At 38.5% G+C, this 104312-nt stretch overlaps 3 protein-coding genes across 6 annotated transcripts; 2 read left to right on the forward strand and 1 right to left on the reverse strand.

Annotated features, from left to right (window-relative positions):
- The first annotated feature begins 13501 nt into the window (after positions 1 to 13501).
- On the forward strand, positions 13502 to 64383 carry RASA1 (RAS p21 protein activator 1). Its single transcript, XM_064642910.1, has 25 exons — positions 13502 to 14036; positions 28264 to 28413; positions 30785 to 30920; positions 31676 to 31746; positions 34697 to 34814; positions 35676 to 35707; positions 37938 to 37990; positions 38682 to 38832; positions 43339 to 43417; positions 45627 to 45747; positions 46896 to 47052; positions 48583 to 48670; positions 50994 to 51071; positions 52100 to 52257; positions 52552 to 52628; positions 54732 to 54904; positions 55101 to 55260; positions 55442 to 55584; positions 56161 to 56276; positions 57173 to 57259; positions 59504 to 59571; positions 60683 to 60771; positions 61577 to 61654; positions 62801 to 62935; positions 63509 to 64383. Exons 1-25 carry the CDS (start codon positions 13657 to 13659, stop codon positions 63590 to 63592), a joined length of 2982 nt encoding a protein of 993 aa, XP_064498980.1. The 5' UTR covers positions 13502 to 13656; the 3' UTR covers positions 63593 to 64383.
- On the reverse strand, positions 60189 to 75488 carry CCNH (cyclin H). Of its 4 annotated transcripts, XM_064642915.1 has the most exons (9): positions 75333 to 75488; positions 75091 to 75213; positions 73855 to 73928; positions 73363 to 73573; positions 72892 to 73055; positions 70997 to 71067; positions 68435 to 68546; positions 67817 to 67877; positions 65713 to 65925 (listed from the first exon to the last, which is right to left on the reverse strand). In XM_064642915.1, the coding sequence occupies exons 1-9, from the start codon at positions 75447 to 75449 to the stop codon at positions 65881 to 65883; spliced, it is 978 nt and encodes a 325-aa protein (XP_064498985.1). In that variant the 5' UTR covers positions 75450 to 75488; the 3' UTR covers positions 65713 to 65880. The 4 variants fall into 4 exon arrangements, with proteins under 4 accessions (XP_064498983.1, XP_064498984.1, XP_064498986.1 ...); XM_064642913.1 differs by lacking the exon at positions 67817 to 67877 and having other exon boundaries at positions 60189 to 65925; XM_064642914.1 differs by lacking the exon at positions 67817 to 67877 and having other exon boundaries at positions 60189 to 65925; positions 75091 to 75204; positions 75333 to 75478.
- Positions 75489 to 84994: 9506 nt separating this feature from the next.
- Positions 84995 to 86179, forward strand: LOC135406926 (E3 ubiquitin-protein ligase Topors-like). Its single transcript, XM_064641507.1, has one exon. The coding sequence runs from the start codon at positions 85065 to 85067 to the stop codon at positions 86121 to 86123; it is 1059 nt and encodes a 352-aa protein (XP_064497577.1). The 5' UTR covers positions 84995 to 85064; the 3' UTR covers positions 86124 to 86179.
- Positions 86180 to 104312: the final 18133 nt, after the last annotated feature.

Here is a 104312-nt window from a genome sequence, read left to right on the forward strand (position 1 = left end):
GTCAGAATGAAAATCTGGCTCTATCAAATTCTCTGAGAAAGAAAATTCAACAGACTGATCAAAACTTTTCATTATGATAATATGTTGTATTTTCTATGCAATATGAAAATCAAAACAGAACCAAACTATTTCAAATGAATACAAACATTTCTTTTCAAAAGCAACAGAGCAGTCAAAACCAGGGTGAGTCAATATCCATTCTTGGTTCCAGAGCTTAAAGATTTGAAAGTGATCCCAGAGACTTTTAAAATGTTTCAGTATTGCCCATTTTGCACAACTGTGATGTTCCACTGAAATGACTATTCTAAATTGAATGGGTCTGTACTGGAATGCTGTTAGAATGTTTTGTTTCTTATCTTATCTAATAGGTTTTAAGGAATGACACATCCCACCTGGATCTCTTGGTCACCCTTCATCTTGCATTTCTATGAATGATGTGAAACAGTTCTAGAAAAAAGAGATTGCTTAGAATAGGTTAAAAAATTACATCTTAAAATTGCTGGGGCAGTCTAGAAATGTGTTTAAATTGAAACATCTATTGTTTAATCCCACATCAAGTATATGATTTTAGTGAACTGTTTTTTCATAGCTGATTGGCCATCATCCCACATGAATTTCTTATACACATTAACATATCTTTTATCTTTGGCACTGAATGGCATACCGTGGTGACAGAACTGAGTAAGGCAACACTTTATATGTTTTACTAGTTTGTGTACGTGTAAAGTATTGGTTATATCAGTGAAAAAATAAACCACATTTGAAAAATAAGACATGAAAAGTATAAATAGCTTTTAAAAGTTACTATATGCTCATATCACTTTGTATTAGCTCATGCTCAAAATTAATCTATTCCAATTTGCTGTGTATTAGCATCTGAGAAATATTATATATAGTATTATAAGAATTGTCTTTTGGTCATTAAGTAATTTATACACAAAGTTCTAAATTAGAGGAACCAAATTATTCAAACTCTAAGAATTGCACTATAGTTCTTTAACAATGATTGCTTCTCCTGTTGTGGAAGGAGTTATATGGGATTACGTGTGACTTGAAAGGGTGACATTTTTTGTACATTTTTCTGTACTTTCAAGAAACTGGAAAAACAGCTGAGACCGGTGGTCTGTGCATTATTTGAATCAGTCCATTTACACATGGAAAGAGCTTTACTGAAAGCATTGTGCATAAACCTGAAGCATTGCACAGATTTTTACGTAATTCTGTGAATTCTGCATACATACTCAGCTTTATATATAACTCACAGTGAAGAGATCTTAATACTTTATCCAACTGCATGGCAGTGAAATTACTTTAATTGTCTATTTTCCAATCTGACAATTAAAAAGAGATTATAGGCATATACTAACTGAACCAAAACATTTACAGTATTTCTATGCAGTAAAAACTTCAATTTTTTTCCCTTCTTTTTCTCCCCATTTTTTCTTCCACCAGAGGTCTTACTATACTTGGAGGAATATTTAAAAATATGAACACTAACACCAGCCTTTGATCCTAGCTGTCCCAGTCCAACCAAACAGCTGAGTTGATATATGAACTCTTTTATACTAAGGTACTATTCTTCAGTGTCTTCTAAAGCCTCATTGCTTTTTTAAGTTCCATTAGTATTATTGCTCGTCAGCCTAAAAGCTCTGTAATTTGAAATTTCACAGCATTCTCACCTGTTCACCATAATGGAAAAAGACTGAGTTGTCAGCAAAAGTTGTACTTTGGAAACAAATGGTGTTGGCATCCTTTCACTATTCCAGAGCTCTTTGCCTGTCCTCCAGCGGTATGGCAGATGGTATTTAATCAGATAGGAAAAGAATTAATTGTCACAAAATGAGATGCAGGATGATAGAGGGGTATGCTCTTGGGAAACTGATGGGTAAACAGTAAGCGTGATCAGGAATCTCAAGGCAGCAAGCAATACCTGCTTTGAAAAATGACAATGTGCATCATCAGTCCCACGTGACACCTGAGAAGAAAAGGAGAAAATTTTGCAGAGCTGAAATCTGTTTTCTACGGCAGTTCTCTCTTGGCCAGTCAGGAGCATGTCTGTATTCCTGCTTTGGAAAAGCAGCACTTTTTTTCAAATATATTCACAATTTTACTCTGTGATGTGCATTTATGGCATTTATTTCCTATGACATTTTCCTGTAGAGTTAACATGCCTATCAGGCTGCTGTGACTGAATCAGAATTCCAGTGAGGAAAATGGTGGAATGTGGCCCCATGGACCACAAACACCAAAACCAGTATTTACTTGCATGTCACCAGTACCCCCTGTTAACACAGTCAGCATAGCTAACAATTTTATGAGACAAGCAGACACTTTCTGTGACCGAGTGGGTCACGTATTTTTTCCCTTCCCCTCATTATCAAGGCCTGAGAGTCTTGTGCACCAATCAGACAAACCCCTCCTCACCAGCCTTTGACTCCCTACTCTGCTCTGGCAAGACCCCACCTGCAGTACTGTGTCCAGCTCTGAGGTCTCCTTTTTAAGAATGATGTGGGCCTGTTGGAGCTAGTCCAGAGGAGACCACAAAGATGGTCAGGGTCTGGAGCTCCTCTGCTATGGAGACAGGCTGAGACAGGATTGTAAAGCCTGAAGAAGAGAAGGCTCCTGGGAGACCTTAGAGCCAAAAGGGGCTCCAAAAGAGCTGGAGAGAGATTTTTGACAAGTGCATGGAGTGACAGGACAAGGGGAAATGGCTTTAAATTGTCAGTGAACAGGGTTAGATTAAATATTAAGAAAAATTTTTACCCTGTGAGGCTGGTGAGGCACTGGAACAGGTTGCCCAGGGAAGCTGTGGTTGCTTCATCCTTGGAAGTTTTCAAGGCCAGGTTGGACAGGGCAACCAGGTCTAGTGGAAGGTGTCCCTGCCCCATGGCAAGGAGTTGGAATGAGATGGTCTTTGAGTTCCCTTTTAACCCTAACCATTCTGTGGGTCCATGATTCTATGAATTGCTGAGCTAACTTTTCACATTCTTCTAAGTTTTCAGTAGTTCTATTAGCCTTTATTATGCTGTTGCCTTTTTAAAACAAATGAGCTGCAGCTAACATTAGTGCTTTTCAGGATTTGGACAACAGTCTGCAATATTAAATTTCCATAACACTAAAGACTGAAGAATGTTAGCACAACTTTTGTCTTCCCAGAACCTTGCTTGTGTTGCTTGGTTCTTTTGTTTGTTTCATTTTTTTGTTTTTAAATAATGAAGGTGTCCCTCTCTACCTCTCTTTCTGTGTACTTTAAAAGCATGCTGTGAAACCACCTATCTCAGGGATATTACCATTAGCTCAGTACAGCCTATATGCCATATTGGACACATTTGGTGACAGATGTGCTGTTCTGCATTTAAAATAATGATAACAACAAAGGTGGCACAGATCTTGGGTGCCATCTTTCAATTCAAAAATAATTAGAGCATGGCATTAAGTTTTCCTTCTGAGGCTTGTTTTTTTAATCATTCTACATGATTCTTAATGTTGAGATATTTTGCTAATCCATGCAATGAAACAGTAAAGGAAAAAAATCACTCTTCAGGAAGGCTAAGGAAGACATGACAAAAAAATACAAGCAAAGATAGAAAAATAAAACTCAGAAAAATATGGTTCTCATCTCCCTACTTCCCCCTCTGTTGACAATGAAAAAAGTGTTAATGGATTTCATGACACAGCTAAGCAACGCTCCTTCCACGTGTGGGCCCATGTTGGCCTGTTGTACAAATTGCTATCACCCAACAGAATGCTTATATTCTGGGTTGCTGGAAGGCATATTTGCATATTTAGGAACATGGAGATAGGCAGTTCCTACAGCTTTAATATGGCATTTTTTACATCTAAAATATGATGTCTTGTACCCTGTGACTGGCTTAAAGTGTATGTTACCAGGATTGTTGTTTTTCAATGAGTTGCAGCAATTTAGGATCTTAAGCCATTGTTAACATTTAAAATTCTCCATGTGACACAACATTGATGTGAATTTTTCATATTGCTACGAAAGCTTTTTAGTAAGCTAAACAAATACAGACGGGAATTTCTTTTGATTAAAATACCCTAAAATTGATGTTACTAAAAGGTAACTTACTAAGATTTTACTTACTGATAAAATGTTTTGGGTAAGTTACAGCAAATAACTGGAGTAATTCCTTCCATGATTAAAACCTGCAGGTACTGCATAAGCCAATAATACTATCTATAACATTTGTCAGGCAATCACTTATAGCCTTGCTCCCTAAGAATATATGACCATGCTGCATGTGTTTGTGAAAACATATGACTTCTCCAATATGGAGAAACATATGACTTCTCCTAATGGCCCAATGCTGACCCAGTCTTCACCAAGACTTGGAAGTAATCACTTTTCCACAAGTTATAGAGAAGCTAAGGCAAGGTGAAAGGACCCCTAAAAGCCAATTCTCCTTCCTCCTGCCCCTGAGAGAAAAGACTCAAGTCCACATCAGGCTTTCAAACAGTTCACTAGTAGTCCAGAATTCCCTACGTCTTATCCTTTCTCCTTTGCAGTCAGTATTTAGAGAAGAACAAAAGAGATGGTGATCTTGTGGAAGTTGCAGGAGGCACAGATGCACAGAACTGTATGGCAGAGATTCATAAGAAATCTCTGTTTAGGGAATTGCTGGTACAGCCTTGCTCCTCTGCGGACATGCTACTACTCTCAAATATGCCCTATTTTCTGTACCTGCAGGATTTGATTTAATTTCTTCCTAGACTCTGATATGATCTATGGGCTTAACTTAGGTCAAGAGGTATAGTAAAGGTCTAATGAAAGTAGTTTATTTTCTAGCTATGCTGGTATCAAAACTGAGGGATAGAAAAAGGCAGAATATGGTCAGATTCTGGCATTCAGACAAGGAGGTCATGTCAGGCATTCCTGTTGTTCTGGTACTCCGTTCCCTGGGAAACAGGTGATGCTAATAGGTGGATTGGCTGGTTAGGACAGTAAAGTGGTTGAAAGGGTGAGAAAGTAAAGGAGGAAGACAAATGCAGAATTGCTAGAAAGTTTGGCACAGCTGTAACTAAACAAGTTTATGTCGATGCAAATTACTTTTCATTCCCACAGGAATAAATTATCCAAAGGAAATCTGAGTTACAGAAATGTGAGTTCAGTTGTAGAGTGGAACGGTAGCTTTTGCACTGTCTATAACTTTTTCAATTATCATTTGCTTTAATTGAGGCATGGAACATCCAGACATTCAAAGGCAAGAGAATTAAGGGTAGGAGGCTACTGTAGTAGGTGATCTGCCAGTCCACAGCTCCCCTGTTCATACACAAAACCTCAGAAGCACCAATGTTAAGGAGCATTCTTTGTCAGTGAGAAGGGACACTTTGACTTCTTGTGCAGATACAACACAAGCTGATCTGCTGCTAGAGAGAGATCTCTCCCTGCAGGAAAAATCAGATTTTAAATGACGGGGCAGTAGTCACAAAATCCTACATAGACATGTATGCATCCCTGTTTCACAAACTTCTTTTTACCATGTACACTGAAATTTCTCATTAGTTAGGAGGATACTGGCATTTAGCCTTACCCGATTTTTAATTCACTGTGCTAAACCCTGCTACTGTTATAAATTCTATGTATATACTGCTGTTTACACAGCATGACTTCCAGAATAGAGCCAAAGCCTTGTGTATTCATATCATACACTCTGTGACTGACGTACCTCTCCAAGCAGTTCACCTTTCACTGTTTCACATAAATACAAATAGAAAAATGAATGTGTCATTGCTTATTTTGAGGAAATGGTTATCCTTGCAAATTGTGCTGTATCAATTAAGGTCGCAAAGCTATTCACAGGAACTTAAAAAGCAGCAAATGAACTAACTACATAGAGTACATTTTGAAAAATCTTAATTTTTTTTTAATTCTTTAAACTTTTTGCATAAATTATCATTTAAATGTCAAGTGAAACTAGTATTATTTATAATTAACTGATAACTGCTGCTACAATAATTGCCCTCATGTAGGAGATGCCATACATCAGATGCATCAGATATTCAAACCTCCCATTTTCCTAATCATCCTGAATGTCATGCTGAAGCACATGTATCAGACTTCTTCCTCTTTCAAAGAAATTAGGTTCAGCAGTGGTTTCAGTATCAACATTAAATCCTCAGGTATCTCTGACTTAAACAGAATAGTGAGATGACACATAGTAATTTCTTGTTTAAGACCTTTCAGAATTTGATCCACAGTAAATTAAAATTGAGTAATCACTGTGTGAGTATGACTAGGTTATTCTAGAATGAGTTCCAACATCCGTTAAAACTACAGTGAACTACAAATGTTCCTATTCCTAGTATTTTCTTTCTTTGGAACGGATGTCAAAGTCAACAACAAAGATACAACTAGCTTAAACAAATTGCTTCATACAAGTAAATTCTATCATAAAGTAATGGAAAGAGTAATAAGTGGACTATCTGAGAAGTATATGTTTAGATTAACATGTTAAAAGGTCAAGAAGTTTAGGAGTCTGGGCAACCACATAATATAAACCACAGCACTTCACTATTAAATTCTGCAGTTAGATTAATTCACTGTGTATTAAGTCATAGAATCCTATAACAAAAAATAGCTATGAATTGGTTTTAGCACATTGGATTTTAAAAATTTCCTTCTTGTTTCTTACTGAGAAACATATTAATGAAAAAATTCATTCTAGGATGGAGAATGTATAGGAACTAACCTGTAAGTAGAAGAATATGACACCTAAACTATCCCACTGTGACACCCGAAGGAACTTCTTCCATGGGAGTATATACATAAGGAAATAGGAATCTTCTTACACAGAATGGATGCTTTACATGTGTAAATATGACCTCAGACACAATTACTAAATTTGGAAATATATTTTATATATCTCTCATGCAAATACTAGTTTCTGTACAGTCAGTAAGTGTATATGGAAATTTTGTTGGCACTGTGTGAGCGGACATTTTAAAACACCACTGGCTTCATACAGGTCTGATGTCGATGAAATCAGATTCAGCTATGTCTTAGATAAACAAACATCTGTTGCATGACACAGTATTTTCTTTCCTGACTCTTCAGTTTTCAATGGCACAATTCGTAAAGATGTTAATTTAAAAATATAGGTAAAAAAGAGTTGATTTTTTTTCCTAGTAACTGGAAACTTACATGAAATTTTAAAATTCAAAATAATTTCCATTGTTATTATTTTATGAGCTCCATTACATAAATATTCATTGAGAAGACCATTATATAGCTACCTAATACCTACATTACAGCAACATCTAGAAATAGTCTTTAAATTTTACTCTTTAATTTTTCTGTTAAGTGAGGACATCAATTTTACTATCAATGCAGATTAGGAGCCTGCTGAGTAATATATGCATTATGGATTTTTGTGGATTTTTATAGGTTATACATATGGCTATGCCTGACAGAAATATCCCTTATTTAAATACAAGATATAGGTATGTGGCTTATATTAAGTCATTGGAACTAATAACCACAAACAGAGAAATTATTTTATTGAAATCAGTGAGAATTATGTATACCTCAACAGTGTGATTAACTGTTTGTTTAAAAATTTCAAAGTAAACAGAACAAAAAATTACCCAAGGTTGAAATGAAAGACAGTCCTCCATGCAATGGCTGAGATTATCCTGCACAGGTTACATCATGGGTCTCAGAGGAAGTTCTGTAGGTATTAAGAATGTAATCACATTTTCCTGTTTGTTCATTCTTATTAGGCTTTTTTCCTTTCCCTAGTTCATGTAGAGCACCTATATAAACACCCAAACGATACCTAAACAGCTGAAAAAATACAAATATGTTTGTCAACATGTAAATTTTTGTCCATTAACAGCTGCAGAAGCCCATGGTCCTTCATTACTGAGAACCCTTACGGAAGTCAGCAGTAATTACCTAAGGGAGAATCATTACATGCACACTTATTTTCAAATTCAGAACTAAAAAAAAAAAAAGGTGGTTAATTCTTTGTAACTCATTTTTTCATTTCTTCTTCTGGAAAAAACTCAATAACTAACAAATCAGCTTCCAAAAATGAAGATACTTTTAGTGTTGCTTAAAAAGTAACATAATTTTCAGTGTATCTATACACGGAATCAATATTTACAGGCTCAGCGGAGAATCCAAAGGTGCTTTTTGTGAAGGTGTAAACTACAAATATAGGTAAGTATAAATAGTCATGTTTCTCTCAAATTTAAATATAGGCAATCATATGGAATTTTAATACAAGGATCACAGTCTTTAATAAGACATACAGAGCAATCACCTAGCACTTGTTTCCATGCTACTGAAGTTAAAGGGGTGTTGGCCTGACAGGGTCTCATGGTTCAACCAAGCCCTACAGAGCCTCTTTCTCACTTCTCCAGCAAGGAGATTATGGAGAGAAACAAAAGAGTAAAAGCTGGAAAACTAGTGGGTTGAGATATAGACAGTTTAATAAGGAGACCAAAAGCCATCAACATAAGCAAAGCAAAATGAGGAATTCATTCACTGCTTCCCACAGGCAGGCAGTTCAGCTACCTCCAGGAGAGCAGGGCCCCATCACATGTAATGGTGACTTGGGAAGACAAGCACCATCACTTCAAATGTCCCCCCCTTCCTCCTTCTTTCCCCCACTTTATGTACTGAGCATGATGTCATATGGTCTGGAATATCCCTTTGGTCAATTGGGATCACCTGTCTGGAATGTGTCTCATCCCAGACTCCCATGCACTCCCAACTTCTTGCCAGCATGGCAGTACGAGAAGCAGAAAAGGCCTTGTCTCTGTGTAAGTGCTCCTCAGCACTTACAAAACACCTCTATATGCTCAGCACAAATGCAAAACATAGCCTTATATCAGCCACTGTGAAGAAAATTAACTCTACTCCAGCTGATACCAGCACACAGCAACATAAACTTCAGCTCTCATAAAAAAGGAAAAATGCTAGTGCTGCTTAATTAATGACTATGTACTAAAAAAGGCAGTAAATACGTCAGATAAGACACTGATAAGAGCAAAGTCATCTGTGAAAAATCGCGTAAGAGAAAATCACAAGCAGTTTTTCAAAGCAAATAAAATAAATATTCTCATGTGTGTTCCCACTTGCCTCCTGTGTGCTAAGATAGCATGTCACCACCCCTGTGATTGAAACTTACCTCTTTATTGTTTTGGGTTTTTTTTAATCTACAACACACTAAAAGTTTATGGGTGGCAACCTGCAGTACCTTCCTCTGGAATGCCAGATCTATGAACTGCAGTTCCACTTTACTGACCAGTTTCATCGACTCTCTAGACTAGATTTTGAATTTTTAGGTTTGTCTGTAAACTAAGACATAACATTGACAACTCCAAGTTAGCACCAATCCAGGGCTGTGCAAGACCATATATTTTTGCAACTGCTTAAAAGACAAAAATAAAGGTACTGATCCATCAGCATTTCCTTAGTGAATTTCAAATTTATAAACATACTGATTCTTGAGGTAGGATCTATTAGTATAGTCTTTTATTTGTGCTTAACTCATCTCCAGCTTAAATATTTATTTGACAGGATACAAACTATGCAGGAGCAAAATGAATAGGGACAAAAGGTTATGGAAAAGTTTGGAGTTTGAGAGTGATGATTTTCAAGAACAAAAATGTTCTTGAAAACCAAAAATAATAACAACAGTCATTGACCAAAAATACCATTTGAAAATGGTTTAACTTTTAAAATGAAGGCTAATATACTAAAAGTAACTTATTGTTGCTAATCTATTCAGAGATGCAATGTAAACAAAATATACAATACAAACAAAAGTTTCTAATTCTAATAAGCATGGGAGAACTGACAGCACTGACACAAAACTAAATATGCAGACAGTGATGATGATTGTTCTATTATTACCTTATAATAATCTGTCTGGGAACACAGCCAGATTTATTCAATAAAAAGAAAATATAAACATGATGAAAGTAAATAATTTCAGTCACAGGAAATAAAAATATCAGTATTCAAGTTCTTGCCCAAATTCTGCCCACCTTTCCACCTCTTCAGCAATACACATGGCATGACAGCTATGCAGGCAGGAAGAAACATCTCTCATTGTAACTGTCTATTATATAGTTGTGGGAGTATAAGGGGAAGAACTGGAATAATTGGAGCATTCCAGGTTCTCCATTACAGGAAGGCTGCTTTCCTATCACTCCACCCTACAAAAGAAAGATTGAAAATTCCTCTGTTGCTATTTATTTCTGAGATAGGACAACACTTTGGAAAAGTGGAAATAAACTGTGCTCAGGTAGAGGAGAGATCTGGGGTTTTTAATAATTGAAATACTGGGTCACACTTTATGTGGCTTTTATCCTAATAAGCATTGATGTTTAAAGGCTTTCAAATGTTTTAAAAAACCTAATTAATCCTCTGACACATCTGTGAAATAGCTTCTTACTCCACTGATGGAGAAAGCGTAACCTTGTTCAAATGACTTGCCTCAGGCCATGCACATCAGCAACAAAGCCAGCCTGAAAACTTGAGTTCCTAATAATGCATATATCTGCCTGGAATGTCTCACCACTGTCAGTGTTCTTATGGTATGTAGTATTATATTAGCCTCAAACTAGGGAACACGCAAATAGACTTTTCAGAGAATCTAGGCTGACACCATTCACACAGAAGGGATGAAGAACTAACTATCATTTATATCAGGGTTTTCAGAAAAAGACACATTTGCAAATGTTATAGGTAAATAAACCAAATCAAAATATAGCAGCAATTTTTATTATAAGATTTATATAAAGTGCAAATAAGCAAATCAGCGCGCTGGGCGGCCGGAGCAGACCCTCGCTCCATCAACGGCCCGCAAGCGCAATAGAGACAAACTTTTATACTTTTTTCAGCTCCCCTCCCATAGTCACTTGTTAGCTCTTCATTGGGCTTGAGTTCGCGGGCTTCGTTCTGGTTGGTTCTGTTGTAGGCCTATTCCAATTGCCAGGTACTTTCCATCAGCAGTTTTAATTAGCTCAAATGTCCTTGGAGTTGGGTATGGGAATGGTCCCCCGATGTTCTCTTTGGCTCTTCTTTATCATCTTTGTCCTTGACTCCCCGATCCTTGTTCTCTTCTTCTTTTTCCGCAGCTCACAACTCCCCAGTCCCAACAAAGCATTAGCTATAATATACGGAAAGTACAATATATATATTTTGATGAGTAAATTATTTTACCATTTCTTATTTATTACACAAATGTCCAAGAAGCATCAAAAAAAAATCGTTATGCTTGCTCCTTCGTCCAAATACATTTATGTAAATAAGTCCCACAAAGGCTGTAGTTTTGGATAGTCCTGAGAGGAGCAGGCAGTTGGACTAGATCCTTATCGATCCCTTCCAACCCGAGATATTCTATGATTCTAAAAAGGGAGTCAACTTTCAAGACTTAAGAGGTGACGCAGGGTGATGTTTACAACCTGCAGTGCCAAGCGACTCAGGATGGCAACTTTTCCTGAAAAGTGAACAGAAATGGTGTGTCAGTGGCAGAAAGGCAACAGCTTGGCTGATCTTACTAAGAGCTCTCTTTCTGTGGAATCCTTTTGAAATTTAAAATTGTTCTCCCCAAAATAAACCTCCTGAAGAAGTGCTGAAGCCACATCACCCCCTCCTGTGTGAAATTCTTAGCACAGCTGTATTTCTAGTCTGCACGTCCTAATCCACACACTGCTGCCCTGAAAGGCACTTAGAAAAGCTTGCCTCATAAAGGGAATCTTATAAATATTTACACTGCACTTCTATATTTAGGCATATTGCTACTACAACAGTGACAAGGCTGTGTTAAAATTATTTTGTTTAGAAATCTGTAAGGGAAAGCAAACAGCAGCAAAGAGGAATCCATAGAGAGAGCAGGCTACAACATTCTTTGAAATTACAATTTCTTTAAACAGAAAAGCAGCAGCAAATGGATGTGTTTTAATTCCATAAACTTGGGGCTAGAGCCAACTTCTCCTTTCACTGGCCCTGGGCACAACCCCAGCATAATTCCACAGATCTCAGTAGTGTAACTGGAAGCAGAGCTTGCCTTTAGAAGGCAAGATATGAAAAAATTTCAGCAGATAAAAAGAGGTTGGCTGGAGAGCTGTGAAAGTGGGAGCAGTAGTTTGTTTTAGTGGCCTCAGGAAAAATTCACTTAATGCTTTTGGGTAATGCAAAGCTTTGAAAACCTGAATGTTTAGATGCCTTCTGAGAACTCTAGAGAGACATGCAAGTGTCAACATGCTGCTATTTGTCAGTTCTTTTAACACTGGGAAAAAAATAAAATCAAAATATATATACATATTGTATTACCTGGTAATGGCAATCACATGATGTCTTCTTGACCCAAGAGGTACTTAGATATGAAGTGAAGCTGATATATAAACCCACTTAAGGGAGAAAAATTACTGATGATGAAGATACATCTGAGGGAAGGGAGTGTGTAGTGAGAGCCTGCAGGCTTCAGTAACATGAAAAAAATTACAATTTCAGGAAAGTGCAGAGTAAGTACCATTTAATAGCAATGGAGTCACAGCTCTTACAAGGTAAACAGCTTGTGGACTCCAGGACGGATATTTTTTTTTACTCTTACTGTTAGAATAGCATAATAGAATCAATTAAAGTGGAAAGTACCACCAAGACCATGGGAGTCCAACCATTAACCTAACACTGACAGGTCCAGTATTAAAAGATGTCCCCAGGCACCACATTGACACGGTTTTTGAACACTTCTAGGGATGGTGACTCCATCATTACCCTGGACAGCCTGTTCCAGTGCTTGACCATGCTTTCAGTGATGAAATTTTTCCTAATAGCCTGTCTGATCCTCCCCTGGTGCAAGCAGAGGCCGTTCCCTCTCGTCATATCGACACCTGAACGGAGGCTGTGGTGACGTGGGGGCCGGTCTCTCCTGCCGTGCCTGCAGTGAGGGGACCAGAGGAAATGGCCTCAAACTGAAACAAGATAGATTAAGATTATTAAGATTAAATATTATTTTTTTTCTGTTAGTGAGGTCAGGCATTGGAATAGGTTGCCCAGGTGGAGTCACTGGACTGGAGTCCTGGAGGTGTTCAGGAGGAGTCTGGATCTGGCGCTGGGTGATGCGGTTCAGTGGTTCAGGGGTTGCACTAGCAGTGCTGGGCTGACGTTAGGCGTGATGATCTCAAAGGTCTCTTCCAGCCTTGATTATTCTGCGATCCTTTTTAAGACTCCGAGCAGCTTGGCCCCCACACGTAAGCAGCCGCTGCGCTGGTGAATCTCTCCACAGCCCCGTGCGTTCCCGCCCCTCAGCGGCGAGTGGCTCCCTTTGTTACCGGACGGCCCCGCGGCTCCCTCCGCTCCAGCTCCCGATCCCTCACGGCCCCGCCGGGACCGCAGCCCGCGCGCAAGCGCGGAGTGGCCGCGCAGGCGCGCAGCTCCGGGGCGCGCGGGCGGCGCTTCCCCGGGGCGGGCGCGGGCCGAGGCACCGCGCGGGGCGCTCGGAGCGGCCCAGCCCCCGCCCAGCCGGGCATTGTTCCCGGCCCGACTCCGCCGGGAAGTTTCGGCCGCGTCCCGGCTCCGCTCCCCGCCGGGGCGGGGCGCGGGGCGGGGGCGGGGGGCCGGGGCCCCTTTGTCGCCTCCTCCCCGGCGTGCGGCGGCCGGCGCGGGGGGCGAGGCTCACCATGATGGCGGCCGAGGCCGCGGGGGAGGAAGGCGGCTCTGGCGCTTCGGCCGGGACGGCGGTGGCCGGGGCGCCCGGGGAGCCGGGGCAGTGCCTCGCTGTATGCCGGGGCAAGGCGCCGGGGCCGCAGGGCCCGTTGCCGGCTGGCGGCGGCCCCCCGGGCGGGCCGGCTTTGTGCTCCGTGCTGGGGCTGCTGGAGCTGGGCGCGGGGCCTGCCCCTACGGCCGCCGATCCCGGCACCGCCGGCTTCCCCCCACTGCCGCCGCCGCCGCCCCCCTTGGCCGGGGGGCTGGGGACAGTGGACGAAGGGGACTCGCTGGACGGGCCGGAGTACGAGGAGGAGGAGGTGGCCATCCCGCTCAACGCGCCCCCCACCAATCAGTGAGTACCCGCCGGGCCTGGGGAGCGGGGGCCGCACCGGGGAAAGTGTGTCAGACGGCTGGAAGTCCCACAGAAGTTCTGCGTCCCACCCCCCTCGCCTTCCCTCCCTCCCTCTCTCGGTTCCGCTTCAGCAGGAAGGCTGGTGCACCGGGACACTGCCCGGGGAGCCCCAGCCCGGGCGAGGGACACCCGCTGTCCGCAACCCGGGGGGTGAACGGCGGCAGGAGAGGTCGGATTCCTTCCCCTTCACCGAGAGTTGATGTTCCAGTGGTGATTGGGATCAGCTCCTAGGAAAAAGGGCGCTCGAGTTAGTTTTTTGCAAGTTTTCATTGCGATAGTGCAGGCTGCCAGGAAGAGTGAGTTATTCCGGTTGTGGATTAAGCTACCTATGGGGGAAACTTTTCCAATCTCTGGTAGCGCCTTCTCCCTAGAGCCATAAACTTCATTTTTTTTAATAAAAGGAAGAAAAGCTAAACGTGGCATAGAATACTTAATATATCATGTAATCATGGTGTATTGCATTGCCTTCTACTCAAAAAAGTAACGCTTTTCTTTTCCAGTTCATATACACACACAGCCAAAGTAATGCGCACGTTTGGTCTTTTTAACAGTTCAGGCAGTCTGGGACAATGGATTTAAAATGGATTAAATTCAGTTCCGTATTTTAAAGTGTTGACGGGATATTTTTATAAATGGTGTCTAACTGTCTTGCTGTTCAACTAATTTAAAATAAAGTTGTTTGCAATTATGTGATGTTTGGTGAGAGGAGACAATTGGACTAAATTGTAAACCTATAGTTAGGTTTTCTTGTATTTATCCATACATTAGGTTAATCAGGATTCCTTCAGTTCTGGTAATAGAAGGGATCTTGCACTAGAGGCAAACTATTTCTTTGTTTATATTGTGTGAAATATAAGATCAGATAATGTTATGTAGAGTCCATGTAATTAGTAAGTACTCTAAAAGCAGTCTTTGGGTTTCACTATAGAAAATCTGCAGGTTTACGCAAAGTACTTGTAGGGCTTGTATCAGAACAAAAAATAACTGTTTTCTCCGATATTCTTACCGTATTCTCCCCAGAATGAAATTGCTTCAAAGGCTTACATTCTTTCATCAGTGTCTAAATATGTTGTTCCTGAAGCTATGGCAAGTATACTGGATAATGTAGGGAGTTAAGATACAGTTATCTTTATATATATATATGTCAGTTAATTTAAAAACCCATCTGAATTTTGGGGTCTTTCTTAAGTTCTCTCATAACTCCACTGTCAGACTTATCTTCTGCATTGTCACATACTTTCACGATTTCAGGAGCTAGTGTCTTTGTATGTAGAACATAAACTGTAACACTGTAGTATTTTTTTTTAATTAATCTCTCTAACCTTGATAGGCTTTCTGGCAGTCCATTATTCTTTTAATTCCTGGACTTGTGTAAGTTTGTAAATATTAAGGCCTTGCTTTGTGGAGACAGTCTTTGAATAGTCTTAAACTTGTAGAATTCCTTAGTGAGCTAGAAATAGGACTAGGCAGATTTGACAGAAATGTGGGAAATAGAAGCATGTAAAAAGCAAATGCTTTTCAGTCTTGTGTACCAAGCTGGTGAAGTACAGGATTCTGCTTTTCTGGTTTTCTCTCTGAAAGTTCAGACTGCTTTTGTCAGACCTGGCTATGTTCCTCAGTGAACTGAGGAAAAAGCCAAAAAGCAAGGAAAGCAGGGTAATTATTTATGAGCAATCACTTGTTTGATGCTAAATAATTGTTACCACACTGACAATTTGGAATGGGTTTTGCAGTTAGAATATTGTCTTATAAGTCATATGCAAGCATGATGGTTTACCTTTCACAAAAGAGGATGTTAGGTTTCTGACAAGAAGGACAGGCTAGGGGAACACTGCAGCCCTGATTTTGTCTTGGCTCAGAAGGCTACTTACCTTATTTAAAGGGGCATTGATGTTTATAGAGCACCAGGGCTTAGCTCTGTAGCTCTAAATGTTTTTCTCTTGAAGATTCTTAAGTACAGAAACAGACAAGAAGTAAAATACACTTAAAAATTGTTTCAGAAGTTTGTGCCTCCAAATATTTAGCCTTCTCCTTTATAGTTTTTATCCTTGATGTGTGACTTTTCCATAAAAAAATTAAATTGGCTGATTATTTAGAAGCTTTTTTCCCCTTTCATTCATCTCTTATTTATTCTATGCAGTGTCAGTTTTTACCGTTCTCAGTTAAGTCATACAGCTGGCATATGTCAATAGTAAATTCTGTCCTTTCAGTCCTGCTTTTTTATTTTGGAAGTGCCATTTCTTTGTAGTTATACCATTTGTTTCTGTGGAGTTGAACTCTTGATTTATTACCAAAGCCACAGATCAATATTATCCATCATTGCATACCAGGAAAGCTCCAATGTAAGTCTTTAAGAATGGAAATTGATCTTGAAATTTAAACTTGTGTTCAATTTCTCCAGTTGGATGTGATTGCAAACTGCTGTTCCATTTGTTTAAATATGACTGCCAGCTCCACCCTTTCCCACTTCCTCCTAATTCATTCAGTTTTTATAGGAGAAATGCAGGGTGGCTTGTGGATAATTCCATGATTCTGTCACGTGGTTTTGTCTTAGTTGCTTCTAATATGTTATGGGTACATCAGAAAATTAAGAATGCTCTTCACTCCAGGCCTTGCTCTGTGTGATACAAAATTACTGTTCTCTATAGGAATGAAAAGGTGTTAATTCTTTTATAATTGTGACGACTCACTAGGCTTCTTTTCCTTCCCATAGACGTGCATCATGTTTCAGGATTTGCTGAATGATTGGTTACTGACTGTAGGGAGAACTATCTGGTAAATGTTGCTGCTGGTTTTTTCAGGTTCATACTACAATTTTAGATTAGACTTTTAAGTTTAAATAAAAAAAAATTAAAGCATTCTTCACAAACTTAGACACAGCTTTATCACTTCTTCTTCTCCTAGCTTGTTTTACAATTTAAAAAAAAAACCAAAGCAAACAAAAATGCCTAAACAGAAAACAAAATATGAGTTCCCAGTCTCCAAGTTCTAGGCCATAAAGATGTTATAGACAAATGCTTTTTTAAACATGAAAAAGCTTTTAAATACTGTAAAGTTGACATTCTGTCTTTCACAATAAGTAATGTGAAGAGATGGGAAGCGAAGCAGATACAAGTTCTACACTTCCCATCAGGATGCTGTAAATACAGTTTTTTGTGGGAGGTCAGGATATGTCCATCTTTGCTAGCAAGCACCTAATGTGCTTAATTTCCTCTTGTCTTTTTCATGTACCTAAGGAACATGTTAGTGTTAGTGTTTAATTTTGGAGCAGTGGGAGAATGTGTTACATATGTTAGCATGTAACACATCCTCTTTATGCATGAACTCAAAATCTCCCAGTAGGGTTGATTTTTTTTTTTTTTTTTAAATCTTTGATCTGGAGTGAAACTGGCTTAACTGTCTATTCACTGTGTGTGTGTTTTCATATTTTTCTGGAGCACAGCAGTGGTGTGTTTATATTGCAGCTTAATGCTAGGTGGGAGGCACAGGATGCTAGGAAATAAAATGAGCAACTTTGTGCTTGTTTAGGTCCCCTGCCTTCTATCCCATTTGCAAAGCTCAATGACAGAGGCTGAACTAGTGTAAGCAAATGCCTTCAGATTTAGTGAATGAATGCTGGTTCAGTTATTTATATATTTGATTTAAAATCTTAGTTGACAATATTGATTTAGATCCTAGTGTAGCATTAAGATGCTAGGAACAGTTCCAGTATTCTAGGAAAAATGGCATTTTCATGTGATGTTTTTAAGCAGTGGTTATCAGTTTGAAATGGAAATCAATTGAACTGTGAAAGTGGTCAATCACACAAAATAAAATCGGCTGTCAAAATAACAAATCTTGCTGGTTAAAACAAATCTTGCCCAAAGCAGATGTACTCTTACAATCACTCTTGGTGCCTGTTGAGGCAACATAATGAGAAAAAGAGCTGAAGACAGAGGTGGGTAGAGAAATATAAATAAGCAGTGATTGCATGACAGTAGAACATTTTTCCACCTGAACACAGAGTGAAGTTCTAGTATCTTCACATGAGAGCTGGAAGTGTCAAGTTCAGAGTTCTGCACCATTTGTTTGTTTCAGAAGATCATGAAAAGAAATTTTGTTCCGAATAATGGTGAAAGGCCCTTTTGCAGACTGATGAATGAATCTGTTGCACTGGAAACTGAGGGGAAATAATGTTGGCATGTTCAGTTAGGTACTGTATTAAAAAAAAAATGAAATGTGGTATAAATTGATTTTGGCGTACGAGGTTTCTTCTCTTTTTAGCACTTAATGTAGTTAGCAGTGAATATTTTCCTTTTTAGGTAATGAGTTTCTTTATTAATTCCTGTTCTCTATTGCAGGGAAACACCTTATTTTTCTCAGGTTGGTGGATAATGTACTGTTGGGACTACTTACAGAACAGACCTGAATATAAATCTGTTTTTAGTTCTGGCTGTATGTGTGGTATTAGAAGTGTGATCTTCAATGAGTGGTTAAACACAGTGGGGCAGCATCGTACCTAACCCCATACAGGAAGTGAAGCTGTAAGTAAACCGAGCGTGTTGGTTACATAGGTAAATGAAAGCTTCAGATAAAGAAAACCAGAAGAGGGACAGCATTTGAAGCTAGAAAAGGTTTGAGGAGGATTTTTCAGTAGTTTAGTCTGTATTTCTAGTTAACATCAGATGATGTCATTTTGTTTAAACAGTGACGAGAGTCTCTTGACCTGCTCTTTATTTATGTTTTATTTTGTGTCATAGAGTGACTCCCAGAATATCAGTGTGGGACTTCCACACTTCATCAATTGGCCTGCCCTACTGAGAAGCGTAATACCATAGTGAATTTCTTGATCTTTTTTTTCTTAATGTTTTATGGCTGTGGAAGAAGGAGGAACACAAATTTTGCAGTGGGGGAGTGGGTCTCTTCAGCATAGGACTCCATTTTCTTACATACCTATCTTTCTCCCTTAACAAAACCAAAAAAAAGTCTTGGTATTTGTCTTGCTGGTAGACACAATAGGAGAGAGGAGAAGAGATCTTGATTTAACATGATCTTTGTGCTGCACTGAAGTATTGCAGTATGGGTTCCTCAGTGTCCCTCCAGAGTACAATCAGTACAAGTAAAATGTTATCAATGCTTGACAAGGTGTAGATACTTGACTAGCTTTATATAATTTTATATACTATATAAAGACTGAAGGTAGTCTTTAACAGTTTTTGTTTTTAAGTAAAATACCTGCTTTATCCCTCTGGATAATGATAGAGCAGAAAAAAGTTTCTGTTATTACTTGAGTCTGTGTATAAATTTTGGGTTGTGCTGAGAGGATTTATGAGGGGAAAATTGTGCTTAACCAACCTAAGAGCCTTCTGTGATGAGGTTATTGGCTTGGGAGAAAGGGAGAGAGTTTAGCTTAACTTTAGTAAGGCTTTTGAAACCTTCTTCCATAGCCTCCTCACAGACAAGCCCACAGTGTACAGGTTAGGTAAAAGGACAGACATCTCACTGAAAACTTGTTGAATGAGTGGGAACAGAGGGTGGTGATTAGCAGCACAAAGTCCAGGTGAAGGCAACTCACTGGTGGTATTCCCCAGGGTGCATCCAGGGGCCAATACTATATAACATTTTGATTAATGAACTGGATGCTGAGACAGAGTGCGTGCACCCTTAGCAAGTTCACAGACAATGCAAAACAGAAAGGAATAGCAGCTGCATCAGGTGGGTGTGCTGACATCCAGAATGATGCGGACAGGCTGGAGAATTGGGCTGCCAAGGATCTTGTGAAGTTAAACAAAGGAACTGCAAAGCTCCGGCAGTGGGGAGTAGTAACTCCAAGCACCTGGTGGGGCAGAGCATTTGGAAAGCAGCTCTGCAGAAAAGGATGTGGGTGTCAGGACCTGAGCAGAGCCACCAGTGTGCCTGCATGGCAAGAAGGCTGATGTTGTCTTGGGCTGCATTGGGAGGAGCATTGTCAGCAGCTTGAGGGGGATGATCCTTTCCCTCCGTAATGGTGAGACACATCTAGGCTGCTGTGTCTGGTGCTGGGCTCATCAGTACAAGAGAGACATGGACCTACTGGAAACAGTCCAGTGCAGGGCCATCAAGGTGATGAAGGGACTGAATCATCTGTCAGATTAAGAGAGGCCAAGAGAGCTGGGACTGTTCTGGAGGAGTCTTGAGTGGGTCTTAAACATGAGTATAAAGATCTGATGGGATGGGATGGGATGAGATGAGAGAGCCAGACTAACTTCAGTGGTTGCTGTGACAGGTCAAGAGGCAATGGAGACAAATTAAAAAACTTGAATTTCCATCTAAATACAAAAGAATTATTTTTTTTTTTAATGGTGGAGGTTGTCAAACAGTGATAGAAATTGCTGAGAGTGGTCATGGAGTCTCTGTAGTTGGAAGATGTTCATAATGCAATGGAACATGTCCCTGAGCAACTGGATGTAGCTGATCCTACCTGTACAGGGTGGGGGGGGCAAGGTCGAACTGGATGATCCCCAGTGGTTACCTGTGGTGATTCTATCTAGATGTATAATTGTTTGGGTTTTTTTTGTGAGTATAAAGTTTCATCAGGGTTGGAATATATAGAACCATAGAACCAAAAAATGGCCCAGATTAGGAGGGACCTTGGAAGATCCTGTGTCCCAAACTTTTGTGGGAAAGGGAGTCTCATCTCATCTTGTCTCATGGCTGGGCTTCGCGAACGAAGATTTGGGAAGGGCTCTACCCACGTTTGTTGCAAGTGCGTTGGTGGCTGAAAAGGCCAATACGAGATAGGCATGACCGGTTGCAAAAGGCACAGCAGAAAGACTCCTTAGGTGGTATATTCTGCAAGACATGATTCTTTCTGCACTGCCTTTTCTCCTCAAGAGTGATCCTGCATGTGTTCTCAAAAGCATCAGCAGCGTTACAGATAGTGTGTCTCCTGGTCTCCCAATTGGAGCCCAGAGTAGGCCAGTTATGGTGGTCAGTATGGCCAAGGCTGAGATGTTGTTTCAGGGAGTCCTTGTATGGGAAAGGGAGTATAGCTGAGATTATCTATCATCCTGTCCAGTCACATCTTGAAAACCTCCAGTGAGGTTTTTCTTCTTCCTGAGGGAGTTTAAATGAATAACTTTAACTACTGGAACACTGTGATGAGATGCCCCTGAGCCTTCTCTTGTTCAGTGAGAAGGGGCCAAGCTCATTCTTTTGTCACAGGGCAGGTTTTCCAGCCCTTTGTTCATCTTTTTCGGTCCTCCTTGGGGCCCTCTCCAGTCTGTTCACAGCTTTCTTGACTTGTATGGAGCAGAACTGGACACAGTTCTCCAGTGGCAGCCTCACAGCTGGGTGGAGTGGGATGATCACCATCTAGATTTAGCCAACCTTTAATGATCAATTCAGGAATCATATGGTTATTATGTGTAGATTTGTGTAAGATGTTTCTATGAAATTTTGTTCTCCTTCTTTATTGTTACTATTTTTAGCCCACCTGTTGCTTTCCATAAAATTATGCATATGTATGTAAATATTCAGCCATGTGTAGCACATGCACAATAGGATATTCTATGGCTGATTAGGTTTTCTATGGTTATTTTATAGATAAATTGCATCATTTTTTATATGTAAAATTTAAGAGTAACCATAAATCAATCAATTTCTTCTCAATATTGCTGTCTTAGAGTTAGCACGAGAGATGTTACAAGATTCAAGCTTGGATACTTGCATAATTAAAAGGGGTGATAGAGAAGTGTCTTTATTCCTCTAGAAGCAAAATACTACCAAGCCTCTGTAGTAATCATCTCAATTATTCAAATCTAGAAACAGGTTTTTTTTCCTCTTCTTAGTTGTATACACAATTTTATGTCATGTCATTAGATTTGTTGTGTATGGGTTGTACTCTCTACAAACTGTCAGGGTTTTCTCATTATAGAAGCAGTTATCTATCTGTGGGCATGACACATCTCTCTAGAGAGGCAATCCAGCTTGCAGGAGGAGGTGAGAGTGAAACACAAAAGCAAAACCTGTGCTTTGTTAGTGAGAGTGAGGTGGAAGGAGGAGAGAAAGGTGAAGGAGCCTCTGGTAGATTTAATGAGGGTAATGGCTGACAAGTTGAAGAACATCTTAGAATTTCCTTAATTATTGTAAAAAAGTATCTGCTTATTTGTGTAGTACTATTAACATTATTTCTGTAGTAGTTACTCCCAGTTCAAACAGAAAAAGGTGCATTTTTGACCTGAGGGCCCAGTTAACATAGCATGTAAAAATGGGAAGTTTCTAGCTAAAACCTTTAATGAATTCCAGAATTCATTTCCTAATCTGATCCTTCAGTAGGAAAAATGCAAGCTGTTTCAAGAGCTATTTTTCATCAGGTTTAGCTGTATTTCACTTGCTTATTGGTGGCTCTTGCAAAAAATGAGATAGTCAATCTTTTCAGTGCTGGATATTATGCTGTTGTCACATCTCTGTCTCTTAAAGTTATAGCATTGTTTGCTACAGCAATTGAAACTTTTAGAACCTTTCTGCCCTTTCTGAAGTTAATTAAATGTATTCTTCTTCTACTGTATGCTTATCTTGCTCTTTCATCTTTGTGTAGTCTCTTTGTTAAGACATACTGAGGTTTTTGTTTGATCTGTTTTGTTCATCTCAGAGCTCCTTTATCTTAGAGGTGCATCCATTTTAGCATATTTGCAGATCTTTTTCTGGTAGCAAGTTTTTTGTGATGTGGAGAGCTGCAAAGATTTGGTCAAAAATTGGTAACTACTGAATAGTAACTAATAAGACAGGAGGAGGAGGTGAATTTAGTAAAGTCTGACTGAAATTTAGTTTAAGCTCTACAAATTATGTGCATAAAGGCAGTAATCAGCCTTACAAATCTGATGGAGATGGGGGATAAAGTGCTAAAAGGCAGAGTCTGGATACAAATGGTAAAGCTAAGAATGCGTTTTAGGCTGAGAGAAGCTGTAAGACTGAAATGAAACTTAAACAGTGAATAGGAGCATTGAATCTTCAGATGGAAGGCTTGAGGGGAGCATGGTTGATGTTAACAGAATAAGAAGACATTCAAGATGTTTTGTTGTGTAATTTTCTCCTTTGTCTTCATGAAATTGTACTTGAGACTTCTGTGTGCCTTTTGAAATTGAGGATTTTCTCCAGTTCTAGGTAATCTTTGCTGTTTTGCTTCTAATTGGAACAGAGCTCATGGTCTCAGGAGGTGGTAACAAGAATCTGTAATGTGTGAAAGGTGCTGAGGCGGTGTCTGAATTGCTAAAAGGGGGGCTCTGATGTGACTCCTTCAAGTTCTCTGTTGTTTTTAATGGGTTTTCTGGAAGCAGCAAGTTATGGCTGAGAAGAGCTGTGAGTGAAGTGGATATGACATTTAATGACTTTTTTTTCTGTGCACTATAGCTTTTTCTATATGGAAATAGAGAGGTCTGCAGCTGTTATCAACATCTGTATTTGTTCTAAAATGCTGAAATTCACTTTTTCTCCCCTTCTGCAATTTATCTTTCATTGTCTCGTCACTAACCTACTGTGTTCCCAAGTAAAAATTGCAGTGTACTGTAAGAGCAGAATTCTTTAGTGGAACAGCAAAGCTTCATACTTGTGTTTCCCACATGTAAAAAAGAAATATGTAAATAAAAGGACTTGCTTGTACAGCGTGACATGCTTCCACGCACAATAGCAACTGACTCCTTCCACATGGTAAATTTACCATCTGCTACCTCTTTGTGAGCAGCCTCTGCCTTGCATGTGCCTTGTGTGTCCATGTTGGGGCCAGAAGCCCTGTTGCTGTGGGCTTGCTAAAGGGATGCAGTGTAGCTGCAGTCCTGCTCACAGCAGAGAGTGCTGGCTGGGCCTGATCGGACTGGTGTGGCTGGGTGTGTGGTACTCAGCATCTTCCTTGGAGCATACGAAAATTTAAGGATCTCTTGTTTGCATGCAGACCAAAGGTAACAGCTCTGACTGCAGTGCAGCTTATTCCATGAGGTTTATGATTTGGCATATGGCTGTCAACCACTGGATGTAGCTGTGACTGTAGTGTAGAGACCATTCTCTTGCACAGCTCTGTATTTCTTGGGTTGATACATAAGCTGTTTGTGATATTATTGTTTCTGCGTTCTGTCTGCTTGCTGTCATTAAGATCCTGATATATAGGGTTGGGGTTTTGAACATGCTGCTTTTGATTTAAACTGGCAGATGGAAGTATTTTCATGCACAGTTTTTGACTGGTTTGGGAAACATGGAAGTCTATTATTAGTATTCTCTTAGAAGCAAAATAAAAAACAATTATACAAGTTTATTAAGGCAGATAGTTAAACAGGTGGTCAGAGAAACAACCACCGGAATTGTGATCTGTAGTTGGTAGGACATTTTATATTTGAATCATTTCATAACATTCTCTTACAAGGCTACTAAAGTTTTCTCTTTCAGATCTTGTTGTAAAAGCAACTATATTGTTAGAGCACTAGCTGTGATTTAGAATGTCATTGAATTGTTTGCTTAAAACACACTGAAAATAGTGGATTGTCAGCATGTAAGAAGTTGCAGAGTTAATGTTAGAAATACACAGGTGTTCCTAGATAGGACTAGGCGGGCAAGCAGAGGCAACTAGAAATTATGGCGATCTTGTCTTTTGCAATGAGGGAGGATATACATCTAAGTGGTAGCGAATTATTGTTTTGAGTGCAGGCATTTGATAGTCATAGCCACGTGGCAACTTCATGTTTGAAGAGCAAGGCAAGTTTTTTAAGTGATACCTTCCAATCCAAATCGTAATTCCTTTCATGAGACTTTTAGTGCACTGTACATAGCACTTCCTTTTGCATCTGTTAAGAACCTGTATGGTTAAGCATTGCTTCTGACTGTGAAAACATTAACCTTGAAGCTGTTTTGGTTGAAAAATACTGAAGTTGTTGGTCTTGACTTACAAAACTCAGAGGGAGAGGTGGTTTCTTTTGGTGTATTTTTGCAGAAATAATGAGCTCAAGCTTCACTAATATACTTGATTGAAGGTTAAAACCAAAGAATCTGGGACTTCATTTCATTTCAGAAATTATGGTAGTGTGGTCGTATCCTTCACAGTGTTTGCAGTCTGTTCTCTGATGAAATTACAAATATGGCAGGTTCTGTAATTTACTCATTTCTGTTGTACTTTCTTTGGCACTGACCATTGAATGGATCTTTCTGTGTAACTGACAATACAGCATAAGTGTTCTTAACATTTTTCATCAGTGCTTGGTACATTCATCAGTATTCACAGAAAAATTGATCTATGGGTATATTTCAAAGCAAAAAAAAACCCCACAGCAGTTTAACAGAAGTATTAAGAAAATATATAATGCAACTCCTTAGCCGAGCACTTAATAGCCTTAAATCAAATCAAATACTTCAGTTTTGTAAAACAGTCTTTACTGCTTGCATCATTACCTTCAAGAACTTTGATATCGAATTTGTAGAGTGCATCTTTCTATGACACTGAAAACAGGCAATAAGTAGATGAATTATAAGATGTGCACTTCTGACTACGAAGTCTTTCAACACTCTTAGATTGTATATTGCTTGAATAAACTGGTTTTGTCTAGTGATAAAATTCTGCTCTCTGGAAAAATGTAGTTATTTCTTGACAAGCATTTTGCATACTCTAATGGTATCATACATACTTGCACTTGAGTATGTATCCTGTTCTTTAAAGATGTGTACTATCTACAGAGGCTTCCTGAGGATGATGTCACTTGAACTGTTCTCTGTTATCATTGCTCAACACTGACTGCTTTGCTGCAATTTGTATTAAATTTAGCGTTAATATTTATCTCTGTGGGTAGTGCTATATAGAGTAATTTGTGCATTACACTAATGCATAGTGAGCTGTAAAATACGGTGTTTTTTCCATCAGAAGTTAATATTTCAAATACCAACTCAGTGACACTGATTTTAGTTGCACTCAGAAGTTAACTCGATATTTTTATTTCAGAAAACAAACTTTTCCTTAAAAGGGGCAGCAAGTAATTTTTAACCTTGCTTTACCAGTAATAAATGTTTTCTGGTAGGGTTGATGTAAGATGGTTGAATGGGACAGAGTGCTTGTTCAGTGCTAGAGAAAGTGACCTCCCATATGTGGGCTATACCAATATATATATTGCTGTCGCCATCAAGGAGGGTGTTCTCCTTGTTCAGAGCTTCTGGACTGAAAATTGGAGCACCCACGTTTGTGCTGTCATTGTTAGAAATCCCTGTCCCTTGCAGAAAAGTCGATTGTTTTGTTTGCATATGATCCTGCCTTTTTTTTTCTCAGTAAATTTTTTATTGGTAATTTCTGTTCTTACTAAGACTTCCACCTTCCTCATTTTGAAATTGTGCCTTTTTTTTTTTTTAGTTTGGCACTGTAATACATGTGTTTCTCAAAAGAATTAAGATTATTTTTCTGATGTGGGTGATAAATAGGAACAAATAAAAGCACAGTAAACCTATTGTTAGTTTAAAATAGACTTTATGGAATGTTGGTTTCCTTGAATTTCTTGATCAGGAAAGCTTCTTGTATCTCTAGGCAGTTTCATACTTCATGAAAGTCAGGCTATCCAGGAAAGCAGAGCCCAGTGGTGACATGTGCTGGGAACAAACTCACTCGAGTTTCACCTATGCTATGCACACTGACAAGCAGAGTATTTTATCCTAGGTACTTCAAAACTGACAGTTTTGATTTTGTTTCATTTCCTAAAGGACCCTTCTGGGAGGGGAAGTATGATCCACTTTTTTGTGGACCATCTTTGAATGACAGGTTTCTGTTCACAAGGCTGCTGTGCCCTGGAATGGGATGACACAGGATCTCGGTAATGTAACTTGGCCTGCAGCGGTCTTAAGTGCTGTGTGTTGCACATACACAACAGTGCTCTTTCTGGTTGAACTTGTTTTGATCAGGATGAGGAAGAGAGGCAAATGAGACCTGTATTAGCAAGCACATGGCTTTGCCAGGGTAAACAGTATCTGTGCTGGTGCTGCTTCTACTGGTAAAACGATTTTTACTAGTTTAGTCTATCTGATTTTTCTTTCGACAAAAGCTCTCAAAGCTTTGGCTTCCATTTTGTAGAAAAAAAAATGCATCTGGTCAGATTTTATCAACAGTTTAGCTATTGATTTTTTTTGGAACTGCAATCTGTGACATATTTGGTATTCTTGCATATATTAGTTCAAAAGGTCATTTACATATCTCTTCCAAATTGCATTTTTGTGACTCTTGAAAGACATATGTGAAGTGTTAGAACTAAAAGGCACGTGATCTGAAGTAGTGAAGTATTTAAATTGTCTAAAACAGTGGCTGTTTGGAAGGTGATGTTTTCTTGAATATAAAAATTAAAGTTTGAATTAAGCAGAGTTAGTTGGTGGAGCTAATGAATTATTACAGTATATAGCTCTGGAACATGCTGTGGCTCTGTGAAGGTGGTGAGAGCAATGGTTGGCCCTATTTGAAAAGTACTCTCCATTGCTGCCTTTTTTTTTTTTAAGGAAGTAATATTTGATCATTTTGGATAGAACAGGGGTTCTCACAAAGGCTTGTAAATAAACTGAGTAAGGTGATTGAATGCTTGAATGATAACAGTAGATTGAAGTATTCCCTTGTTGTACTTTGCAGTCTGTGATTTGCTATGCATCAGCACTCATTTTCAATTGATAGGGTACACATCGTGATTAGGAAAGATGGCTTTGGGGCTGGATGGTGGTCTGGTGGCTGCTGTCCCATTCACAGGCTTTGCTGCAGCAGTATCTCTGTCAGCTGATAAGCAAGCTGATACCATGCACTTCTCAGTTTGTGCTTTTGAAATATCCAGCCTGAACTAAAGCCTGTGTAGGCTTAAAATGCAGGAGTCTTCCAAGTCAGATCATTCATCTCTACATCTCATTCATCTCCTGTTTAAAATAAGCAAATTAGGGAGGAGTAAAAAACTGAGGATACGTATAGACCCTCCACCTGTTAGGGTGGTTCCTTGGGAAAAGCAGGTTATCTGAAAAACTTGGCTGTGTTAAAAGTATTGTTTATTAGAAATAGGTAAACTTGGAGGTTAAACTTGTAGCAATGTAATAACTTCGAAACAAAGCTTTGAAGTTACATCACTTTTGACTGAAATCTTTTGTTAGTTTCATAGATCTGTTGTGTGAGAATAAACAAAACCCTTAAGTTCTAAGGACACCCATTGTTACTCTTTTTCAGGTGGTATCATGGAAAACTTGACCGAACAATTGCAGAAGAACGTCTTCGACAAGCGGGAAAACCTGGAAGTTACCTTATTCGAGAGAGTGATCGGAGACCAGGTTCATTTGTGCTTTCATTCCTTAGTAAAACAAATGTCAATCATTTTAGGTGAGAATTAAATGTTTTATTTTGAATACTGTGATCCATTTATTTTTTGTTTCAGAACTCAGTAGGGTGCAAGCAGAAAACTACCATTGTATTATAATTCAATATTTTTTACTCTTTATGCTTATGTTGTACAGCTTTTTACTTGTGTTTAATTGTTTTAAAATATGATGCTTAAAATTACTTTATAAAATAAAGAACAAAAGTGTCAGGAAACCGAAAATATCTGTATACAGAAGCTAGTCTAAAGTGGTTTTGAATAGACTTTAAGCAACATACAGGCTTCATTAGTCAGTCAAGGAGATTGTTTTGAGTCTGTTCCATAGTAGTCATTGTAGCTCACATGGCACAGTTAAAGTGCTAGCACATCTGTTTGCTTCCTTAATTTGGAGGGGAAAAAAATGAAAAAAAAGAACCCAGGAAAAAAAAAAGGAAGAAAAAGAAGAAACAAAGAGGTATTTAATAATCAAAACGTTTGCTGGAAACAGCTTTCAGCATGTGTTAGAATTAGTTGTTTGTAATACAAGTAGCTCTTTATCCAGAGTGGTAGCTTGGATTACTTTACCATTGTCAAACAAGTGTGCATTATGAAGTTCGTTTATTCCTTGGTGTAAATGAGGTGTATTCTTAGAGCAGCTTGAAGGTTAGTCAGCAAGTGGAGTGCTGCAGTGTAATGTTCCTCTTTACAAAATAGGAAGGCAAATGCATTTCTTCAGCAGTAAAAGAAGTATTTGTCAGTTGTCTTGGTCCTAACAAACAAGTTGGAAGCAAATACTTCTTACGAAGTTGGGAACTATCCAGAATACCATCTTATGAGCCACTATGTGCATGGCTTGCAAATGTAGGGAGGTTTTGGTTGCATCTACTGTGTGATGAAGTGTGATTCAGAGGTCTTGATGTACTATAGCCATGAAGGCATAATTCTACTAAGTGCAGACAATGTGACACACAGAAAGTACCTTATGTTTGCATCTTGCCGTCTGAGCTCTCAATTTCAGCTTCTCAGCTGTACTGATACACATACGGGAACTGCTTCCTGTGTAGCAGTAGCAGAAAAGGAAACTCTGGCCATACTTGCCTTCTAGCCCTGTTTTGAAGTCTTGGATTATTTTTAAGAGCTTCTCCTTTTGAAGTCAGTGTCAGGCAATTGGCTGTTGGTTTATGCACCTCGTAAAAGTGGGTGCATCTTGGATAGAAAATAATCAAATGATTTCCAATTCCCTAAGAAAAATATTTTCAATCCTTAAGGAATCTTTCTTTCAGTTCTTTTGATGTCCCTTGAAAGTTGTATACAGTCATATATGCAGCATGTTTTTGGTGAGTCAGTGATACAATATACTTTGAGAGAATATATTTATTTTTAATCTTTTCCTTCAGAGTTTTCGATGATTACAGAAGTCTTTCTGTATTTGCTAACTCAGTGTTCTGAAGAAAGGTTTCATTTAAGCTTGATGAAATAATAATCCAAAACACTAAATTTCATTTAGAACCTAATCCCTGTTGAATAATTTGCCAAGGAGTCTTAGAGAAAATCTGCTAAAACACCTAGCCTGTGTCCTTAGAGTTGTATTGTTTTCTGACTCCCCTTGCAGTGCTATATGCTTATAAACTTTAGATTTAATCTCTGAAGATTCATCTCTATGTACATTTTATGTCACTGTTTGGGAGAAATAATTTAGTTCAAACTATGCATTAAAGAATCTCTGCTTTAAGAAAAATCACCAACCTTAAATAATAATAAACAGTTCTGTAGGAAGTTAAATTACTGAAATGGTTGTGTAAGCTTTTTCCCATTAGTTATCAATTTTTTAATTTGAGTATAAAGGACATACTTTGATTATTCTGAAGTAATTTCTTAACGATTAATATGGATGCTAAGCTAGCTGTAACGAAGGGACTAATTTTTGAAGGTGTTAGTTTTCTGTATTGTATAATCAAATGTAGTAATTTTTTGTTAAAATACTTTGCTACTTCATTAAATTTGTCTGTGATCATAAAAGGTGTATGTCCTGTATGATACAAATAATAATACTGTTGTGTCTACCAGTGCATTGCTTCAGTTTTCCAGGACACTCAACACATTTTTCTCCTTTTAGTTTCAGTTAGTTCTGACAAATGTACTGTCTTTTCTGTAAATCAGCACTTTCTTTAGATAGAAGACTGGTGTATTATGCAATATATATCTGTAATTTTTGATTAAATATTCATTAGCTAAGGTTTAATTAAATGTTTATAGAGATCCTGTAATACTGCATTTTGCTGCATATAGGCACTGTTTTAAGAATCAAACATGATCCTAATCTCCTTTTCTTTAAAAAAAAAAAAGGTAGCAAAAATTTTTCAAGTGTCAAACTTCTTTTTTTTTAATTAACAGGATTATTGCCATGTGCGGGGATTATTACATTGGTGGACGTCGTTTTGCTTCACTCTCAGACCTGATCGGTTATTACAGTCACGTGTCCTGTTTACTGAAAGGGGAAAAGCTGCTATTTCCAGTAGCACCTCCAGAGGCAAGTAGTAACATTTTATAGCAAAATTCTGAATTGGAACTTAACCTAAATGTTCTTAACTTTAATCATCATTCATAGTTATCTTTGGGAAAACCACTTTAGAAAGTTTCCTGTAGTTCTGCAAAGGCATGTGTGGAACTATAGGGAATATAAAAATGCATTTTTACTGATACAAAGTAGTGATTTAAAAAAACCCCACTATTTATTGAAAATATATAATAAGGAAGCTAGAGGTGTTGCAGTTATCTCCAAATGTAGTAACAGCATTTTAAGTAGACAGAAATAAACAAGAAAGTGTGCAGATCTTGGCTAATAAAGAGCACTGTTGTAATGTAACCTTCACTGCTCTGTGGTATCAAGCGATGGTTTCAAAATATGCAGTCTGGAGATAACCAAGGTTTCTTTCAAGTGCCCATCCTTTAAACAATATAAGTAATTAAAATGAAACAAAACATTGCATAATATCCCACGCAACAAAACCCAAAACCTAAATAACAATGTTTCTAAATGTTAAACTTCTGGACATTTCTTCCAGTCTAAGTGAAAAAGAAGTTTAAAATGAGAGCTCTCTTAGCTAAGTGTATGAATTATGCATTTCCAGCTCTCAGTGGTTTTGAGCTTTGAAAGTTCAAAACTGGCAGGGGAGATATAAGTGATGTTACCAGTCCTTTGCCTCAGAATAGCATAATGCTGGGGAGAAGGATTCTACGCTATAGAGAAGAGTATTATCTTTGATCTCTCCTCTTACATTGTAGCCTGTGGAGGACAGAAGGAGAGTTCGAGCAATTCTACCTTACACCAAAGTGCCAGAAACTGATGAAATAAGGTATGTTTGAATAATAGTAGTAGCTGCAAAATTCTCAAGAGTACTTACGAATACTGAGGATTTAAGTAGATGTTCTGGGCAAATACTGCCCAGCTGCATCTTTAAACTTAACACAGATTAAAGGATGATGCCTCTCTGTTCTTTCTTTGGAAATAAGACTTTTTATTCTCAGTATTTGTTTATATTAGTTGTAAGGGAAGGTACATTAAGTTTATAGAAATAAAATTAGTAATGTTATAGTTTTTAAAAGCCCTAGATTTTTACCAAAAAAGTAAGTTTGTGTGAAAGAATTCTGTGCGGAAATGCCTTATGTGAGTATGTGAAAGAAGTGAGCTAGGTTTTTTCCTGAACTGCCACAGAACTGTTAGTAGATAAAAAGTTCAAAGCAAACAATTCAAACCACTAGAAAGTGAACCTTGACTACTGATAAATTTAAGAAAAGGAAAAAAGGGCCTTTCAATAGAAGAGCATTTTCTGGTTACTTAGAATTGGTACTGCTTTCTTTAAATGGATTTTTTTTTTCAGATAGAAAAGTAGGAGTATTTTGGAATGGGCTGCCCAGAGAGGTGGTGAATTCACCATCCCTGGAGATTTTTAAATGCAGATTGGACATGGCACTGAGTGCCATGATCTAGTAAATGGACTGGATTTGGACCAAGGGTTGGACTCGATGATCTCGGAGGTCTTTTCCAACCCAATCGATTCTATGATTCTATGAAAGAGATTTGTAGTGATTTCTAATCTTATTAAGGAGTAGTTCTGTTTTCTTAAGTAGATGTAATACACCAGAATTGGGAATTGGCTTGGCTTTGGGACTATAAGCCTAACATATAGGGAAAGGTATGAGAGCTTTATATCCTCTTTGGAAAGGAAATGTATTCCAAGGGTCACAGTCCAGTCCTATGTGACCCTTTAAAAGATGATATGAAGATATTTGGTTTTGCGGTTATGCTTTTTAAGAAGGTGATAAGACAAGGAAGGGCCTTTCCAATGGCATATTGCAAATAAGGCGCTTCCTATTATGTGTGAGAATAAGAGAGACTGAGTCCATTAAGTGCCTTATTGCACCTACCAACTTAAGAGGAAAAAGCATTTTATTACTTTACTATTATAACAAAAATTGTAGAAAATTAAACCTTTTCTTCCTCTTTTAGGATAGAGCTGAAATGCAAAGTTTCTCTTTGGGTTTTGAGTTTACATGGCATAGCTGGGACCAAAGTTCTCATTTTGTTCTAGATTGAATTAATATGCTCATGAAGACATTATGCATTTCAGAGAATCTTGACTTAGAATTTTAATATCATAGTTAATATTTAGCAAGTTTGAAGTATTACTGAGTTTCAGCCTGTGTTCTATGTAGAAACAGTACAGCTGATGGAATGTGTTCTTGTTGTCTGTCTTGTGTTAAGGTTCAAAAGCAGCTGAATTTATTCTTTGTTTTCAATAGCGGTTTGTTGCTTTTTGTTCTTTAATTCTTACTGTGTGCTATTGTTGAAGTTAATGCCTTTTCTGTTAACCTGTTTCAAATAAGAGAAATGCCATAGACATTTGCTATGTAATTTTTGACTGAAATAGTAATTAATGAGCTTTGATCCTTTATTCCTTTTCCTGTACCCTAATGCGTCATGAAACTTGATTGAAAAATCGGTGCTGCAGTGAAAGGTTTTCATATGACCTGAGTTTGGGGTAAGGAGTAACCTACACTAACCTTCCAGAAATGAAACTCCCGTAGACTAGGTGCTGGGTCCTACAGTTTGAGCAGAACAACACCATGCAGTGCTACTGGCAGGGGGAAGCAGCATGCCAGCAGTGTGCCTAGGTGGCCAAGAAGGCCAGTGGCATCCTAGCTTGTATCAGGAACAGTGTGGCCAGCAGGACCGGGGAAATGATTCTTCCCTTGTACTCAGTGCTGGTGAGGCCACACCTGGAGTGCTGTGTCCAGTTCTGGGCCCCTCAGTTCAGGAAGGATATTGAGGTGCTGGAGCAGGTCCAGAGAAGAGCAACGAGGCTTGTGAAGGGACTTGAGCACAAGTCCTATGAGAGATGCTGAGGGAGCTGGGACTGTTCAGCCTGGAGAAGAGGAGGCTCAGGGGAGACCTCATCACTCTCTACAACTTCCTGAAAGGAGGTTGTAGCCAGATGAGAGTCAGGCTGCTCTCCCAGGCAGCTAGTGACAAGATGAGAGGACCTAGTCTTAAGCTGTACCAGGGGAGCTTTGGGTTGGACATTAGGAGGAATTTCTTCACAGAAGGGGTGATTAGACATTGGAATGGACTGCCCAGGGAGCTGGTGGAGTCACCATCCCTGAAGTTGTTTGAGAAAAGACTGGATATGGCACTTAGTGCCATAGTCTAGTTGACAAGATGGTGTTCAGTCATAGGTTGGACTTGATGATCTCAGGTTTTTTCTAGTCTAGTTGATTTTGTGATTCTGTATGTTAATGCTTCCTATGCATTTCATGAAGTGAATTGTGCGGCTTCTCTGGTAGCTGTTCTACACTCTCTTTGTATCATTTGTCTTCATATGTAAGAACAGAAAGAACAGATATTCCACAACTTCTATTATGCATGATTGTTTTTCAATGAAAGGAATATTATTTTCTTATAGACTACTGAGGGTTATTTTACTTGTGTTTAGTATTTGATCTCTCTTGATAAAAGAACAATGTTACTGTCTTTTAATATTGTTGTGGTGTTATTTTTTAAGTTGATAGCACTGAAGTATATATTAGATACCAAACATAAATAAGAAATACAAAAACTTTTATATAGCGGCCTCTTAACTGTGAGGAAGAATACACATGATATGCTTGGGGTATGAATTCATGCGTTTTTCACAAGTAGGTTTTCCCAAATATTTTGTGGAAATTATACTCAAGAATTCACTGTGTTTATTAAAGTTTATATTACGATTGTATCTCTGACTTAAATCTTGCTGTAACCCTCTTCAGTTTCCTTAAAGGAGACATGTTTATTGTCCATAATGAATTGGAAGATGGCTGGATGTGGGTTACAAACCTTCGGACAGATGAACAAGGTCTTATTGTAGAAGACCTGGTAGAAGAAGTGGTAAGTAATTTTTGTATTCAAATTTCTTAAATTAATGAGATGCTTTTTGTAAAATAATATTTGAATGAACAAAAACTAGTGACATTTAGTTGCTTGTTTTCTAATTATGTACTTTTCTAAACCAAGTAATTTGATCTAGTAGCTCTAGAATACTGCAACAAACCTTTTTAAGCCTAATTCACTGTGTTGTCCAAGTACAGGTACAAACAAATGGTACTGTAAATTTGCTAAGCAATTCCCTAAACTTGACTGTCCTGATGAAGAATCTGCTACTCATTTCAGTTGCATTTCTTTCTTACCATTGCCATGAAATGAAATGTCAAACTCCACAAAATGTAATTTTGCATCGTGGCAGGTCTTTCTCTTCATACAAGGGTAAAATTTGGCTTAAAAATTTATTGACAAGAGGAAAAAAAAGAAAAATATACTTTTTATAATATTTTCCTGTACAGTACATGTGTTTTGCTAATAGCAGTGTTACCCGAGATGCTTCTCTCAGACCTGTGTCAGGATGTGGATGACGAAATTGAAGTGGCAGTACTAGAGTTGATCTGTAGACTGATAGGTCAGTGGCTAATTTAAGCTTAGGAAAGTTGAGATTTTAGAAGGTTACCACCTCTAAAAAAGGACTTGAAACATGAGAGAAACAATCCTCTGAAAGAACATATTTTGGCTGAATTTCCACTTAATGAATGAAGAGGAAAACTTTTCACAGAATTGTAGTAAGCCCTGTAGTTCAAAAATGCCTCAGACTTCTAAGTGTTTTGTATATTTTCTACAGAAGGTCTTAACTTATGACATTTATTTTTTTGAATTGAGCTGTACTGTTGTCATGCACTTAATATGTTAATTTTTTCATAGGGAAGAGAAGAAGATCCTCATGAAGGCAAAATGTAAGGATTTTTGTTTTGTTATTAAAAGCAATCATAACTGTTTGTAAACTTCAGCTATGAGATTTCCAAGCTTTTTTTTTTTACCAAAAAGATTTGTTTTTTCGTTTCGAGACATTTTTATGTGTTACCTGCTGAAGATGCATGGATAATTAACATGAAAGGGTCCTGTGATAGGTGTGCCTACTGCTAATGGATATTGCAGTGTTGAATTCTTGGATGAGTCCATGTATAATCACTTTCAGCCAAAATATGCACAATGGAGTATTTCTTGAACAGAGTTGCTGTAGAGTACTCTTAAGTACTGGAGAGAGAGCAAAGTACTAGAAATACTAAAATACTAGAAATACTAGAGTGTTAGAAAAGTGTCTGTTAGCCTTGTGAGTGGTAGAGTTGATCTGCTGGAGGATGGGAGGGTTCTGCAGGGGGATCTGGACAGTCTGGATTGATGGGTCGAGGCCAGTGGTAGGAGATTCCACAAGGTCAAGAGGTTGTTCCTGCCCTTGCATCACAACAACCCCAGGCAGCAATACAGTCTGGAAGAAGGGTGTCTGGAAAGCTGCATACGGGAAAAAGACATGGGGGTGCTAGTTGACAATGGCTGACCGTGTGCCCAGGTGGCCAAGAAGGCCAATGGCATCCTGGCTTGGATCAGCAGTAGTGTGGCCAGCAGGACCAAGGCAATGATTATCTCTCTGTACAGGGCCCTGGTGAGGCTACACCTCAAATCCTGTGTTCAGTTCTTGACCGCTCATGGCAAGAAAGACATTGAGGTGTTAGAGCAAGTCCAGAGAAGGGCAACAGAACAGGACAAGGGTCTGGAGCACAAGTGTGATGAGGAGTGGCAGAGGGAGTAAAGGGGGCTCAGCCTGGAGAAGAGGAGGCTCAGTGGTTAACTTCTCACTCTACAACTACCTGAAAGGAGGTTGTAGCCATGTGGGGATCTGTCTCTGCACCTAACAAGTGATAGGACAGAAGAAACAGCCTCAGATTACACCAGAGAAAATTAGATTGGGTATCAGGGAAAATGTTTTCACTGAAAGGGTTGCCAAACCTGGGAATACACTGCCCAGGACAGTGGTGGAATCATCATATCCTGGAGGGATTTAAAATGTGTGTAGATGTGGCATTTCGAGATGTGATTTAGTGATGGACTTCGCAGTGCAGGGTTAATGGTTGGACTTGATGAACTTCCAACCCAAAGGATTCTAAGGTACTACAAAGTGAAGATGAGTTGCAAATAAAAAATTACTAGTGGCTTGGTTATTTAATCTGATGTTCTCATTTGTCAGTTTGCACTTGCTGCTTTTTCACTGTTGCCCACTTTTCAGTCTCCAAGAGGCTGGTGGCTGAAGGAGGCATTTCGCTGGTATGTTTGGTGTACTGAGTTCTGCTAATCAATTTGGCAGTATGGAGCCCTTCAAATGTGGAATTTTTTATTTACTTTTTTGCAAGGTAGCTGCTAGCAGATATTTGGAACTTTTATACTGTCTTTCAACATTTGTTTACCTTTCAGGGAAATACAGAGGAGATTGCCTTGAGCATACCCTAAAGGTAGTATAGGAAGAAAGTTAGAAATTGGGCTCTTTTCTGGTACATAAAGAAGCCATATTTTTAGCTTTCATTTGAATACAGAATATTAAGCTGCAGCATGTAGCAGTTTTAGCAACTGAATAGTGCTTAGTATCAGGCTAAGACAAGGCAGAGGCTGCTGAACTTTTATGGAATACTGCTCTGACACAGAACTCTGGGAAGGTACAAGGTGTGTGATCAAAGCAGTTTGTATTCATTAATCTAACAAAGCTAGGTTTTATTTCCACAGCTCTGACAAATTTGAGTTTGTGGTTTTCTGTGCAGTGTTTTAACTTCCTTGTTTGAGCTTTGGATTTCATGATTCAAGTAAACTGCTGTATGATACTGACTTCAAATAATGCCTATCAAATTGTCTACTCTTTAGACAATTCATTTTAATTTCTAAACAGAGTTGGATTTGGACATCAGCTCCAAGTGTTGGATATTTCCATTGAAATTATTTATATACCTGTTAATGTTACTTTTTTCATGGTATTGGTGGAACAGAATCATTAAGTAGCATATTCATTGTCTCAGCTATATATAGTAGGTCTGTTTAAATAAAGATTAATTCATAGGTACTAGAGCCTTGAATGTCACCACAACCAAAACAGAGAGCTGGTAGTCTTGCTTTCTGATTTTTCTCTTCATCTTTGTTAAGATGGTTCCACGGGAAGATCTCCAAACAAGAGGCTTACAATTTGCTGATGACAGGTACATGTATTTCTGATTGAAATAGTAATAGTGAAATGGCACAAAAAGGATCCTTTTAATATTAGAGTGTGGCAAAACTTGCTTTTATGTCAGAACATATGTAAGTATCTTAAGAGTCTCAAATCCCTGTGGTTGTTACTTCAGTAGAAAACTACACTGGAGTAAAACTGTTGTGGCTGTTAGTACTGTTAATGTAATAATTTTTTGATTTAAATAATTTTAAAATAAATAAATGTGTAATCAATTATTTCACTTTTTGATGTCTTCTTCAAAATGCTGTGGAGACTAGGCTTTTATATATCTAAAAGAAAATATATTATAAACATTCTTTGCACTTTCTGAAAGCAAATATTTCTTTAAATGAAAACATCAATATTTTTCAGCCATATTGTTTAATAGCTTACTTTAAATATTGGAACAGAAATTCTTATTTTTTGAAAACATTATCAACCCTTTTTTAGTGCTTTTTTAAAGATGTGGAAAAGATGATGTGGGCTACAACTAAACCATTTTTTATTAATTTTGGTGGCTTAGTCCTAGTTCACCTAGTTGGAGATCACTGCTGGAATTTACCTTACAGGCTTTGTATTTCTTCAAGTGTGCGATTCTTCCTAATTTAGGTGGAAATGGATTTAACAGGGGTTTATAGAGAACACTTAAGAAAATTAACACTGTTACGATATCTTTTCAGTTGGTCAGGTGTGCAGTTTTCTTGTGAGGCCTTCAGATAATACCCCTGGAGATTATTCACTTTATTTTCGGACCAGTGAAAATATTCAGCGTTTTAAAATATGTCCAACATCAAACAATCAGTTTATGATGGGAGGCAGATACTATAATAGGTAAGTTTTGATGGCAAAAGGCATTGTTTTTGTTTTATACTTTTATAACTTGATTCTGTTTATAATTACTGCTATGCTTTTAAGACTATGGTTTTCTTTATAGAAACTATTTTCCCTAACTTCCTTAGTAGTTACCTGTAACTGAGCAAGTTCTTAAAGCTTAAAGAGCCCCAGTGTACCTTTTTTCTCTTGAAGTATTAGTCCTTCTGCAGACCAGTTCAGTCACACTGTAAGTTGTGGATTGTAAGGGTCATGTGGATCCATAGACTCTGGATCTGTAATTAGGAGAATGCTCTCTGTTGGAAGTAGCTGGGAAACTACTCAGAGTGTTCTTGGCTATTTGAAAAGGGATAATAGAAATGTTCATTTTATCTGAGACAATCATTAGAATTTTCAAATGATAGAAATGGGTATTCACAAGAAAGGGGAAAAACATCTTCATTGTTAGAAAAAGTTATTAAATTGCATTTTAATATGTGTGCTATACCTGGAAAAGAAATACAGATCAGTTCAGAGAGCAAATTTGAGATGTACTTGTTCTGCCATTGGTGCAAAAATATAGTAATTTGTACAAAAAGAAAGAGAAATAACAAGATGTGTGTCCCCTTTTGTGGAAGAAGCTATCAGTACAGCTCCATCCTTGGTAGTCTTGTTTTTAGAGTTCCTGTAGGTGGAAGACTTCTCAGTAGAGAAAACTTGCCTTCCTCTTTTGATGGAGGTCATTGCCTGCCTCAAAAAATCAACATTTTTCCAGTCTTGGTCACTTAGAACCAGGGCATTCTTCATCCCAGTAGAGAATTTCTCTCACTTCCAGCTTGGCTTCTGAGTGGGTAGACATCCAGCAGCTGGTGTGTCTGAGAAAATATCGAGGTCTCCTCACTAAGAAGTTCAGTGGACTTTGTCATATGACTTCACATGGACGATGGTTTGAGGCTAAACAATTGGACCCTTATGAACCTATGCCTGTGCCACACCTAGGCTGCTTGAATACCTTCTTCATTAATCAGTCTGGCCTCCAGACATCCTCATTGAAAACCAGGCGAGCTGCAGTGTCAGCCTTTTGTGAAGGTAAATGCTCTTTTGCACATTTTCTAATTACATGGCTTATTAGGAGGATGATAGGCCAGGAGCCCTCACCCTAGGTGATGTCAAATTTATCAGCAAGTTAGTGGAACTCTTATTAGGCTCAAATGGTTTTGCAGCATTAAATAGTGTTACTTCAGAAAGTTACTACATGAAGTTATTACAATTCTGCTGGATTTACTTAAGGCATGGATTACATTTGTCTGAAGGAGATTCTATGGTGTTGAACAGAAAACTAAATTGTGAAGTTAAGTAGCAGTAAGTTATGACAGAATGCTTTAAGCATTTTTTTTTTTTTTTTTTTTTTTTTTTTTTTTTTTTAGTATTTTGGTACTTAGTTTCCAGAGATCTTCCTCACTGTGAAAGAGAATCTGATTCAGTTTTGTTGCATGTTTTGGAAGATTACTACTGTAATCACATTCAGTCCAACTTAGTATGTGTGGCAGGTTAGTAAATTTGCTGGAAATTCAAACGTGATGAAGAATGCAGTGCAGGATAAGGCCCCAAAATGAAGATGCTAACTTGCCCAAATTCTGTGATGTAAGATCTACTGCAGATGGCATGAATTAAGGAGCAGGAAAAAGTGAATAACTTTGTGGGATTTTAAATTCTTGTACTAGTTCAATAATGTGGACACTGTAAGAAGTATTTTAACATGGGAAGACTAATGTGGTTTTGTTGTATTGACTAATCAGAAGAGTCTGAAATTGAACAATAGGTATTGAATCCAGAACAGAAATATGAAAAGCGTGGGTTTATGTGCAAGGTAATGAGACTACAAGCATTTCTTGGTGCAGTGAGTTCATCCTGGATTCTGTAAAATGTAGTGCTTTTCTTCAAGGTGAAAATTTTGGCTCTGAGAAGTGCTGCTTCTTGGTTACCTGCATCTGTTTGACAGTGTCCATTAACTATAAGCTTTTTTATATTAAGCTGTTTCATAAGTGCTCTCAAAGTATCTCCTTTGAAATCTGATTAGATCTTTACAAAATCATCCTTGATAGTATTTTTCGTATTCTCTTACAGTTTGGCGATTGTAATTGGGACAAAAGATAAAATGAAACCAACCCGCTCTTTGTTTGCAGAGTACTGATTACAGTTATAGTATCAATAAATGGTAGACTAAGATTTTCCATATAAAAGTAAAAAGTAAGTATAGTAAGGAAACACAAACCAAAAGAAGTTGTTTTATTTATTGGATATTTTGTATGTCAAAATGTGGGACTGGAATCACAATAGCCTATAAAAGCAACAGTATGTCTTCTTGTATTCCAGAAGAATTTATCTTGGGTGATCATTTCATATTCTTTGCTACGTAGGCCGACTTAATTTTTTCCAGTAACCTGCTCCTTTTGTGCGTGCTCCCAACATTCTTTATGTAAATTGCTTTGTAGAAGATAAGCATTTATTAGTGTTTCAGTAATTTTTCTAATTTTAGAACATGTGGTTAGGAAAAGCATACCAGGCCCTTTTTCTGTCCTTTCATTTCCTCTATCTGCCTTCTTCCAAAATTTAACCTGTGTAACAGGTGGCATTCAGTAAAAGCTATAAAATTAGAGATGATTCTTTGTTTCTAGAGATTCTGTGTCAAAGGAAAACTTAAAAAACATTGACTCAATAGTTTATAGAGTGAACAAGCTTTCAAGTTACCTTGAATTTTGATAGACAGCACAATTTGAAAGTTTAATAGACAACTGGAAGATAATTTTGATTCAACTGGTAGATTGATTGTATTGTGATGAGCTGAATGATATGGGTTTAATGTTTTTTGTCTTTGTAATTTAATAGTGTATAGAATTGGTATCACTTAGTACTGCTTTCTGTATTCTTTGTTATTTGAAATGTTTGCTGTTGTAATAACTTTCAAATCATACTTAAAAAAACCATACTGTTCACGATGGTGAGATACTTTTCAAATCATGCAAGTAGCTGAGATCTGGGGAATGTAATAAGCCCTATGCTGAGCATTTTAAAATTACCAAAGTAACTGTAATGTAGTATTGAGATCCATTTCTATTTATGTCTTATAAAACCAAGTCTAGCAGTTTAGTTGTTTTTTGTTTGGTTTTTTGTGGGTTTTTTTGTCTGTTTGTGGGGTTTTTTTGTTTTATTGTGTTTTTTTTTTTAATCCAGGGTTATTTATGCCTTCCTTTACGTGGTTTGTATAAGTAGGATTTCTGTTCCTGTCAAATGCTGAAGAAGGCTATGATTCATTTTCCCCTAGATAAGTTTTGTGGTCAGTGTGATTTTATGCTTCATGTTACACACATTAGATAGCTCTGGTCACTTGCAGATTCACATTCTGTAGTGTACATGTCTGGAGATACCTGGTATCTTCGTTTCAGCATTCAGGCATTTGAGCTGTTGTAGAGGTAAGGTAGGTGACCATCTGAGTTGAGTGGGAGCAGAGGCTGTAGAGCCTCCATCAAGGCATGGAGTCTGTCTATATGGTACTCTTAACTAGAAAAGGAGTTTTAAAATACAACTGAGTTTGTCCTTCAACCCATATTAAAAAGTAGGAAGAAATTAGGCACCTGCTCCTTACACTGGCGTTTTTAATCAAGGACGGAGAGGATGCATTGATGGTCACGGCAGTCCTGATTAAATGAGAGATAAAAGTTATGCAATGCTGTTTGATTGATTACAAAACGTTGGCAGTAGCTATTGTTAAAAAAAATGACCAAGTCATTATTTTATGTCATGTTACACAGTTTAAATTCTTATGCAGAAAACGGCTTATGCAGCTCAGATATAATTGAAATTAATTATTTGATTTCACTGAAACTGAAACAGAAATTCATGTCATTCTATATACCTGAAAACTAGAAGTACGTGTGGGAAGATTGTTATATCAAGCTTGCACTAGTTCATAGCTTTAGAATTACAGGGAAAGAAAAGTGAACTAAGATGCCTTGATATAGCTTTATGTAGAAGTTTTTGAGGTTACTTTTACAGTATCAACTATTGTTCCTGTGTTGAACACATGCCTTGTTTGTTACCTTTGCACACACAGCCTAGAAAGAGATTGCACTTTGAGTATCTTCCGTTCTCCTTCCCTAGTTACTCTAGGACCTGGAAAATTATTGCCAATGAAATAGCAATTTTCAGCCTAGTTGGAAAGTGGGTAATGCACATGTGCTACTTAAATGTGGAAAGTGCAATGGCCTCATTTGGCATTTTAAGCAACTCATTAAAATATTTTGCAGAGTTTAGAATTAATATGTGCTGAATACGGTTTTGTGAACTTTCTTGACTTCAGTATATTAGCAAATTCTCATTGCTACAAGGAAGATTATGATGATTAACACTTGATTTTATTAAAACTCTGTGAGAAAGTTTTGTATGGTTGTATGGAAAAGCAGACTGTCAAACAGAGGAAAAATTAATGAGTTTAACATTTCAATCTTCTTTTTCTTATTGAAACAGTATTGCTGACATCATTGAGCACTATAGAAAAGAACAGATTGTTGAAGGATATTACCTAAAAGATCCTGTTCCAATGCAGGTAAGATTTCATCTCTGAGTGTTTAATGTTGAAGTTACATACTGAACATTATCAAATCAGTTTATGAGCTGCATTACAGCAGAGATACAGGTAGTTAAACAGCTTCATCTCCAGTTTTAATGTTTTCAGCTGGTCTGTTTCTTTTTATTTTATCCTCAAATGCATTCACGTACCAAAGGTTGGCTTGTAGTCAGCAGAAAATATGGTAAGCTCACTCTGTCCTGTTAGGTGTTCAGCCTCTGCTCTGTGCCCCTTGCTCTGGTCCCTGGCTCAACCATGCTGTGACTTAGTCCCACATTAGGGACTAAGGGAACCAGTCTGCCCTCCTTTCTTCTGTGTCTGGGTTTTTTCTCCTGTCAGAGGAAACCTGTACCCACAGAAAAGCTTCAGGGATGATTTCAGGGCTGGGATTGCAGCATTTGTTCTGGAGCACCCTTGCCCCATAGCAGATGTTGATTCTGAGAGACCACTAGTAATAAGCACACCACGTCATGTAGGTTTTCCTGAGCTTATATTTAGTTGTAACATTTACATGCATATTTTATTCCTCCTTTGTTCCCAAGCTTTCCTGTTTCAATGGTTACAAATTTGCCTTCCTGTCCTCCCTAAATAAAGTTACAGTCAGTTCATATCCCTTTGGGAGATCTTTCATATTAATACGAGAACATTTCTTCTGTTCACCAAGCTAAGCACACCAAAGCTGATCCTGTCACTTTCTGTAATGTTCTTGTAGCTGCCCTGCTGCCACCAGTTTTGGTGTGAACTTGCCTTTCTTGAACACAGTGGACCAGAATAGTTTAGAGTACCATGTCATGGGTAATTCCCTTTCTTGTTGAGGAGAGCACTTAACAAATATCCTAGAATACATGTAGTTTTCTGTGGTGGGTTGACCCTGGTGAGCAGCCAAGGACCCACACCTTAGTTTGCTCACTCCCTATTCCTGTGGGATAGGGGCAAAAGAAAAAGAACTCCTGGGTTGAGATAAATACAGTTTAATAAGCAAAGGAAGGGGTGGTGGGGTGATGCAAAGGCCATCACTCACCACCTCCCACAAGCAAACTCTGTTTGTGTCCTCAGTGCTTCCCTATTGTTTGCTGCTGTTAACTCATGCTTATTAATGTGGTTGGAACAGAAGGCAAATATGAATTCCAACACTGCTCCTTGAAACACTTTACTAGTAACTTTCCTCATGTTCTATCATTCCTCTTGAATCACAGCAGTAACTCTTCATTTTAGCTTTTTGCATATGTGCTTACAGTTCTTGTATTAATAAACTTTGCACTGACTAATTCTCCATGTGAGAGTACTTCAGATCCTTTTAAACTAGCCAGATACACTTGTGACTTTGTTTCAAAATTTAGTGGTCAGTGGTGCAGTTAATGTTCTGCTTTGTGTACCTCCCTTTCACATACCACTACGCTCCATTTTGAGGGGAAAAAAATTCTCAAGTTTTGCTTTCTTTTAGGGTCGGTCTGATTGACTTCCCACGTCTAATATGAAATTTACTTAAAAATATTTGTTGCTAGATTTGTTGTTTTGTGCACTGCTCCTTGTGTTGAGATGATGTTATGGACATCATCTCAGTTCTGTTCTCACTGCTTGACAGTCTTGCTTTTCATGTTTTCTTATGGATAAAGAACTTCTGCTCATCACCTTACTTGGTAAGGTCAGACTTAGCTTTGGTTTTGGCTATTCTTGTTTATTACTTGCATTTCCAGATCCTGCCATTTTCTGTGTGAATTTATCCTTTTTCTGTTTCCTGTTTCTGTTTTTTTCTCTTGTCTTGAGTTCTGCTCAGTTAGGACATGTGAGTTCTAATGAGATTAATGAAGGACTGTGCCACTTTGAGTGAGTTGGTTCTGCACCATTTTTGTTGCTTCAGAGTTTATCCATGATTACTTGGGTCCATGACTAGACATCTAGCTAGAAGCTAGATATATCTTTAAAGACTTGCATAAATAAATTTAACAGAAATCAGAGTGAAAGATCCTGCTTTTTTCTGTCCATTCTGGAAATATGGAAATAGTTATATTACATTTCTAACAAGTGTTTTGTATGAAATATTATATTGCTTTGCTAAAATACATGAGAGAACAATAGTACTGAGTTGGTAGCATTCAGTAAGATGATCCTGGTTGCAACTTCATAGTATACATTTTTTAATGGCAGTTTCCAAGCTTAAAGTATGTTTTTCTTACATGTTTTCCAGCACCAAGAACAAGTGCTTAATGATACAGTGGAAGGAAGAGAAATCTACAATACAATTCGTCGGAAAACAAAGGATGCATTTTACAAAAATATTGTCAAAAAAGGTTATCTTCTGAAAAAAAGTGAGTTATGTTTGCTTCTATTACTTTTTTATTCTTAAAAAAATCAGATAAGGATCGCAAAATCATAGAGTATTTTAAATGGGAAAGGACCCATAAGGATCGTGCTCCTCATGAGTCTACTGAAAGCAAAACCACATGACTAAGAGCATTGTCCAGATGCTCCTTGACCCTGACAGGCATGTTGCTGCAAGGATTTCCTTGAGGAGCCTGTTCCAAGGATGAGGTGCCTTCTCAGCTTTTGCCAGCCTGAACTTCCCCTGCTGCAGCTTCATTCTATTTCCTTGTGCCCTATTGCTGGTCACCAGAGGGTGGAGGTCAGCACCTCCTAGTTGAACACGCATACTTAGTGAGGTTAGTGTAGTAATGGTACTAGAAAGAGCAAAATTGAAGTGGACAAAAGGTTCTAGAAAGTGTGTGAGGAGGATGAAAGATCTTTCCTTAAGTAGTTTGAGAATAGAAGGACATGATACCTGAAATTACATACAGTATAAAAATATTGGTTGGCAGTTCTGAAAAAAATCAGACCACAGCACAAAAACTATGCATCCTTATCAAGGTAGTGTTCAAACTCACTAAATAAAGTATATTTTCATTAAATGTTTGTATTTATATATGTGGAACCAGCTAAATTCTTAGATATGGTTGTGTTTGGGGCTTGATTCTGATTTAAGTTTGCATACAATATATTTCCATTTCTGTTGTTCAGCCATACTGCTTTAAGATGCTGTAATGCAATCTGTTAAACATTGATCAGAGTTTAGGAGTAACCTTCTCATATCAAGAGTCTATTTAGTAATAAAAATATAATGAATTTGATCTACACTGTTATTATTTGCAATCTGTGTAGATACAGTCAGAACAGTGATAGGAGCTCACTGTTCAGGCAGCTCATAGGCACTTGCTTAATCCTGAAAATGTGTAAGGAACCTTTTGCAACTCTACCTGCATGTGCGAAGAGGGTCTGGTTTTTGTCATGTTGTGTAAAATTGAGTATGTATGCTGATTTTATAACTCGCGTGATTACCTGTACATTGTTCTTGTGTTTGGAATTTGGCAAAAACTGTACTGCCCTCTTTTCTTTTCTTCATGTACAAAATTTACATGTTCTTTTAAAAAGTACTATAACTTTTTTCTTGACTCTTGTACAGGTAAAGGAAAAAGATGGAAAAACTTGTACTTTATATTAGAGGGGAATGATGCCCAGCTTATTTATTTTGAGAGTGAAAAACGAGCCACAAAACCCAAAGGACTAATAGACCTTAGTGTGTGTTCCGTCTATGGAGTACATGACAGTTTGTTTGGCAGGTAGGACACTGGCTTTTTTTAATCGTATTGAACCAAGAATTGATAAAGAATTTTGTCAATTCAAAAAGTTGTACATTCTTTTGGTAGGTCTTTGAAAACTAACCCAGTTAGATGAAGTCTGTAAGTGCTTTTCTGTATGAGTACTTTTGTTACATTTGACCAACTTAGTAGTAAACTAGTTCATATGATCAAACATCCACAGGAAAATTTTTTTGCATAGTTACTATATTCAGAGATAAGATTTGATGTGAAGATTATATCCTGTAATATTTTGATGTTCAAAATATGCTGAGAATCAAAAGTATTTCAGATATTATTAGTAATTACCAAGAAAGAGTTTACATATTTGTTCATTGGTAGTTACAAAAACAGCTCCACTGGCCTGTATTATAGTGTTTTATAGAAGAAATAAGTGCATTTACTTATATAATCAATGATAGAAATTAGAAATTCTGGTTATCCTAAGGATCTCAGTATTTATTAAAAATTATACATACTCACCTTCTGTTTATTTTTGTGAAAAAACATCAAGACATGCTTAAAATTAGTGGCATTTCCTAAGCTGCAAAGACTGGTGGGTTTTTTTATCTGTTTGGGTTCTTTTAAAATCTTTTCAATAATTTTGAAAAAAACCCTCCATCTAAATACTGGAATGAGGAGCATGTATGTAGATAAAGAGTATCTAAAAAAATTACTGATACGTTCCTTATGTAGGTTGACAATTATGCAGGAAGCTTTGGTGTATATTGTAATAAAGGAACATTTTGGTTATGTTTCTTGAACAGCTTTCAAGAAACCCTGTGTTGTGGCTTAGAGTGTAGTTGGGCACTAGGTGATACCACAGGTGTGTAGGAGCAACTTAGGAAGCTGTTAGTGATGAACTTAGAGCTGAGACAAAGTTCTTCCTGCACTTCAGGTAACTGGTAGAAAACTGCCTTTGCTGTTTCCTCATCAGTACAGTGAAGTCGGTACTTCTGTGACATTTAAAGTTGTATAGTTTTGTGTCACATACACTAATGTTTGGTATGTGGTCCAGTACATACTGCATTCGTCATGAGAGCTATGGGACACATTCAGATAGGGGATTTTCTAAGTTAATATTGTTTCCTGAAAGAACAAATCCTTAATGTATGATTAACTGCTTGTGAACTAATGCTGAACCTCTGCTGCTTTTAAACTCTCTAGGAATAGTCCTTGTTGATAAGTTTTTTCAGATGGCTGGTTTTTTTCCTCTGACTGTAAGTCAGTATACATGCCTGTTCAGTACAGAACATTCTAAAAATTTATCAATACTCTGAAGGAGTTTTGAAGGGCCTGAGGAATCTTTTCATTGGAGTTCTTTCTCTTTTCGTGTTGTGATGATGACATGTAGACGAACAAAAATTGATGGAATATGCAGTGTTCCTTACAGACAAACAGCAGAAATCTGTTAATTCAGTGTAAACTTTGTTTTGGCACAGATCAAGGGAAGATGTCCGTTAATATGTGAAGATTAATAAAACTTACGTTTTTGTTTTGTTTATTTTTAAGGCCAAACTGTTTTCAGATAGTAGTTCAGCACTTTAGTGAAGAGCATTACATCTTTTACTTTGCAGGCGAAACTCCAGAACAAGCACAGGTGAGAGCTTTTGTTGCTAAGTGTAAAAAAGTAACTTTTTGTCTTGTGCTGTTTAATGATGTTGCCCTTCTGAAACAGGAAGCGTTATCACAAGTACTTAGTGGCTATATTAGGAGGTGCTAACATGGAGTAGTAGCAGACTTGTCAGGGAAGAGGTTTGTGCTGAGAATCCAGCATCTATATTACGTGCTCTTTAGGGTTTTTGTTTGGACAAATTCTAGTCAGGTCCCATGGACTGAACTTCTATTATTTTCCATTCTGTGTTTTTGAAGAACATATACATTTCTTGACATAGTTCAATTCACTCTCTAGGACTTTTCCAGCATAGTAAGTAACACTTTTACTTTAGACTGAAATAAATAAAGTGAAATGAAATGCTAATGCATGCATGTGTGCTCAATGATCAAAGTATATTGAACACCTGTCTTTTGCAGTTGTTCGTCCTGTTTATAAATTGGTAGTTGTTCATAATCTTGGACCCTGCTGGTGCATAAAACATAAAGTTTTCTGGTTTTATATGGTATCCTTTTGTTACTTGCTCTCTTAACAGTTATGTTCACTGATTAAGAATTGTGAGATAGGAGCCTACTTCTCTGAAACTCATTTTCCAGCAGGAGAGGATATCTAAAATGACACGATGTTCTTATTTATTAAGTTTTAAGCTCTGAAAGCCCTCAGATCTGAAGTATACCTGTTGCATCAGAAGTTTAAGCTTTGCATTTGATTTTGTTTGAATGGAATTAAAACTGTTTAGAGCACTTATAATAGACTGCTATTCACCAGAGCATGAAGCCTATAGAAATACAGTATTTTTCTTGTGCTGTATATAAAGTAAAGCATAAATTTTCCTGTTAAATGAATGCAAATTTGTGGAATTAGCTGAGATGCCATCAGAATTGTGTAGTCACATTTGTCACACAGCTTTCACTGTACTGTCTTTGAGATGCAGTGTTTTGTATAGTAATTGAGAATATATAAATTAATGTCCATGCCCCTTACTGCACATTAATTTTTGTCACATCTGTAAAATCTTTTGTGTTCTAAAAAGTAGAAGAATTAAGAATGTGTTGAAGACAGAATGATCCTGTCTTGTTTCCTGGACATTTAGTATAATCCTCTTTTGGTTTTGATCTTCTTAACAGGCTGTTTCACTGTATTTATACAAAATGCAATTGTTTCAGGTTTCTTTATAACATGGCTTTGGCCCAGAAAAGTTTACAGATATTTCTTTCAAGAAAGCTCAGCTTTCTTTACTGTGTAACATTTCATAGAAGAATAGAAACTTCGTGGTGTGTAGCTGAAAGCTTTTCCTTCCGTGGAAGGATTTGAAAGCAGAAGCCTGACTCACAAGGTGGTCTAGCTGAGAATAGCTGCAGTACATATTGCTGTATTTTTAAAATGTGAAGGATATTGCGAGGGGTAAGATTGAAGCAGGGTTGGGGGGGTTTTAATGACATTGTTAAATTGTACTTTGAGAGTGGATGGCAGATCTTTGAGATACAGACTTAAGAAGGCTGTTGCTCAAAACCTGAATTTTATGCTTCACAAGAAATATACAAAATTTAATGGTTGGGGGACAGAAACTAGAGAATGAAGCTATAACATATCTTCCACCTTCCAAAGGCCCGTTGTAAAGCTTCCCTGTTAGCTTTTTCACACTGGGGTGACTTTTTCAGAGGTGACCTGGCAAGTTGACAATGCCTCTTAGCAGCTTATTTGTTATAAAAAAATAAATATATAGACAAAGGTTCTGCAGGCAGTTTGGTGTTAGACAAACTGTTTATTTCTATGACCAGAATGGAATCCATCCATCCATCCACTCTGCTGTATGCTTTTGTGAGCAAACTGGGGAATGTTTGATATATGCTCTGTGTTTCTCTGTTAATGTTTTAGTTTTTGTTTGAAGTATACACAGTGTTATGACTGCCATACAGGAGTACTGGAGAGAATAATCAGACCAGTTTGACTTGTTAAATGTAATTTTCTCAGAAGCAAAAAAGTTTTGCTTAATTTTTTATACAATTTGTAATTTCATGTAGTATCGCTAGACTGGAAGATTGGTAAAGGTCACACTGTATGTCCATTAGTAATGCTTGATAGTTATAAAAGAGAAAGTGGTTCAGGTTTGCAAATCCTTTATGAGGTTTTGCTCAGTAAAGATAAGAAATTTGCTTTAATATTCAAATGTGTACTTTGGAATTACAGGAAACCTAGGTTTTGCTAAGCTAAAGTGAAATTTCAGATACTCTTCTGTATCTGTTCCACTGCAAGAAGCTGTGTCTGACTTGGTTCCGTTTCACGATTCTGTGTCCTTCTCTTTTAGGACTGGATGAAAGCTCTGCAGATGTTTTGCAGTTTAAGAAAAACCAGTCCAGGAACATCAAATAAGCGCCTGCGTCAGGTGAAGCTGATATTGTGGGGTTGGTGGTGCATGTGGAGGAGTGTTTTGCCTCTTCGTTGCGAAATGATATGGATAAATCTCAGACTTTTCCTTTCAGTAGAAGTAAATCCTGAATAAAAGTGTAAAGATGTCAGCAACTTCAAAAATGTGCCTCATATGGGAAACTTCGAAAATCTATATGGCATGTGAACAAATTTTATAAAAATGTATATGACATGTAAATAAAGTACTCCTTTAAATAATGATTTAATTTTCAATAACACGTACATGCCTGAACATTCTTGAGCTTTAATTTCTCTCAGCGTTTGAAAGTGCTGGAATTTCCTCAGAGACAGAGGACAGTCAGTCTTACACATTTAAGTCTGTAATGATTGCAGAATAATGGGGAAGTACTTCAAGAATTCCTCGTATTTTTAAATCTTAGGAACATTGAATGTAGTTGTTTTTTATAGGTAGTAGAGAAAAGAATAAAGAAAAGGAATAAAAAGGAATAAAATACAACATTTAGTTGTGAACATTAAAAATGTTTGGATACTTCTAATAAATGAACTAAATTAGGTGAATTAACAGATGAAGTGGCCGGTGAAATTGGAATCTTCAGACTGCAAAAGCAAAGCAAAAGGCAAAGACAATGCTCATCTACATAAAGGAGTACAATGTAATGGGTTGCACAAGAGAATTTTACATAATCTGTTAGGAAAGTATCAAATAATAAACCATTGTGTTTGGAATTGTCCATGGCTCTTACTCAAAGTGCCAGTCCTTGATTTCAGTAAAATCTTCTATTCCTAGAAAAGTTATTTGAAAATCCTAATGCCCCAAAGATAATTTTAAAAGAACACATGATGCCTTAAAAATATATTTGTTTTCAGAACTTTAGTTACTCTTATTTTGTCACTTGTGCCTCTTAAAAATGTTCAGTATTCACATATTAACATTATCTCTGCACAGAGGATAAAAAATTCATTAATATGCTTTGTATTTGTACTTTAGCAACAAAAAATAAATTCTGTTTATTTTTTTTTCAGGTCAGCAGTCTCATTTTGCATGTAGAAGAAGCTCATACGCTCCCAGTAAAGCATTTTACAAATCCATATTGTAACATCTACCTGAACAGCGTCCAGGTAGCAAAAACGCACATCAGGGAAGGGCAGAACCCTGTGTGGTCAGAAGAATTTGTCTTTGAGTAAGTCTTAATCATCTTGAATTATTGAATTTCACTTGTAATTTGCATTGCATTTAAGATTCTTAACACTATATTATTTTACTGTATTTTTAAAAATACTGTCTATGTCTTTATACAGCACCAACCTTTCAGCCAAATTCTGCATGGGCAGAATTTTTTATAGGCACCTAACTACCTTTGTTAATATAAGTGTCTTTGGCTGATATGGATAGCTGAGGATTGAAATGATATTAGGAAAAGTGCAAGTGCCAGCCAAGTATAGTACTAATTGAGGTTCTCTGTCTTTTCTCCTAGTGATCTTTCATCTGATATTAATAGATTTGAGATAAGTCTTAGTAACAAAACAAAGAAAAGCAAAGATCCAGATATATGTAAGTATTTTTTCTGAAAAGATGCTTATATGTTTCAGCAATGGATACTCTGTGTGGGTTTTCTTTACTTTTGTCAAGCACTGTCACAAGAAATTTAGGCTGGTTTTTATGCTCATCATACCTCTGTCTTTGTATAGTTTGGATGTCTAAAGAAGTTTTCCATTAATGGTTTTATAATGACAATCTGCATGGTGTTTAGTGATAAAATGTACAGTAATCCAGTCCTGTATACGTGGCACCTTTCCTAGCTCTGCTCTGGAGTAACCATTGTCAGACAATGACTGTGCTTACCAAAAAGCAAGAGAAGCAAGAGGAAAGAGAAACTTTCAGTACTAGTCTGCTCCATAAAATGGAGTTCCATGGAGTTTTAAGTCTGACTACATGGAATTCCTTTTCAGGTTTTTGGTTCCTTCCAGTGAGAAAGGGAAAGATATGATTCTTTACTAAAAAAATAATCTTGGTTGTTTCTGAAGAAAATGTCTTTGTTTTCTTTCTTTTTTACCTCATCTGTCTGCTTCCCTTATTACCACTCAGGCTTAAACCTGAAGTTACGTTAGTATTACCTTGATTAGGACAGGATCCATATTTTCTTCTGCCTTTTACACAAGTTTCCAATAATTTCTTTTCCTCATGTTACCCAAACAGCTACTACTTTAACTGTGGTTTTGTTTCTGTTCCAGCAAATTAAGAGCAAGATGGTAAAATCTTTCAGTTTCCTTGAAAAGAAGGGGTTTGAAGAATGTGAATTTGAAGATAGAAAAAAATTTTTTTTTTTAAGTTCAGGTCTCTACCACACAACATGTTTTTAGTTTTGTTTTTTTCTGTTCTTGTTTCCCACCATACTTGTTCTTGAGCAGCTTCAGCCCTGTGCTTCCTCTTTGATGCCTGCAGGGCAGGATGGCTTCTCTGTCCCCTTCAAATTTATTCCAAGATTTTTTTCTTTTCTGTTGTGTTCAGAGCTGTCTGTTCTAAAGCCTGTCAGAGTTTTTTTCAGTTTGGGTATATTTTGTTACTGGCCTGTAACTTGTGCCGCAGTGCTAATTTATTGGTGGGGGGTTTATTTGGCGTTGGGGTTTTTTGTGTGTGTGCGGTTTTTTTTGGTTTGGTTTGGTTTGGTTTTTTTTTGTAAAATCTGTAGGGAAACTTTGACCAAAATAGATCATTTACAACTAATTTTGAATGGTCTTGCAGAACCTGATTCAATTTGTGGTTTTTTTGTTTGTTTTTCATGTGAGGAAATTAAAAGCAGATCTCATTGAGAGTCATGGAAAGAGAGAATGTTTACTTGAGAGATGCAGACTAACAGGCTAAACTATTAGTGAAACTAACTGTGGGTTCCTCTTGGAGGATGATGGGTGTTTCACAAGCACAGTGTTGCCTGTGAAAGTACCTGGGCCCTTTCTCTGTGAAAAAAAGAACTTCCGTTCAGGAACACATGTACCTGCTCCAGGTGAGCCCATGCTCCCAGCTGCTGTATCTTGCTTGGCAATTTCAAGTTACCAACACCACTGAGAGGCCAATTACTGATTTGCCCATTCTGGAGCTGACTTTCATTATCAGGCAGCAAGTGCTTGAGACCAATTTTTTATGTAATATGCATAAAGTGTTACTTAGCCTGGGAGTTAGTATATAGGAAATAGATATGTAAGTGTTTGGGAAGGCCATACAACACTTTAATAATAAACAGTAAGAAGTAATAAAGTGATGGAGGAGCAGACCTGATGGTGGTGTCAGCCAGAGGCTGGAAAGGGAATAGTCAATTCTAGACATCACCTATTTTTATTTTCAGGCTGCTACCTGGATTTGCAGGGTAGCACTTTTTTGCCTACTTACTTGGGTGTTACAAGGGAAGCCATTTCAATAGCCATGTGACATTTTTGAATTTATACATTCTCTACAGAATGCCTTATTTCTTCAATTTACAGGACTCTGTTAAGCCACTGAAGCGAATCTGTTAATATATGGATGGCAAACTTGTTTACTCTTACTAATATTTTTTTACTGAAATAAGACGACGTGCTGAAAATAAAACAGGCTTTTTATTCAATAGTAACACTGTTTTGGTGGAAATAACGTACTTGAACGATGCTTTTTTTTCTTAAGTGTTTATGCGTTGCCAATTAAGCCGATTACAAAAAGGACATGCAACAGATGAGTGGTTTCAACTCAGTTCCCATGTACCATTAAAGGGTATTGAGCCAGGATCTTTGCGTGTTCGAGCACGATATTCCATGGAGAAGATCATGCCAGAAGAGGAATACAGTGAATTTAAAGAGGTATGAATTTGTTTAACTTTCCTTGGTTTATCTGTCAAAACTCACTTAGTTTGTTGGTAGAGATGGATCTCAGTAACACTGGTTGACATAATTAAATAATATTTACAGTAACACACATATATATATAATTTTTTTCCAAAGCTGTTATATGTTACGAGAAGCTTCTGAATATTTTAAATTGTTTTTTTTCTTTCAGCTTATACTCCAGAAAGAACTTCATGTAGTCTATGCCTTATCACATGTTTGTGGACAGGACAGAACACTGTTGGCTGGCATTTTATTGAAGATTTTTCTTCACGAAAAGCTTGAGTCCCTGTTATTACGAACACTAAATGACAGGGAGATAAGCATGGAAGGTACTGCACTAAATCATACTAAAGTTTACTGGAATTCTGGGCAGGTGGGGAAGGAAGGGCTCCAGTATCTTCCTTTTTTCTCCTCCTTTAGTTACAATTTATGTTGAATAGCTAACACATTTTTCCTCTCATTTTGTTACCTCCTTTTCTTAACTTTTCTCTTTCCTGTCTCTTTTTTCAGATGAAGCTACTACCTTGTTCCGTGCCACCACTTTAGCAAGCACACTTATGGAGCAGTATATGAAAGCCACAGCAACGACTTTTGTTCATCACGCACTGAAAGACTCCATATTAAAGATAATGGAGAGCAAGCAGTCTTGTGAGGTGATACCTTGAACTGTTTGTAAACATCTTGGTTTGTTGACACAATTATCTACTGGTTGTTAACATTAAATATTAGTTTTAGAAACAGTTATTTATCTCTCAGAACTAAAGTTTGTTTACATTAGAAATGTAGGAACTGAATTCATTAAGACATTTTTTTCCCTGGATTTTGGCTTCAAACAATATTCATAGTAGAACTTTTAATTAAATAATGGTTATTTATCCTGAAACCCTTTTGAAAATGGCTCTCCTAACTTCTGTGTTTCACTTCAGCTTCATTGTGGAAAGGATGGTAGTCATCAGAAATTTGGATTGAGAGAGACAGAAAGGTCACACAGATGGATAGTGCTGAATATCTGAGCTGTTAAAAGTCAGATATGTGTATTAGAACTTAAAACTTTTGCTTCTTCACGTTTCCTGACCAGTCATTGAAACAGGCTAGTGAGTTCTGTAAGAGATGTGTACAGCAGCAAATACTTAATTTACTTTGAAGTAGTATTCAGTGCATAATATTATGAAACTATTTATGTAGTTCTCTTGAGGAGAAGAAAACTAATCTTTTTCTCTTTGTTTTAGTTAAATCCCTCAAAGTTAGAAAAAAATGAAGATGTAAACACTAATTTGGCACATCTACTCAGTATACTTTCAGAACTGGTGGAGAAAATTTTCATGGCTGCAGAGATATTGCCCCCGTAAGTGTGTACTTTTCTGTTCAGATTTATACTTGAAAATTCCTGTTTCTGTGAATTACATTGAACATTAAAATGATGTTCTTACTGATTTATATTAGGATTGCTGTATGGATACACAGGAATATAGATGGGGGGGGGGGAAAAATAACACTTCCAGCAGTGCTTTTTACAAAAGCCTCTTGCACACTTGCTTATCTTTTAAGGAAAAGCTACTAGACCCAAGAGGTCAAGGAAAAACAAGAATAATAAAAATAATCAATCTCATATTTTCACAAAAAGTGAAACACTACACAGGGTTTTTCTTCCAGTGTGTCATTAGCTTTTAAGGTATAAAAAATCCTCAATTTTGAGACGTCAGCGTAGCACGGAAGTTTCGTGTTACTGCTGGCAAAGTTAGCATTGAAAGGTGCACTGCTTTTAAGTGTATGGTGCAGCACTCAATAATAACCACTGCAAGGACTATTGCAGTGGTTGCTTAACTTCTAAACACTATCCCTCATTTATGGAAAGAATGGTTATTTAGTTAAGAGAAAAAAAATTAAAGCATCAAAATTGTCTTTTCTTTAAAAAGACAGGAACAGGAAACAGATAATTATAAAACATTTACAGCACATCTGAATGGTCATTGAATGGCATATACAATGTGTTTTGCCTGTAATTTATAAATTTACTTTTTACTATAAACTTTAGAAAATGTATAAATTTGTTACCTTATAAATTAACTCTTAGGTAAAGGTAACTTAAAGCTTATATCTAAGTTAGTAATGTAAAGTTGGTAATAGTTCTGCATGAAGTAGGAAGTTGCTCTAGGTCCTTTCTCACCAGCATTTTTGATTCTGTAAGTTTGATTTTGAGTAATTTGAGGTAATTTGAGTAATTACTTACTACTTCTACAGGACATTGAGGTATATTTATGGGTGCCTACAGAAGTCTGTTCAAAACAAGTGGCCAGCTAATACCACCATGAGAACCAGAGTTGTTAGGTAAGTTACTTGTCAACTTTATTCTGAAAATAAGCGATGTTAAAGACATACTGCAGTGTGCTTATCTGTGTTTCTTTCAGTGACAAAACTATGCATGCCTGCACATTTAAGATACTGAGGCACAATGTCCCAGTTAGGGATTATGAGCTTGCTAGATTCTTAGTCATGTTCTTAGAGGCTTGCCAGAATAAAATGATGTAGTGTAGAGGTCAGTATAGCTGGACTTAAAGGTTTTAACTTTGAATTTGTGGTGCTCCTGTCCAGTCATGTTGAAACATTCCAGAGCTCCTCTAATAATGTTTCAGGAGGTTACTGAGCCTGCCTCTTCTGAACTCACACCAGCATCAAAACTCCAATCTACATTATTAAACCAATGCAACACACAAGTTCTCTGTTCATTGCCAGGGCAGATCAAACAAAAATCTTTGCTGGTGTCAGGCAGTTAAATTATTGGCAGAGGTTTATCTCCCCTGGAGGAATCTTTCAGAGGATTTGTCTTTGGCTTGTATTTTTATCATTTTGTATTCCATACTTATAAGGGGCATTGCCTTCAAATGGAGACTGCTCTTACTGTGAGAGCCCTTCATATTTTGAGGGTCTGACCTCTGCTGGAAGGCTGTAAAGGTCAGCAGTGAATTCCATATCTCTTTGTGTTCGTCCCCAGCAACAAAGAGGACCATGTGTCTTTCCTTAGTGGATACACAGCTCACATGCAGGGTTTGCCCGAAGGCCTCCTCTGGATGCTAAAAATACGGGATTGCTTGCTTTTGTGGTGTTCTGTTTTCACAAGTGGATACTAGTGATTTCTCTCTAGAGTGCAAAGTTTCACAGCCTTCAGTGATCCTTCAGTTATCTTTTATTGCACTACTTTTTGTTTAAGAATGATTAAATATTCAGAGGTAGCTGGACAGTTTTTTGATGTCTTGGTATCTTTGCTACTGTATCAGTCAGAAGGTGCTGCCATTTCTCTCTGGTCATTAAACCCCTATGTAGATATTTGCTCATTCTTCATTTAGGCAGGTTGACCAAAGTAAGAAGTATCAGATCTTCCCTATCAGCAGAGTCTCTGCTAGATTTGTACCTTGTTGGCCCTCAACTTTGGGCCCTTTAAAAGAGGGATTGATGTATATGCCATGGCTTCAAAATTAATTACTTCTTCATAGCTTTAAATTCACACCACAGGAAATACTTTAGCTTAACCTATGGCCAGGAACTGTTTTCTTACCAGCCCTTAGTTTGTGTTTCTTATAGATGTAAAAGAACATCTATAACAGAATATACTAGGTGTCTTGGACATATGGAAGATACATTAACCTCACTACTGTGTTTGTCATTTTCAAGTAATAAGGACATTTCCATCACTGCGTACTTATCAACAGGCAAGGTAGTGTAAGGTCCCCTTCCTCCTTTGTCAGGAAGTGGTCAGGGTCTGGTATTGCTGTAGTGAAAACCAGCCTGCTGGAGGTGCCCAAGGACAAAGTTACGGATATTATAGATTTACTCAGTTGGCTTGTATGTCACTTCATTGTATGGCAGTTAGCTGGAGTTGAGGTTAACTTGAGTGGATGGTTTTCACTTTTGTATTAGCAGAAAGTTAGGTTTTTCTTATGCTGCTGAAGGCTATTCTGGCTTCAGCAAAACAAACTGAACTAGTTCTGCAGTTAAAACAGAGCGCATTTTTTTTTTCCAGCTTTCTAGATGGCAGCAATTATTTCATGGAGGAAAGTAGCATATCCCTTATTATTTTTCTACTGGAGTGTATTGCCATCAGGATATGGACCAGCCTAAGTTGACCTAAGGCTGTGTTGTGCCAAAAGATATGTTCCCTTTGCCCACCTGCTCCTGCACTCCTCGTTAGGATGGCTTGGGGGAGTGAGTGGCTGTGGGATGGATAACACCCAGTAGCCAGATAATGGAGAACTTTTGGTAGGTCAGAGACTAGGGGCTCCTCCTTTTTGAAGCCAGCATGTTTTGGGATTGGCTTCATTATCACTTCACAATTAAGTTCTTCCCACATGATTTCAACAGTTCACTTGAAATCTGAGTGCCTATTCTTTCAGCTTTGTAGTTCATAGAATCATAGCATGATGATCTTAATTTGTTAATATTTTCACAGAGCACATTCTGGTTGCTTGGTGTTTGTCTCAGCAAGATTCCCTGTTAACTTAAATCCTTGAAGACTACCCAATTTTACATTAATTCTCTAATGCTATGGAACAAAATGCAATTTTCTTTCCATTTCAGTGGCTTTGTTTTTCTTCGATTGATTTGTCCTGCTATCCTGAACCCAAGGATGTTTAATATCATCTCAGGTGACTAAATGCTTCAGATTGAATCTGTACTTTATACAGCAGGAGGCATGAAATCGCTTGTAATGTCTAATGCAGCAAAATATGAATTTTCTTCAAATACTGTGTTCAAAGTCATGTTATCCATGTCACTTGGCTCACTTCTCCTTAAGACAGCCGGCGTATGCTTTTCTCCCTTAAAGGTTTGATTGTAGTTATCTCCAATGTAATTTTAAAGTCCAGAGAAACATGCATTGTTGATATTTAATAATAACTTTTTGAATTAAAGTCTAGCATTGCTTAATGTATTTAGCAATGTAAAAAATGGAATTTTGGGATCTTCAGATGTCGCTTTCAATACAGTGCAGTGTCAAAGTTAATGGCTGAATTCAATGGTGTCTCTGAAATGAGCGAGATTTATAAAGTTCATATGTCCCTGCAGAGCTTGGAATACATTTGTGGACCTAGAAAATCATTCTTGAACAACTTGTTTGAATGTCCTGCCTACATGGCTTCCAGCCATTGGAGAGGTCTTTTGACTCATTAAATATAGTAAAATCTCAAATACAGAATCTTAAAGATGAGAGAGAGAGGGGCAACATTCAGAAAGGGTGAAAAATAGGAGGAAATAAAAAATCTGGTTCAGAAAAGCTTGTTTTCTTTATTCACAGACAGTTTTTAAGACAATGTAGCATGTTTTCTATCATCAGTCTTTAAGCTGTATTAAATGAGAAGAACTGGCTTGAACAGAGTTTCTTTCTTTCTCTCACACAGTAATAATTTCTGTACATGCTTTGGAGAAAGCATTTGAGAAACACGGCCTGGATCCTTTCTTTAGCATTTTATTATCTTCGAGTAGTTTGCAAGTTAGGTACCTCCTAATTTGGGTTGCACCGTGACTGCAGGTGTAAAAAGTCAGATTAACAAGTTTTTTTTGGACATCATTAAAGCAACTTGTTTTATTTCATCAAGTGACATCTTTCACATGATGTTATACTATTAAAATTACTTTATATTTATATAATGTTAAAGATACATCATTAAAAATATGAATGGGAAAAGAACTCTTTTTATGTGTGACTGCTATTAATTTTAAATGAATGGCCAGTAACTCTCTATTTTGCAATCCTGCCAGATTCTCCTTCCCCCACTGCTGCAAGAACGCTGACGCTGGTCGCCAAGTCTGTGCAGAATTTAGCAAATCTTGTTGAATTTGGAGCTAAGGTGAGTATAATTTTACACAAAGAGGACAATGTGGAACTGTGTTTCCAGTACATTTTTACATGTACTTGTGTAATGCATGCAAAAATCTGTTGCTATTTTCTCATGCTGAACCTCTGACTTTTTCTCCTACCCCACTCTGACCTCGGATTTATCACTCCACTTTTCTGCGGAAGAGCACCTCAAACTCTATCTGTATTCACTGTCATACAGCTAGACATAATTAATGGTGTAAGTCAAGTGTACATATTGCACTAAAAAGCCCAAGCTTTCAATAAAGTATCAATTATAAGACTAAGAGAATGCCAGCATTAACTGGTCTATCTCAGTTCCCAGGCTGAAACATTGCTAAAAAGAACTTTGTTGATGTACGCATAATTAACATGACCGCAGGCTGGCATTACAGTTATTTCTCTGACACACAGAACCTGGAATGTAAGAGTTAATAAAAAAAAAAACAAGAAGGGAGACACTTATTCCTGATCATGCCTCTGAAAGTAGAGCATCTGTTCATTGCAGCCAGGTATTGAGAGACACTCATCTTAATGCAAATTCATACTGGTATCCATGTGTAAGAAAAATTCTGAATCGGAGATTGTCAATCTTCTGGATACAAGAAAATACTGAATTCTGTATTCTTTTGTCTGGTTGCACACCAGACATTAGAAATTCTCTTGAAAAAAGATAACATTATTCCAGTTTACATACTTGTTTTGCAGTGTCATTTGCTTGACTGTGCTGTGTTCCCTTCAGATGTGACAATTATCTTGGCATTACTTTGTTAATGAATGCTCTTTAAAATTACCAGGAGCCATATATGGAAGGGGTAAATCCATTCATCAAGAGCAACAAACATCGCATGATCATGTTCTTGGATGAACTTGGGGTAAGTGGTTAAAAAAATATTTATTGAAGTTACATAGCAGCATTTTAAATTAAAATTCTTTACACTTCTTATTAACTAGCTCAAAAGTGCATTAATTTTGAATCCTTATAACTGAATACATTTTTTAATACACGTTTAGAGACTACAGATTGCTTGTCTGTTACATGGAATTAAAACCATCAAATATCTTCCTAGACTTTATTAATTTAGTGCCTCTGTAAATGTGAGAAGCTCAAAATAGATTTTATAGCCATGAGACTAGAAATTTTGGCCAGCAATACAAACCTTTAAAAACATGTTTTAAACCAAAAATTTTTATGTCTAATTTGTCACATGGTTTTGACCAGAAATGGAAATTAATTTTTGGTTTAAAAATTACTAGGTCGAATCTTGGTTAGCATTGCCAAAAGTGTCACTGCATGCATTCTGTATATTGTAGTTCACCGCTCTGGGTGAAGAACCTCTTCTACTATCCAACCTAAACCTCCTGACACAACTTCAGACCATTCCCTCAGGTCCTGTCACTGGTCACCACAGAGAAGAGATCAGTGCCTGCCCCCTCCTATTCCGCTCACGAGGAAGCTGTAACTGCAGTCAGGTCTCCCCTCAGTCTCCTCTTCTCCAGGCTGAACATACCAAGTGACCTCAGCCGCTCCTAAGGCTTCCCCTCAAGGCCCTTCACCATCTTCAGTCCCCTCCTTTGGACACTCTCTAATACCTTAATATCTTTCCTGTATTGAGGTACCCAAAACTGCCACAATATTCAAGGTGAGGCTGCCCCAATGCAGAGCAGAGCAGGACAATCCCTTCCCTCGCCCAGCCGGCAACGCTGTGCCTGATGGCCCCCAGGACACAGTTGGCTCCTGGCTGCCAGGGCACTGCTGACTCATATGCAACTTGTCATCGACCAGGACCCTCAGGTCCCTCTCCATGGCACTGCTTTCCTGCATCTCATTCCCTGTTCTTTACCTACATCCATGGCTGCCCCATCCCAGGTGCAGAATCCAGCACTTCCCCTTGTTGAACTTCATATGGTTGGTGATTGCCCAGTGCTCTATAATACACAACAAGAAAGATGGACTGGAGATTTAGCTGGAAAGACCAAAATTGGTCTTGGCATCCTAAATCTGTTTTGTTCTGTTGAAGAATGTTCCCGAGCTCCCAGACACTACAGAGCACTCTCGGACTGACCTGTCCCGGGATCTGGCAGCCCTGCACGAGATCTGCGTGGCACACTCGGATGAGCTCCGGACGCTCAGCAATGAGCGAGGTGTGATGCAGGTAAGGTAACACCAGGCAGGGTTAGTAAGCACATCACAGGTACAGGTGGCATGTCCAGAGATACTCCTCAGTACTGGGATTCTTTTGTAGTATTTCTGTAGCAGTGTGACTGATAAACATTTTAAAATACTGGCATTTCACCAGGAGGTTATTAGCTGTGAAGATAAATACTTAGTCCATAGTTTTGTTTCTTCATGCAGCAAAACCAAATTGGGGTATTTTTTTGAGTTTTCAGAGGAAGTTTTAGTTTCTGGCCTTAAACACACAAAATTACTATATCCTGACAGGCTCTCTGGGTCATTGGTTTTCAGATCTTGGGTTTTTTTCAGTTGAGAACTAAATTAGCTTTCTTTTAATACCTCATTTATCCTTACTAGTTTGCCAGTACACTTGTACACCTGTAAACTTGGCAAACACCTGTATGCTTTCTCTGCCTCCTTTTTTTTTAATTATTTTTAATATATTTAAACTACCTACTCACAGGTCTGATGGGCAGATGCTGAAAATGCTGCTCAGGGAGGACAGTTCTGTTTCCAATAGCTAATGTGTGGTTTACTGACTCTCTCTCTACAGCATGTTCTTAAGAAGCTTTTGGCCATTACTGAACTGCTACAACAAAAGCAAAATCAGTATTCAGTGTCTAACAACATCAGGTAGCAGCCCTCTACCTGCATTCTGCATGGATCCAGCATGCCTGACATGGCAACTCAGACCAGTACCACTTTCTTCTTGCTCTTGCCAAAAACAGCACACCCTGTCACGTTCCCAGTGATGTGTGAACTATGCAAAAAGAAAACAAAGATCCTGCTGGTGAATAATTGTACCAGCAGCTTTTTTAAGCTATCTGTGCAGGACATTTGCACTTTTTTTTTCCACTTGGAAACAGTTTTCACAACCTCTGAGCCTTGGTGTAGAGTTCACCCTCCGCAGTGAAAATGCTGTGACTGTGTCTTGGACTTTGAAAATTATTTTCAGCACCTCTGATTGCCAAAGTTTTTGCTGTCTGGTTGGAAAACAATTATCAACTGACATGAGAAGAAATGTGTCATTCTGACAACCACCTATAACTGGATAACATTTCTTACTGTAATTTCTGAGTGGTGACAATAATTATGACTTTTGACTGTTTCAACCACTTTTAACTTGTATTTACAGTTTTCAGAATCTGATGTTATGGTAGGAAAAATCTTTACTGTACACTTTTTATACCATACTGTTTCTCTCGCTGGAATTATGTGGAAAGAGAATATGCAGAATGGGTCTTGTCAGCTTTATTTTTTTGATGTGCCACTGATTCAGTCTGAATAGTTCTTCCATCAAGAACTGTATATCCGGATAAATCACAATGCTTTTGTAAAATGTTTACAACAGTAAATAATTTGAATTCAGTAAATTTATTGATCATTGTATCAGACATGCATGCGTTCATTAAACCATTTTATAAAATAGGTATTGTTTGGTCTTTTGTGTACTGTAAGTCTAGCATAAATATTATTTTTATAAGTGAAAAATGAGTTTTTAAAATAAATCAAGCTGCGTATCAACTGTATGGAAACTTGCTAACTTTGGCTGCTGTGGAAATTTTTTAGTGTCTCTACATGTGGTGTACTTTAAAATGTTCACACTGTCACTTTTTCAGCATAAATCCTCAAAACAGCATTACCTTGTCCATACGCCTTACTTTGTACATGACAAGGTGAGAAAGTAGATGTTAAAACATCCTGGGTGGGTTGAGATTTAATAAAAAGAAATTCTTCCCTCTGAGTGTGGTGATGCACGGGCACAGTGCCAGGGAAGCTGGGGATGCCCTATCCCTGGAAGCCTTCAAGGCCAAGCTGGATGGGGCTTGGAGCAGCCTGATTTAGTGGAAGGTGTCCTTGCCCATGGCACTGCCACAGAGTGTTTAAAAAAATGAAAAGTAAAATGTGCTGTTGATTCAGAGGGCACTGCAGCATCACCATGTGCTACTTTTCTAGACAGTGGTCTAATAATAGGGCATAACAGGATGCTGAGATTCAATTACAAGACTGAGATAATCAAATAATTTTATTACTTAGAACACCTACACTGCTGGTTCTCCTGTCTATCAGAACTGCTTTTTCAATTCACTGTCACATGAAATCAGAGACTTTACTTTTAGGTCTTTGCTGTAGTATTATAGTGGCTCTGCTGTGCTGACCCTGGTGTCCAGCTGAACTGCTTCCTTGAAATGAGTCCAGTGCTACAGCTGAGAGCTCCCAAGTGTTGCAAGTACTGCACTCCGCAGGCATAGATGATGCTCTCCATAGTGACAACACATCTGTTTGCAAGACCTTGGTACCACAGAAGTCTTTTTTTAGATTGTCCCATAACCCTGTGAAGTCTGTATTAAACTGCATCTGAGAGGAGTAAGTAATTAACAATCTCTCATTCTGCCGTACTTAGATCTTAACAGAGTTTATAAAATGGATTATTTTGTGGATTGAGGTGGCTGGCTGTAGGCAGTACAACATGGTAAAAAAAAATTGTTGAGCACAGAGATGCCTGGTTAATCTACCTGTTACATACAAAATGCAGCAAAGAAAATCAAACTGGGCAACGCCCAAAGCTGCATTTAAGTGTGTGTATTGTAGAACTGTTTATGTTTCAATGGGGTATATGAAAATGAAACAAATTAGTGGCTGCCATGCTCTAACACTACACTTCACGCGCAGCAAACTGTTCCCGAACCACAAACGAGTGCCAGATTTCTAAAAGCAAGTATTTCTTGCTAATACTTGACCTTTCATGGATGAGGGTTTAAAGGAACCACAACTAATTTTATTTTAACAAAGTAACAGGCTTTTTTTCCAAGATAAACACTGAAAGCATAAAAACTGTATGACACAGAATATAAAGAACCTGTGGCAGGTAGGGTCACACCTGGCACCAAATTTGTTCCTGGAGGGGTAGGAGTCCATCTTCCTTTAAGGTAATGCAGAATCCACAAGATCATCATCAGTCCACTCTTCCTAATGGAAGGGAAAAACACAACACCTTGAGCAATGTGTGCATGTAGTGTCCTGTGTGTTATTTATGGTCAGAATTTAAGAACTCACAGAAGGATTCCATGAACAGAGGAAAGACTAAAAAAATATTATAAGTTGTGGCAAGTCAGGCCTATAAACTTAAAGCTAGTTATCCATACCTACTCTCACATGGAGACAGTCATGGAGCAGCCCCTTGCAGCACCAGTCTGAGGTTTAGCTCATCCTTCTTACAGCTATGTAGAGATTTCCACCACAGCTCATACTGCAACCTCTTACTAGTATCTTGTTTTATGGCCTCATCACCTTGGAAGCTGAGTCACCTGTGCTTAACCACTACCTCTGTTCCCTCTATCTTTCAATCTGATGAGCCCTCCATACCAGTTCTGGCCTTCCTACTGATACTAACCTCCAGCTGCAAATAAATCATTTGAAACAATGTCTAGACATAGATTAAAACTGACTGTGCACCTGTATACTACAGTCTAACGACAGGATTAATGAAGCCTCGAGGTCTGAGCAGTTTGCACCCACTATATGCTTTCAAAAAGTTAAGCACATTTTCTCTTTTAGGTCCTGGCCAACTCAGATCTGCTCTTGCATGTGACAATTACTCAGAACTGAAACTACACAAGTACAAACCCTTGGCAGTTCAGATATGTCAGTAATGAAAAGTCCTGAGTTTAGGACCTGTTGGAACTGCACAAGAGCCTATCATGAAATGCTGTAGGCTACGTGAATTTATCCAATCAGGTTACTCCTTTGGAAAAAAAACTATGAATTAATAACAAACTCCAAAAATCAAAAATGCCTCAAACCTTAGAGCATGATTAATTCAAATTAAACTGGGGCAGGGAACCAGTGAAATCTCCAGAGCTCATTTAGAGCTGTTCTCTATGTCACTCTGTCAGAAAGTGAAAAGTTTTGCCAGTGCCTGGCAAAATGGAGTTGCCTGTTTCAATATGTTTTTTAAGACTGGCATTTGGAGTAAACACTAGTCAAAGGTTTTATGGCATAGTTATAAAATATGTTCAAGGTTCCACATTTTCTTAGAACATACCTTCAATGCTGGTTTTATTATAATCTTGTTTAAATAATTTTTTAGATTCTAGTTTGGCACTGTAGCATCAACCTACTATGATAATCTATAATAGCAAGACTCCTTGAATTATAGAAAGACACAAATTTTGCATTTTATCCTCAGATTTTGGCAGACAACCCTCTTCAGCCTTTAGCACATTTTTCTAAATGTCATACTCAGAGTACCTTTGACTGTCAGGATGTAGTGTCTTTAGTAACAAGAGGAGTCCAGTTAAACACGGTTCTTCACACCTTCCAGAATGGACTCTCTACAATTTTCAGTCCATGTTACAAACAAAAGCTCTGGAAGGTGGTCAGATCAGATGTGAAGGACTACCTTAATTCTGTTTTCATTTCCTGAGTCACCCTCATCAGTTTATCTCCACCTTTTTTACACTTGGTCTTATAACCCAAAGTAGTAGCTACCAATCTGTAATTCATGCAAACCTTGCTGGCAAAGTGGCTGATGTAGAAATTTAGTCCAGAATCTGATTTCTGCTTTGAGCAAGAAGCCAAATAAAGTAACTAAAAATTTTCAGAGCACAAGAAACAGCAGAAAGGATGGCCTGCGTGTTCTTCCCCCTCCCTACAAAAGACTGAGATATATAAGAACACTTGCAAGCACAGGCTAGTAGGAAATCTGGCTCACTTGAAAAAAAAAAAGTTGAAAAAGACTTGGTTTGAGCAACAAGTAAAAGAGTAGTACAGATGCATAAGTTTATCTCAGTAGCTGTGTCACTTTCATCTTGGCAGTTAAGAGTGGAAAAACAAGTACCTGTACAAAAGGTTTACTGACCTCATCCATTTTGGATTTCTTTGCAACATATTCATCATTTTCATAACCTTTCCTCTTCTTCCTAACCCAGATGAGAAGTGAAATGTTCAGGTATTTTTATAAGTTAGACTCTTTCTATTTGACCACAAGATTAGATTATGGTCACACCTGTCACATAAAAAAACTACCAAAGCCTCAACAAGCAGCTTGCTCCAAGTCCAGTGTCTACTGAAGTGAAAAGGGCAGAAAAGAAAAATCAGCAAGTTCTTTGCCCTCCATATAATTCTTAAGAAAACATTAACCCTTTACACAATTCTTGTTTTAATCACGTGGTTTTAAAGGCCTTAGTTCTCATTGCATACAACATCAAGTCACCAGACCTTAGAAGCCACCCAGGATTCCAGTTTTTTTAAATCAGCCTGCAGTGCAAATCAGCACAAAAGAATGTATTTATGTATTACTGAAAGCACTATGTTGAGTTTTGGTTCTCAGCTCCCAGCAGACACTCACATAGCAAGCATGTGAACATTGTGTGCACATTTAGAGGTTTTCAATTTTCAATCATTCATACAGATAAAAAATTAATGTCCCTATACCAATAAAATCAGCAGAATTTTAACACATCAAAGATCTACTTACGGGTTTGTATTAAGTGCAAGCTCAAAGGTATGACACTTCTCTAATTTCTGTTTCAGAGCAGCAACCTCTTCAGCCCTTGGCAGTTCATACTTCTTGATGAGATTTTTCATGCCTACAATGGCAACAACACAGCTCTAAGCACATAAGTAATTTCTGCTAAGCCTTGTTGTGTTGGGTCTGCATGGCCAGGTGTTGGTAGTGGGGGGGGCTACAGGGGTGGCTTCTGTGAGAAGATGCTGGAAGCTTCCCCTGTGTACAACAGAGCCAGTGCCAGCCAGCTCCAGGAGGTACCTACAACTGGCCGAGGCTGAGCCCATCAGCAATGGGCTAACAGATTTAAGGGAGGGGGTGAAAACCCACCTGTGCAACAGTAAGTGCTGCTGGAAAGAGGAATGAGAATATGTAAGAAGAACAGCCCTGCAGGCAGCAGGGTCAGTGAGGAAGGAGGGGAGGACGTACTCCAGGCACCAAAAGGGATTACCCTGCTGATGAAGCTCCTGATGAGCCTATGGTGAGACAGCTGTGCCCCTGCAGCTCATGGAAGTCAACAGTATGGAGATCCACCTGCAGCCTGTGGAGGAGTCCACTCTGGAGCAGGTGGATATGCCTGAAGGAGGCTGTGATCCTCTAGAAATACCATGCTACAGCAGGCTTCTGGCAGGACCCGCAGACCCATGGATAGAGGAGGTTTGCTGGCAGGACTTGGACCCCATGGGGTAGCCACACTAGAGCAGTGCATTTCCAGCAGACTGCACCCCATGAAATGGTCCCACGCTGGAGCAGTTCATGAAGAACTGCAGCACACGGAAAGGACCAACGTTAGATAAGTTCGTGAATGACTGTCTCCTACAGAGGGACGCCACACCATAGCAAGGGAAGAGTGTAAGGAGTCCTCTCCCTGAGGAGGAAGGAGTGGCAGAAACAAGCCGACTACAGTCCTCCTGTGCTGGAGGGAGAGAATTCAGGAGTGAAGCCTAGCCCAGGAAAAAGAGAGTGGCAAGGGAAAGGTCTTTGGAAATTTGGTTTTCATTTCTCATTATCCTGCTCTGACTGGCAGTTAATTAATTTTCCCCAGCTGTGTCTGTTTTGCACACAACTGTGACTGGTCAGTGACCTCTCCCTGCCCTTATCTCAGCACCCAAGCTTTTTATTATATTTTTTCTCCCCTGCCCAGCTATGGAGGTCACTGATAGAGTGGCTTTGGTTGGGTACCTGGTGTCCAGCTGGGGTCAGACCATGACAAGCTTATCAGCAGCATAGCTGCTGCTACTGCTTCCTCCTCATAGCCAGGCTTGAGCCAACAGTTTTTCCTTTCTTCCCTCATTATAACTCTACTGAAACAAGTCACTAGCATCACTTCACTCTGGATTTCCTCAAGGTAAACTCTAATAATGTAGAGTTCATGTTACTGTGCTAACAAGCTTCAAAATACACAGGGGTTTTTTGCATTCAGCACTGTACCTCTGTCTTAAAAAAAGACTGGTTTCTGTCTTGTTAATAATGCAAGTAACATATACAGCTACCTTTCAGGAAACAAGATTTTTTTTCTCTATGACCAGCTTTTTGTAAAAGTAATTTACAAATGCTTCACAAATTCCCTTCCAACCATCATATGTTTATGGAAGAGCTGCCTTTGGGCTAAAGCTACCTCCAGAATAATGGAAGAGAAGACTAAGTGATCCAAGTGTTCCTTTTGATCTCAGCAATGGAAACCTGAAGACTGAATTTGTTAGAAGAGAAAGGGAAGGGCACCTTAAGTTCTGTAAATTCAATTTAAATAGAATTTGTAGACCCTGATGACTTGTATGGTGCATTCACTACTCAAGTAAGCCTTGCCAAAGACTGAAGCTTCAATGCTACCACTGTCATTTTAAATGCATGCATTAGCCTAAAGCATCAAATAACTGATTACTTACTGGGAATTTCATATCCCAGCCTTTTCACTTAATTAAAAAAAGGTAATAATCAGCAGACTATATTCCCTATTAGCTAAATTATGGTAGTATTCTTGATATTTGTAAAATATATACATACACACACACACATATATGTCTCACACTAGTGAAGCTAAGCATCTTTTGAATATGTTGATAGCTGCAAAACAGAAGTGCAGCTATCAATCATTCAGCTTACAAAAGGTACCCTCTGGTGGCAGTAGTAGTAATGTGCAGGCTTTGCCTGAAGCTGCAATTTTTAAGACACAGTGACTTGAAAAATCATTTAATCCTGTCTTACAAAAACCATTATCTAGTTCCCAAAATAGATTTCTCACTTTTAAGTCAGGTGCTAGTCTGAAAGCATCAGGCAGGCCACTTCTCTTTTCATTTATTTCACTTGTTCATTTTCATTTGTTTAATTTGTTCATTGTGTCTCAGTGTTTTCTCCCCTTCCATACACATGATCCATCCACACTGCCCATGTTTTACTTACCTTATGCATGCCCTGAGGTGAAGAAAACCACTTGAAGCACACACCCTTCTGCCTAAAGCTTTTGTTATTTGGAAAAACTTGATTTTTTCTTCTTTAGATACTCTTTATCATACTTTTCCAATGTTTACTTACATTTCATGTCATCTAGTAGTCTGGATAAGGTTGATCTGTTCTCTTTCAGCATAAGACTCTCTGATAAATAGCTTCAAAGAGACATAGAAGAATAAATTTTTAAAGTGCCATAATTATTTGTGGCAGTTACTATCTGTTAATAAAAAGTGTATTATTTATTATTTATATCTGCTAGAGCTTTATGATTAGACTAAGTAAGAACACTTCGGTTATGTAAGTGCTTTAAAGTGATAAAAAAGCAAATCTGTCACTGTAAGAACTTGACAAAAGTATTCCCCAGCCATGTGAGAAACTGAAGTTCCAACACTGCAGAATTCAACATTTCTAAATAAGCCTCACAGAGCTAAGACAAATTAGGTTTAAGATTCTATGGTAACATCACACTATGGCACAGTATGACTATGGGACAAGCCAAAACTACAGAAGAGTGCTTTTCAGACTGACCAACAGACAACAGAGCTTGCAAGACAGGCCTGCTTCTTTTGGCAGCTAAAAGCCAGTTCTAAATGCTGTCTTGTAAGAGCCTGTGGGTCCCTTCTTCTTCCTACTGAGATTCAAACTTCCTTTCAGTAAGAACACTAATACATGCACACACTGACTGGGTAAAACATCAACACTCCTCACCAAGACTCACAACAACCAAGCAGTTTTATCCCTTCCATCATGGGAACGACAGGCTTTCAAAACCCTCCAGTGTTCTGTCCCACCTCTACAGGTGCACCTGCTGACAGGTCCACAGACCCAGCACTTGCTTCCCTCGTCCAGCAGCAAAAACTCAAGTAAAATAATAAATAACAAGGTTATAACAACTGCATAATGCAGACAGGTCACAAAGACTTGAGTTCTTCCTGAACATGCAAACGAAGTTCAAATACCTCATTTCCCATGCTATCTACAAATTATTTTAGTACTTTTAGTAGTTAGTATTTTTGCAAACACGCTTTTCTGAATTTTTGCACTAGCAGTAGAGAATTACAGATCTAGTAAGGAAGGAGATCAAGTTCAAGTTCAAGTAAGCACCTGAATGTTTATATAAAATTTTGAAAGGACAGTGAACCCTGTAGATAATACTCTTTCTTTTTGAACAAGAGAGATCTGAGATTCATTTAGAGGAGGTTTATTTAAAAGTAACTAGTTTATTTAAAAATAACTGTTTGCATTTTGCCTGCAGGTGTTACACTCAAAATGCTCACAGGCATGTGATTATAACATGCCAGGTACAGCTCCTTACAGGAACTACCTGAGCTGTTTTTTCTGAAGAAAAGCATATGCTTTGTCTTTAAGAGAACCAAACCAAACGAACTACACATTTCAGCAAAGGTATGGAAGTGTTTGCTAATGCCTGTGCAAACACCAGTGGCTAGGGCATAGAAAGGAAAGTGGGGACTGATTTAAAACAGCACCTTAGCATTAGTTTGTTTCTGTGGAAAATGAACAGTTGTACCAGCCAAATACAGCACTTAAGTTTCAGCATGCCTAGTAGCTGTCAGTTCAGTGTCATTTCAGTTGACTCTGGAACCTTAAAAATCTTACTTTTTCTTTAAGTGATTCTTAAGAAACTCAGTTGCTCCTGTATTTCCACTTTCTTCACCATAATCTTTAAGATGAGTCTGAAAATCCTATACTGTTCTAACTGAGGCAAAGTCATCAGGTTTCTTTTTTTTGTTCTTCCAAAGGCATATAATAACCAGACACCAACTAACTGCATTTATCACCTACTTTTTGAAAGTAAAACCAACAGTACCACTACAATTCTGAAACATACCTAAAGAACATAACAATGCTAACAATCAGTAAATACACAATTCTACTAGTTAAAAATGCCTGGAGCAAAATAATTTTATACAGGAACCAAATAAACTATTTAAATCATATCTATACAAAGAAAATACTACCTTTCCATATTAATTCCTGCTCTTGAACCACTAGATAATATGGCAGTGAGAGCTATCAGTGAGGGAGTAAAGAGCAGATATGCATCTGTCAGAGCCACTCGACTGAGGAAGTCATCAGCTGTTTTCCTCAAAACTTCAGGATTTTCCAGCACTGGGTATCGAGTCTAAAAAGTAATCATTTAGGAAAGTAAGTGGCTGCTCCTCCTTCTTGTTTGTGAGCTCAGAACACACAAAACAACAACACTTTACAAAGCTAAAAAGTAGCGGGCCTTCCTCTTTTTCCAAAAACAGCCTAAAAAGCTTAAAGACCAAAAATAAACAACCACCTTTAAGGTATTTGTTTATCACTTTAGTAATTAGATCTTTTAAGATCACAGGTACAAAAGGAAATAAAGTTTTCTAACACAACACGACAGACTTATATTACTTTACTACACAGAGCATGAAGCACATCAAACAGTTTTTTATTACCTTCAAATCGATTAGAAATCCCTCAAATGGCCGGTATGGATTGTGGACAATGAGATGGAAGTTCAGTTGCTGAATAAGCAGCAGTTCATATTCCAGTATTTGTTCAAGAGCTTTTTCCTGTCCAAGAGGGCTTTCTCGAAGGTTACCAACGAACTGTGCACTGGATACATTAAATTCATCTACTTTACAGGCCAAAAACGCACACGTTAGCCTTGAGGAGGGGAAAAAAACCAAAAAAGCAAACAATTGACTTATGGAGCATCGATTCTTTTATCAAGAGTTCTGTTCACAAAATTTGTATCTTCAAAACACCATGTTCTGAAGACAACAAATTTTTACAAACAGAAAGTGAAACAGACCATACTTTGTCTTTATGGCTATTTAAGCTCTCAGATTTCCTTTCTCCTTTTTTTTCAGGTCTTCACAAATATAGAAGATTATACTTCCAATGTTCCACTTGGCACAATAACTCAAGAAGTGTTGATAACTCACATTATTATCCGAGGATGATACTCCATCACTGAGTTATTGAGGTAAAAGCGTTTAAAATACATGCAAGCTGTTCCCTAAATTGAAAAAAATGGAGAGAGAAGAAATAAAAATGGATAAAGAAAAAATAAATACATTAGAAAAACGTCACAGATCAGGCAAGTTTGAATATACACTACAGGCATACAGGATACACTAGGGCATTAAGACACACACAAAGCCATGTCATTAAATATTTCATTTATGCCAGCAATATGACAGCCTTACAAAATCTTCTCTTTTATTTTTAGACATATTTTGCAAGACAATACTCAAAAACCTTAAAGTATCTTCATGAGAAAAATCTGGGATTCAAATGAAATTTAAAAAACAAAGACTGAAAAAATATTATACCAGCAGTTGCAAGCAATCCTAACCATTTGAGTTTTTCGATCAGTAATTTCTGGAACATATTTATCAACATGAAAACGGGTGTTTTCCAAAATCACTGCCTGACGAGACTCTACAGGGGCCACTTCTCAAATATAAGTCTGGTTTCACAGAATGTGCCATGGCAGCTACTGCCAGCTTTCAAAGGCATCCTCAAGTGGGGCCCTCTTCACCACACCTGCCAGAAGAAGGGAGGACTAACAGGGCACAAATACAAGCCATTCATCTTAATGGCTCGGCTTCAGCTGCAGGTCCCCAACGCTCCCTTCTGGAACACCCGCCTACATTCAAGGCAAGTCAGTTCAACGTATTTCTTTCTCCTTTGTAGGTTACTTAACTGCCAGTACAAACGCTGATCCAGCTTATTCTGTGGTCAGACAAGCAGTAGTGCTTGAGAACGACAACCCAAATGCAGGACTGCCTTCTTTAGCTACTGTGAGACTGCTTTACTGTATCATCGCCGTTTTATTGTAACATCAATCGCTACCATCGACTACCGACCATTACTTTGTTTCTACCCTTAGCTAAAGGGTACAAACCACAACAGTTCAAGTCAAACAAAGAAGTCCAGTCACCCACGCAAGTGTAGGAGCCACAAGCAGAAGATCACGTTGAGGAACAACTCGTTTTGAAATGGCTGCACGGCTCAGAAAACAAACAAAAAATATAAGAAGCAGGCACAGACTGCAATGCTGGAAGAGAGAAATTAGCTCTAAAGACATCCGCGGTCTCAAGAACAAGCCAAGCAAACAGTAGCAGGCGAAAGAAGGAGGGGGCCGAGGTGGACCGGTCCCAGCGCCGCTCACTCACCACCACGGACCGCGGCATCGCGGGCTTGAACACGGCGCAGAAGTCCAACAGCCGCTTCTCGTAGTACTTGCATATCGCCAGCTCTTCGTGCGGCTCCAGGAGCACCAACTCGCCCTGCGGCACCTGAGGAGAGGCAGAGCGGCGCCTCACTCGGACTGCCCCGCCCGTTCAGCTCTCGCCCAGCGGCCCTGCTCCTCCGCCCCGCGCCCGCGTTCCCCGCCCGCCCCGCGGGCCCCGCGCACCTTCCCGGAGGCCGCGGCCCTGCCTCGAGCCCGGCGGTTCGCCTCGGCCCGGCGCCGAGACAGCTCCTCCTCGCCGCGGAAGGTCCAGTGCCGGCGTTGGGTGCTGCTGTGGAACATGGCTGCACAACATGGCTGCGCCCGCGCGCGGCCCGCCGGGAGTCGCCTGAGCGCCCGCCGAGGGAGGCGGGACCGGGGAGTTCCTGCGGGAATGATAAGAAGCCTGGCGAAAAATCCAAACCAAACCAAATCAAAACAAAGCCAAAAGTAAAACAAACAAACAAACAAAACCGTCAACGTGATAAACTTCTGCGGAATAGCAGCTCTCTCTATTTTTCTTTCTGTTTTAGCTGTATAAACTTGCTCCCTTAGATTCCTCCACTAGTCATTTACTCTAGCCCAAAGAACCATTGCGTATAAGATCCAATTATGATTTAAGGAAGCAGCATTTCATAGCCTCTTCTTTGTGCTTCAGCCAACAAATTTTAGATATTACTGCGCTTGTACTTGAAGTGTGTGAAAAAAAGTATGCAGAGCACTTGTGGACTGTCACAGGATTTGTAATTAAAATGATTCCTGGGGGAATGTAAAAGGTTCTTTTCTTAAACTACACAGAAAATAATTTTATTGCCTGTGTAGTCTAAATCTATCATTCCTTTGCCTTAAATTACAGGAATTTAACATATCCAGCTTGAAATCAGACCAAACTTCAGTTTCAAGAACCACAGATACAGAAATACCAAAATGGGTTTGTTTTCCATCTAATACTAACAGTTCCATCACGAATTAGAAATTATAAAAACCACATGTTAGAATAATGAGTGACAACGTGTCACTTCACATCATCAGTCTTAGGGTACAACTTGTAAGAATAGGAATGACAATTCCTAAAAAGGACAAGAGCATTATACGAGATAAAGCAGGATTTTTTTCTTTTTAAGTCTCCATTGACTTTATACCTTTCACTATTCAGAATCTGTACTTCAAAGGCTTATGAGTTTAAGTTTTATGGATACCAACCGACTACTGACTTCACTGATTTTATAGGCACGATACCTATATTAACTGGTATCATGCACCATTAGTGATTCCAAAATTCAATCTGAAAATGGAGAAAGGCAGATTTAGATAACACATTTGGAAATGTAATCATAAATGCTTATGGCAGACTTTGGCAAGTTTGTGACCCAGTTATGTGCAGAACCAAGAATTTACTGTTTCCAGTGTTTCTATTGTTTTTCTCACAGTAGCACTTTTCATCTCTTTACCCACAGCTCAATTTCAATATATTATCTCATAACCAAAGCAGTTAATAAAATGTACAAATATTCAGTGTGATTTTTGTGCAAATAACAAAATCTACAAAGAATGGTATAGAATACATTATTAAGGAGCAGAGTAAGTATGATTTGTTTTTCTAAAATCGGAAAGATAACTACAAGAACTGAAAGGTTTTTGGAAAACGGAAGTCTAAACCTTTAAAACACATCAACTTAATTGTGAAATATAGAACTGTATTGGGCGAAGTATCCATAGGCAGCCATGAAATTAGAGATACACTCTGATTTTGCATGAGTAGCTAAATGAGTTATTAGTCATTTGCTCAATTCAGTCAAATGTGAATGTTTGCAGTCTGTCTTTTGTTCTGATTTTAAACATGACATGTGCAGGGATATTTGTTCAGAATTATGCAAGCAACAAGGTAACAGAGCAAACCTTAAGATCTAATAAAAGCTATCCAGTTGCCTAGGCATTTTAAAATTTAGCCATTTCTCAGAAAAATTGTCTGAAAGTGTAAATAATATCCACCACCTAAATATGATAAACAGAGCATACTTTGCCTGCTTGTGCCACAGAGGTCTTTTTCCTAATGTTTTTGTGACAGCTGTGGCTGCTGTAAATGTTGTGGTTTTTTTTTTTTTCTCTATTTGGGGAATACAGGGAACCAGAATCTCTTGGAACATCTAGAGGAGACTGGGAAGGACCAAGAAGCACCGCACACACCACCTAAGAAGAGAAAGATACCTAAACCCCAGATGCTTCCCCTGTAGATTTTACTGTTGAAGACACTAGTAAACATTCATAAAATAATTCAACTTTGATATTGATAGTGCCCTTTTAAAAGAATGTGGGGGGAAGAGGATTGTGAACACAAGTGCATAGCCCTTTATTTGAGTTGTCATTCATTCAGCTAAATTAACATAATTATTTTCCTGATTTATATTATTATTAAAATCATTATTATCATTATTATTAAGCTTAACTGCAAACTGCAGATATTAACTAACCTAAAACATGGTAGTTTTAGAGAAGCAGTCACCCTTGTTGAAGATCCTGGAGAGAACTAAAAGCTTTAGAGGAGAAAACACATCAATTTATTACCCCATGATGTTCATATTTGCTATATTTAATGCTACTGAGAATTTATCAGTAGTCCTAAATTCAGTGTTTTAAGTATTGTGTTTTAGTCTTCACTTTTTGAATGTTTTAATATCCTAGGACTTCTTGATTTTGCAGTGTTTGGCTATCAATTTTCCTAACATTGAAACTAGTTTAAATCAATTCTTACCTTTCTGGCTTGTGCTAACTAGTACTTTATTTTTATTTCATCTCACTAACAGCAGTGAGACTATTTCATCTAAGGAGCCTTTTTTTCTAGTCCCAAAATGTGCTTGTCTTTCCAAGCAGTACAAAAATGTATACATATATAGCTATAATTCACTTATATTGAATATGCAATACAAAGACATTAAGATTCTCAGCAGAAACACAGACTTTAAATAAGCAAAAAAGGACTAAAAACCAGCAGATTAGAATTTCTGACCTTTGCATTTTTAAATATTAAGGAAAACCTTTTGCATTTAATACTGTACAACTTCAAAAGCACATTAAGTATACAGTCTCAAAAAAACAACAAATCATAGTAGCAAAACTGAAATATGCTGAGGCAGAGATGTTTGTTTATTCTTAAATTCAGGCATCCAATTCATTCAGCAGGGAGGGCTGAATTCCTGCTGGGCAATCAGAATTGGACATCCCATGCGGGATGTCTATTGGAATCAGCACAAGATTTGCTTAAAGCCTAAGAGCCAAAGCTGGCTTTTGTGTAGGACAGTGGTTATTTTTGCCATTTTTCACTGATGTGTCCTGAATCAGTCACCAAGAATGTTCTGTTGCTTCCATCCCTTGTTTCTTGCTTTTCCTTCTCTATTTCTCCCTTCCCGACCTTGCTTTGATGTTCTTTGTTTTTGATTTCTTCACAACTTCATTCTTACCATCCCACTTCACTCCCAATATGTCATCTCATAAGAATATAATTAAATTATTGATACTGATGCTGAAAAGTCATCACTGGATTTTTGGATGGATGATACCCCGGAGTTAAGAAGAAACTGAGAATGTGGACTTCTGAGTCATTTATGCAACTGTATTCATAATCAGAAATTGCAGCTGTGGCATGTTTGCAAAGATTTCTTTGGAATCAAGTGTTCCTGAAGTGTACTTTAAAAGTGAGAGCACTTAGCCACTGAGGAATAAGAAAATAGCTTGAAGACCACTTCCAACCTAGATGTGTGTTGAATACATCTGGTTTAGGTTTTTGAGCACTTCGAACACTCTCTTCAAGGTGTTAAGGAAACTTCCCTGCCCAACCATCCAGAGGAGCCACTCTAGCAGTCACTCTCACACCACCTGAGCTGGGAATGAGGCCCCTTCACAGCTACATGTCCCATACTCACACTGACAGACAGGGTTTCCTCACTGGCTCAATCTCAGGTTTCCCATAGCAGTCTCAGGTGTCCAGATCTGTAAAATAATGTAGTTGCAGTGCAATAACTACATAACAAAATAATAGCTTGAGCTGATGCCTCCAAGGAGGAACCCCAAACAAAGGACCCCTGAGCTTTTATACCCTTACAGTCTAAGGGCAGGAAGGTCTGGGGATTGTCGGCCGCTGCTGTGTCTCTGAGTGTCCAGTCCCCTGGCTGAGTCACATGTCCCCATGCCATTTGTTGTGCAAAGGGTCAGCAGTGATCCGATTATTAGAATTATTAGAGAGATGCTTCTACCCAAATTAAGGTGCAAACAAGACCATATGCCAAAGTCAATAGTATGGATTTTATTTAACAGTAAATGTGAGATGGAGAGAGATAGAAAGAAATAGGAAAAAGACAGTGGGGAGTGGGGGGTGGGAAGAGAAAGAGAGTGACAGAGACACAGAGTAAGTAGAAAGATATCACCACTCGTGGATCCTGATGGTGTCCCGTTGGTCCTCTTCTTCTGGTCTTCTTGGTGGTAGGGGTCTTGCAAAATGGATGAATGGATGAATGTATGTTCAGGTATACTGAGAATGCCTAAGCACGTCGCCTTCAGGTGGGAATTTTACACTGTCTTTTGCAACACTGTGGATCTGCTGCAACACTGTGGATCACATGCAGTCATCTGGTGGAAGGCCTCAGAAATGAGTCTGGGAGCTACAGCTGCCCCCCACTGGACCCAGCCAGTGCTGATTTTCAGCACAGCTGCTGGGTTGGCTTTCCTTGTGGATACATTTTTCTCCCCAAGCCTGATTTACTTCTTCTTAGACCTGAGATAACTGGGCAATAGTTATCTTTGTCTTATCTCAATTCCCATCAGCTGGCTTAGCTCATGGTACAAATTTCTGGAATCCAGGAGGCATATTTGGGAGGGGTGGGCTTTGGTGGTCTCAGCTTCTTTATAGAGTTTGCGAGAGTGGACAAAGTCCTTCAGTGATCTTAACAGTTATGACAGTTATGACATTTAACTGTCTTACAAAAGGCTTATGATCATGAAAAGCCAAAGTAACGTGTAAACAAATCTGAGATGCAATTTGAGATGCAGGTCTGGACCTGAATTGTACCAGAATGTAGTGCTCAGAGCTGGGGCTTTAGTTCACTTTAACATAAAGAAAAAAGGTTCTTGCAAAGGTTTGATGTGAATTCCCCAAAATTTCAGGGTTATTTGCAGCTGGACCTTACTTCAAATTGCTACGTCATTACACAGCGATTGGAAAGTATGAAGATGAGCTGCTTTTACTAAAGATCTCTCAGTTGCATTGACTCTGTATGTACAGCCTGCAGAGATCCATGAGCTCTCTCTCCTGTCCTAAGGCATGCAAATACTGAAAATTAAAGTTACTTTGTGTGATTACAGTATGTGCATTTGGCCATGGCATACTAAGAAGCCTTTACATGTGAGCACTGCACATATGAAAGTGTGGTGTGCCAATCTCATCCTTTCTCTCGTGACTTTTTGTCCTCTGGTCTAAACGCTGCAGATAATGGAGTTTGATGCTATGCATCTGATTCTGAATCTTTAGTACCTGATAGAATTGCAGCAAGCCATGGCAACTGGAGACATCCAAAAATTGAAAAGTGGGTCTTAGACCATTATAAGAAAAGTTCTCTTTTTTGTATAAAGAAGTTGCTGTTTTCACTAAACTGTGGTACAAAGTGGACTTAGAGACAGGGATAGGAATTCATCATCTCTTCCACTAGCAATTATTACAGAGGAAAGTGATTCTTTGTGATTTTAAATAAATGAAATAAAATTATGTTCAGATAAGAAAGTTCTCTGTGCTGACTGTGGACCCAGGAGAATCGAAACTCCTTTCTTAAATGCATACAGTTTGTCAGTCTGTATTTCGTAGTTTGTGAAATTTACAGGTCATCTGTGTGTTGTGTGGGAATTACGTCGTTTCTATTCTGCTTTGTGGCACTGTGGAACTTGTTCTTTGCTGGATTTATGGAAGTAGCTCTTCAAAGAGTTCAGTGTTGTAAAAGTGTGTTTAGCTATGGGATTTTTCCTAACGTTTAGGCTTCTTCATTGCATTAAATTTGACAGAACATTTTCTTCTTTCTTGTCTGTAGGATAAACTGAAAAGAAGGAACTAGAGCTCTGTTAAACTAAAGTGCCTGACATAAGTACAACATGAAGGAATCTGAAGAAGGTTGGCAAATGCTTTTATAGCTTCATTGTAAAGATATGAAGAAAATGAATGAGGAATTTGAGAAATAGATGCACCAAAACTGTCAGGCAAATTGGATGATATGAAATCTCTCATGAAGAGGATGGTTCTGATCCATTAGTCAGAATACAGTTATTTTTGCCCATCAGGGAGTAATTTTCTGATGGTTAAATAACTACTAGCTGTGCATATAAGATTTCCTGACCTAACCACTGACCTGAGAACATAGGAGGCTGCAAGAAGTGGAATAGATCTTCCTTCTTGTTACTCAAAAGTATCTTTCATGATGGAAAGAGGGCTTGGGTTGCAGAAAGACTGCCTTATGAAAATGCCTTTGCAAATCTTGAAATTGAACTGTGCTGCCTCATGTTCGCTGTCACTTTTTGTAATGCTAAGCTCTTCTTTGGTGACAAGGAGGAGGAGAAGTTTAGAGGGGCAAGCAGGGCAAAGGGCTTCAGCAGCCTGTACCATGACATTCCTAGAGAACTCTTGGATTGCAATGAATATTGTGGAATAGATTCTCCTCATTCTAGAGTTTTCATAGGAAAGAAATCCTTATCAGTCCCAACAGAATGATTGAGAAGAAATATTATCAGAAATATAAATGGTTTCCAAGAGGATTTACAGTTTTCTTTTGGCCTTGGGGAAAGAGATAAGTTGTCTGTGACTCTGCATGTCTGAAGGGCCCTGAATTGCTAGCAGGACATTCTCAGGACCATGACATTAGTCTCTTAAGTATTTTCTCTTCTTAACATCAAATAATTAACAATTTCAGAATTATTTCTACAAAAACATCAAACGTATACTGTAAGTTCAGAAAAGACAGAGTAAAATTAGTTGTGCCATATCTTCTTGAACATAGGCCTTAACATGTGAAACAGGAATACTTTGTGATATGTGGAAAGCTGGCTTTCCACTTAGCATTAACTATGTTTACTCTTGTTGTATTATTAAACCAGGAACAATGAAATTATTGTAATTTTCACAATAATGATTAAATAATTACAAAATCACAGATCGATTTCTAAATCAATGCTTCATGCTTTGCATGGTTCCTTCTCACTTCTTCCAATAAATCCTGGGTACTCCTTATATATTAAGTCATGGCATGGACATGGCATTAGCTGCTAACCTTGTTCAATAAATTTGCAGGTCAGTGGCTGCTTTGTACCAACATACATGGGCATTTCGATTAGACCTGTTCTTTAGAGAGTAATACAAAGCAAATACTACTAAATAGCTTTAGTATTTGCTAATACAAAGCAAATACTGTAGTATTTGTAGCACATACTACAAATGAATAGTTTAAATACTATTCATTTAAACATGCATGTTTAAATGAATACAGTGGCTAAATGTATCAATTGCTATTGATAGAAATCTAATTGGTCTAGTAATGAGAGTGAACTAAGATAAAGCCATCTGAGGTAACATGGCAATAAACACAGTGGATGATCACAGCACTGCAGCTCAGCTTTTTAAACAATGCAAAGTATTCAGCTAATCTCAAGAGTCTGGACATTTCTCCATCATGTCCAGAACTGGTAAAAACCTGGGAAAAAAATTAAAAGTGCATCTACAACTTCCCTGGATTTACGCTGATGCTTAGCATTTGCAGATCTGCAGTCCTCTTAGTGATTTTATACAACAAAATCTGAATCCTTATAGATTACTAGTAAAACTCTTTTTTATTTAATAATTTTAAAAATAAGACAAAAATAGTTTTGGCTTTGAATTCACACATGAAGAGGGAAAAGCCACTTCTCAAAAAAGATCTCTGAACAACCTTAGCATCAAATACTTCAGATTAGAGAACAAGTTTTCTTTAATTTCAGTGAAGTTTGAAATGTGTCATGTTATGTTAGAAATGCCTCTGAACCTCTTTATTCATAATCTCCAACAACAATGAGGGTAAGTGTTCACAGCCTTGCATGCAGCCTCCTGGACTCCTACCAAGAGTACTATGGGGTCTGGATGATTGATCAAGGATTCCCCTAATGCTGCATGGTGCACTGGGGGCTACTGTCAGCTACCAGTGCCCATCCCAGAGCCTTCGCCTCTGTTTCCCCATTAATGTTTTCCCCTGGTTCAGGCAGCCAGCTACCACAGGATGCTTGTAGCAGCACAGATGAGCTGTGCAAAGAAATAACTCCATGGGGATTGACATGGGGTGAATTTGGGTCTCCAGGAGCCAGGAGGGTGTCCTTCTAAGAGTTTGGACATTTCTTGCACGTGTGACACCAGCAAGGAGGAGCAGCTCTTCACTCTCAACTCTCCCCAGTGTGCCACAACAAACAGGAGTGGAACCACCCCATCTGCCATAATTCTTCACATCATGAATTGCTTCTGAGAAAGAACTGGGGTGATGCTTAGAGAGGAGTCATGAGTGAAAGGCTGACGAGGCATTCCTCAAGCAAGAAAAGAAAAGCCCTGGCAATACCTTACACCATTTCCGCCCAATGCCTTAGGGGAAAATGTGCAGTTTACTGCTGTTAGTAACTAGGGAGAATCACATTCCTCATCTGGCTGAGGACCCTTCTTTTTGTACAGGCCAGGGTACAGAGTGGCTACTGAGATCCCCTGCACAGGCAGGGGAATCATTTGCACCCTCATTTCTGCAGCTCTGCATCTCGTCTGCTGATGAATGAGAGTTATTTTATGTGTGTAAGTTGATTATCTCTGTTAGTCACAGACTGAGAGGATCCAATACATAAGAGGGTATGTGATGCTTTTGTATCCAAATAATGAGCTTGGAATATAAAAAAGCATTGACCATTTTTTAAAAAATGTGCTTTTCTAAATAAATAGGAGTAATTGTTTATTATTTGATCTGTCCCTTTAGAGAAGCTCTTTTTATGTTGAAGTAGAGAAGTTGAGGGATGAGAAGTTCAGAGAATTCTTATCCTTGCTGAAGGCTGGGCTAAACAGAAGAAGCTTCGTAGATGTTGTTTCTGAGGAGGGCCAGCAGCAGATAACACCAGGCAGGTCAGTATTGCTGGAGAGCCAGGCTTTGGAGTGTCACAATCCACCATGCTGTGACACCACCCTCCTCCACTCAGTGATGTCATGAAGGGATGTCTGTCCCTGCATTCTGTCGTGCCTCTGAACACATGTCTGGGTGTTTCCACTCTCTCTTCTCTCTCAGCACCACTTTCCACTCTCTCTTCTCACTCTTGTCTTTGGCTTTCCATTGGTATATCATGACAATCACCAAAGGCCTTGGCTCTGTCTTTCTTTTCTGTCCCCAGATGTCTTTACACTTCACTTTCTTCAGTCCTGCATCCAACCAAAATAAACAACTCCACTCCAATGGCCCTTTTCCTCACAGTCATTCCTCAGCCATTCCTCACGGTGCTGTCTGAAACTTTTCTTGTTTCCTGCACTCTCATGTGCTGAGTTTCTGATGTTTGGTGATGAAGCAACTTGCAACCTTGCTATTTTTCCACAGCCATGTATCCATTAGCTCAGATCTCATAATTTGGTGGTGCCTTTCTCTCTGGGGGGGCAGCAGAGACTCCTGTAGAGGACAGCCTCCACTTGCGGTGTTTTCCCAAGAGCTGCAGGGGTTGGACATCCCACTGTGACATCACTGAGTGGTGGAGGTGATAGCAATCCTAGTAATCCTAGTAATAATCGTAATCCTGGCAGTGGTTATGGAGTTACTGGGAGATGGATTGTGACCTCACATCCCTCAGTCCATAAACTCAGGTGCTGTCAGCGCCTGGGCCAGCCTGTGGGAACAAGCAGACATGGCCACAGGGAAGGAGTGGAGCTGCCCCATCTGCTGTGATGCTCCAGATGATGTTGCTCATGCGATGCCCTGTGGCCACCGGTTCTGCCTGGGCTGCATCCTGCGCTGGGCAGAAAGAAATCCTGCCTGCCCACTGTGCAGAAGATCCATCTTGACTGTCAAGTTTTCTGACCATGGCGGAGACAACTACCTACACTGTGTCATCACACCTCCCAGAGAGTCACCAGCGACCAACAGCCGGGCAGGAGAAGCTCCTGGAGGCCTGGCTGAAAACAACCCCCATGGCCCTCCAGCATCCCCTGCCTCTTCTCCACAGAGTATAACAGTCCCCACTGAGCAGGAGGCTGCAGGACCAGAGGCCGTGGGTGGCATCCTGCCTGAGCTCTGGGCAGAACTTTTCCGAAGGCGACGGAACCTCCTGGACCCTGTGCGGCCCTGGCTGTGCCAGGGGCTGGAGATGATATATGGGGGCGAGTGGTGGCAGGTAAAGAGTGCAGAGAGTGGCATCCTACTCGCCCTCTGTGTCTATGGTCCAGACAGGGAGGTCTTGATCCAAAGACTGGAGCCTCGCCTCCAGCAATACACTGCACCACTGGTCCATGGCATCCTCAATATCATTGCAACCCAGTGCAGTGAGGAGGTCCGGAGGCTACGGCACTCCCGCTCTGCCAGGGAGGAGGATGAGATCCCTGTGGCCATCTCTGGCCCCACGGCTTCCCAGGGGGCTAATCCCACCCTCAGCCAGGCCCCCACCAGTGGCATCACGGATTCCAGTTTGGAGGAGGAAGCCGGCACACTGGAGGCTGCCATTGAGGGGCAACCCAGCTGCCCCCCATCTGAGTCCATTCCTGCACAGCAGCCGCAGCCCCAGGAGGAGCAGGGGGAGACGACAGCAGCCACAGGTCCCTCTGCCCAGGAGAGCAGCCAGAGCCCCTCTGCTTCTGGCCAGGGCAGGGACCACTCACCCACAACGTCCCGGCATGTCCGAAAGAGGAGGAGCCCTGGGTCCCCAGATAGCACCCACTGTGGCAAGAGACCTCACCACAATCAGCAGTAACAGGGCTGCAGCAAGTCTTTATGCAAGGAAAAGAAAATAAATTACTATTTCCATGACACAGTCCCTGGGTGCTGCTTCCTCTCCCTTCTCCTGGGGGTATTTCCCTTTCTCAAAATGCCAAAGTGTCAGCTGAGGGCCCCTGGAGCCCCAGGGCCATCTTGGTAGTGCTGCCTTCTCCAGGTAATGCTGCTGCAGCCATGATGATGGAAAAACTTCTGAGAAAGTACTGGGATGATGCTTAGAGAGGACTCACGAGTGAAAGGTTGACCAGGCATTACTCAAGCAAGAAAGGGTAAGTCTTTTTATCGTATTTTCAGAAGAAAAAAATGTGAAAAACTTAGTCAGCGTCTTGCATATCCTCCATGTCTGTCACAAGGAGGATTTAAAAAAGCTGTGTTTTGTCATGGTTTTATTACAGAATTTATGTTTTACTGGTCCTGTGAATAAAGCACACCTTAATGGAATTTAAGTTCTATGTAACAAAAGTGTTGGCTGATACAAACCTAATTGAAATCAAAGGTGTGATTTCTGCTGCCATGCAATCATTCTGTGTTTTAATGTGATTGACGCAACTGCTGACATAGTGTTTTGGTAATTAAGTATGCTAAAACACTTTCTTTAGATACAATGAACTCAGCCATGCCTGGAGCTTTTTCCAGGAGCATTTCTATAACTGCACTGTGGACTGCAGTAATTATTCCCAGACTCCCCAGACTGCAAGATTTCCTTACAGATTCACTATACATGATCAGATTTTATCCCCGTCCCTACTTGAAGGGATCTCAGGAGCAACTCTGTCTCATCCAGAGAGAAGAAGGATGAAACAGGTTTCCCTAGCACCTGCCACCAGTTTCCATCTGCTGGGTTGGGATAACCCACAGCATCTTATATGGGATGGACACCAATATTCAGCATATTTCAACCAAATCCATGTCAAATTTGTTTGACCCGTCCATGCCAATTCTGTCATTTGGAGTGGCTGGAGTTAGGAGTATTGATATTGTTAATCAGTATCACATCTCTATTAAAATGCTGTTTGAAAACAAATGGACAAAACACCCTTCAAAATCAATGAGACAAGAAAAGGGAACCAATTATTTCTCCTTGGATAGAAGTAACATTGTCTGAATTGTGGTTATGGTATTGCAGATTGCTTCTATTGAAGCTACTGTTCTTTATCCCCAAATTAATGTGAAATGAAGGCACAAGGTTATCTCTTATATATTGAAAGACAGGAGAGCAGTGTTCTTGGTCATTCCACTCCTCCAGATACACTTGTGTGCATGTTAATAAAGTACTCATATTCAGGAGATACTGTAAGGAATAACATTCTTTAATAGAGAGCTGTGATAGATGCCATTTCTGTATTCAAAATTAATCCCTGAAACATGGAGTTGTGGTAGTAAGTAGTATTCTATATAATCCAGGAAGAATAAATTTTAGTTTTCAAAATTATTTTTAGTTTATCCCTGAGGAAAAAGCATATGTCCTTAAAGCACTGTTGGGATCCTCTGGCTGAAAATGACTGTGTTCCCTAATTTTTGCTGGGCTCCTGCATAACACCATTGCCTAAAGACTACCTCTTTCATCATCAGCAGTGGTGGTTGTGGCAGCCAGAAGGGCATAGCTATGCTTGTCGAGTTTGTCCTTCCTCCTCAAAGGACCACAAACACTTTTCTTGCTCCATGCTTGCTGCTTTTGTCCCTATTGATACAAAACGAGACTGTGAATATTTAGCAGCTGGGACACCCAAGTCATTTACTTGGGGAAATTAGGAAGATTTGGCCCTGGCAAAATCTAGAAGTAGCTTTTTAAATTTTTTTGTATTCACAGTTCTCCCATCCATCTAGACTATTGCTAGAAACAGAATTATTGATCTCTGTAGTCTCAGTTCTATATGCCAATACTAACACTTCTTTGCTATCAAATATAAGCCAACAAATATCATCTAGTATCCACATTGCATCCAGATTCACATAACACATTGCATCTCAGATTTCTGTGCCCATAGTATCCAGGATCATGCTCTCGTTTACTCTGTTTTGTTTATCTCCCTGGAAATACCTAGTTATTCTGAATTTAACTTAGCAATCATAGAGTAATTTTATTTTAAAAGGTAAATTTTGTATGTTTTTCTTGATGTAGCATCAGTGTTACTGCATCCAAGGATACTTTCCCAAATATGATTTGAAATAGTCAGTGTTTTGTAAAAAACATCATCAGATTTCAAACAGGATATTTCTGTACAGAAACTTGGAAGTGATTTCTTCACAGCGTTTCAGTGCAGGCAGAGGCAGTTACTATGTTAATATTGTTTACATAACAAGATTCATGTACATATTGTTTGCTCAGAATATTAAGTCCCTGAAGACTTTTATCCTTTCACTGCACAATTTCTCATTCCACAAAATCCTGGAAGTCTGATTGAAAATATGGGCTTCTTCACTTCATAAACTGAAAACATGTTCCTTTAGTTTATTTGATGAACTATTGTCTTGTGATCTTGAAGTTTGTAGTCCTAATCCCATTAAAAAGAAAACCAAGTATTTTTAGAATTTTACAATGAAAACATAACAGTTGCAATGCTGCCTTTGATCTATAAGTGGCAGCATTTATTTGTCAGAGCCAGTAAAATTTGTAGCAGGAATGTCTGATATTTGTGAAGTCCTATGTTCGGCACTTCATTTCCGTATCAGGACTTCATTGCTTTATTTCCAGCTATGCTGTACAAAAATCAGCTGCAGCTTCATGCCCATGGAAGCACAATTTGCACAATATTTGCTGGCATTTTGCAGTAATTCCATTTTTATGTTACCACTTAGTATACATCTGAGAAAGATGAACAATCTTACAAATCACTTCTAACCACCCTGATAATTTTAGGTGTTTTTGTCTTTCTCAGTGTTTAGAAACACCTTTTCATTGTTTTATCATTCTTTCAGTTAATGGCAGTGCAGCAAGTGCATACATTGTTGTAGTGCCATTGCTCATGTGGTTTGACCTACCTACATCCTCCAATTTTGACTAAGCTACAGTATCTGGCTCTACCTCTCCCAAGTCTTATGGTAGGACTTGGAATATGAGCCCTAGTCTGTCCTTCAGTTGCTGTCTCACCAAGTGTTTACTGACCACAACTTAAGTTGCAAGGCAAGGTTTATGTCTGTACAGAAGATCTTGGAGGTGGGAATCCTTTTTGCTTGATGTCCTAGTTAGGACAGCTGAGACCAGGTCATCACTGGATGGGTGTAACCCAAAACTGTGTATTCTATAGCCTTCCATGCCATTTCTCAGAAACTGTTATCAATGAACCACTTACACCATCTGCACATAGAGCCTGACTCCTCAGGCTATAAACTAGGTGCTAAGAGGCCTGAGAGATGGGAGTTGCTCTTGTCCTCACACCCATTAAGGAACCCCCCTGCCCTGAGGGAGGTACTGAGCATTCCTGCCTGAACTGGAGGATATATAATCTTGGAGTCTTGGGACCTTTTTAACCACTCTATACTTAATAGTGTCTCACTCAGTCTTTTCTCAGTCATGATATTATCAGAAAGGTATATAGGTTAATCTTTCTGATATTACACATTTATCTGATATAGATAGATTTGATATGTGTGTGTTTGTGTACATAGATATATATCTATATGTGCAGGAAATATCAGGTAAACCTTGCACAGGTTTGGCCAATGTAGCCAACCATTCCATTCCCTGGTATCAGAGGTGTTGAATACTGTATCACTGAAATATTGTAAGATGCTTGCATCTTACAAAAAATCATCAATGTATTTGGTGTCTGAGATTTACTGACTTACTTGTACAACATATTCCTCAAAGACACAAAGTCTTTTTAGAAAGGTCTGACTGCAGAAGGTTCTTCTCTGGAATGGTCTTTTGAGTGGATCTGCTTATCCTTGGGTTAACAGTAAAAACTAATTACAGTACTCTATTCTCAGACTTTATGACAGTGAGTGTTTCTGACTACAGCCCTGAGACATGAAAATTGGCATCATGATACAGGTTCTCAGCTTCTTTCCCTGAGGGATTTTTTACATTGATTGTGCAGATACAACAACTGGGCATTCCCAAATGATCTCTGTGCTAAACTTGTAGGAAGATAGTGATGGAGAGGTTCTTCATCCGTAAGTACATGTAGGAAAAATAAAGTAGGGATTGATGTTTTGTAAGGAGATGTTTGGTATCAGAAGTCAGTTATTCACTGGGTGTTGTTTGGCCATGTAGGATTATGGGTCCAATCACCTCCCAGAGTATTTTCTTCACCCTAAAACAGGCTCATCAATGGAGTTTCTGAGATATTTTTACATTATAATCCTGGTATTAACTTTCAAAAATCAGCATTCTGGTAGAGTAGAAAAATGGCTTTCAAAACCCTATTTTCCTATCAGTCACCTTCAAGTTTCCTCTGTTTCTGTCTCTGGTTGGTGTGGAATACCTCATTACTCAAGATACCCATGTTTTTGAAGGCATGCAGATTATATGAGGTGCATGTTGCAGATCTGCAGTATTCCAAAAGGTGTTAGTTTTGTTATAATGCATTAAGGGAAAATTGCAATACAGATGAGGAAAGCAATTTCTTGCTTGCACTCAAAGTGTAAGTGTGCATCTGTAGTCAGTAAGTTATTCTCTGAGTTTAGGTCAAGCAGCAGTTTTATTTAAAGAATGAAAAGGAGAATGATTTCACATAATGTAACATTCATTTAATGTATTATGTGTAATATTCATTAATATTGCATAACATGTATAATACACAGCATGTAAGTAAGCTGTATGTTTCAAAATAATGTAATGTAAAATTTAAACACATTAAAAGGAAGTTACTAAATATTGTATGCAAATATTTGAATACGAGAGCATCAATGTATTTGTGCTATGTGTGCTCCTTAACTGCAGAGGGCTTCAGAGTCTACTTTGAAGTAGAAAGCTTTTTTACATAAATGCTCCTCCACCTCTTATCACTCATAATGTCTGAATGACATTAACATTTTAATCTTTGTCTGCATTTGAGTAATGAATGTGATCTTCTTTAAAATTCTTCCTTTTAGAAGATGGTATATGTCCCTTGATAATAGCTAATGTAAATAGATGGAAAGAGCAGCCTTGACCTAGAAATGTTCCGTGTTTGTTGGAAAGAGTAGGTTTAAGATTTTTTTCTATTTTTGTAAGTTTTCAAGTGACTGTTCCAGCGCGTATCCCTCATGGAGTTTTAATGTATAACTTACGTAAAAGTAGGAGTACCAGATCTTCCCAATACCTTTCAGAATGACTGAAAGGCTTACTTTATTTTGTATTTGTGTACTTGCTCCAATATAAATGTTGAAAAATGTGTCTGTCCTAGAAGACAGAAAGTATATTTATTTTCCATAGAGGATATGACATGCGACTGCACTCATTTTAACTAAGAGGTCTAGAAGGGACACATATATGTATTAGGTATGTCTACATGTGTATATCCCTGCTAAGGTACACTTTAAGTGGCATATTTTTAACATCACTGTATTACTTCTTATTCTGCTTTAGTATCCTCTTCTGTCTTTTGGTAATTTAAATAAACATACATAGTATATGAATAATGCATAAGACATTTTAAATGCAAGCTCCCACAGTGCAGTAGTGTATACAACAATTTGATTGGCTCTGCTCTGTTTTCCTTACTGGCAATTTCTGGGAACACAATAGAGGTTGAAAAGGCTGACAGGAATGGACGATATTTGTTTTGTGAGAAATATTTGTAGCCTTTTCAAGGCAATTGTATTGTAAAGTTTTGTGTGTGATTGTCATTCCTTGATTTTATACTTCTTCCCTGGGAAGAATGCGTTAAAAGGTCTGTGACTGTTCTTTTGTGGATTGAGTCGGATCTATGGTTTGGATTTTTTGTTTTTCTTTTTGGTTTTGATGTGTGTTTTTTTTAGGGATACTGCTGGATTTTTTCCTCTGTTTGCATAATCTATAAATAAGTAAAGAACTATCAGATTTCTTAAGGTTTCTCGGTTAAGGTAACAAGGAAATGATAAGAAACTCTTGAAGAAATTGAAATATCTTGAGTTAAAGCAGTTAAAATATAGAAGTTAAAATACAGATATTTTAGTTTATACTATTTTAGGTTGAGGTTTTTTGGTTTGTTGTTTTTGGGCTTTTTTTCCCCCCCAGGAGAATGAAATGGGTTCTAAAATGTACATTAATCTTTTTTTGTCAGCTCATGCTGTTATAGCATGTATGTTATTCTTACCTTAAATACGTATTTTTAATAGAGGGCAAAGATACAGTATTAATTAACCAAGATGCACAAAGGTTTTACTTTTATTTTAGCAATATCTTAGTCATGTCTTTATGTTTATGCAGAGGAAAATAGATTTTTTTCTCTTCCTCTCCACTCAAAGAACTATCATCTATCAAAAAGTTGGGGGGATGCTGATGCTGTTTATGATTTGAACAGTATTTTTCCAAGTTTTTCAAGCATGTTCACAAGAGTAAATAGTATTTTTCTTGAATAAAATGGTCAGTGTATCAGCCTGACTGTGCACCCATAATCATCATTCACTTTCAGACAGATGCAAAGAAAAAAAAAGGTTTGTTTTAGAAATTTTTATATCTGTACATTACTTGAAATGTTTTTTTCTGATTTCTTCCAATACGATGGCAGAATGTCTAAGGTTACTGTAACAGTTTCCCAATATGTGTAACTGGAGATGTAGATGATTAAATCCTGTACAAGTCCTCACAGGTTTGATTAATATTTTTAATAGCTGAAGATACTGTCATTTAACCATCTGCTGCTTATATTAGTGATTCTGTAAATCAATTGGTTTTAGCTGCTGATAGCACAACTAAGCCAACACACCATGCTGAATTGTCTTTTTTTTTTTAGTATCAACAGATGAACTTTGTCAAGAATTTAGTACTTCAAGTCCATGACAGCTCGTTTCTGATACGTTACCAGAGCAAAACTTTATTTTTCTTCCTCCTGTCCTGACCAAGACAAATGAATGAATAAATAAACACAACTTATGAGCTCCCCTGTCTGCAAGGGAAGTGCTGGCTTGAACAAGTATGTTTTCTGTATAAGTTCCTGCACTTTGCTACTATGAAAACCAATTCTAAAATATTGTTAATAAACAATTGGAAATATTTAAAAGGAAGGGCTCCTTTCTACTTCTCTGCAATATCCTTGGGCAGGGTCTTGTTTTGAATCTGTGATACCATCAGTTCTGTCATAAGTATACACAAATGTCTGTAAAAACTATTTACACAGCTGCTAAAATGTAAAGCACCTTTCATGCTCTTAATCACCACAGAAGAGAACCTTTTTTCCAGAGACATGCAAATGTCTGGACAGAAATCCTAAACCCATGAAGTTGCCAGATTGCATGGTTTGCTACAACTCAAATATTCAGATAATTTTCTCTTACATTCACAACTCAGGCTCCCTTTTTAGTACACCTTGCACTAAATCAACTTTTGATGAGATTTTTTTTGTGATTAAACTTGGTGGAAAGGCAGAAAATTAACTTGTGGGATTTGGAGGGGAATCTCTTTGGGGTTTTTTTGATTGGTTGTTTTTTGTTTGTTTTTCTGTTGTTACTCATTTTGTTTTGTTATTTTGGGTTTGGGATTTTCTTTTTGGAGGGAGGAGGGGTTGTTTGGTTCTGTTTTGGATTTTTTTGGTGGTTTTTAATTTTAGGTTTTTTTGCTGTTTTTTTTGCTGGTTTTTAATTTTAGGCTTTTTCCTGGCTGAGGAGCAAAGGAAGGCAATTCCTGTGCATTGAATAATTCTAATTTAAAAACAAAAAAAGAAAACCTAAACAAGATAACTTGTTTTGGTTCATTTGCCTCTGATCTTCACACAACTATTGCAAATTTAATACAGTGGAATCCTAATGAAGATGCCCTGGCACATGGCCCTTTGTCTCCATTAAGAAGAATACTTGATTACGTGAAGGCATAACCTGAATCATGATTTCTTGGAGAGCTTATACTGCCCATCAAACCACTGAGACAGTCTCAAGCCAGTTCCTCGGTGGGTGCAAGCCAGAAGGGCTCTCCTGGAGCCAGCAGAAATGTCCGAGCCTGCCCACGTTTGCAAACCAGCATATCTGAGCACAAACACAACTCCAGTGCTCAAAGGTATTTGAGCACCTGGATCCTATTGGCACAGTAAAGTGCAAGTGGTTGGTCAGATCACTTGCTGAGTCAGGGTTCTGAGGATGGCTGAATTAGGTTATCCAGGGTGGATATGAGATACCTTGCCAAGGTAACCAGTGATGTGTAGCTGAACCGAAACAAACCACTGAGATGCAGTGATGAATGTTGAACTGATTGTACACCAAAGACTAGTCAGTGAATGAAAACATTCATCAAGAAACCAAAAATAGGAGTTGATGAAGTATGGGGACACCAAAAATTCACAGATACCACTGTATCATTATGTCATGCCCCTGATCTGGAGAGCAGTTGTCTTAATTTTGCAGTGATTGCTGAGAATAGGAATTTAATTTAAACTTACAATTTTGTCATAAAAAAATAAGTATGATACAGTAAAGGCAAGCAACCTTAATAAGACAGCTTTCCTTTAAAAAGAGTAGCAGAAGTGCTCAGCATCATACAAAAGATTTCTTTCTCATCAGAAGTGGGTCATAACACTGTCCTCATCACTTCTACCTTTTGTATGCATGATACTGACCTGTCGTCCTTCAGTTCCATCTTGTCAAGATACAATCAATCATGAAACAAAAAAAATGAAAACATCTCATTTTTATGTTGAGTGCCTGAAACTATTTTTCCTCTTTTTCCATAATTGCAGGGGTTTTGATTCTTGTGGTCCTTTCTTTTCTGAGTAGACTATTCAGTGGGTGCCATTTCAGCAGCTGTGCAATTATTGTGCATTGTTGGCTTATTATACTGGTTGTAAAGTGCTTCCTCACCATTAACATTAATGCCAGGGCTGAGGGCTGTTGGATCTGGAGCAGACCTGAATGCTGAACAGCTCTCTGATATCCTGTGTTGGGATGCAGGACTGTGGAACAGGGCAGAAGAATTTTCCATGCAGAAGAATAAGATACATCCAAGCTTCCAGAGGCTGGGCAAACTCATGCCATTGCAAAACCTCCCACTCAGAAAGGTCTTTACAGGAGGACACTAGTCCTGATCCCACTCAGTAAAACTCTAACATTACTAACATTGAAGGAAAGTTAAATCACAAAAGTTGAATGCTAATCCTGAATGTCTCAGATGTGCAATAATCTTTATGAAGTCCTCAATGAATTTTGCCAGTGGTTCAGTGGTAGCTTGCAGCCATTTCCTTCATGGCAATTCTCCATGAGGGACATGTGGTGTTCTTAATTTCTGAGTTTTTCTCCTGGTTTTCTTGTAGATAGTTTGACTTCCTGTAATTACTAAAATGTCAACATCAGTAGAAGTGATGGCAACTGTTTTATAATGCGTGCACATACTCATGCCTTTCCCACACCTTAAATCAAGCCAAGGAGTGGTCTGGATTAGATTCAGGAAAGCCAATACCCCAGAAAATCTGATCTGATATCATGGTTTGGGCACTGTTCAACACTATAGGTTTTAATTGGGAGCTGGGTTGCTCAAGTACTACATTACAGGGTGTGAGATGCCTTTTGAAGTTCAGTTTTGTCATAGGTTTACTTGTTCTAAAAAAAACCATCTTGGAACTATTTTTCCCCTGTGAAAGAAAGGTGCTGAATGAGGGAAGAGGAGGGGAATTCACACACACAAAAGAACTAGCCAGCAGACCCACATTCCAAGCTAATGGACCTCAGAAGACTTGGGGGGAGAGGTAAGTTTTTTCTCCTTGGGAAATGGCATCATCATTTTACTATTGCCCTGACTCAGGGAAGGTGTGTGTGTGTGGAGAAGGGGCTCTGGAATTCATTTTGGTTTTGGCTACCAATATGGAGGGAGGACTCATCCTCCTTAGCAAACACTTCAGTCTCATTAAACTGAGACATGTTTGAATTGATATCAGTATGAGCAGGGTTTTAAACTGTGTTATTGTTTTAAACCTAGCCTGTTTCATGAAGAAAAACAGATAAATTTAAGGTACTGCTTGTTCAACTATAAACAGTGACACGGTGTTTATATGAAAGACACTCTTCTTCAAATCAGTTGAAGAAGAGGCATTCACTAGTTAGCCTGTTCACACAAGGAGGACTGCATTACTTGCAGTGAGCACGAGAAAGGTTACCAGACACAGCCAGAGAGCACTGGCTCCTTTCTTCTGCTATGAAAAAATTGCTTTGCTACCTAGCTCAGCAAAATGATGTAAATCTTAATGAAAGATTCTGAAATGTCTAAGTAAATTGAGGCATTTGGCCACCCTGATGCTTTTTAATCTATCTTGCTGTCTTTTTTTCCTTGTACTTTTTATTTTTTTTGTAAGTAGTAGGAGGAAACAGTTTAGTTATAGAGCAGTAGCTACTACAACCACCATAGTTTTTTCCTCTCTTTCAGCTTGGGAAGAACTTGATTATTATTCTTATCATCTTTATATTGATTATTATTATTACCCTTATCTTGATTATTATCCTTATCTTGATTATTATTAACTTTATCTTGATTATTATTATTATCTTTATCAGACTCCTGTCCTTGTTGGAAGTGTAGCAAAACTTTAACATTTTGAAAATTATTCCTATCAATTCCTGGTTTAGTCTTCTGCATCTGAGTTCTTAAGCCCTGATACAATCCTTAGTTAGTGAACACTTGCACTGCACACGTTTGCCTGATTAAGGAGATTTTCCAGATCTGCAGGAATGACATGACAGTAATTTCCAATACTGAGCTGTTGAGGAATATACTTAGTGCGGGTAGCTCAATGTGCAGCTGCAGGCTGAGCTCAGGGTGGGGGAAGTGACAGGAGCCCAAGGCAAGAGGCTGTGACCTGGTGCCACACCTTTGTACAGCAAAGGGCACAGGATCTGTGGCATGAGCCATGTGACCAAACAGTTGGAGACACATCAGAAGGGGACGACTCTTCATAAAGATTCCAGACTATTGTGGGCATGGATATAAAAGAAGTTCCTTTGTTGATCCTCCAAAGATCTGTCCTTGGAGTCAACAGCTTGAGCTATTTCCATGTTACTGCACAGCGAAAAAATTTCTTTAAAAATAAATTTCTTTAAAGATACAGACATCTGAGGGTCTTCTCTGTACTGGTGTGGCCTCACCTTGAATAATTTGTGCACTTTTGGGCACAGTAATATAAGAAAGACATTAAGCTCTTGGAGAGCGTCCAAAGGGGGATGGTGAAGGGCCTTGAGGGTAAGCTGTCTAAGGAGAGGCAGGGGGCACTTGGTCTGTTCAGCCTGGAGAAGAGGAGACTGAGGGGAGACCTCATTGCAGCTACAACTTCCTTGTGAGGGGAAGAGGAGAGGCGGATACCGATCTCTTTTCTGTGGTGACCAGTGGCAGGACCTGCGGGAATGGTCTGAAGTTGTGTCAGGGGAGGTTTAGGCTGGATATTAGGAAGAGGTTCTTCAACTAGAGGGTGGTTGGGCACTGGAACAGAGTTCCCAGGGAAGTCGTCACAGCACCAAGCCTGACAGAGTTCAAGAAACATTTGGATGATACTCTCAGGCACATAGTGTGACTCTTGGGAATGGTCTTATCCAGGACTGTGGCTGGAGCAGAGAGATTTCTGTGAGCAATTTTTTCTGCATTTTGTAGGCCTTACTTGACCTGACTTTCAAAGCTGCAAGCTGTGTGAAACTATGCAATGTTTACATTTGTTAGCTGTGTGTTTATAGTTATAAGGAATGAGAAAATAGTATGTTTATAGTAAGAAAGCCTTGAGAAACTGGAGATAAAGGTACACCTGCAGAGTCTTGGAAAACCCCTAGAGGTGGATCAATAGAAGGGACTTTGCATGCCAAAAATGATCTCAGGCTGCGCGGACAGAGCACCAGATCCGATAAACTGAAAGCATGAGGTGCGTGCACAGACTGAGCTATCCAATCACTTTGTTGTAAGCATGTATCTGGAACAAACTAAACTGTATAAAAGTTAACTCATTTAAATAATAAATTGGACATTGCTGATTTTATTGATTGTCTGCATTGTTTCTGAACTCCTGCTGTCCACACAAGACTAAGAGTTGGATTCTATGGTCATTGTGGGTCCCTTCAAATTCAGCATATTCTGTGATTCTGTGACTCTGCTATGGGAAACCTGAGGTAGAACCAGTAAGGAAGCCTTCTCTGACTGTGTGTGAGTGGGGTGTGTGGGGAGCCAAGCAGGGTTCCCATTAGCTCACTGGAGTTGCCAAATGTGACAGCAGTGACAATCTCAGGTGGTAGGAGTGTGAAGGCCAGAGTGGCTTCTGTATGGGCAGACAGAAAAGTTTCCTTAATAGAGTGCTATCTGTTCTCCTGTGCTATAAGAAAAGTTTCTTTTTTCTCCTATTGGGGAAAAAAATCCCAAACACTTTTATATATAACAGTACATCAAACTTTTCTAGCTGTTTTTCGGAATGATAGGAGACAGATATTTAGTTGGTGAACCTGACTTCAATGGAAGTGTATGTTTTTTACCTTTGCTGATTTTATGCCCTTAGTTTTATTGAAGAGTTACAAAAATTTTCTGCTAATTCATGCTTGCATTCATCTCAAAAGATATGGCATCTTAGATTTCCTCCCTTGTCTTGCTAACCAAAACCTAAGTGGATGAGGTGTTATATCTGCATGCAAGAGAGGCCATCCTTACAGGTTTATCCATCATCCAATTAAAATTCCCAAATTAGTTCAATTAACCCCCAGTTGCCTCAGCTTTCTGAGGTTTCAACTTTTTCTCTTCTTTTTCTTTTACAAGAAATTTTCATTTGATAACATATTGATTAGTCATTAGAGACTTCAGTGAAAGAGTTGGGATTTTCTTGAATATGTCCCTGTCGATAAAGTATACTTTGTAAATCCTTTCAGAACCTTAGTGTAAGAGCCAGCATTTCTTGGTTGGTTCATCATTGCCATGCGTATGCCAAGTGATGGATGGCATATTTTCAAATTTAAATTATTTTCTGACACTTGTTACTGCTTTAGAAAGAAATTGTGGATGAATTCTCAAATCCCTAGAACCCCTATGCCCAGGAAAGTATAACTTGGATTTGCATTATTTCTCTCTTTCAGCTAATTTTTTGGGTTTAGCATTTAGATCTGAAACATAAAAAATGTGAATGACACTCAAGAAATACATATCCAATAGAAGTCTGAACTTTGTTTGGCGACACCTGTGCATCAGATTTCTGTCTATCATCTCAGTAACTATGTGGTCAAGTAAATATAAGGGTTTCATTGTCCCTGTAGTCAGAGGGATTACTGTGCATGAAGACTGCCTGAGCTCTACTACACTTTTGCTGTGGTTTTTTTGGTCTGTTTTTCCCCACTGCTTGCATTGGGCTTGTGACAGCCTTTGAACTACATAACGTGTGAAAGCTTATATCTGTTTTACTTATTGCAGTGGGTTGGATTGGTTTGCCCCAACCATCTCCATGAATTTCATCTGTCCTTCTGCTAGTCTGAGGAGGTGACACGAACTTTCCTTGATGGAGCCTGACTTTGTTGGTATTAACTTAGAATTATGCAGTGCAGCAAAGCAAAGCTGAAAATGTAACCAATACTTTAAACCAGTATGCTACTTTAAATTTAAAAATGAAGACAAGCATGGGAAAATCCTATACTCATAGAATGGTATGGGCCATAGTTATATCCAGGAGAACATTGATCCATAATTCCTGAGACCTTATGTTCCAGCTACATTGGCTGAAGCTCATCCTGACCCATTTTCATGACTGCTGCAATCTGAACCAGCCAGACTGTGTTAGCTCTCTATGTGCTGCATAAACATTTTCTTGTTCTGAATATGATTTCCCATAAGGAGATGATGATAAGGGAATTCCTTTTGATTTTAAAATCTCTTTATCTACAGAAGGCCATTTCCTCATAAACATGCGTATTTTCCCCATTTGACCAGGAGCTATGGCTGAGAAACTTTGAGTAATCTTCACCATTCCCATGGTTGCTAAGTTTTGACACATCTGATGCAATTATTTGCATTCAGACCCCAAATAACTTGTAGCACACTGACACAAAGCTGTGTTTGAATGTGTGTTCTTTATGTCCTCCTGTGAAGGCCCTGCCTACTGTGACCAACAGTGCTTCTATTCATATGATAAACAGAAAGCTGCAGCCACTTCATATTATTATTTAGCCTGTTGGTTTTCATGTGGTGCCCTTGTTGGCTGGGACTGATGTGGGAAAAGAAGCCTCGTTACACAACAGCAATTGCAGGTTTTACATTAAAAAAAAAAAAAAAGGAAAAAATTAACAAAGTAGCTAAAGTGCATAAGAGATAAAGAGAGTTTGAAGTGAAATTTTACGGTTGCTCTGGTTGGAAATACCAGAAGATAAATCCGATAGCTCAATCTCCAGCCAGAGATTAGTGGAGGGTGTGAAGTGGGATTAAGATGTCAGAGGTTTGTCACCTGCTGTGTTCCTTCAGTTCATGTCCAGTCTAACATCAGAACTTTGGGTTATGAACAAACTGAGTAGTCCAATCCTGTTAAAAAATGCAAAAAAAGAAGGTCTCATCATGATCATCACTATAATCCTACATCCTCGGGCAGATGGGTAGTACAACTTGGGAAGAACCCAAGTTCTTAAGCAGAGTCATCTGCTTAATGACTCACTGATTTGTTTACTGTTTCTTAAGAAACTACTGATGTGCTCAGGCTCCCTCTTTTCCTCAGCAGAAGTGAAATTTGTTGATTATGAAGGCCCTTACATCATCCAAGTAGGAAGCTGAAAGATTATATGTTAAATCAAGTCTGTCTTGGCCTGTACTGTGCTTTCAAATATTTGTACCCTATTTCTCCACCCTTTGTGCAAGAATGGGAAGAAGAATGTATTTTCCTCACATTTTATCTTACTGTGGCAGATGCCTTAGACATCCAGGCACATTTTGGTAAAATGTCACCAAAAAAGAACAGTACTTTCCCACCACATTCCCAGATGAGGACTTGTCACATGTATGTTGTGCTATTCACTGGGAGCTCCACCTGCTTTGCCAATACTTGTACCATATCGACTCCCGTCCTCAGTTCTAAAAGATATTTCAATCATTAATGATCATTAGTGTACTTACATGCCTCTTTGGGGTCTGAATATGAAGGTTGTTCTGTACATATGCAGAGGTCCTGCACAGCTACAAGGAATGGAAAAACTTACAGGAGAAAGAATAGATTTGAAAATAACATAGCACAAATACTGTCTTTTCTTTTGAAGGCTATTTTGCATGTTTAAAATTCTCTCTCCACCATCCTCTATTCTTTCCTAATTTTTTCCATAGAGAATAAAAACAATATTTAAATGCACTTTGCAAACTCTCTGTGTTCAAATAGTTCCCAAATTAAACATTATAATAAATTCACTTTTTCAACTAATATGCTGTTATTTTTACCTACTGAACTCTGACACATGGTTATTATGTTTAGCTTCATTTTTGATGGATGCAGAGCACCCAGCACACCTAGAGACATCATTGAAATCTGTGTGTAGTGTTCACAGACTACAAAAACCTTGACAGGGCTCTGATCTCTTTGTTCACCTCTCACATAATTTTTTTTCTATTTTGTTGTCATGCAAGTTGCACTTATTTGTTCTCTTCACCGAAGTAATGAAAGTAATATATATACTAAACTTGTTCCATGGGATTGACAGCTATGATGACTGAGCACCAGAGCCTGAGACCTTCACAGCTATTCAATAGATCTGTGGTTTCTAGAGTGTGAAACCAAAGATAATCTATTTAAACAACATTCAGCTAGCCTGCTCTTGCTACACACCTCTTCCTACAAACACCACCTTAAGTCTCTTGAGGTGTTACTTTTCTTCATCTGTTTGAGACACAAAAATTGGTTTTATTGTTTGTGTCCACTGTACTGTCATCAAAGGCACATTAGTTGGTAGGCATTAGACAGTCCATTTCTTTTTTTGTTATGTTTTTTGTTAAAGTATAGTTGCTAGGCTTTGAATATGTCATGTTACGGCTCTTATAGTGTATCCGTACTAAGCCAGCAAGGTGTGATGCATTAACCACACCATTATTTAAGCAGCCAATTGTGTTTGTTTCTTCTGGCCAAGGGGCTGCCCTCCCCAAAAGTTTCCTTGAGGGACCAGGAGCTATCTGCTTATGTCAGCCAAGGCATCCACTATGCCCTTTGTCACCAGCACCATCTGTGGACTCCTCTTGTAGCCTGGTCATGGTGCAAATAGTATCTGGGACTTGCTGGCTGTGAGGTCCATCTGCTGTCAATTGACTTCTTACAAACCTTCTCCTTCTTGTCATTTGTCTGTTAGAGAGAGAGAGATACAACTCTTCTCAGGTCTCCTCTGGCAAAATGGGAAACATATTCTCATTGTAAGAGTTATCTATAGGAACAATCCAATAGAGAAACAAAAAGAATTATATAATAAGTGTGCTGGATTCTGGTTGCTTTTTCTGAGTGGCTTCACACTTCAGGGAACATCACTATCTGAGAAATTATTCTGAACAGATTTACAATTTTGTTCTATTATATACTATACATAAAATAATGATTTTTTTTGGTCACCTTGCTTCAAATGCGAAAAAAATTTCTTTGAGAAGCCAAAAAAGGAGAGTATTTGAATCTGAGAATAATTTGATAGAGCTTTTGATATCATATGTCTCAGTTTTGATGTCATATATTGACTGTTCATCAAAACATCAACCCTTCCAGGTATATAGTACAGAGGAAAGCGGCAGTATTGCACTGTATTTCCAAAAAAACCAGAGACCCAGAATTCTGGAAAGCATTTTTTCTCAAAAAAGTCACAAAAAAGGCTTATTAGGGAAGTGTTTGTAGATCTTGGATGAGAACCATTGTCTCTTTTCAGAAGAGCAAATAAACCCATGTGTTTTGTAAAATCATTGTTGTTCTTAGGAGGTACATCTGTTTTTGTAGTGTGTACAGATGACAGTGCTCATGTATCTAGAAAGTTCAAACTTTCTGTTTGGAACTTTTCCATATTATATCTCCTGCCTTCCCTCAACTAAGCTGAAGTTTTCAGAGACAGAAGAGCAGCAGATAGGTTTTTTACCACTCAAGATTTAAATTTCTGCTAAAAGACATGTTGGCAATTCACAAGTTCAGGTTGAAACACTTAGGAGAGTCTTAGTCATTATTAATTCTATTATAAAGTAAAATGGGAGACAGAAACATTGTTTTGTGCTCTGAGAATGAGTATTGCAATAATAGAAGTCTTTTGCTCTAAAATTTCCCTCATCTAGAAGGACTATACAAATCCTTGGAAACTCTTTAGGCTCTCCCCAACTAGGTCATTCATCCTTAGCATCCTGAAGATACAGAATAGAAACAAGAAAAAAAACAACTAAAAAGACAAACACTGGAATTTATTTTTTTTTTAATTCCTGGTGCTGAAAATCATATATATCACATTTGCTAAAGAAGTGGTATAAAATGCAAATTGGATTGTTGATACTTACTGCCAGCCCTGACAGCTTTCATATAAGGAGTCTGTCAATTACTTTTCTATTTCAGTTCCTAAACAAAATTACATCTTCCACGGGGACCTCAGCTACAACCAAGGTAGGCAGTTTCCAGACTTTTAGGACTTTATTCATACCACATAATCTGTACCTTCTTGTAACAGAAAAATGTTTCTGTAGTAGAATCAGATAACCTATTTTTCTCTCTCCTTTTTATCCCCTGAACACCTTTACCTGTGGAACCTTGTCTTTTACGTCACTTGAAAGGGAGGTTTTTTAACCTATATTAGATTGTGTGTCCATTCAAAGGGCCACCTGCAGGTGTAGTGATAAAAAAAAAAAAATTCCCCATAGACAAGGTGTTTTTCAAAGCAGCTGTTAACAGACCTCCTGGAACAGTAGAGTATCAAGGTATTGGAATTTGGAGGGGATTTTTGAAGGTCTTTTCTCTTTCTAGTATATATTTTTCTTCTAGTCCTGGTTTCAAACATCGTTACTGCACCTCTTGGCTATGGAATGAGATACATGACCATTGCTATCCCATACTTTGATTTCCCACATCTATGTGACAGCACAATGTTTTGAAAAGACAGCAGGCTTTCATGTACAGGCACCCAATGTTTTTGTTTT

Source organism: Pseudopipra pipra, chromosome Z (assembly GCF_036250125.1).
Source record: "Pseudopipra pipra isolate bDixPip1 chromosome Z, bDixPip1.hap1, whole genome shotgun sequence".
In the NCBI taxonomy this organism is placed as follows: Eukaryota; Metazoa; Chordata; class Aves; order Passeriformes; family Pipridae; genus Pseudopipra; species Pseudopipra pipra.

Coding starts and splice junctions, on each gene's coding strand:
- RASA1 (XM_064642910.1), top strand. CDS start 13,657: ATGATGGCGGCCGAGGCCGCGGGGGAGGAAGGCGGCTCTGGCGCTTCG. Junction 43,418..45,626: donor AAGATCCTGTTCCAATGCAG/GTAAGATTTCAT, acceptor CATGTTTTCCAG/CACCAAGAACAAGTGCTTAA. Junction 47,053..48,582: donor CATGACAGTTTGTTTGGCAG/GTAGGACACTGG, acceptor TTTATTTTTAAG/GCCAAACTGTTTTCAGATAG.
- CCNH (XM_064642913.1), bottom strand. CDS start 75,449: ATGTTCCACAGCAGCACCCAACGCCGGCACTGGACCTTCCGCGGCGAG. Junction 73,929..75,090: donor CGATGCCGCGGTCCGTGGTG/GTGAGTGAGCGG, acceptor TTTTCAATTTAG/GGAACAGCTTGCATGTATTT. Junction 65,926..68,434: donor CTTGCACTTAATACAAACCC/GTAAGTAGATCT, acceptor CCCTTCCATTAG/GAAGAGTGGACTGATGATGA.
- LOC135406926 (XM_064641507.1), top strand. CDS start 85,065: ATGGCCACAGGGAAGGAGTGGAGCTGCCCCATCTGCTGTGATGCTCCA.